General features: G+C 39.2%; 3 protein-coding genes and 3 long non-coding RNA genes across 10 annotated transcripts in view; 3 read left to right on the forward strand and 3 right to left on the reverse strand.

The window, feature by feature from the left end:
* Positions 1-7111: 7111 nt before the first annotated feature.
* CLVS2 (clavesin 2) lies at positions 7112-67539 on the reverse strand. Its single transcript, XM_064649633.1, has 5 exons — positions 66345-67539; positions 55846-56020; positions 23883-23993; positions 20682-20902; positions 7112-15506 (listed from the first exon to the last, which is right to left on the reverse strand). The coding sequence occupies exons 1-5, from the start codon at positions 66731-66733 to the stop codon at positions 15419-15421; spliced, it is 984 nt and encodes a 327-aa protein (XP_064505703.1). The 5' UTR covers positions 66734-67539; the 3' UTR covers positions 7112-15418.
* Positions 21637-24827, forward strand: LOC135411687 (uncharacterized). The gene is made up of 2 exons (XR_010429256.1): positions 21637-21790; positions 24626-24827. It is a non-coding gene; the product is annotated as an uncharacterized LOC135411687 (long non-coding RNA).
* Positions 67540-68214: 675 nt separating the features above from the next.
* LOC135411689 (uncharacterized) lies at positions 68215-75103 on the forward strand. The gene is made up of 3 exons (XR_010429257.1): positions 68215-68335; positions 68586-68667; positions 68818-75103. It is a non-coding gene; the product is annotated as an uncharacterized LOC135411689 (long non-coding RNA).
* A 52335-nt stretch (positions 75104-127438) lies between these two features.
* On the reverse strand, positions 127439-140033 carry SMPDL3A (sphingomyelin phosphodiesterase acid like 3A). Of its 5 annotated transcripts, XM_064649634.1 has the most exons (9): positions 139650-139779; positions 138446-138554; positions 137970-138183; positions 136517-136661; positions 133561-133657; positions 132421-132599; positions 131129-131309; positions 129093-129217; positions 127439-127951 (listed from the first exon to the last, which is right to left on the reverse strand). In XM_064649634.1, the coding sequence occupies exons 3-9, from the start codon at positions 138011-138013 to the stop codon at positions 127646-127648; spliced, it is 1077 nt and encodes a 358-aa protein (XP_064505704.1). In that variant the 5' UTR covers positions 138014-138183; positions 138446-138554; positions 139650-139779; the 3' UTR covers positions 127439-127645. The 5 variants fall into 5 exon arrangements, with proteins under 5 accessions (XP_064505704.1, XP_064505706.1, XP_064505707.1 ...); XM_064649636.1 differs by lacking the exon at positions 138446-138554 and having other exon boundaries at positions 139650-140033; XM_064649637.1 differs by lacking the exon at positions 137970-138183.
* A 2252-nt stretch (positions 140034-142285) lies between these two features.
* Positions 142286-144179, reverse strand: part of FABP7 (fatty acid binding protein 7) — a 3505-nt gene continuing 1611 nt past the window's right edge. Inside the window, exons 3-4 of the mRNA XM_064649640.1 lie at positions 144074-144175; positions 142286-142645 (exon numbers count right to left, since the gene is read on the reverse strand). Of these exons, the coding sequence (XP_064505710.1) occupies positions 142595-142645; positions 144074-144175 (153 nt within the window). The 3' untranslated portion in view covers positions 142286-142594. The remainder of the gene's footprint in view (positions 142646-144073; positions 144176-144179) is intronic.
* LOC135411692 (uncharacterized) overlaps positions 144174-144179 on the forward strand; it is a 3834-nt gene continuing 3828 nt past the window's right edge. Inside the window, exon 1 of the long non-coding RNA XR_010429258.1 lies at positions 144174-144179. This exon is cut by the window's right edge and continues 431 nt beyond it. This is a non-coding gene — a long non-coding RNA (uncharacterized LOC135411692).

Below are 144179 nucleotides of genomic sequence, written 5' to 3' on the forward strand. Positions count from 1 at the left end.
TTTGGGGAGTCATATATATTTTCAGCATCTACAGTGCCCCGTGGTAATGATGAAAATATTTTAATTAGAGGTTGAATGAAGAATCATCTTCTCTTATGCATCCTGAATGTAGAGCCTGATAATTTTGTGTGGTGACTCTTTGCTCTTGCATGAAAAAAAAAAAAAAGGCTATTCAGTTTCTCCAAGCCACTCATGAGGTTGTAGGCTTTCATCATACCTCAAACCCCACTGGCTATTTTCAGGGCTGAACTGTCCTAGCACATTTACTCTCCATGTGCAGATATTGTTACATCATCTTTGTTATCACTCTCTATTAATTTTTAGTTTTATTATATCCTCTCTGTGCAAGCTAGCTCAGAACTCTACTTTTTAGACTGACTGCTCATGGCAGTCAACAACGCTGTGAAAAGAACACAATAGTTTTCATAAATAACACAACATGGGGTGTGGTCTCTGTTAAAGTAAATTGATTTTCAGTTGAGAGCTGATCAGAAAGAAAAGAGAACCATTACATGCTGGAATAACACTTTAAGAATGGCATTATTTATACTAATGCTTTAGTTGCTTGCTATCAGTGTCAGCTCTGGATCTTCATTTTTCCCTCCCTCTTATCTACCCCCCTCCCCATCTCCATGGTGTGGTTATTTTTGCTTCAGTGATACATGTCACGGTATTTAGAAATGGCTTGATTTTCACACGTGAAAATGAAAAATTAGAAAGTGCTTCTAACATCCATGTCAGAATTGTAGGATTTGGAAAGGAAAGATGAAAAGCCACCAACTTGTTTATTTAATATACGCCTCAAAACAAGATCTCTTCTGTCCTCAGGTGACACAGGATAAGGCAGAAGTTTTGGGATGGATGAAGAGGAAGGGGAAAAAAAAGAATAAACCTTTGAATGGATGAATATGATTCTGAAGGGTTGGAGGCACATACTAATTGAATCGTGACCTTTCTGAAAGGTACTTACAGCAAACTAGAGAAGGTGATCCAAACAAAACATAAAAAAGGAAATTTAGTTCATAAGAACAATTTATGGATTTTGAAATTACACTTGCCTCATATTATAATAAAGCGTAAAAATCCCAAAGATTTTAACAAAATAAAACATCCAAATTGAAGCACAAGTATTTTATGTCATTGTTTTAACTAACATATCATCAAAGGAAAAATTTTATCAAGATAAACATCTTTACACTGTTTTAAAAATTTACTTGGGAAATGTAGAGACTGAAAAGTTTCAACTTTGCTATAAGCAAAATCTTCAGTAGGAAAGAGCTTCTTGGACAAATTCTGGCCAGTCTAACTCAGGAGAATAGGGAAAGATGGGAAAAATTCAAAGGCTGAAAACTGTCCCCTCCCACACAGCCTGACTCATCATGCAGGTGCAGGAATCCAAATAGGGTGATGTTAATCATCTGTGCCCTGGAATTGTGGACCTCAGTAGCTGTGGATGTCATGGAAGCAATAAAGCTGAGGAATGAGTTGCATAAATTTATGGAGCAGGTGAAAGCACTGACTAAACTTTTCAGAAGGCTAGTCTTGCATCGTAAGATGGGACTTAATGATGTGATTATTTTTCTAGTTCAGTAAATCAGGAAGTAAGTGACTTATTGTGTCGTCTTAGGGTCTTTCATCTTATTTGAGTGAATTTGTGAAAGGAACCAATACATATTTGCTACCTATGACTTATTTTGACAGAAGTCAAGCAACAGAGCACCTTCGATTTAAGAGGTTCTCTTCCATGAGAAATTGTGGTAGTTTGGCAAATCAGTTTACTCTGACACAGAACCAAACAGGACCTGAGAAAAAAATTTCCTTTAAAGAATGCACTGTTAATCGTTCAGCCTTATGATATCACTTTAACATTAATAATCAGAATAGTGGACTTGATTGAAAAAAAAAAAGAAATTAACCATTTTAGTTATATGTTATCAACAGTCAGAAAATCAATTTTAAAATCAAAGCCACTTCGAGGAGGAAAATCAAAGACAAGTTATTTTAATCAAAATGCTCTTGCAAATAATGACTGCAAACTTGAACATTAAAATCAATACCAGTAATGCTACAAGCGTCTGGCAGTTTTCCTCACAAAATAAAAAGTCCCTTTGGGAAATTCAGCTTAGAAAAGCTGACAGTTTTATTCTCTGCCTTCCCAAAATTAGTTCTCTGACAGCGCTGATACTTTTCTCCCTAGGGTACAGCAGTTTTGTTCAGTGAGGCTATGTGACAAAAATCCCACAGAAACTAAAAGCCATATAAAGCACCACTTATAAAGAAGTTCCGTATCTGAAATACAAACCAAGGAGCTGTGTCATAATTGGCCTCTATGGCCCCTCATTATTTAGTGACTTCAGCCAAACACAAACTTACTACTGGGATCTAAAACCCACCAATGTCTCTCTGTGAACAAGCAGTGGTGAAAGGCAACAGGCAGGTGACTCTTTGTTATGTGGCACCCAATCAACACACAACTTTCCCTGATAGCTTTTGTAATAGATAGATCGTTATCTGAGCTTTAAAAATAAAATAAATAAGTTAATAAGTAAATAAGCAGCAGTCATCTTATTAGTGCTTTTTTATTTTTACATGTGTGAAAATAAAGACAGGGTAAAACTATTTGCAGGGGAATATACTCAAGACAAACCACATTATTTTCATTTTATTGTCTCTGCAGAGATGTAAATTGCTGTCATCTTGAGCTTTATGTTGCACTGATAAGGTGTTTCTAGAGAAGGGAAACTGGGCACAAAATTGGAATCATTATGCATTTCTGAGATGTTTATATTTAATCATTACAAACAACCAATCTTTAAATAATAAACTGAGGGGGAATAGACAGTCAAAAATAAATGTCTGCAGCTAAAGGGTTATCTTTTGATTAATTACCTTGAAACAGAAAAAAGGACTCATCTCCTCACTATCCCCAAAAAACCCCCCAAACCTCCCACAAAAACCACCTCAGTATCAATGAAATTAAGAAGACAGGAAATTGGAAATAAATGAAGACTAAAGAAATTCTTCTGTAGTAGATCCCCCTGTTTCCTTTCATAATGCAAGGACATTAGCAGAGAAATTTAAAGGCAATGAACTTGGGCCACCTTAAAGAGGGAAGAAGCAATAGTAGTAGGTCACATTCCCATCTTTCCTGAAAACCTCTGTAAGATCCTCCACAAAAACATCAAGTGGCAGAGGATGTTACTCATAGGAACTATGTCTTAAAGTCAATCTCAGTTAATGACTGAATTTTAATTTATCCACACTACACTGCAGTTGCCTCTGTATCTTATTAAAGCCTTATAATTAGGCAGTTTTATCATAGTGAGATATGAGTAAGATAAATCTTAGAATGATAGAATGACCTGGGTTGGAATGGACCTTAAAGATTATTAGTTCCAAGCCCACCTTCCACTAGACCAGGTTGCCCAGAGCCCCATCCAACCTGGCCTTGAACACTTCCAGGGATGAGGCATCCATACCTGTTACAAGTGCCTCACCACCCTCACAGTAAAGGATTTCTTCCTTACATCTAACCTAAATCTCTCCTCTTTTAGTTTAAAACTGTTCCCCCTTGTCCTATCCCTATCTGCCTGTGTCAAACCTTGTATTCCTAGCAGATATATTCCTTCTCCCATCTTTAATTCTGGAGCTTGAACACCATCACAAACTAAAGTGACTGCAAACCATACCTCTTGAAGAGACTGTGTACCTGACAGATATCTTTGCAAGCATTTTTGCAAACACTCTCTTTGGTGCTGCATCTCTGTGTCATGATCAATTTCATCTATAATTTTTTTCAAAATACACTCTAGGTCAAATGGTTTTAATGACTCTAAAATAACGTAAGAAGCTGTTATGGTTTAGCCTGTTTCTGCAGGGGTGCATCAACTTGATGCGCCACATCGGCTAAGATCCATGGCTACATATTTTTTAAAGAGGAAAAGAAAGTCACGTGAATGAGAAATTAAATTAAGAAAGATAAGTTGTGGTGTGCCAGTTCCATGTTTCTTTTCTTTTTTTTCTCTGCAAACAAGATGCTTTGTCTTTGTTATATGAGCACTAAAATGATCTAATAATAATAATGTAAAGCCTTCATAGAAAAACAAAAATCCAGTTGATAGTATAATGCAGAGTTGTATCTCATACTTTATTCTGAGCACTTTCAGCTTTCAGGGTATTTTGTTTGTAGTAGGTTGATCTGAACTGTATATGTGTGTATATGAAATATATATGCAGGTATATGAAGTGTATATGTATTAAAGAAAAAGAAATAATTGTAAAGGTCTTGAATATGTTGTTGTCATTTTCTTCTATTGTGGTTATTTAGAAACTAATTGAAAGCTTCATATTTCATATTAAAATTTTACGAATTTTTGTTTTATACATCAAAACCTAAAAAAATAGTATCATTAAATTAGCATTCCAACTGCTGCTTCATCGGTGCTAACCTTTATTTGGTGGTTCCAGGAATAGGATATGGTTAAGATCAGTCTGATTCTCTATTCATTGTTCATGAGGAAAAATTACATGTCTGTTAAAAAAGGATGTATTTCCAGAGATTGAAATGAAAAATAATGCTATCAAATAATATGATAGTTTTCTTTAGCATTACCACTACCGGAAATAAAATTTAAACAATGATATTTCATTACTATTTTTTCATTAATATTTTTTTCTGTGAATTTGATAAGAGACAAGGTGTCAGGGGAGGTTTAGGTTGGATATTAGAAAAAGGTTCTTCACCCAGAGGGTGGTTGGGCACTGGAACAGGCTCCCCAGGGAGCAGCACCAAGCCTGACAGAGTTCAAGAAGCATTTGGATGATACTCTCAGGCACATGATGTGACTCTTGGGCATGGTCCTGTGCAGGGCTAAGAGTTGGACTTGATAATCCTTGTGGGTCCCTTCCAACCCAGCATATTCTATGGTTCTGTGATTCTGCTAAATTTTTCACAAAAGACAAAAGTTGGAAAGTTATATATCTGAATAGAAGTGAATGATTGTGTAACAAAAAAAATCTCCATTTTGCCCACTGTGACATATTTTTTCTACATAGGCACTTTCTTAATTGCTAATGTCCACGGTTTTCAACAGTTAACGGATGGATGATGGCAAGATTTCTTGACAGTCTGGTAATCTATCCAGAGGAGAACAGATGCTGTTGGTCACAGTTCAGGTACTGCAAGGCTTTTGACTAGCCAACCATTTGTACGTCTAGAAGGCCAAGGGCTATTTCCCCCCACTACTCATGAGAATGAAACCAGCACTCCCAAGATGCAGGAAGACAATGAGAAAAAATACTTTTTTGCTACTGGTCCAGAGCTTTCAGCTTTGTGAAAACTTATTATGTTTATATTGTGCTCTATAGACACTTAAGACATTTATGTAAACACTGTCGGTACTATTGAAATTGTTAGCACAGCTCCCAGTTTCACTATTCATTCCTGTATCCTTCACCATTACAGTGCTATTGTAGGCTGCACCAAAGCTGTGGTAGCATGATAGGTAGTTAATTCCAAAGACGAGCCTCCCACACTCCTGCACGTCCTCCTGACCATGCCACTACACCAATGGCAGTTACACTGACATTATTCTTTTGGCTGGAAGTCGTGTATGAACTCCTGCCTGTACAGAAACACTGGTGCCTGGCAGCAAGGGCTCGCTCTGTTCACCATCAGGGAGCAAAAAGCATTCCTCTGCCCACCTACTTTTATGGTACTACATGTATAAACTGTCTGTATAGCCCTTGTGTAGGCCCCTATTGCTTCCCAGTTCCCTCAGGACAAAGGCAGGTCTGGTACTCTTTCCCCCATCCTCCAGCCCAAAGCCTAGTCTCATCTGGTAGGAACTGAAGGTGCAGGAGTCACATGTGAACTGCAGGATGCTCCAGCCAGCTCCATATCAGGGCCAGGCAAGCTGAGCACATCACAAGGTGCTGGCACATGTCAACACAGATGTGAGCTTTGAGGTCTCTGTCTTTTCCATGAAGAAAGTTGACATTAGTGAAAGGGGTCTAAGATGGGAGGTGGGGTGAGACAAGCAGTCATACACACATACACAGGCACGCACACATGTACATACTGGGATCACACTGTTTTCAGGGAAAAGCAGCCTGGCAACATACAAATGGATAGTGGTTATAACTCAAATATTGTAGGGATCTCAAAGGGAGCAGAGAGCTGTATTGACATCTATCTTTTTATAGCTGTAATGATGAAATGTACCCTTGTGCAGCAATGGCTTATATACTGTGTACAACAACACAGTGCCTGGGAGATGAAGGACTAGATAAGATACCATTGATATTTTTTCAACATGTCGATTGGAAAATTTGTACTTCTTTGGAAACTATACCTTGCAGTGTTGGCCTCAGAAATGCATCTGCATATACCACTGAGATTATGTGTGAAACAGGAAGCTACTGCAGCTTAATCTGTGTAAACTAAAGTTATGTAAAATGTACAGAAGATGTAAATAAGTGTCCTTGTGTCTAAAGTAAGGCATACTACAAAAAGGACATTAAAGAAGCACATTAACACGACTATCATTTACTGGGTCTCTCCTTCCCATGAAAAAAACAAAATCTAGAACGAAATATGGTTATTCTGCAGATACCCCTTCAATGTCACATAGTCTGTTCTGTCCTACTCTGGTTATTCTCTCCTGAGACCAGAAATGTTTTCCTGAAGAAAGGGACATCTCTGTGCAGAGCTAATATCACTTCTCCCTTATGTGGCAGCAAAAGAAAAGTCAATAAACATGAGATGATGCTAAGGAACACAGTAAAGAAGAAGTTAAGAGGTAGGAGATTAGGAGATATCTTTGAGGGGAAAATGAGCCTTTCTTGTGTTGCATATCTGCGTGATCTTCATCTGAGAGATCACTTCCAAGAAGTGAAAGTTCACAACAGTACTGTAACTGTGAAATATGTTAGCTCTCTAACTTACTGCTGGGTGAAAAGAGACATTATTCAGGGTTACTAGACTTACATGCTGACATACCACTCAGTTATTTTTCTTTCAATGCCTTGATAAAAATCAAGTGCAGTTCATCGAAGTAAAATGTCTTCCATATATATATGAGCACAAGGAAGCCACACAAACACTCTCATGTACAAACACAAAAATATATATGTATTTTAATTTTCATTTGGTCATATTTTATTTAACAGGATGTCATTCTTCCTCAATAACCAATGATGATTTAAAGTAGTAGTACTTTCCAAAGCAGCCTATTGATCACAGAGAACTGATGATATTTAAATACACAATATAAAGAGTGACATGTTTCACAAAGTTGCTTTATCTTCAGATTTTAGGTTGGAACACAACAGACCAAAAGTAACCATTTCACTAGGTCCAAGAATAAAATTCAAACTGACAACAATTTGTGAAAAGAGAGTAGTTATTGAAACTTTACAGAGAAAGAACATGATTAATAAACTTGTCCTGGCTTTACAAATCTCAGACCCCCTGAGTCCTAACAGTACTAAACTGAGAAACAAACAAACGAATTTTATCCTGAGGATACAAGCACTGTTTGCAAACTACTCCTGTTATTTAGTTTTGAATTTTGATTTGGTGCTATAGTATTTTCCATAAGGCTCCAGAGCAGATTGTTGCATGCAAAACAAACAAACAAACCCAAAAAATTATTCGATCATTACTTTTATGCAAGTACTACAGATCACAAGAGCCTTAAGGCACAGATTGCCAATTTAGCAATTTTAAATGTCGCCATGACTATCTATTAATCATTATTCTCATAACAGAGTTGTATTGATAGATTATGTGAGTGCTTTTGCACTTGCATGAGTGTAGAATCAACAGTTAGCATGATTTGTGCACAGCCTTCATTGGGACAGGCATACTTCTATAATCTGCTATTGCTTAAATTTTGGGGCAGTAGGATCTACCTGAAGAGTGACAACTAACAGTCTGGGGAAAGTAACATCTTACATCACAAGAGCTATCTCAGAGGACTGTCTATCTACACCTGTGCAGATCCCTAGCCAGACTCTTTATATTCCTCTATGATGAAATCGGCCTTTGCTCTCATTTTCCATTTCATGCTGTTACCAGAGATTTGTACAAGGGAAATATTTAAAATACTGGTCCTCAAGATCTAGTCTGCAGATTATAAATGTGTTGGGGTTTTTTTTATAGTTTTCTTCAGTTATTCATAGAATAAAGTACATACAGCAGACAGCATGTTGTTGAGGGTAGGAGAAGGGATGAAGAGCTGGAAATGTTTTTTAGAACACATTTCACACAACAGTCCACAGGGTGAAAGAGCTAGAGAATCAAATGATTTAGAAGAGCCATTATTCTCAAGTTGAACACTAGTTAACTGCAAACAATTTTTTAAATAATGTCAGGTATTCTATATGTGCCCCTCTGAATATATTTGTAGTTTTAGAATCACATTTTCTACTATTTAATTCCTTCTGCTATTGATGCATCAAAGATGCACATAAACATCAGGGAAAATCATATTTAAGGAAGAGTGATTATACACTAAATCCGAACCAAACCCCGAAACCCTTTAAGTTATCATAATCTTAGGCATTATTTGTAACAATCACCAATTTAATATTCTTAGGCATTAAGTGTAATGCTTAAAGTTGTCAGTTTCCTTTAAATCATCTCCACTCTGAGTGACTAATGGCTACAATTAACATCACCAGCAGCACTGTTTAAAGACACAGGACACAGATCACCAGCTATAGCTTGAAGGCTGCATAATTAGCACGAGACACCGAGGTTTGTGGGGGAGATTCCCACACCACTTACAGCTTTCCACACAGAGTAGGCGCTGATACTGATGTCAAGGCAAGACAGGCTTTAATTCAAGCAAGTGCTGAATTCTCCCACAAAATTTTCTCTGCAGTAGGGACTTGCAGAATATATCCCTCCCTTCTGTTCCTATGGACAGGTTGGTGAACACTAGCTTTCCAGCTCCTGCATGCTACATGATACCCATATCCTGGCAGTCACTGTAGAATCAGCAGCAGCAGAGGCAGTTCAGGTCTACCATATGCATCAGGTTTAAAAATATCGAAACTGGGCTTGTGTGGGAGAGAAATATGTTATCTCTCCTTTCTGCTGACAGATGTGTCATGGGGTTTCTAAGTCCTCTCATATTACTGAGCAGGTGAAAGCCTCCCTTACCATTAAAATGGTCAATCAGTTCACTCCCAATTCCACAATCTTATTTTCTCCATAGGCCTGCCACCTTTCCTTACAGCCACAGGGTTCCCTTCCTTCTCTCCCTCCACGATTTCTTCAGCCAAGCAGGATACAGCATTTCATATATTCCTGGGGCCCATCTCCAAGCAAGGCTCTGGTGGTGTGCACTGATTCATTAAACCATGTTCATAAGCACCCGCCATTTCACATAGTAACTCAAACATTTTTTAAAGATTCAAGGAACTCTATCACGGCCACACATGGCCACACACTATGTGAGAAACTGAAACTCTGCTCATAATGTAGAGGCTGGACACACAATAGGCTACTGATTCATTTCTTGGAAGTGTTAATACAAGTTCTATCACACTATCTTTCCCATTCATACACCTTTTCACTGCTGGCTTACTTCTGTTTTTTTATTTTAATTATTGTGTTTTATCATCCTCCATTGTCTCTTCCCTTGCTTTTTTCTCCCCTTAAATCTTTATTAACCAAGGGATCTGATTTGAGATGCCTGCCTTTAGGCACTGCTGTGTGTTGATGATGTGACAGACTCTTTAAGGAATCACAGCAGCATTTTCATATCAAATACAAATTCTAATTAACCCCTGCCATTTGGCTGCTTCAAATTGTCAGATATGTCAATTATCTGGAAGTGAATTCTCTGCTAACACCAAAAGGAAGCTTTGTCACACCTACAATAGAGAAGATTCGCTGTAAATGACTGATGCTAACTGATGAAGAAAGAACAGTTCTGGCTGACCACCGACCCTTGTAGACAAAATACTTTGGCCATGTTTTAACAAAACATGTGTACCATAAGGAATTATCAGCATCTTTCCTTGGAGAGCTCTTCATTTTGCCTATGTACAATGCTCCCCCTCCTTTTGGATTCCACAGTGATACCACCAATTCAGATTTTGAACTTACTGCAGAAACTTCTCTGTTTTCTCTCTTTTTAAATTTACATAATGCAAGAGCTAACACACATCAATCAGAGCAGTTTACACGTGCACAAAACACTGGAGAAGGAGTGACAATGTACTGGGAGCTCGTGACCCATGTGTGAACTTCACCACTGCCCAGCATTGCACAAGTTGTTATTTCTTAACAGCAAAATCACTTTGCAAATTGTGCAATCCAACAGGGGTCAATGCCATTTTGTGCCAACAGACCCACATGAAGGAAACAAATTAAGATCCCAAAAGCTGATAGGAAAAAAATTCCCACACAACTGAAAGCTGAAATGCAGACTGAAAGGAATGTCCAAGTCAATCTACTAAATACAGACCCTTGACACAGGATCATTCAAAGTTACGAGGCAATAGAGGATGTGGGATTCCTATCTACCTGGCTTGTACTTTCATTTGTGGTCACTTGAGCATGCCTCTAAATAAAATGCTGATGTTCCCTGTATAGTTAATTAGAAACAAGTATCCTGTTTCATCCCTGGCCAAGTTCAGAATTCTTTACCGAGGAGCCACGATTTCCTTTGGGTAGTCTTCAGACAAAATTACTTTCCCTCCCAACAATTAAAAAGAGAAGAAAGGCATTTAATGTGGGGGACATGCTCCCTTTTTGCCATTTCCTCAGCAAAATGTTAATTCAGATTTAACTCCACAGGAAAGAAGATCATCCCCAGTTTGCAAAGGTCTCATGGTAAAGGTTCTAAACGATCTAGGCATGAATGAATCAACAACCAGACATTCTTACACAAAATAGGGACACATTATTTTCTCTCCTGCAGTTAAAACCAGACAGAGTTTGAAGTGTCATTGAAGTGTCACCTTTGCCATATAGAAAAACAATGGGAACGTCTTCCATTGAGAAATGTCTCTAACTTGCTGTGTTTCTGTTTTGCTACCTGAGAAAGTGCGATAACTATTATTTTCTCAATTTCTTAGTGTGCTTTGAAGTTTGTGGACAAAAGTACTATTCTCAGCACCATGCTTGTAAGCTACTTCCAAAATACCTTCCTTTAGAAGGACCTGATACAGCCAGTCATTTGATTGTTCTTTCAGTACAGTTCCTTTGAGTCCTTTGCTCTTGTCTTTCACAATGATATTTATCTTCCAAATTTGTCCTGGTACCCAATGCTGTTGATAGCTCAGCAGAACTTTCTCCATAGGCAATTAAAAATTATCAAAACCAATATCAACATCCCCCCAAAATCACATTTTAATATTCTAAACAAAATTCTGAAGCCTGATTGATTTTTTTCCTCTCTTGTATCCTCTTTCAAACATAACTTTATCAAAAAACTTGACAAATACATACATCAATAATAACAGAAACAATATAATAACAGGGATATGATCAAAGCTTATTGCAAAGTGTTTTCCAAGTAATTCTAAATGGTAGTTCTTATGATGTTTGACAAACTTTAATTTCCACAACAGAACAGGAAAATAATAAAAGGCATGAATACTGTCAGGTTACAATTTTGTCAGGTGATGTGCTTAGGCTTTGCTGTGACTGTGATTAAATAATACAAAGAGCATTCCATGAAAGGTACTGAGCTAAAACAATTCTTTAAGAGTGACATTAAAGTGAATCTACTCCTCCACAGATCAGTGACCTCTTGAGGTCTCTTTTATGCCTATTTTCTTTAATTCTGTGTTCAATTTACATATGTCTCTACAAATATCTTTTGTGACTAGGCATAGCATGTTTGTAGAGTGCAAAACATCTTTTTAAATACGCTATACAGTAAATTTACATTTCTGTAAAGACATCTCAAACTATTTTACAATGAATAGCTATTGGGACTCTGTGTAGTTGTTGGAGCTTAGTGGGTCTGATTACTTGTCTCTATAAAGCCAAGAGACTATTGACATCTCTTTACAAGAGGAAAGCTTTGGGCATGGAAGTTTCCATAACTTTTCCATATATTTTTTAACATTTGTTTCTTGGAAAAGACATCATGTAAGGCGATACTTTTAGATCTTATCAAAGGCCCAAAACTATCAATTTTTACACTTTTTTTTCTCCCTTCCTTTTTTTTTTTTTTTTTTTTGGCATAGTTACTTGGACAAGTGTACCCACTTTTTCCACTAAGTTCCTCATATTGCAGGATATTTTTTTTATATGCATATCGGCATGCATAATTACAAAAAGGTTTTATTCTACCTAATACACAACAAAGGTAAGAAATTAAGAGGAATACTCCCAAGCATTTGAATTCTTTTTTTAGCACTTCAATTCTGCTATAAAAATTAGACAGCAATTTCTATGATAACAAAGATTGGAAAAAGTTTTCAGTCCAAATTTAATCTAATAAAAATTGACCTACCTATAAAGATTTTCTACAAGAAAATCTACCCTTTATGTACCCTGATGTGTAAAAGAGAAATGCCTTCAAAGAATACTGACAACGGGTAAAGCATATTTATTTTTCTTACCCATTTTCATATTCTTATCCAAAGTCACAACTGCAATTACCACTGTCAGAATTTGCTTCAGTGAAATAAAAGCTGCGGCCAAGAAGACCTGTAGCCCAACTCTTTAACAGAGAGAACCTCACTGAAAAAGGAATTTTGTTCATGGTGAAAAATGAGGTCCCAGTTACACAAAATTATAATATATCCTACTTGTATTTTCTGGAAAGAATGTAATAATACTCATTAACTTGAAGTTGAAATCAGGTATGAGAAAATATTACATTAATTACATTTAAGTGCATAAAGAAAGGATTCACAAAGAAAACAAATTTATAAGCTTCAAAACAAATTTTAAGCTCCATACAGTGGAGAAGATTTGCAATTTCTGACCAAACAGCTGCTGTACTCTGAAACCAGCATTCTGCTGTCTCACACCAAAGTCTAGCCCATGTTTCTAAAAGGATTCATGAAGATATTGATCACCACTGAGTCACAGTTTGCATACATGTGGAATACTGACTAAATCCTGAAGCCCTTAAAAGGATAAAACTTCTACTGATGTTATAGTTTTATCTGATAAGGATTTAAAAATCAGATCAATGGCAATATGCTATTCTACTAACCAGAAGTGTGGGCATATACAACATACATTCAAATATGGCACTTTTGCAAATCCTGGATACACATCTCACTTATCCAGCATGATGTTACAAGGAATGAGAAAAACAGGACTGAACAAAATAGTATATAAGGATTGATCATTTTTTCAAGTCTCTCAAACCATAGAAGTAGTATTACAACACTTTCTACTACTGACAACCTGTAGGACAGACTGATAAGACGTTCAGGCTTCATATCTTTTCTCTTTGCATTTCATAACACGTATCATGAAAATAGAATTAGGAGAGCAGAAAGCAGAAAGGCAGTAACTTGTTCAGACAAGTTCCTGCAATGTGATGGCATGTTAGGGCATACAATATTTATCAGCGTTGCTAACGAACTGCAAAGTAGGAAAGCTTTATCTGTGTGTTGTCTGGGCTAATCAAGGGTGATGCTGGAAGAATCAGGGCTACCTCAGCCCTGAGAAAAGCAAAGCTGCCACCACAGGAGTTACAGCCAAACTCTAGATGACACCCTGTCAAGATTTCACTCTGTTTTTAACTCATCTCAGCCTACTAAATCTTACAGTTTTAATCATCCTGGGCAAGGAGAGGTGACCTACAACCAGTGACTTTGAAACTTCAGTGATCACTGAAGTAATGGAAGAAATTCTTTAAACTCCGGTGGCTTGGGAGGCAGGGTTGCTGTGAGCTACCACCTCCACTGTCACTGTTTCCTTAGCTAATCCTTGCACTGCCTGAACATGCTCTTATAATACCTCTAACTATTCAGATGTCTTGCTGGGCACCCTGTGTGTCTTCCCACTCTGACTGTAAAGTCCTAATAAGAAACTACATTCTTGCCTCAGCTTACCATGGGCTACATACACATTAACCAGCACACAAAGATGACACAGTCCATGCATTTCAGCTGATTTACCCAATCCCTAGTGAAACCTGTTGACCTTTTGAGGTAAAATGTATTTCTCTATTATGGCACATGTTCAATATATACAGTTACACTACAACAAAAACAAAGGTGTCCTAAACACATAGGCTGAGATGTTTGACTACAACTTATTCATATTAATCCTTGCTTGGAGTGGGATGCTGTTGTTCTATGGTAAGTTTTACTATATTAATAATGACATTGTCTCAATATACAATCTATAATATATCTAAGTACATTGAATAGGTATTTCTTGTATAAACCTTCAATGAAATATACTTATCTAACAATGTCACCTTGTATGCTTGTCAGAGATTGGTAAAAATATATATATGTATCCAGTCTCCCAGTACACAGGATTCAGTGATTACCTTTTAACCTCTGCTGCCAGGCTTTACTTTCAGATACTGGTTATCACACTGTATTTAGAGGACTAATGTCTCATTCCAAGGCAGAACAGAGTTCTGGAAAAATTGTTGACATGCACCCAAAATGCAAGAGAAGTAACTCCAATGTGTCCCATATTACAACACCCAGATTACGGCAACAAACCAGGTTACTTGCGTAAATGAAAAGTTAAGGAAGAAACCTCAGAGATCCATACAGCTAAACAACAAAGCTGTCAAAGCGTTGGTTCCAGTTCATCTGTTATCTTTTTCACAATGTTACATGGTTTTTGCTGTATCACAATCCTAAATCACAACATTATTTGGGAAACCAATTCCTAGAGTTAGGAAACATTCAACAGAATCTCCCAAGTTCTTATATTCCCTCTTTATCTTTGCACAGTTACACGAGCATGGCAGAAAAAGAAAACAGTAGTCAATGTGCTCATTGGCTTCCTATTAGAAGGACAACATTTAATTGGCTTTGATATTTTTCTTTGTCCAGTATATATTTCTGTGTGTGTGTATGTAAGAGAGAACACATGTTTTCTTCTCTTTTTTTATGGTGCACTTCACTGACATATTTAATAGTCACTCATTTCCATAGCACTTGTTTGCCATAACTTACAAAGTCAAATTTGAGGATTATATTGTATTTACAAACAAGTTGGCACTTACAGAATAAATTATTGTTTCCTCTTTTTTTTTTTCCTTTCATTTTATTTTCTTTTTTTCTCCTCTTCTGTTTCACCCAAGGGCATCCAGAATTCAGGCAGAATAGTAAAACCTGCTGCCATTATGCTACATTAACATAAGTAAATAGGATTCCAGCTGTTACACTCCCAATGGTTTGCTTGTTGCTGAGAGGCAGTGCCTTCCACCTCAGTTCACGTCCGTCCGATGCTCAAAAACTGTTAGTCAAGTGAAAGCAAAGGCTGCATGTTTTCTTCCTCATTCTTATCCATGCGTTTCAGCACCCCAGGATCCACAACTGACTGAGACCTGCAGAGGGACAACATGTTTATTTGACATTTCTAGATCACGACAAATGAGGGTAAACCTCAGCTTTCTTTTGTTTATTTAATGTCTGTCAGGGCTTAAAAATAATGGTATAGCATTACCCAAGCACCTAATCACTGCAAATGGTCAGGAAATACGCTCATGGAGGGATAACATGGCCTTAAAGGGCTCCGTGCTGATTTGTGAATATAGGAGAAAAAGGTGGAATAAAGCGGATCTTGTCTTCTTCAGTGAAATTGTGAAGCAGGGTGCATCCTCAGCACAGAAGAGCAAACTAAGCTACTCTTTGTACTGACTTAAGTACTGACCCTCTCTCCAGAAGGTTATATGGCACCGGACTGGTAAAGAAGCCACCCAGCTGGGTAATGGCACACTGCAGCTAGTGGGATGTGTTAGCTGGAAGCACAAGTCGCTCCTTTTCTGAACAGCACTTAAATTCAACAGTGCAAGATACTAAGTCAGCTCTAGGAAATACTGCCATGGCTAGCAGTATTTCTGGAACAGTGGACAAATTTGTCAAACTCACCCACTCAACTAAACAGGGCAGGGAAGGATGATAAGGGCAAATTCAGTGATGATTGTAAAATTTCTCCAGGTTCTCTGATCCAGCATAGAAGCATAACTGGTACCCTGCAACAGCCATATGTGACAGACAAAGAGGAAAACCCAGCCTCTAGCAAAGTCAAAATGCTCCATTAAAAACAAAGTCTGAAGTGTTAAGATGGGGGTCTCACATCAGCTATGTCTCAGTTTGTCAAAAATCAGAATCACTTCCGGGGTACAGTAAAAGCAACTCTTGTCAAATGTTTCCTTCAGTGAGATGAATCTCATGCAGGAAATGCCCATTTCTCTTCCTTTCTGTAAAGAAGATTTGAGATGGCTAAAGAGCGTGTATACATCTCTACAATGCAGGCATCTATTTTTGATCAGTGGAAGCACACGGTGCCTGCAGCATTGCTAAAAATTTGCCCATTTGGAGAGCTACAGTGCAAAGAAAAACCTTTATAAATTCTCAACTCTCCTAAGATAAACATACAGAGTCAATCCTCCACTCTTATAAACTGGCATCATCAATGAAACCAATGAATGAGGCTGATAGCAGGAGACAATCTGACTTTCTCAAAAAACCTGAAGAAAGCTTACAAAAACACAAGAAAAAACATCTAAAACCTAGGTGAAAAGTGTAAAAACAAGGATATTTTCTAATAATATTTATCACAATCTCCTACTAATGCTAAAATCAAGAAAATTAGTTTTAAAATATGACAGTCTCTCTTGTGATAAGCGTACTTTAAAAAATTTTAATTAAAACTGTACAATAACACTCATCCTGAACGCTAGTCACTTCCTCAGGCAGAAAACAAAACCACTGAATTTAAAATACTTTTTTAAAATCTTCACAATGTACCGTGCCAATGCAAAGCTGATTGAAAATTTGCTGGTGGGAAGTTGCACTCATGGAAAATCCAGTTCATCATGATAAAAATTGCTGCGGAAGCATATTAATTTCAAAGGATTGCCAACTGAATATAAGGAATAAAACTGAGCCTTTTCCTCAACTGCCAATGACTGAGCAGCCAGGGTTTCCACTTCTCATCCGGGGAACTGAAGGGGAACTGGAATGGCTGCAAACCTGGTCTCAAATTCCCAGTAAGGGAGCTTTGGCCATAAATTTCCAGGGACTCCAAAGTCCCCAGTGCCAAGGCAGGTGTGAAAATTGAACTACACAAATCCTGATCTATGGTTTGTAAGCTCAGGTGCCTAAATGCCTTGAAGGAGAAATAGGTTTTATTCGGTTTTAAATAGAAACTTACTGAAGTTTCATTCCATTCAGCAGCAATTCACAAATGAACGTATGTAAAAGGAAAAAACATTTGTGTAAGTCTATAGTACCCCTATTCTATCTATAGCTCCCAAATAACTTTAAAAACATTACTGAATAAATTCTAGGAAAACACAGCAGGGCAGAATTATACTACACAGTCCCATTGCAGAGGTGAGGAACCAAACCACAGATACTCTGCAAAGTTTATCAACAGAGACATTTTCCTTGTAGGGTTAGGTGAGAAGAGGATGCAGTTTCCAGCTGGGTGCATCAGCCATGACAGCCACAGGTGAGCACAGCCACATGCTAAACCTGTCTGCTGAAACAGCTGTAATGGTGCCACTTGATATCAACATGTTCTCCCCAGAGGTCTGTGCTACAGATGGGATTCATTCCTCCTTATCTCCACCACCCTCCTGTTACCAAACAAGTTATATTTTTTAAGAAAGGAGTCTATGCAGGAGTGGGGGAAGATGTTGGAAAATCCTTTTAACTTTAGTAAACAATGTTTGATCTCTACATCTGTGACTAATAGTCTTATGCCAGCTACTGCTTCCTTATTTACCCACATCACTGATTAATATATACTACCAGATGTCTTAGTTTTGAGAACAAGGATTGTGTGTTAGAGCAAAGAATGATAAGAGAAGTACATTATGACCTGGCCACGTATTTGAGATACTCTCAAGGAGAAAAGATTCACCAGAAGATCTGAAACCATAGCCAAGTAAGTCCACAGGAATAATTAGCATATATGCATTTATTCAGGAATGTAATGAATATGCAATAAAAATGTGACTAATATATATTAGTTGCATGAATATACCCATGTCTGTTAGGTTGCTGCAGATGCATGCTTTGAGGAGCAATCTCCGTGCACCGAGCACTGTTTATAAAGTAATATCAGCTTTCTAATCTAGAAAATTGGTTGGAGAGCTTTTTTCCTGGTTTTCAGTGACACTCCCCACAATCAACTTTCCTTTCAAGGTGAGGTCATCCAATTCACCACAACTTCAAGCAGATCTGGAGTAATGTTAGTGGGGTAAAAAATATATAATGGGGTAAAAATGAGTAAGAAAGAAATGAATTCTCAGTAGGATTTTGGTTTAAGAAGAACATTGTTTCAGAGCAGTAAACTAATTTTAAAATGGCAAGCCAAATTAAACAAGGTGATTGTTGGAGATCTGCCAGACACTTATGAAATTTGCTCTAAGTTCAGCACTTTTCACTGACTTACTGTCATGGTTTTTATATGTTAAAAATCTTATTCTGCACTAACATACCATAGTGACTGTGGTTTCAAACTGAGAGAGACAACATATCAGGTGCTGAACTCAAGTTAAATTTAATTGTTAATGAAATAGTTTATCTATTTTATCTTAATTTTTCTATTAGTATTTTACACAATCTGTGCATTTAATACACCAAAGTTCTGGGACTTTCTGTCCATCTTACTACTTGGCACTAGTGCAGTAAGTCTACTTAGTATTTTTTATATGTAATGCCAGGGAATGAGGATTCCAGCAGGTGCTGGAGGCATGCTAATTGCGAAAGAATGCAAAGAAGGTGAAGAAATTTCAGCTTAATATTATGTAGATACAGATTTCAACATTCTTATTTTTCTGCAGTAGGTAACCTACTGTGTCAGCTCATCCAGACTGAAAGAATGTCAGTTTGAAGGTTACACTGAAGTGTAATTCTATATGAAAGGTTTTTCAAGCACAAGTTAAATGAGAATAAAAATTATTTCAGAAAGAATGAAGAATCTGGTCAACTCACTGATTTTCTGTTTAGTAATGTGCTTGCCCAGAATAATCTGAAAAACTCTGCTCCAAAGGGTCTTCTCCAAAGGAACTTGTGACAGGCCTTCTCATATTTTTTTTTTGTTGCACCCTTGGATGAAGTTATTTACTCTTGTGACTTCATTTTAAAACAGTAAAACTTCTGCATTTCAGTTCTTTAATTCCACCCTTCTGTCAAAGACAGCTTCTCTATTGTCTCATAATTCTTGTATTACAAGCAAATCATATTTAAGTGTATTGCTCACCTTTCCCCTTCCCCTGGCTCTTTTCCTCTGTCCCATTTTTCCATTAGTTATGTTAATTCTATCTTTGTCATACAGCTTCAGAACCTTTCTTAACTTCTCCTTATCCTAGATCATTCCTACCTCCCACTTTCATTGCACCATGGGTTTTTTCCACACAAAATCCTTAAACTTCATTGGTTGTTTTTTTTCTTTTTTTTATTCCTATAGCAATCTCATGTTATCTTCTCTCTGTTTCCACAAAAATGTCCCCCTTTAAAACCACACTGTTCTTCCCAGTCTATGCAACATTTTCCATCCAAAATCATCTTCCTGGCTGAGGAATTTCAAAATGTTTTATCCTGTTTGATCTGCTTCCAGAATTTCTTTCCCTTTTGCATCACATGCCCTCTCCCAAAACTGGGTTCCCAGCGTAGTATATTCTGACTTCATTTTAATGACTTTCTATATTGTTTTCTGCCCTGCTTGCTCTCTTCTGATCCATTGCTAGGCCTACTCCTTATGAGTTGCACTCTGACTTTTGCTTCCCTGCTCAACCTTTTCTATCACAATTGTATTATCACCTTTTCTCTTCTACTGCTCTGGCAAGGTTGGATCAGGTTCACCCCTCTAAAGTGAATAACCTCACTGCTTCCATAGTTACTGGAGAGGTAACTAACCTCTTCCTATACTTTATCTTGAATGGTAAAACGCAGCAAGCAATTATACTGTACCTTCTCAAAGAGAAGAATACCAGAACGCCAGAATGTTTACCAGACTTGAGTATAACAATTGGCACTGATTTTTGTCCTAGTTCTCCTTAGTACATTTTCTCATGTTGCGTGCAGTCACTGTGATTGACAGTTAAGATGCTGTAAATATCCTGGCACCTGCAGGTTGGTGGATACAAGGCACTGGGCTATGAGATGGAGGAAGATAAGAGCTATTTTCACCGCCCAGATGGATAATTGGCCCCAATTTACCCTCTGCACCAAGGCTCACTCCAGCTGGCACTGTTTCTCTAATAAGTACTGTAGGCTGGGACAGGGGGTTGAGCTTATTCTAAACTCAGTACTGCATATACGACCTATATGGCACCACAAAATAATCAGCTGCACTGAGTTCACAACTCACATGGGTAATAATCAAGGCCATGGTCTTTAATCAACACCGATCTTCTTAAAAAAGGGAAAAAAAAGAACAGACCTTGTATATAATAGCCTGAGGGAACAACATGCAGCTTCATAAAAGAGGAAGGCAAATGTTAACCTTATAGCAAAACTAGAAGACCATAGTACCTTTAACTCACCTTTTCATGGATTTAGGAGAGAGGTCCTTTTCTGTATCCTTTGCAGGAGTGTTGTAGGAGTCTGCATTGCATTCACTGTCATCATCGTATTCATGGTCAAGCAGTGTTCTTGCCCAGGTCCCCATGTCATAGGGGGGCAACATTCCTCCAAACTCTGAAGGCAGGATCTCAGGGTGTATTAGCTGATGCAGGCTGTTGAGGTTATTACCATGTAGGAATATCTGTATGTATACATGCAGGTAAAAACAAAGGGGTATCACAAAAAATCATCCAAGCCCAAATGACATCATCATTATTAGAGGATACTGTACGGTTTCAATATGCTGGTTGTGTTGGGCCAACAGAGATGGGGGAGGAAGGCACATATCATCTCTGCCTTAAGCATGGCCATACTATGTTCATAAATCTTCAAAGTGATTAAAGCATAAATGACTTAAAACATTTGCAGGGCAAGGGACTTAAGGAGGGTAAGAACTGATGTCTGGTAGCTAGATGGACAGATTAGATAGACAGACTGCCTATCTCTAGTAATTTGCTCTCCCTAATTCTGTGAATTAATTCAAGTGAATAATTAAGAACATAAATAATTAATAAAAACAATATTCACCATATACATCAAGGAATATATATTGACTTTGAGCATCCAGCCATGAGTTCTATAAATATGATAAAGCATGCAGTGTAATGATAACACTACTGGAAAGATTTTCTTCCTTAATCTAGTCATACTAGTAACTGTCATTTATACTTGACAATACATGAAGTAATAACAGTAAAATAATTCCTGTGACAACAATGAGGGAATAGTTGATGGACTATTTGATATTTTCCCTCAATGTTTTGGTAGACTGATATTCATATGTACTTTACATTTATATATCTGCATATCAATATGAAATATATGTATATGAATACTTATGTTTATGTTTATTGTTTCTCCTCAGAGATCGGAATGTGTGACCTACGAGCACTAGCAACAGAGTATTTCTGGATTTGAGCAGCCTTCTGCCACAGACACTAGAAACCTGCAGACTTTCCACTGGGAAGAAATGCCTGCTTTTGGGTACGGCTACACAGACAGCTCACAGCAACTATTTCTGGACTAATGCGTAAGTCAGACCAAGATTCACCTTTTGGGACTAAGAGCAAGTGCCATGGCACAGTTCACATCCATATGGCTGAATTCCTTTCATGTCCAGAATAAGCTCACCTCATTTGTTCTGCTCACTGGTCCATGCCATCCCCAAATTTTTCCTGGACAATGCCTAAGAAAGTCCCAGCTGGCACTCATCAGTGCCCTGCCAAAAAGTGATCATACAACTGAACAGCAGGAAAGGCAGTGCTGGACCCTTTTTAAATGACTAACAGAAGCAGCCAAGAAGGGAAAGTAGGATGTTGCTTCCTAGCAGCTGCCCCCTGCCTCTTGGTCCCCACTGGGCAGGCAGGGATGTGCACACAAGACATCAACTGCTACCAATTCACATTTCAGTTCACCTTGCAAGGGCTTCTCTGGACAGCTATATCCTTAGCACAATTTATCAAGAGTTAAATTCAAAAGGCAGAAAGTCAAAGACCAAATATATGTTTTTCTTGTATTGCTTAGTGCAGCCCATCTTCCAGTCAGCTGTGGACACAGGAAAATTAATATGACCATGCAAACCGAGTAATTTTCTCCCATCTCAGAAAGAAATTTAATCTTTCTGTGAAAGAACATATATGAATGGTGAAAGTAATTTATTTTATGGTGTCTTTTCAGCTGAATGCTTCATCTCTTAGCAATTGTTTTTATACATGCCTAGTACAGCATTTATCTGAATATAGCTATCAGTTGAAAATCTACCAGATGTTAAGAAAATACAAAATAATTCAAGATAAAGACAACAGAGAAATAATGAGCCTGATTTAAAAAATCTAAAGACAATTCTCTTGGGTTTGGGTTTTTTTTCACAATCATTTGTTCTGTATCTAATAATATCTTTTTTTAAAGCTGATTTTAAATTTTATGTGCTGGTCATAACTTTCACATTTTGACACTAAATTTTAAACTGTAAATCAATATCTAATCATCTGACTACTTTTTATAGGTATTCAGTATTGACAAAAAACAGTTGTAAAAAATCAGCGTTTCTGAAAATATATGCCATTGATTCAGGTGTCTAAATAAAAATATAGATGCTAACTGATAAGTACCCATGTCCAACTGCCTTGTCACTTAATATTAATGTTGTAACACACCCAAAAAGCTGCACTTTACTCCCTAGTTATGCATACATAGCACTTGAGTTAAAAAGGCCTCAAACATATCTGGCACTACAATGTTCTTTGCTGAAGTTGTAGTCAACAGAGTGCAACTGAATCCTTCAAAATGGGGTTTCATTTGCATATTTATAACACATATTACATAAAAGGCTTTGTGATCTATAGTTCAAAACCTGTGAATACCAGAGGCCTCTCAAGCATAATCTGTTAACAAGAAACAGCTAAACACTAAGGATGATTGTGGCCTTGCAGATTGTGTTTGAGGACAGAAAATACAGAGCTGCTTAGAGAGCTGATTCCATAAAAAAACCCAAAAACCTCATATTCTTTGTAGTGGCTTTGTACATGATGTTGATTGTGTTTTTCTGAATGACAAATTTCCTGTTACAGAAATAATATCATATGCTATCACCACCAACTCTAATTTAATTGCACTGATGCAAATGCTGCAACGTCTCAGAGACTGCTCATGCTTATGCACAGACGCATGCACACAAATTTCCTTTTATTGCTTTCATCCAAATTAGTATTTGCAAGCTACTATATACCAGCTGGGTATTTTAGCTCATGCGAATGTCAAGGAAATCACACAAGGAAAGGATTCTCTAGCCACTATCTCTGTTTTTAAAAGAAAGACACAAATAATTTTAACAGAAATTAAATATAATGGAATTGAATACAATCTTAATAGAATCTCTAACATTGGCAATAATTTTATATAACACCCAGGAGAAAGCATGTGCTTGCATTTTAAAATATGTTTAAGTGCACTGTGTGACTGTGTCCTTAAAGGATAATGCTGTATAAGTTTCTAAAACAGCTGAAGGTACTCTTTACAACACAGAACAGCAAACTGATATCTCCTGTATATCTACATTGTTAGAGTATGATGTGCCTGCTGATGACAACTGCCAGGAAATGGACAATTAAACAGAGGAATACCCTTTTTCGTGTCTTCTCCTTTAGAAAAGGTCGTATAACTGTGTAGAGGGCATGGATATACCACGGCTGATTGACGAAATGTATTCCTCCAAATCGAGCTGGAAAGCTGTCCTGTTAATCACAAAACAAATACATACAAGTCAGCTGACTCTTAACATATGTTGCACATGCATCGATGTCAAGTATTTTTTTGGTTTTTTCCAAATGCTTTCATTTTAATAATAAAACTTTAACAAGAAGAAGGATTATTCAAAATTGTATCCTCTAAACTGAGCTCCAGCCTTCCAGCCAAGAAGCAAAACACCCTGGACAGAGTAGTGAGGAAGTGTGCTGAGGTAGTTATGGTATTCAAATAAAGGCATAGCATTTCTAACCTCCAGAAATGCTTTAAACATTTATGATTTGCCCAAAATCCATCTATGCAATATATTTTTCTCTTTTCCACTTCTATGGGTTTTATTCATTTTTAATAGTAACAATCTCAAATCTTCTATGTCATTGAAAAGCACTAAAAATGTCCCTTGTTTCCACCTTAAAAGAAAGTGTAAATCTAAGCTACTATCCAAAATGTCTCCAATATTATCCATATTTCATAAAACTGAGACTGCATTAAACATTATGCATAAACCGTTATGCAATATCCATGACAGTAATTCTTGTCACATAGTCAGGGGCCTTCTGGGAACTTAAATGTAAGGATAGCATATCTGTATTGAAGCAATGATATTTCTTTTTTCTTGCAGAAAATCACAAGTAGCAGATAACTCCCTGATATGCATTTTCAATTTCTAAGTCAAGAGAATATGCCAGAGAAGGTTTGGCAGTTTAAGGAGGGCAGCCACTCTGTCCTGGAATACTATTGCTAAATTCATCGCGTGTCCTCATTTTGTCTTTGCCTGCTTGATCATATGCACAAACAATGCAATAAACTGCTGCCGTCTCCTATGTTGCCTGGAGCTACACCACTGAAGAAGGAGAAAAGAAGTGTAAACAGGAGAAGCTGATGCATGTCTCCTTTTCATGGGCTATGTCAGAACCTTCTCAGTGAGGAACCTTCTCTTAGGTATACTGACTTACTAAATTAATGGCTTTCATTTGAACCCTAATTCAACAGGTGGCCCACTCATAGGCAGCCATGGTAGTCACTTAGATCAAAAACAGGTTCCTCACAGCAGCAGCAACTCCCATTTGACAATACAAGTACAAAAAAAGGACATGCTTCCCAGCCACACCTCTTCCTGCTCCTCCTCTTGTGTGGATGCAGTAAGGGCAGCTTCACGTCAGTGGGATCAGAGGCTCAAAAGGAGGCAATCAAATGGTCAGACAAGGCCCTTTGTGCCAATAGACCTATTTTGCTTTCTCTGGAGACAAGACAGTAGGCCATACAGAAGTCTCCAGCAGCCAAGATACAAACCGCAAAACACCATTTGAAGCATACCGTTTTAGGATCATAACAGCACACACCAACAATATGGCCAAGAAAAATATTACCGGCTAAAGAGCCAATCAAGAACTGTCAGATAAAGAAGGCAGAACCTGAAGAAAGGAAATCATAGGGGTCAATAACTAATCGATCCCAATTTAGAGGTAGAAACTGGAATACTTATTGAACATGCGTCTCACAATTTAAGGGTCTTGGGGGGAGGACATGTTAATGAGGAGGATGGGTTATGCTAACTAGGGGATGGATTATGCTGACTAGAGGATTACACAATTTTCTGCTACAGTTACAGAAGTGGTTAACATTTTCCCTTAGCTAGGACCACATGGGGGGAAGAGAACAAAGGGGTTTCTACATGGTCTGACAACACCATCACAAAGTCTTTCCATATCTTGCTGAAGAGACAGGACAATAAAACATAGCTAAATATTAACGAGTCTTGTAATGAGGCTCCTAAGACTAAGGAGTTTCTCGCAGCTCCTGCTGTCCACAGCCTGCTACATAATCATTTTCTCCTGATATCCGAGTTTCAGATTCCAACAGGAAATCTTTCATGAAATGTTTCTAGATAAGAATATACTTTGAAAAAGTACACATGTCTGCACACTTGCAGAACCTGTTTAGTTCTGCGAATGTGTTCAGACCTGAGGTAATAATGAAGTCTGAAGAGGTCACTTACTGCTCTCAAAGGTTCCTTTCACATACTGTCAGGGACACCTAACCCAGAGGCTCTTTACATCAGGATGCCACTTGCCTTCAAATTGCAATAACTTGCTGGATTTTCCATCAAGGAGGTAGTGTCTTGACAATAATTTACAGGGAGGATAACAACTATAACACACACCACTCACATCTGGCTGGCCATAGCACAACAGTCAATACAATCAACAGTCTATGTTGTGGTTTTTCTCCAGAAATGTTTGATTAACAACAGCCTTGAAATAAAACAATCTTATTGAAAGACTGCTGTAGAAGCCTCATTTTGCTAAATGCCCAATTCCTGTCAGCACTGACTAAATGTCAAACAGGATGGTTGATAATTGGACACGTAATTCATCCTGTTCAGTATTGTAAATCCCCAAATACCATTTTGAGAACACAACCTATGATGTACAAAAGGTAGTAAATTATGTCCTTATCACAGTGATCCAACAAATCCATTAAGAAGGATAAATCACTAGATGACACCTTAACCTTTAGTTACAGGAGATACAATTCACCTACAGAAGGTTGTGTTTATTTAGATTATCATGGCTGCTGCTCCAGCAAGGAAGTCTGTTGCTCCGTGCTGTGTACCATGCACAAAAGAGGACATGCTAGAGGTACAAAAGTCTCAGCAGAGCTGAGAGTCACAAAGAAACTGAGGATAATTTGTGAATAAGAAGATCTCAGTAGGCAGACATGTACATACACAGATTCAGAGCAGAATGCCAAAGGTATTTGTATTGTAATGTGGGCTCAGAATGCTCTGCATCTTTATAAAGATATAAAATTTCCAGCAGACAAAAGGACTATCTTTAGAAAGGACCACTTACACACTTCTACTTCTTTTTTCCTGCATCTTGGAAACCACTTACATGGGGGATCATGAATATATGTGGAATGATTCTCAAATAGAAGATTTCACTTGATTTTAGAAGCCAGTTTGAGTGTTTTTCAGAAATTCCTAAGGCATTTTCTGGAACTAAAGAAGTTGGGTATTTATCAGCTCCCGTGACTGAACTGAGGTGCCCAGATTCAGGAGCACTTCCTAAGGTGTAATTAGGAACCCCCAAAATTTGTGCCAAAAAAAAAGAAAGGGTGATTTCATCAGAATGATCCTCCATTGTACACTGTGCCGGGACTAGAATGCAAAAGCTGCTGAAAGTAGATCTAAAGGTCAATCTCAAAAGCACCTGGTGAGAAAATAAAAAAGCAGAGTAAGCAACTACATCTGCTGGGGAAACAGGTGTCAGAAGGTTTTCTGTTTCTTCTCAGATGCATCTGACTTCCACATGGGGATTTGCCAGACAGATGGCCATCCTACACCAACAGCAGGTAGGAATTTCTTTCAAATCATTGATTCTTGTGGGGTTTTATGTAGATTAGGTTACAAGCATGGTGGCAGTCACAACTGCCTCTGCAGACATACTGTATTTCAACAGAAGAGCCTGTAACCCATGAATCACATGAATTCTAAATAAAAGGAATCCCTTGACAGAAAACAGTATGAAATGGAGATCGGCCATGAAGTAAGCTGTGCTTCTGACTAGAAAAGTAATAAATCTGATGGATTATTACCAATCCACTAAAAAGAACTAATTATATATACACAGAGGTTACAGAGTGTTCACTGTAACCTCTGTTTAAGCAGCAGAACACAACTTTCCTGTGTCTCTGATGAGCACAGTTTTGGACATGGCCATGCCATAGACACAGGCAAGCAAGTAGCTCCTGTTAGGGACCACAGCTCTTGGGATATGAGGCTTACAAGTGACAATTAACAGCTGCCAAGAAAGAGGCAGACCCCCCCACTACTGTCTGCGTGACTGGGTGACTACCAGTGCATGGCCACCACTGGAGAACAATTCCAAGGAAACTGCCTCACCAGGTTTCCATCTCTTATGATATGATTCTACAGACTCACAGCACAGAAGTTTTATCTCTCTGCCAAACCATTTATACAACCTTCTTCCTCTCCAAGGACCCAGCTGCTGTTGCTTGCTACCAGCCTTGGCACATACTAAGAAGCCAGGTTCCTACTTGCCAGGCACCACATTGCATCCTGTGCTAGGCTTGGCCATCACCTGAGCCAGCTCTCAGGATTTCACAGAGGGTCCCATACTCCACTGTGGCCAGCAGAAACTCTTACAGCACATGTAGTAACAGCAAAACCAGTATATGACATTTTCAACAGTACCTAAGAGATGAAAGTGCCAAATTCCTACCAAAAACCACTGTAGGTCTTCTTAGTGGTCTCAGAACTGTTATCATAGGGATAATAAACACGACCCACCTTTTTCATCTTTACCAAATGCAAAAAATTAAATTACTTCTTAAAGCCCACAGCATTCTCTACTCCTTGGGTATCATGTCTACATTTAAATTTCTGAAGTCTACTTTTAACGAAGTAGCCCTCCTAGCTGAAGTCAGTATTGTAGTCAAATTTGTTTGCACAGCTCTTAGAAGTGTAGTCTCAGAAACTGCTGGGACCGCTGTGTGCTCAAAGGTGCCCTGGGAGCCCATCCACATCAGAGCCTTACAAGAATGCTGCATATCTCCTCCAAACAGACCATCTGGAACAACCTTGCCACTTACTAACACCGCAAGAGTGCCTGGGCATATATGCTCTGGGGTTATTTTTGAGGTTGGTTGACAGCCTAGAGACATCTTTCAAAGGACAGTCTAAACAAATATAATGAACACACACGCTTTACTTAAGGCTACACTTGAGTGCAGTGACAAATTCAGGCCCCAGCACCTGTAGATGACAAGGGGTTACAAAGTCAAAACTGCAGAAACTGTATCCTCGTAACAAAAAATACAAGTACAAATATCTTAAATGTGACTTAAGACTTATTCCTTAAGATACTACATTACTTCTCCTTCATCTATTCCAAAAAGTCAAGCACTTCATGGAGAAAAAAAAAAAGTCATTATGATGAAATAAAATAGTATCTTTATAATAGAAAGATCCATTAGAAAGAAACATTATGTCTGCTGCAAAATGCAGCATGACTAAACTTAGTTTTTAACACGTTAATACAGAAAAGCATGGAAAGAAAAGGCACTGATTAGAAGGAGTATTTCACTTCCTTAGTATTCCAAGAGTACTAAGAGGAATCAAGAGTCACTGCTGTCCACATCAGGAAAGGACACCTGTCTTGCTCCCAAGCTGTAACTTTCACTGAGCATATGAAAGAACAAGTCATTCCTAATACTAAACTTCCTGTCAGCATCCGTCCACGACATGGGTAATTGCAATGTCTTAAAACAAAATAACTTGTGTGTCAAGACTGATCACCTGTGCCCAAGACATCACTGGGACCCTATCCAGTGGTGAGGATAGGATTATTAAGAGACTGGAAAGTGAATCTGTGGAGTTTAAAAGAATTTGGATTGTTTTGTTCATGAAAACAAACTCTGGAAGACAGATGCTATCTATAAACACACTAGGGAGAATAAACAACAGGTGAGGAAAGACACTTTCAAAATAAAGGACAATGTTGACACCCACACAACTGACAGAAAGCTCACCATGAACACAGCTAGACTGGAAAGTGGTAGACAGCTTTGAATCATCAAACATTCAACAAGCCTGGCTGGGGATCAATAAGTAACCTTAACTCATTTTGAGCCAATTAGTAAATTATGAGGTATCGAAGCTTCAGGTTGTCTAACAACAGAAAACTTTTCCTCTGTCCGTCTCTGCTAAGGCTCTTTAAGGTTCAGATCCAAAGAGAAATATAAGGTTTCAATGGTGGTGAAATTCTGCTTGATCCCTGGAACAGCTGCACTAGTGATTTCCATCTATAAGACTGATGTTGTTCTCTCCTAGTCTGAGCTTTTCATTTTTATTAGACAATGTTGAACCATTTCTAACACAAAGTGCCCAAGTAAATTTTTGTTACTGTGTTCAACCAAAAGTGCACTACCTAAAGGCAAATTAACATCATCCACTGGCATTCCTACAAAATAAGATGTAATTATCTAGAACTGGATGTTGTCATTTTACTAAGAAGCTTTCACTGAAGCAATTTGACTTTTGGCAGTCCTCTTCATTTCTGTTAGTCATTTTCTCTTACAGCTCATATAGAAATGTTAAATTAAATGGGATGAGAAGAAGGATGATATCCATCCATTGATGATATTGCTCTTTTTACTAAAGTATCTGTTTTAATTTCAAACAATCTTCCATCTTTCATTTCAATACACTACCCATAAAAATCATATATTGTTTAAATTAATTAGGTGGGATTTAAAAGCCATCTGACCATATGGGTCAGCATATTTATATATAAATATAATAAAATTTAAAATCTATGGAGATTTTGTGCTTCCACTATTCTATTAAAGGGCTGATATCTCTCTCAATTTTTTAATTAGATGGGCTTGGTAAAGAAAATATTTTGCATAAAACCTCTCATTTTAATTTGAAATTATTTTATCACTTTGCAAATTAACTTCAATAGGTTTTGATCTGATTTTTTTTAAAGGTTTAATCAGAAATTGTGAAATTATTTTAGCAATTTTTGCTCATTTTGAAAGGGACTTGGAGTTTTGGGCATTGGTCCTTGGCTCATTTGTTTAGTCTGAACATTGAAAAATGAAGGCTTTAATTTTGAAGAGGAAATGAAAAATGCTGTTTTCCAAGGACAATTCTGTTTTCAACTATCAACACTGTCTCTTTCTAATTCTAAATAACACTTCACTTGGAATGTGAAGTATTAAAAAAGGGGAAAAACCCCAAAACTTTGCACAGCTTCATGCTATTTTCCAAATCAGCAAAGCCATAAAAACAGTAAGAAAGATGGCACAAGTAGATTGTCTATACTGTTTCTATCCTGTGATGAAAATCATTCTTTACAATAGGCAATTATCAGAAGGTGATTTCTTCTACAAAAATGCCCATAGGGAAAAAAAAAAAAAAAAAGGAGTCTGTTTTCCAGGCAGTTTGTGAATGTTTTATTAGATTAAGATTACAGACAAATTGAAAAAAACACTATACTGCTAACTGCTGTGCATAAATACTTTCATAAACTGGTGGAATAAAAATAATGTGGAAAATTACTGTTCATAAAGGATTACATACTCAAATTCCTCAAGGCAGAAGTCTTTGGTCAGGGACTGTATAGCAGGAGCTGAAATGCCACACTAGCATCTCAGCTTATACCACCCTCATCCTGAAGTCAACCCTCTTTTAGTCAGTGAGACTGTCCTGATGCCCAAACAGCCCTTGGTCTCCGTCACAACTGCTGACCACAGGATTACTGTCATAATGCTTTTCATCACACAGAAAGCCCCCCATGGGCCTGAGGTCGTTTCAAAGAGGAACATCAGTAGTTATCAGATACCACCCCTCCTCCTTGTGCCTGACCACTTGCAAATGTGAGTAGGCTAAACAGCATCTTATCTAGAATTGCCTTAGGGGAGCTACAGTTATTTGTTCTGTTTTATTCAACCTAAATGTGATCTCTTGTGTTACCTCACATTTTTCTCCATAGCAGAAGGAAGAAAGGGAAACTCTAGGATAGTGTAAAGACAAGGACTGAAGGAAACAGTGACAAGGTAGAAACCACAGAAATAAGATAAAAGTGAGGAGCAGTAGAGATTAAATTAAAAAGTAATTCAGGGAGAGATATCAAGAAATTACTATGATGCACAAGGGAAAAACATAAACATCTTGTTCCTTCTCTGGTCCCTCTTCAAAATTTGCACAGGAGGGCAAAGAAAGAGAACTATAAAGTATTCCTACATGGAGGGCTCACGTTTTACAGTCACATGTCAAGACAGATTTTGCAGATCTAAACTCAAATAGGGTAAATAAATACCAAATCTTATGCCTTCCATGTAATTTGAGTATATCATCCCAAGTGACAATCTCCCAGAAGAACCAGAACCAGCCTAAGGATCTTCAAGTCAGGATTGGCTTCTGTCAAAATTCGCAAGAAGCTGTATCTGAACCTGTCATGACAATGGGGTGCACAGGTCTGCAGATGGACAGGGTGAACAGAGATACTGCACAGAGGCAAAAATGCACACTTTCAAATAACATTGCATAGCTTTGCATTGCCAACAAGTTACTGACTTAAAAGATACCAATTCTTCTACCACAATATTCACTTTTTTCCCCTGGAAATGGAGAAATTCTAAACTGTTGCCTACAATTTTATTTTCCAAGGCTCCTCCAAAAATGCAGACAGGATGCATCAAAATTGGACTACCCTTTTACAAATTTCAATTTACAATAATACAATAAACTGAAAACTAGTGTTTCAAGAGTTATTTCATGAGCCATATGTTTCCTCATACTAGGAGGAATCAATCTCCATCACTGCAGTAGGCACTAAGAGCAGTAATCATTTTAGCCATCCAATTTTAATCTGTCACTCCATGCAAATGAGAGTCCTGAGAATTGAACTGAACCGTAAAATTGGAGGATAGTGATTTAAGAAAAATCAGCTGAGGATAGCCACTGAGATCCAGAATGCAGCATAATTAAGCTTTAAATTACTGGGAAAATTGAATAACTGACTTGAGATCCATTAATAAGTATTATATTTTATTAAAAGTAGAGGTATCATGAACTATGCAGCATACATAGTTTCAAGAGGTCAGTTCCCCACAGTACAAAACTATTTCCAGTTCCAAAAAGTGTTCAAATGTCTTTATCATAGTACAGAATGAAGATTTATTTCAGCCTTTCAGCTTCAAGAAAGCCTCAGTCTGAACTGCTCAGCTACACTTTATCTTTACAAAGGTGCTTGAAAAGATATGGTTTCCTACATGCTAACTCCACTTCAGCTTCCCTCTTCTGCACTCCTGAACCACTGTTAGTGGTACACAGACGTAAAATGCACCTGGGAGTATTGTTTGAGGGAGAACTGTCATTCAAGTTAGTACTCTAGAGGACCATAAATCACTGTTGTTCAAGTCTAACTTCAGACATTAACCCTTTGTCTTTGTAAAGCCATACAAACGTGGCTGTCTCTGTGTTAGCTGCTACGGAGGAAATTCTGTTAGTAAAAACAGACATTCACAACAACTGGACAAATAAATAGTTACATGGTTTATCATGAATATCTAGGACAAGGCTAATATGATTACTGTGCTATCAGGATACGCCAGTAACAAAGAAATGTGATGGCAGGCTCTCTCCTAAAATCACACTTTTGAAACTCCTGAAAATTCATATCCAAGGAGTTGGAAGCTCAAAATCAGAAATGCAGATCTCTTCTTGCTAAGATAAAAGTGGAAAACCCAAGTGAATCTCTTCTCAGTAAGACAAATTAATAGTAGCCTCAGTTCACATTACATGCATACCCACAGAGGAAAAAACTGAACTCTGAAACTGTCCAGAATGCTGTGCCCAGTGCTGGGCTCCCCAGGACAAAACAGACAGCAACATACTGGAGCGAGTCCAGCCAAAGGCCACAAAGATGACTAAGGAATTGGAGCATCTCTCATATGGGCAGAGACTGGGAGAGCTGGGAATGTCCAGCATGGAGGAGAGAAAACTCAGAGGAATCTCAGCAATGTATATAAACACCTGAAGGGCAGGTGTAAGAAGCCGGAGCCAGGCTCTTTTCAGTGGTGCTCAGTGATGGGACCAAAGGCCAGGGGAACAAACTCAAACATAGAAGGTCCTTCTCGACATAAGGAAACCACGTAAGACCACATAGTTCTGAAAAAGTCAAACACTGATGAAAAATATAAAATCACTGAGGTTAAATGGGGTCTTTTTAGCTGGTATTTTCCAAATAACTTCACTTCCCAAAGTTGTGCTATTTTTGAAGCTCATCACCAGCCAAAGTAACCAGGGTGATGACAGACTTCTCTAGGTAAATAAAAAACTGATTTGCAGATAGATGTTAATATTTACCCTATGTAATGTACTCAAGCTTCTTGGCTTGCCTGAGGTCACTCATCTTCTCATCACAAGTGGCTTACAAAAATGTGCATGGCTTACTCCACCTAAACAAAGGTTTGCCTTTCCTGAAAACCCTGACACTTCATGCATCACACTCTCTGAACCAAGTTACAAAACTTAGCCATTGCCAAGTTGTCTGCACAGCAATGAACAGGCCCAGTTTACAAAGGCTGGGAATGAGCTGCTCCCCCATTTCTGGCTCAACACACACCCGTGAGCCCAGATTTCCAGTGATATCAGAGGACAATACAAGCATCTCACAGATCAGGAAAACTCAGCAACACTCATATTAACTTCACTCATTAACGAAACCTCTAGGAAAGAAGAACGAAGTTCAATTTCCATTTTCAAACTGACAATTTACTGCTATGCTCTTATCCCTACCAACCTTATAAAGGGCAGCTGCATCTGAAAGTACGTCTTTTTCCAAATACATTATTATTAACAAAAGGTACTGCTTTTGCATATGTACCATCTTCATATGTTTGTAACTAGAGTTTGTAAAATGTTTATTGCCCTACTCTTAAAACATTATTCAAATTGTAGCATCTTAAGTCCACTGCAATATACTAAAACAATGTAACCTGTTTTTTACAGACAGCATAAGTATGTGCTCAAAAAGATCCTTCTTCCCTCTCCTTCCATTCTACTTTGCTGATTTGGCCACATTCTGATTTGCAGCCCTCTTCTACAGCATGGGTTAAATTTTCTGCTTTCCTATATTATTGTCACTGCAGTGCTAGTGGTTGGCACTAACCAGAGAATTAAATCTCCAGTGGAGGAATGATGACATATGGTATGCGTGAATGGACTTAATGGAAGGCAGAGACACCCTGTTGGCTGCCTCTCACTTCCCATCCATTAGCACCATGCAATGCATTGTGCCATGCCGTCCGGCACATACATGCTATTAGTCTCACAACTGTGAAACCGTCATCCACCTGTCATTCATGCTACAGCTGTAAACACCTCTGCTCTGACCACCATGGGTACCTCAAAAGGAGCCTGAAAATACGAAACTCCTCACTTCAGTGAGAATATTACACATTATTAACATTAAACATTAACATTAAACCTTAAACCCTTCTACTTCTGCTTAACTGAACAGTCAAGAGTCATTCCTCAGTAACTAAGAAAAGCGACATATGACAAGCTGAAGCAAAATCAGTGCCAATGTTAATGTAAGCAGACATGGCTTTTTACAGCCTGTCCATTCACAAAGGGATGCTGTTGTTGAGGGTATCTGGAGGCAATGTCTCAAAGCTCTTGCACCTGTAGAAATAGTTTAAGCAATCAAAATCTTCTGTTAAGTACTAACAGATGCTGGGTCACAGAAAGAGACAAATACAGACCCAAAATATACATTTGCTAGACATAGGATATTTTCAATTGCCCATGAACAGAACTGCATTGAAATCTAAAGGAACATGTCAAATAGAGTGTATGTGTGCTTGTGTCTAAAAATCATTATGCCTCTAACATCAAATTCATCTCTTAAATAATTTATTAATATGGATAATTTGTTAGTTTCCAGTAGCCTATTTACTTTAAATTAAAACAGATTTAAAAGCTCAGACTATCAGCATAGGGAAAAAAAAAAAGGAAGGCATTTTCTATCTAGGAACCAGAATCAGTTCTTTGTGCCCTACTGGTAGATCAATTATGTATTAGAGCTGCTGCTGCTTGACTTTTAATCCACATTAGTTCACAGACCTTGAGCAAATTTGATGTTACCATATTAAAAAGGGAAAGCACTAGAATTAGCTATACATAAACAAAAAGGAAAACAGATCAAGCAAGGGACCAATTAGCGTGTCAGATGCTGGCAATGGAGAGAGGGGCTGCCTACTGCCAGCACACAGGGAAATAAGAAATACACAGATAATTCATTTAAATTCCCTTAAATGTAATAAATCCCACCTGGAATAACCATGATATCATTTTTAACATGTTTCTTTGTTACCCTAATTTTTGGCAAATCAGGCAAAGAAATCTGCTGATGTGTATATATGTGTCAAATGCAGTACTCTATATCTAGAATACCTGTTCTCATTCTGAATAAACAACACTTCAAGCCCCATTCTAGATATCAGAAACCAGCTGTATGCTTAGCCATTCAAAGATCCTGGCTGTGTATTTACTGAAATAAATAATTTAAAGCAGTACTCCAGTCAGCTTTGCTCATTTTGGAGTCCGGCTGATAAATCTTGACATGTAGCCGAAACATTAAAAAGTCTTCCATTTTCTGAACCCAAATTCCTGCATCATCATATCCACTACAGTCTTTCAGCACTAAAATTAAAAGCAGCATGAATATTTAAGTGTTCTGTGACAAGAATGCAACAGCTAAATCTGCCAGTATACAAAATGCAAAGGCTACACCTTAGAATTTAAGTTCACTGGATGGAGGGGAAGAAGGTATCTACCTTCTGGGGGAGGAGGGGGGAAATTATCTCAAAATGCTTGCTAGCTTTTGCTGCTGACCTAGAAGCTGTAGTTTGAGTGCTCTAAGGTTTCATTTCCTTACAAAGACAATGTTATTTGGCTGAAATATTTTTTCCTACAGTGCACACTAGTCTTTCCTGGAGATAGGAACAGACACAGCCTAGAGGTAAATGGGGATGTAAAGCGTCTGAATGCTCCACTCAATACTGGCAGCTTTGCCAAAATGAAACATTTCAGTTTTGACTCATTTGATACTTTTCTATGGAAATAAAAAAAAATCTAAAAAGCAGACATTTTACATAAATATTTTAATTTAGTCTTTATGGAAAATCTGTGATTCTTCCTAGAAAGGCTGTAGGGTCAAAAGGTTATAATGTTTCTGTTTAAATTTTTAAAAGAACTACAGTGGCCTTGTTTTTGCGCATAGGAATGCAGCATCTTGAACCTATACTCATGGATTCCATTCTGTTATTTGCTGTGATCACACAAAATGCAAGCTTACACCAGGATCAGAAATTGAATTTCATGCAGATCTGATATGAAGAGTTATGTAATGAAATAAATATCAGACAGGCACTATCTTGTGTGTCCAAAGACACCCTCAGCATTCAAACAGATTGCTTTGTTATTTTGAGCTGCCACAGTGCTGCATACTTCATCGCCCAATCCTGTGACTGTGACAGACCTCACCCGCAAAATGAGGCCATGCAGGTTTAACCTTCTGGTGGACACAACAGAGCTGTCCAGTGGTTGGCACTTCAGTAACTGGTTCCTCTCCTCTGGCTCAACTCTGCCCCTCAGTTCCAGCACAACTGAACAGTTGGTGTGCTCACTGAAGCTGCCAGCTTTCAGCAGAAAAAATCAACTAAGAGTCCCGACCACTTCTGTTGTATAAAGTCCCATGGTGCCACTGTAGAAGTAGATGCATTAACCTCAATGTCTTAGTCAAACAACAACTTGAAGAATCTCATTCTGCCTGTCTAAATTCTGTATATACTTTCAACTGACATAAGCATTTTTACAGCAGCAATCAACTGCCTCAAAGCGTCACCAAGAACTGAAAAACACGACCACTTTGCTGCAAGATGTGATTGTGTCAATACTACGAATGTTTAACACTGAGAAGATAAGTAAGAGTTAATAGCAAGTAGGCCTGATGAGCTCAACTAACTCCGTGACATTCCAGTCCTGCAACACCAGCCCGCAAGGGTGAGTGCAAAGATCTCCAAAGCAATGTTCTTCACATACAGCTCACTCATTGGGACTCACTGTGGACTTGCGCTACGTTATCATATCAGTTATACTCCATCATCTCTGACTACAGAGACAGGCCTTTCCCTAGTAAAACATACCATTAAAAACACCAAGATACACAAAATAATATTCTACAAAATCCCAAGCAGCATCTATACTGCACAATTAGAAACCCAGAAATCAGCACCCAGAAACATCTATGGAGGAGAAACTCAATTATCTATACCGTGAAACTGTCAGAGTAAGTCATAGCCACCTATCCCTCTCCCAAACCATTAGGAAAGCAAACACAAATCAAGCATTGTTTCCAAGATGCTCTTTGGACGTAGCAATCTGTTTAGGTTAACAAAAATATTAATAGTCAGGACATAGCCACTACAGCAGGAGGGAGCAGCCCTGGGCATGTCTATTTTTTTAGTAAATAGTTACACTCTCTTAGAGAGTTCTCCACTGGCAGTTTCCCATTATAAAACAGCAAGAAACTCAGGAAAACATGAAGTAATTTTAAATTATTATGCCTCATACAAAAGAAATATATTCACTTTCAAATGTAGGCTTTACACAGAATAAACCTTTTAAATACCATTAATTAAACAGAGTGGCTACTCAAGCACTATGAGGTCTGTTGCGTAAATACATATTAAGGAGTCCTGAGAGCTGTTTTCATCCACTGCAGTGTCTTCTACAGAGTAGCCTTTTTTACAAAAATTAGTGTCACACAAATGCTTCTGTTCATATCCTATCTGTTGAAACTTCTGCTGTCCATATTCCGTACAGTTTGAAATGGTGACTAGAAATGGCTGCAAGATATAAATAATTCTCCAAGTAAAATATGTGTAATTATTACTTTCTTAGCCATCAGGTCTTCAGCATCACAGTTCCTTTTCAATGGCACTGAGCAATGTACCATCATTTGTTTTTAAGGTAACTGTTCTGTAATTGAGTAAGTTCTGCCATATTCCCATACCTATTACTCAGCAGGTAACTCGAGGGTTTAAACCTTAAAAGGCTGGGATCAATAACAACCTTGGTACACGGGAAAAGTGAGGGAGAAGAGCCCAGATCTGAATATCACTCACAAGTGACGGACACCAGTGCTCACTGACCAGCAGACTGGGTGAGAGCACGCAGGGGTTTTGGAGAACCTCAGCTACAGTAACTTAACTCACTGCCTCTGAGGAACTGGACTCTGCATCAGATGATAATCAAGCCCACTCTGAGTACAAAACTAATAAATCCAAAGTAAATAATATGTTGATGATAATAGCTATTTCTGATGGTTTTACAGAGTAACGCATCTGGGCTATGAGATATTCCATTTTCAAACAATGTACCTGTCTGGAAACAGTTCTCTATTACTGTCTACTGAATGCTTTTCTGTAAAAGAGGCTCCATAAGAATATAATAAAAATAACTTATTCCCTATCATCAGCAGCGTAAACAGCACAGCCCCAATGGGAATAGGAGCTAGGCTAACAGAGAAGCTGAATTCATAGTAAATAAATAATGTGATCAAGACCTTTGCATGGTTTTGCATTTCAAAAAAAAAATCAATTTGCAAGTATTTTATACCTTCGGAATAAAGCTCTTCCTCATTGTGTTGGGTTTTTTTGACAATAAAGTAAATAGATGAGTTCACACAAAAATAAATTATCTTTTCTACAACACTATCGTTAAACAAGTTCACAGATTAATATAACCCAGCATCAGTGCAAAAACCTTGCAATATGCATTCCATTAGAGCATGAAGTTTATAAAATAGAAGCACTGTTACATGATTAGCAGGCTGTATATAGTTTATATTATACAGTCCACACAAGAGATGGTTCTTCCCTGATCCATATCTATCATACTACTGCCATGTGTTTTTCAGCACATGCACAAAGCAATAACAAGTACAGATACTATTTAGTATCAGAGCATGTGCACAACTATGTGCATTATCTACCACTGCTGCAGATGAAAAGTATTCCCAGCGAGGACTATACTGCATTGCCCTGGACATGGCTCCCAGCCAGGTAGAGATGATATTTTCTCTTCAAATGAGAGATCTGAAATAATGCCTGAAGCAAGAATCAAACCAGAAGTCAAAATTTTGAAATTCAAGCAAGTAACTCTCTGTCCAACCTGGCAGGCCTAGCTTTGTTTAAATCCACATCAAATTGACACCAACTCTGATGATCTCCATGGGCAGGCGACCGCTGCCAGCTCTCCAAAGCTGCAGGGCTCTGGAAGCGCAGGAGGCTGCACTAGAGCTTGCACGAGCCTGCAGATGGGCATAAGGGAAGAGAAAATATAAAGACACAGAAAGACACCAGCCTCATGGATGGGAAAGTTTGGACCTCCTGCACTGGAGCACCCTGTGTAGCTCAAGAGGAAATGTGGTTTGGATCAGTTTTGATGAAAGTCACCTGCACACTCACTGCAGGCAACCTCTGAACATTTTCTGCAAGGATAGAGGCCGGTGTTCATCACCTTAAATGTCTTAACTAGAAATCTGATTGTTAAACCTAATTAAAGATGTTTAAAAGCTGGGTTTGACTCACTGTTATGTAACATTAAGGGAAATTAGATCTATTTTAGGACTCTGAAAATGAGGGGAAAACAAATGGTACACACAAACATGAACCACTACTGCCAAGTCCAACTCCACAGCCTGGACCTCTCCCACCATCAACACACTCACTTGTTACCTGGGAAACAACATGGAAATTTGACTTCCAGCATGAACTCCTCTAATTCTATTCCTGATGACATTTTCTTGCAGTGACAGATCCTATTTTCACCCTCCCTGCTCCTTTTCTTTAACATATAAATGCATTACAGTACACTTCACTCTAAAATAACTTGCTGTTCATCCCACCTCTATTTTACAGTTAATACTGAAGAAACAGAATGCTCTCAGTTGCTGCATTAACCATCTTCTCTGCCTTCTCTAGTCTCGCTGTTCCATGCAAACTGTCTTCTCCAGGTTCCAATGCTATGGGTCACCTTTCACCATCCCACAGACTTCAGCTCTTACTCCTTGTTCACTTCACACTGAACATCAACCCTCAAGAATTCCCTTTTCATATGTGCATTTCAGTGTCATTCCTGCGGCGAAATGCACATAACTTCAACTTGTGTCATCCACTGCCAAGCTTCATCTGACATTTCTACTTGTCTGAAAGCTCACTAACAGCACTAAAAAATATACTCAGTTTTTATTTTCTCGAGTGTTGCAGTGATCCTCATAAAGCACTCAGCTAATAAACTCACAGCCTTGGGTTTATCTGTAAAGTCCTGTTCTCCTCTAACGCCATGGCTTCCACTGCAAGATCAACACTTACCATGTCTTTCCACATACACTGTTGTGGGGAACCCGACCCCTTTATTTTTAATAGCCTACTGCCATGCTTTGTGTTGCCTAAAAGTTATTTTATCTAAGGGTTCGGGTTTTTTTAATCAATATGGGTTTGATGAGCCCAGGGCTGTGAATTTCAGTCCATATTGAAAGGATGAAACCCAAGAGAGAAAGGACAGGAGCATGTTGTCCACCAAATAAAAGCAGAGAGAAGGAAACCAGGCTGACACTATTTGGGTGACCAGAATTGTGCTCTATGTGAATCCTGACTGAATTCCTTCTAAGTTTTTATTGTGTGTTGAAAAGAAAATCAAAGTTCTGAACAAGGAGGGGTGAGAAGCAAGCAGCACCTGGCCCAAAACAGTGCACTAATAGCAAAAACATTCATTTTGAAACCATCTGCTTTGCAGCAAAACGTGTCTCCTGCAATACAATATGTGAATCAAAGCAGATTATGCCTGGGGTTCACTGCAGAACATGGAACAAACAAGTTATCCTACACCAACCTTCCCATCAGACCATGACTGATGCAAGTTCAGGAATGCCAAATAAAAGTGCTGAACAGCATGCCAGGGCTCCACTCACTCCATCCGGCCTTACCTCAGGAAGAGGGACAGATGGTGCCAGTGACTCAGAAGAACGCCAAAAGGCTTTCATCTCACAGCAATAACCTATGTCCCAGCCTTGTGACAGTCTGTCATCCACACAAATGGTATTTTTCAAGGGCATAAGTGTGAACTTGGTGCTAGTAGGAAAACATGACAGGGTGCTTTCACAGACAACTTCTCTTTTTGCGACCTGAGCAAAGATAATTCTATTCTGCAGTTTCACCAGTGTGCTCCTCTGTGTGAGAAGGCAGGGCCTTGGGACATAATGCTTGGCAACATAAATTACAGCTTAGTGTACTTCTTCTGGCTAACTTAAAATTGTCAAAAACCTTTCCAGGAATAAAAAGCCTCAGGGAAAGCATAAAAGATTTGTGAGCAAGACTTCATAACTTTAAAGGAAGTCAATCCCAACCTTAAAATCTGTAAAAAAAACCCCAACAAATCAGATCCCCCAGATTCTGCTTTTCCGTTTTTTCAATTAATGCCAAACAGAACAAAGCAGTTGTAATTCTGTTCTCTATTGCCTGTTTAATTTTTTTTTCCATTTCCGAAGTGTAAAATTCTGATTTCCCATTTCTACTCTAGGGAAAAAAATATTAAATTGCAGTTGTACTTCTTTTCCCCAAAACAGTCATTGAGTGAACAAACACAAAGAAGCACTGGCTCCCCATTATAGCAGCCAGGGCTGATTTAGGACAAAGAAAGAGGGGAAAGAGCTTTGCATTGGTAGACCAAGACCCGGGCAGAAACAAACTGCTGAGAAGGTGTGTGCCAACAACAGCTATTATGATGATTCTTAGAGATACAGCGATGTCATGCTGTAAGCACGTTAAGCTTCTTGGGGAAGAAGCATTTTCTCTTATTAGACAAAATAGCACAGAATGAGACAGTTACATATAGACCCAAACTGCTATTTTGAGGAGCTGTTCAACAATGAAAGTTTTACATTCTACCTGTATGTCCCTTAATAGTGACACAGATACTTCTACTTCTCCAGTCTCAGCTCAGTACACCAAACACTTGGGAGCTTGTCAGTCAGTTTCTATTTGCCCTCCCAACCCTGAGTTGTTTCTCAGAAGACCCACCCTGCTTCACATGGGCCCCAAAGTAGTCTACCCTCTGTCCCATTCTTTTTGTCCCCATGTGTCAGCCTGAGTGTGAGTTTAACCATCAACTCTGTGCTGGTAGCTCACATGGAGTTTTTTCCAGTGCCCTCCCGTACAACAACTTAAAATTGCAGCCTGTTGCTCTGAAAAATGTTCAGCTAAAGCCCAGTATAGCTAGAAGAAGAGATGCTAAACTTGCTACCCTTACCTCCATCCTCAAACCCCATGGATAACAGAGCTGAGTCATTCATCATATTCAGTCCCTAGTGTCATATTTGATTTCAGCTGCTCTCAAGCCCTACACATCTCATCTCTGTTTACATTCTGCAAATTCTTTTTTCATGGTGTTGCTTAGACAATACAAGTGGCTGAGAATGTGCTCACCAATGCAGCAAATTATCTTTTTTTCTTTCAAAAAACACAGATGCATGTCTTTTCTATTTTTCGGGGAAGACATCAGTGCGGCAGATGCACGTTTTTTTCATCTAAGTCCTCATGTCTGCTTTCCTAGCCTGTGATTTAATGAAAGATTAAAGACTAGCTTATGAAAGTTCACCACGGCAACTGCTGATGTCACTGGGAACTGGATTCCCAGTTGGGGCTTAAAGAAAGATGAAGACCATATTGATAATTGACAATATTTCTGACATTATTCATCTAGCTAATTAAGCCACAACTCCATGCCACTACGTATGCTCAAAACTGAATGAACAAAAAATGTAGCACCATTAATATGCTTAGCTTTTGGTGTTACATAAATTTAGCCCACAGAAACTAACAGTTCATATTTACTCCCTTTCCATTCAGCAGCATCTACTTCATGATGCCATGCCTTTAATTATCCTACTGAAAAAAAAGTACATACATTCTTCCCCAGAAAGTGAACCTAAGTGCTGCATTTCACATGCTGTAAAATAAAGCAGGATTTTTATTGAATTGCAAGCACATTTAAGCACTGAAGGAAAGGAGACACACATTACCACCTTAGACAGCTTTGCCTGTAACCCTTGGCGTGTTTGCCATCCTTTTGAGAAGAGGTAAGTAAAACTTTTGCGTATGTACAAACACAAGAACAAAAAGCATATTCAAAATCACCAAAGTGTACACTTCATGTACATCTGTTCTCCTTTCAGCTTTTTCTGAGGCAAATTACTGCTAAAATGCCTTTATGGTAGTTTGTTGCAACCCAAAAGCAGTGTACTGGTGGGTAGTCAACCCATAGCACAGAGATACCTCCATTAAAGAGAATATCTGCCACAAAACCTTAACACTCAGGGATAGAAAATGGGGAGTTGTTCAGGACTTTAGCAGATTTTATGAGGAAAAAATGCAATTAGAGGAAGAAGCAAAGGTCCATTACACAGCTTTAAGAAACACTTGCAATGAGTACGCATAGTTACGCTTTAAGATTAGAAGTATTTGGATGACAGGAATGAGAATGGAGGTAGACAGACCATCTTCTCCCTGTATTTAAGTGAAAGCCGTGAGACCTGGAACTGTGCCTGAGTCCTGGACACACAGCCAAGGCGCTCTGCAGTTCTGGTACAGAGTGTGGCTGCCATCCTCAGGGAGGGGCATCAGAGATCATTACAGAAAAAAGGTAAGGTCGTCAAAGGGAAGCTCCTAAAAGAAGATGTTTACAGTCACCATATGAAAGGAAAACAATTCATCAAGAAGATCTAATGGGACAGAATAACAACAGGATGAAGAAGAAAAAATATAGTAAGGCTTTCCTTGCATTTTGGAATGCTGCTTAGTTTGATTTCATTCCTACAACTTAAAGTAAGAACACACATGGTCCAAGATGTAATCATGGATCTTCAAATGGCTTCATTCGTAACTGGCTTTCATGCAGCTCTCTTTAAAGGCTTATGTGCTTCTTTCATTTGATACTGCATTGATTTTCTCTGGTTTCCTCCTATTGTGGCTACCCTCATCAATTAGTGTGCTATAAATAGAGCAGTCAGATTCCTTTCACTGGTCTCATTAAATTGCACTCCTGCTGAATTTCTGTGGAGAACAGAACTGGATCATACTGATAGAAATAGTATGAAGATGTCCTCAGGTTTTCCAGGGAAAATCAATTGCTCAATATTCCTAACAAAATGCTTTGAAAAGCATGACTCAATGGATCTCAACTAATGCCCAAAACATATGTAAAACCTCGCTTGCAATTCTGCATCTCTAAAACCCCAAAAGATAAAGGGCGAGAAAATATGTGGTTAAGAGGCTCAGCCAGCTCCTCACTAATACATAAGCCCTCATCAATCATAACTATTCTACTGCATCCCCTGAAAAGGAATCATTGCAGGAGGTATGCAGCTAACCCACATAGTTCTTCTGGAAAGCGAAGTAAGGATTCAAGAACACAGTCCCAAGGCATACCTGGTGCCTGTCAAAGACACCATGTAATGGTAGTGTGCTCACTGACTAAAACTAGAGGGTAATGATAAAATCTGGTGCTATCATATAGGTTAATTATTGCAGACATGTGACAGCTATGATATTAAAAATGTTAATCTTTATTTTCTAATGGTATGCCAGTATAGCTTTTAAAAAATTTGTTTTAGAGATGATATTTTACTCAATTACATTGATAACAGCCATAAAACAGGAAATGTAATTATCTACTTTGAAACGTTTCAAAATCTAATGCAAAGGGCAACTTTTAGGTCCTTCTTCTGCCTTTTCATAACTATGTTGTCTTCTTTTAACATGCTTTGTGTCCTCTTTTCTCCTCTGTTAAGCAGTATCCTTCAAAATCTTTTCTGTCTTCCTCCCAAAATGAAGCTACATTTTCACCATAGGTTCTTCTGCAGGTTGAAAATCCCTGCTGCAAAAGCTGAGTTTATAACTACTGCACTTGAATTACTGAACATATCCAGTGTTACTACATGGATTCACTGGCGTCTGGAGAATAATCTATGGGGGTTTTGTGTGAAGATCTGAAAGATTCATTGCAGACTTCATAGGACTGGCTGTACCTTGAGAAGACCTTCTGAAAAGACTGCTGGAGGACTACCAGTACTTGATGATTTGCCCTGTATTCTTTACTTTGCATGGTGGTTTTCAGCCAGAAGATGCAGTGCTCTAAATTATACTTTCAGTCAAATAGATTAGCTTGAGATGTGGGTTAGCTTGAGATGTGGGTATGTCCCAACAAACTCAGAAGCTTTTACAGGTAATAAGGTACGTTCAGTGCAATATCAGGTAAGAATTAATCAAAACTGCAGTTTAAATATATCTTTATGGATGCCCTCTCCTGAATCACAGCAGAACCACTTTCTCCTTCCAGAAAATGTTTACAATGGTGGAAGTGGCAAAGGGTTGAAAACCAGTTCTTCTCAGAAAGAAAGCCCTACCCCAAAAGATTCTTATAGCTATACGAGATCGTTAAGAACCAACTAAAAAGAGCGAGAAAATAACAAACACATTTGAAAACACAATCTTTAATCACTGGTTAAGGATTGCATTTTCCAATGGCACTGTGTGTTATTGGAGTTAGTCCTATAAAATAAGGGAGCTGAATACATATTTTATAGCTGAAGCCTAATCTGTGAGGGACAACATAAAAGGTAACCCACATAAAAGGTAAAACAAGCAAGCACCTCGGCATAGCCAGAACTGTTCTGGGGGAGATGCTAACATGAGACTTACTCAGTGTCAGGTGCTGGAGTGATATTAATTTCTTCTGATTGAATGCAAACCCAATTTTTCAAAAATAGGACAATATGTTTAGCCACCTCAGATTTCAGTCCATATTCATGTTTGGATGTTCATTATGTGTAAACAAAACATTAGTGCTCAATCCTTTTTATTATAGAAGACACTGGAAAAGATTACAAGCACTATTTTCATATTCCACATAATAAAAAGAGATGTTTTTTAAGAACTCATTCTGATCTTTGCAAAATAGGAAGGTAATGACTGCAGAAATGCTTTCTGAGAGGATTGAACTATGATGTTTTAGAAAGAGTTCATAATTAATTTTTTCTTAAGAAATATAATTTTCTTTATTTGTTATAAATCTGAACTTCCAGTTCCTGAACTACTTTAAATCACCAGCCATGCAGCACTTATTTAAACAGTTAGGCCTACTAAAACACATAAGAAAAAAAAAAGATGACACTGTATTGTTTTGGGAAATGAGCACAGAAGGCTTAGCTGGTATCACAGGCACTATGTGCACGGGCAGTATGTGCTGAAGACACCAATATAAAGCCAACTGTGCACAGCCTAATAAGATCACGGAGGATTTAATAGCATCATGGAAAACAAAGGTTAGACTGGTTTCAGAAAATCATTCGAAAAATGATCCAGCGTATCCTTATGAGGGAAACCTGAAAGATGTATATACAAAATGGATTGACAACATAGGTAATTTGGACACTATTAAAAAAACCTAAATTTAGTCCCTCCAAATAAAGAGGATCCCACCGATTTTCACATCTCACCATTGCCAGTGCCAAACACAAGAAGAACAACATCTCAAGGTCCTGATTCCAAATCACTGCTGTTGTCGAAAGTACTCCATCAAACAATTCCTTTCTATGGGTTACTGTGAGTCACACACCAATTCCTGCTTTGGACCCAACAGCACACGGTGAAATAGCAAAGGGTTTTATAGGAGTTGACATTTTGAAATAGAAAAATTAGGATTAATGCCAAGTAATCTGAAGAGCAAGAAGTTGTAGAAAGGTTTCCGAAAAATGTGCCAGGCCTGCTTTCAAACTTTTAAATTAAACTGTGCGAAGCTGTAGAAAATATAATGCACAGGATAATCTTGCATTAGCAGGAAGGTGAACTACGATCTTAAAACATGTCTTCTGTCTCAAGCATTACAATTTACAACAAATTAGCTTTATTTCTGAGTGACCTTACAAGGAAGACTAGTATTTATTCCCTTCACGACCTTAAAATACTGAAGGAATATTTCGATCTTGGCTAAGAAAAATCACTTCCAAAAATAAATAGATATTTTGAAGCTGAGGAATGGTCATAACCTTATAATTGTTGAACTGTGGCCTACCAGAGACAACAGGAAGTCAATCACAGTGAGTTAATTGAGTTTGTGCTACAAGTCCGTCTTTTCTCATGTTGGTGCCACCTTAGTATCATTTTAGTTCTTCAGCTTAATCAGAGCAATTTAGTCTATCTTTATTTAACAGACAGATTCAGTTTCCTGATAAAAAGAAATAAAACAGAAAAGTGGTTAGCATTTGGTAAAAGCTCAAGAAAGAAGCAGTCTGCACACACAAAAAGAATCTTCTCTGTCTTCTTTCTCTTAAGATGCAATAATTTCATTTGGATGTTTTTCACTGTTGACAGAACTGATGGAAAATGTCAACTATGAGCATTTTCATTGTTTCCTACACTAAGCATGTCTACTTTGTTGAGTAGAAGAAAACTTCAGATATAAAAAAATTCTTATTTTTCCAGATCATGCCATGTAATTCCACTACATGCTTGGAAGCTCCCAATTTCTCCTACCTGGCTCCATGAGCACTGAGTTATGTATGGCAACTAGACCAGCTCCAGTCCGAGGAACTAAAAGGACAGTTTCCTTAACAGTCTCGTGGCTATAAGACTTACTCGGTATGTGAATAGATCAGGCCGCACTCTCCAATGCTGCTTTCCTGAATGATACAAAGAGTAATGGGACCACTGGTTAAAAAGAGATTTGAAGCTGATTAGACACCAGATGTGGAGAGCACTTGGCCAGTGAGACCAAAAAAGGCTAAGATCTCCTAAGGAGCCTAAGATGAACTTAACATGCCATGCAGTCATCTACGGTGACTGAGGTTTCGGAGGATGCCATCAGAACAGTGAGACAAAAAAACCCACATCAGTGAAGACTAGTACAAAGTAAGACAATGTTAGTAGGAGTGGAATGAGGAACCGGAGAAGCAGTAGGGCAGTGGCAAAGGCTGCTCAGAGCAAAAATGGGAGGAGGAACCAGCAGAAGAGCCTGTGCCAGTTAGATCAAAGTGCCTGATCAAAAGCCAAGCTCCCCACAACTAATCACGCCTTGCTTACAGCAAATATCTGCAAAACACTGGCAAAGTGCCCTCTGTCTTTCTTGTGTGGGTTCACACGGAGGATGACAACCTACTGCAGGCAGATACTCCGCTAGCTCCAGTGGCAGTGTTTGGAGGGTGGATATTTAACTCCATTAAGCTTCCTTGCAGTTTGCACTAAGCAGAATTTCTGAGGATAAAAGAAGAGTTCGGTTTACTGCTTTTTATCATTTGTTTGAGAGGCAGCAGCCTACATGGCATTATCTACATTCAAAGAGCATGTAATGAGAAGCTCCTAATTTAGCCATGCTAAAATTCAGACTCCTGGCTTGGGGGCTCAGGATGAAGACTTCTAAAGTCTTGAATCCTCCTGATCAAAAATTAATGGCAGCTGGACTCTAAATGTATAAAAAGTGACTGAAAATCAGACCATGACCTGTCACAGTGGGCACCCCAAGTTAGAAGATATTTTTAATAGTAATCTTTTAGTGGAATAGCTCTCAGCTGAGGGGAAAAAAAAGAAAAAGAAAAAAAAAGGATGGTATCCTCTTGTCTTAAAAATATGTTTGTGAGAATAAATATATTAACACTCCAAAGGCATTCAACTTTTTTTTTTAATGAGCATCATAAAAGAATCTAGCAAGGAAATTGATTCTTCTGTCTTCAGGTAACAGGTTAATAGCTGGGACCACAGTGACTAATGATTATGTCTATACAAACATGCCTGTTTGTATCTGAATTTGAGCTATGGTCATCAAGTTCTTTCTTACCCGGCAGGTTAAGCCAATCCAGACAGCAGGTGAGAAGTTAGAAATATCACCTCCAGTTCACCCTGTTTCTACATTAAATTGATGGTAAACCTTTTTGATGGCCATTTTACAAGTAGAGAAGACCAAATGTAAGCAAACTCTTGCAAACTAACAAGTTCCTAGGAAAAATATCCCATTCTGCTGCTGTTGCTACAGAACACGAGTTGCACTGGTATGAAATTGCGCTGTTTACAAGCACATCCTTCGGTTCTCTAGGAGGTTCTGGGCTCAGCGGACTCTAGCATTTACAAACAACTTAATTCTTTAATGAAAAAAAATGAATGAAAGCAGCTACATGATTTACTAGACCTCCTGAAAGCAGAAGATACTCCCATCAAAGGCTTGAGTCTGCTACTTTTTAATATTCCCCCAAGCACTGTGTGAAATGTCAGGACTCTGTTCTCAAAAACTGGTGGAAAACTCAAGCGCTGAATGAGTGGGCTTTATGGTTTAAAGTTTGGATGCAAAAACATCCAAAGTTCTATTTTGTGACTTGCTGCTCACTGATGCTCATTGCTAGGACTAACTGTTCCTTAAGCTCATTATTGACAATCATGCACAGCACAGAGCACGTGAACATGAAATTATATGAAGTCAAAATACCATTTTCAGAAGTATCTTTAGTTTTAGACATTCCTGTCTTAGGATCTTGACACTGCAACCTGCTGGTTGCATAGATGTAGTCCAGAACTAAGTGGCGAAATTTAAGCACTCTCTGCGCTCATTTAACTAACCCTGATGTTCAGGCAAGATTCCCAGTAAGATACCGATGGAGTTCACGCTTAGAGAAAAAGGGAGTAGGACGTCCTGTCACTTTCATCACCAGACTGCGCATGGTCTGGTGTTTGGTACTTCCACCTTACACTGCTGCAGCAAATCTGGCTGGGGATACTCATACTAACGGCTGTGTAAAAGATGTTTTCGACAGTAATAGTAGCTGCAAGCATGTTGTCTTCATTTACTTTCTGGTTTCCTTTCATGTTTGCAGTAGTGAGTTTGTTTTAGCCTATGAAGCCTTCCTCTGTTACAAAACAAAAAGACACAGTCAAAGACCTGCCTTGTCCCCCACAATACTATCGCTGTTTCTTCCTGCAAACACCCTCACCCCAGAAGAAAAAGTCTTCTGTCTTCTGCAACAATGCTGACTATCCACATATGTTCAGCTGCCAGTTTAAATGTGTATCATCTCTTTTTCACCAGCTTTTTAACTAGAGGAAAAGCATTCACATTCAGCTACCAATAGCTACGCACTTTTGCAAAGCATTTCGAGGTACAGCCTGCCCGAGTGACAACCTGAAAAAAAAAAAATCTGTCATGCCTGCAACTACTATTATGCACTAATAGAAATCAAGTCTTTAAGAAGCAGTTAGTGGTCCAGGTTTTAAAATATTAAATATTAGCGAATCAGTTGAAGTGCCTCATGAATACTCACAATGTCCCATTTTGCAAAACTCACTTATAATTACCCCAAAGCTGTCTGTCAGAGTTAATAATAGCCCCAACTTTCAATATCATTTCAAATTGAATTTTCTGTCTTTGAAACTGTTTTTACCTGCTTTCTGAAAACAACACTTGTCCTGATACTTGGGTGGGCGGGGGTGGCAGGGAGAAGCCCAGATAAGGCTTATATAAAAAAAAAATATTATCAGAAAGAAAATAATCATAGCCACAACCTCCTCCCTCCTTCTGCCCAAGTGTTCTCAGCTTGGTGATTTGGCAGAAGGGGCCATGGGAGTGCCAGGAGCAGTAAAATGAAGGTTTTAAAAAGGGAGAAGGGGTGAAATATACTCTTGATTTAATTATGTCACACTAAAAGTCCTCCTAGCCCTTAACAGAGGCAAAAAATAAGAGCCTAGAGTAGCTACAACTTGGATAGCATATGTGATTATTTCCACTCAGCATTCACCTCATTTCCAGCTATGTGCAGCCCAAGGAATTCTGAACTTTGATGCTGTTTTTACATATTTAGAAATCCTCAGTTAATTTCTCTTTCACAAACTTAAGCTTTTCTCTAAACACGACTAAACCTTAAGTACCCAGCATTTCCCAATGCATAGAGTACCACAAATTACCCAGATATTGTACAAAGAATTACCATGTTTTAGAAAGAGACAGTCCTCTTCCTAGTATGTCCTGATGATGCCAATTTCTTAAAATGGAGATAACAAATAACATCTACAGTCCACCCATGATCTTGTTTGTGTCCTGATCTCACCTCATTAGGGACCCTGCTTTAAGCAGGAAGTAGGATTTGCTGATCTCCTGAGGTCTTCTCCAACCCGAATTATCCTGTGACTCTATGGTTTGCTTTATAGATTCCTGTACTTTCCCTCTACAGTTTTTCTTCTTCCACCTAGATGAATCCCAGCCAACTTATTTGTTCCTCATACAGAAACCAGCCCACACTTTTTGGGGGGTTTTTGTCCTTCTTCATTTCTACAATAGTCTTTCTGAGACATAAAAATAGAAGCCACCCCAACATTCAAGATGGAAGCGATGGCATAGATTTTTGTAGTGACTTCACTGTGTTCCCTGCTCTCTATTCAATTCCTTACAATTCTTTGCATTTGATCTGCTTTTTTGAACAACATCCTGTATTGAGATGATATTTTTATACAGCTATTTATCAGACCATAACATCAAGCTGTCAATTTTGTGTGGTAGGAGCTCAGAGTTCATCACCGTCTATGGAAAGTTAGGACTGGTTTTCTTCTGAGCTCTCAAGTGTTCACTTTCTGTGGGAAATGCAGCTGAAGCACAGAGAGTGCAACCTCTTGCTGGTTAAAGAGGCAAAATTTTGTTAAGTTTTTGAAAGGCACATATTCAGGGCACTTGGGTATTGAAACACACAGTGCTGTAACACTCCCTGCTTTCAGAACCCATTTGCTGAGCAACATGAGCTTCTTCATGAGCCCGACATTATTGCTTGGCTACAGAAACCAATGAATGGGGAGAAGTGGGCACCTAAAGACTGGAATTCACAAACATCCACACACTGAGCATGCTGGGGAGAGCCAACACAAAGTGCTAAAGTCAAGGCCTGGATTTCAGTCTCAGCTTTCAAAAACTTTTCCTTCTGCTCAGGGTTCACAGCTCTAAGCAATTAGATACTCCTAGGCACCTAATGTAGACAGATCCTTCTCAGAATATAGAGAGTATTACACATTGCACTTGTTTCTTATTCTTCACTAGGGAAGGTGTAGGAGCTCTAAGTGCAAATCCTCCTTCTCGCTGATGAGAAGCAACATAAATGCTGTAGCCACAAGCGTCTGCAGGGAAGAGTATTGTTCCTTTTTTCCCAAAGCGCACAGCCAGTGTATGAGCTAGGATTGGAGCATCAAGAGTCCCAGCCAAGCGCCTTAACCTCCACATCAAGTTTTTTCTCCTTGGCTAGCAAAACCATTTCATCTAAAAATCAGCACTGACCTACACTGAACCAATTATTTGGTACAACACTGTTGTGATGGATATGCTGTAAATTCACATCAGATTACAGAAAATCATTGTCCCATAACATAAAAAATTCCATGGCCAAACGTCTCTTTTTCCTGAAGACAACTATGTAAGAAGAGTTTTTCTAATTTATGAATAAGTTTTGGGTATGATTCTTCTCATACTCCCATTTAACATACATATGCAGGTAAAGCATATAGCAGAACTCATCTTCAATAGAAAACTTTATATATTTACTTATCTTAATTTCAAAAGCAATTTCCTAAACAATACGCCGTAGTGAAAAGCCCAAAAATGCCATAGCTTGTAATGTCTTTGGTACATAATATATTGAGTATTCTCCTCACCATGGAAGCTAAACAAATATAATGCAAATTTAGTAGATTTCATTCAGGAGGCAAACGGATTTGATTAACATCAAATTCAGCCGTCACTAATCCCACTTTCACTGTCCCTTTTCACCCAAGCAACACAAATATTTAAATTCTCCAAATGGTAAAGTTCAGCATCTTGAGCCCTGTTAAATCTTATAAGACAAAGTAAATTTTATTTCTCTGATTAAACAGAGAGTATTTATGAAGGTCATAAATAAATAGTGTGTGTGAGTTGTACTTATACTTTTTCATATTGCCTGATTAAGCACTTTTTACTTTGACATCATTCAGAATGATGTTTTCTGCTACACATTTTTCTCCAAAATAAAAGAAAAGGCAGTCCCTGTTGAAGGTAAAGGAATATAACATTTGAGGCAAGGAAACTTGCAAGAATGTGCAAACAGACCCATACCTTGCCCAGGGTCTCTCGTACCACCTTTCCACCATGCTTTCCTCTTAATTCCTTCCTGATCACAGGTTTTTTTGAAGTGCGTTTCTCCCTCCAAGATGCTCAGTACAATTGTCTTTAGGCCTTCCCATTGATTCTAACATATCTTTACACAGAAAAATGTGTAAGAGAAAAGAAAAGAAAAAGGAAAGGGAAAGGAAAGAAGCGGGAGGGGAAGGGGAGAGGGGAGGGGAGGGTCGGAGAGGAGAGGAACCTAAATATAAACAACCCCTCAAGTAGTATAACTACTGGGAAGGGATCACTAGAGAGTCAATCAATTTTGATACCCTAAGAACGGTAGCCCTCATTCCTCCAGTGGTTCTCCACAGAAAATTGATCACTGCATTGTGAGAGCCCAACTAATTGATTTCTTCAAAATACTTGTTGCAAAAGGCCCTGTAAAAGTACTTTTACTTTGTAAAAGTACATGTCCTAATCTATGACAGGTAACAATACTTGTCATAGATTAGGATAGATTCCTCGAGCATTAGAACAGTTTAATTCTCATTTGCCATTTCAATGCCTTCTCCTTCTCTCTTCTGGAGTATTTCATGCCCACTTTTCCATCTCTGGAATCAGCAGAACTGAAGACAGTGGGCACAAACTGTTGCTGTGGGTGCTGGCCACCATCAGACTTGGGATACTTGAACATACAGAGCTGGGGGCATGGGTAAACTGAGTAAGCCAAAGGACTCCTCCCCAGTTCAGTCATGAACCAATCAACAGTAAGAGAATGCAGAGCCTACCTGAAGTTTGGTAGGTCATCCGTCATATTTTCACATGCAGTTATCCACTGCAACCCTCTACAAAATAACCATCTCCGAGTAATGCCCAAGAAGAAACACCACCATTTGAAAACAAAGACTCCTAAAGCATTTATTCATGTTCTAAACCAGAAAACAATGACTAACTTTGAAAAAAAAGCACAAAAAAGAAAACAACTTTGAAAGCAATAAAAGGAAATGCAGCAGTACTAGAACACAGATCACACTGCTGCCTTCTAATGTAGTTAGACATTAGAATCATACTCTTGCATAAGAAAACACAACAAAATGAAAATTGACATCTTTGTCTCATGACTGCCACTACCCTTCTGGTGCAACAGCAGGCTGAATACTGGTTAAGCCATTTCATCAGTTAGATCAAAACTCCATACTACTGCTATGCAAGTTTCTTCAAAAAGAAAAGTTCAAAAATAAGGCTGTTATTTTGCTTTGTGAGTAATAAAAACGTATAAATGATAGAAAAATCATAGAAAAGGAATATTTGTCCTTGTAGAAGTGAGGCACACTGCCACGGGAGTGAATTACAGGTATTTTTAAGACATCAACTCAAGCTTGCGCAGAAAACTACCACCTTGACAATGTTAGTTTTTCATTTTAATAAGCATAAAATATCTTAGGAGACAGACGAAGAGTTATGTAGTATCCTTTCCACCAATGTGCCTGCGCTATATAAAGTGCATTTGCAAAGAGCTGAAAGAAATTTAAATCACTGTATACTCAGTCCCAGAAGCTGCTTCTCAGATTAATTTTGACCCAGAAAAAGAGTCGAGCACATGCTGAACTTTGAGTAAATAAATAGCCCCAGCTAACTGTCTGATCACAGGGCCCCACACTTTCTTGACAAATTATGTAGCGCCTGTCTCCAAAGGAATCAATGAAATAAAAGCAACCTGGCGTGGCAGCAGCAACCCATATTTCATTAGCACTGTGCTAATGAATAACTGATTACTTCTAACTTGCTGCTGCAGAAGGTACCGTCTGAATTTATGGGAAGCCAGTCACTTCGGAATAAAGACCAAAAAGTTTCCTCTTATTTATAGGAAAGAGGGAGCCTACACATCAGGAGTTACTGCAGTTAGCTGACTGAGTTCATTCTTTACCTTGTGCCACAGTAGCTTGCCTGTTCACCCATACCTTAAGGTGTTAATAGCCTTGCTATTCAGTTCTTGGATTTTTGGGTTTTTTAGCCACCTAGATTTGTAATGAACTGCAAAATGAAGGAGAATTATGAAAAGAAAAGAATAATGTTACCTGAAGGCCCTCTATGGCTAATCTAAGCATGCTTGGTGTGAGTTTGGAGGCCTGCTTGAAGGTGAAGTTGCTCCAGTCTATAATCAAAACAAATCCATTCACTTGAAGCTCGGGGTCTTCTATCATGGCTTCTAAAGAAAGAAGTATGGCGCGCAAAATATCCACCAGCGTGTACCTGAGAATGTGAAGGGGAGATTCTGTTAGGAAAGGAGCAACAACCACAGAGGTGGAGAAGTTCTGAGCATTCTCCCCTTGTCGAAAGTTTAAATCAAAGGAGAGCAAATGTATCCTCAGAAGTCATTGGTACATAAAGCTCAGAAAGCCTCAAAAGCTTAATTAGTTGAGCTTATCTTCTGGAGCAGGATTATGTACATCTAGACCATCAGCCAGCCAGAACAAACTACAAGAATACAACACATCAAAAGCAAATTTGAACTTTTCTGTAGTCTCCTAAGCTGCTTTAGTATATTTACATTTTATTACACCTGTACAAGCATTTCTATGCAAATTGTATTTTTGTAAAATCATAATGATACCAAAACCTGATTCTAATACCAGAAGCCTAGACCCAAAGATTCCTTCTATATTTTTCCAACTGAATAACAGCTCCTACAAAATTATCAGCTAAAAAAGGGATTTCCACATGTTCCCCTTATCCCTCTCTCTGTGTAATGTTTTATCTTAAATCCACAACTACAGAAGGCTAATTTTTCAAGGATCTTGAAAGCAGAAAGTAACACACTAGGGCTTTGAGGTGTTTCTGGGTAAGGGCAACAGCAACCTTTTAAGAGTCACTTAACTGCTTCCAGAGTACTAAGTACTTTGTATACCCAAATTTTGTGGTTACAGAAGAAAGTCTGGAACATAGTATTCGTCAGTTCAAGCATTGTCTGTATTAAACTTGGGTTTAAAAGATGCCCCCTACAGTATGTTTTACATATATAAACTTTTACATACATAAACTTTTTTTAGATCAATGACTTTATAAAAGAAGATATAACTATATATTGCTAAGTCCTGCTGAGTGTAATCTTTCTTTTTTGGAAGCTAAGCCACCTAACAGAGTCGCTGAATAGCTTAAATATATGCAAGTAATGTCATCTTTAGACTGCCATATAATAGAGTTATTAATCAACTGGTAGTTTAGTTTATTGGATTTTTTTAAAATAAGGCGAAACAACAGAATTATCTGGGCTTTTTAAAGATATATTAAAGTTGTAGTTTAACTTTTGATTTTTTTTCCTGGGCTAACTATGTTTTATACATAAGTATTTTTTTAATTAACATTTTTTACAAGGGCATGTAGTAATAAAACAAGGGAGAATGGCTTTAAGCGGAAAAAAGTATGTTTAGACCAGATATTTGAAAGAAATTCTTTACTGTGAAAGTGGTGAGACCCTGGGACAGTTGCCCAGAGAAGCTGTGGATGCCCCACTCCTGGCAGTGTTCGAGGCCAGGTTGGATGGGGCTTTGAGCAACCTGGTCTAGTGAAAGGTGCCCCTGCCCATTGCATGGGGGTTGGAACTTTATAATCTTTAAGGTCCTTCCAACCCAAACCATTCTATAATTCTCAGATTTTATAAATAGTTACTGAAACAGACATAAATGTTCCGGTCCCAACACAGTATCAAATGAGGCATAAGAAATTTAAACCAGAAAAATATCAGATAAACAAATATTCCAGAAACAAAAGAGTGAAATCTTCAGCATTTGTGAAGATATTTTTAAACAAGGCTCTTTAAATGTCTCTCATGATGGCATCAAACAGAGTTTTCAAAATTGTGAGTCCCCGGAGAATTCTTCATTATACTGCATATGTAGCAAAGAGCATGTGTGCCTACTTAGAAATTAGATTAAATTGTACTGAATTCTGCTTGCTTTAATACAATTAGTACTCTGTTCTGCTGTGAGCATAGCTGTATTTTTGAAAGTATCTGCAAAAAGGAAATAATACAAATGAAATTAATTTGTTGTAGATGACTCCTCACATCTTTCCATCTTTGTTTTTTTTAGCCAACTAAAACTCAGTGAACTTCCCAACTATGCATTCACAGGAAAGGAACTAAAAAAGGACTCTCCTAATGTCAGAACACAAGAAAGTGTGTTTTCCCCAGAAATCATTAGCAGTAGCACTGTTTTAAAAAATTCTTCTCTTCATTTTGGAGACCCTTATTTTGTTTTGAATTTGGTTTAATTAACTGGGATAAAATTTTTCATAATCTCTCCTTCACACTATTCTGAGATTTAACTTTTTTCTAATGCTTTACTTTTCTGAGATCTAAGGTTTAGAGGAAGTTTGGCATTCTCCCTCTTTTTTGTTCATGTTTTTTTCAACTAAGAGAAGAAACAGCACAAAAAAATTATCTGTAATTTCCCTATAGAAATCATCAAAACGCTAAAATTCTCTATTTCCTTTTGGCAGGGGGAAAAAAAAAGAAGGAAAAAAGAAAAAAAATAAAGACCATTTCTGCAAATGAAATTTTATCCAAGGAGAAAAAAGGATATGCCTTACAACCAGTTCCAAAGGAATCTTTAAAACTTTCAGCCTTTAACAACCCTGTTAGTGCAATTTGATCATCAAGGAACTGCTGGGTCAGTTTTTGCAGCAGGCACAGTGCTGCACACCTAGGGAGCTCTGCCTGCCCTGGGCAAACCTGCACGAGGGCACAGGGGCTGGCGTGGGAGGGCCAACAATTCAGGCATGGCATTGCTGATGCTCCCCTTCTCCCCAGGCAGAGCAGCTCCCCCCAAGCCCAACTGCTGGGGAAAATGCCACCATCACTGCGAAGGCCTCTGAATAAGCCAACAAACACCCCCAGCTACACAGTGCGAAGAGCAACCTGAAATAATCCTTATGGACTCTTTCCCAAACTAGTTTGCACATGTTCAACGGGACATGTAGGGAGTGTTCGGCAACATGAAGAACTACAGATAGTTGTAGTGGCACTAAAAGCCCTTAGCTTGCCTAGTGCATCTGCAGACCAGTCTACCTATCCAGTACAACACTGGTGAACGGACAGTGGAGGGCACCTAATTAACGTGGGTACTAAAAACTCCCTCTGTGACATGCACTTTGTACAACTGCCAGCATCAGGATTAAAACACACAGCCTGAGGGAAGGAGGTTTACAGAGTCATGTTTGGGGTTGGAGCTGGGTTCCGTGTGGCAAACTGCCTTTAAACTCCTGGCTACTTCCACGAGGCGGTGTAAGTCTCAGAAATATATTTTTTTTAATGCTTCACAAAATTAGAAAGAGTTACATCATGTAAGAGGCATACCTAGAGGAAATACTGAACTGAGAAGGAAATTACAGTGAGTGAAACACCGAGAGAGCAGCTAATGCCTCAATCCAAGGAAGACCTCCAATGAGAACTCATACAAGAAACAGACATTAGAAATGTTCAAATCCTAAAATTAGCCTCAACCCTACTTGACATTTATGTTGCCTCATTCAAAAGATCTCGTTCTCCAGGAGAAGAGCTCTGCAAAGCAGAAGGTTGCTACAAGAGCCCTACATTCAGTCCAGGAAGAAGGGTCCCAAGGTCCTGATGTACGTCTCTAATGTTTTCCCTAAGGAGTTCAAGAAGACATCACATACCTTGGATTAATGGCTTCCTAGTGGCACAAGGCTGCTAGAAATCTGGTGCATCAGACATAATGATTCTTTGTTTATGAAACAAATCAGGTCTCTAAGACTGGTCATAAAATGCTTTTCTTATGTGTACATAAGAAATAAATACATAGATGTATACATGTAAACAAAAACACACCTAATTATGTCTTGAATTAATTCAAGACAGTGTAAAAACTGTCAGGCATCAATGGGACCAGGATTTCAGCCACCACAGAGAGTAAATAACAGTCACAGGGCTGGGTCTCCACAAATCTATGGCATATTCACCATCACTGTAACTCCTATTGCAGGTTTGCTTAGTGTAAAAAATACAGTTCACAACGACGACAATATTTGTGTTTACTCACTGAAAACTGACATTAGTTCTGAAGAAAACAGGTCTAGCTAAAAGCAAGGAAGAACGCTTCCTGCCAGAGGGAGGTATCTAAAGTACTCTTTAAGTCTAAAAAGCCACATCAGGAGTATACAGGGGCATGTCACTAACAATCTAGCCTCCCACCTTAAATACCCTTCAGGGCAAGTAGTTGAAGATTGGAGCTATTCTTCATTCTATAATGGATATCTTGTACTGGTTTCAATACCTTACGTAAGTACAGTACAGAACACCAGAAAGACAGACAAAGCCATTAGTGGGTATTTAAAGCAGGTTTTACTGTGGACATATGCTGAGACAAGCCAGAAATGTAAACCTGGTGCGACAGATGAAATCTTAGGTGGTGCAAATGGCAAGCAGAGTATTGAAAATATCAGCTGAACATCCCAAGCAAACAAAACATGATTGAAGAAACTGCATGGAAGCTTTCACACAGCAGAGAGTTATCTGCATATAGACACATCTTTAATCCACTCCATTCCCACATCATCCAGCATTTCACTTCACTGCTACTACTGTTCATGTCAGCACTAGAATGCATAGGCTCTGCCTTAAAATACAGTCCACCTTTGGCTGGACTTTTGGGAAATTAAAATCCTACATAAAGAGATATTGGGAAAATTACTTCGGATCGTGTTGCCGAAACTTTTATTCCACACTGAAATTACTTTCAGATATAGAAATGTGATGAAAACAGGATAAGCTAGTGAGTGTGAAATAAATTTGGTCCAAGACAGCTTTGACTGCCTTTCTACTTCGAAGAAAAAAAAAGAAAAAAAAAATCAACCTATTAGCCTTAAATATGAAGAAACTATAGTGCACAGTCTGAGGGGAATATGGTATTGTTTTATTCTTACCAATCCGTGTTAAATAACAGCAAGGGAACAGTTAGCCACTCATTTTACGCTGGCCTCAGTTTTACAACCACTGCTCCAGTGCTGTCAGGTATGTAGGGCGTGCTGGGCCTGATCGGCTGCAGTATATGCTCTGTACTAGCCTGAAGTTAGTGAAGAAATAAATCCTTATTTATTTATGGCTAAATCTATTTGCATTCACTTGTTTAGACAGACTTTTATGGGACATATTGTAGTTAGCAAGGTATTACTAATTCCTAGGATAATCAGGAACTCATGGTTAATTTAAATATATTTCATTCCGTCTATTTATAAAACTATGCTTAATTTGATGGGGAACTTAGACATATTTTTTAGCCCAGTTATTAATGTGAATAAAAAATGCTGGAAATATGTTATCACATATATAATGCACTCTTAATGTTCCTTTTTTATGTGAGTCCCAGCTCGAGTTCAAGTGAAGTAGGGAGTGGTGTGCAAGACACAGTCTGCTACTTCTTGAAATTTCTCATTCAGGTTGACTTTAAAGCAATGGAACCTGGGAAGGCTGACAAGTTAATAGCGATACTGACAATGATTCTTTCAAATGCTTTGGGATGGCTACCATTTGTACCAAAACAGCGACAGAGCTTCCTAAGGAAATGCCTCACTGGGGTCTTTATTTGTCAAGAACAGAAGAGCTCAAACAATTAACTGAGCATCCCATTTTCTCATCATTTACCAGTGGTGGTAATTTACCCTTTATAGAAAAGAAAAGTTATTTGAGAATTTTCTGTGGGACATGAACAAAGTGCTTCCAAGGATTTCTGGGGGAAACAGTCTGGCAGACACTGCTATCAACTCTTGGTAGTACTCCACTATGATCTTTCACCTTTACCTTTCAGTTATGTGATCTATGCATCCTCTTCCATGCATTCACTGTGGTCTCCACCAGGCCAACATAAAGAGAAGAGACAGGCAGAATGCAGGGTACAGATGTCTCATGTCAAATTCAGCTGTGTCAGCTGTTTTCAATACTTTACATTCTTGATGATGAGTGGCATCAACCATATCATCTGTTTAACCAGATTCTGGTTCCAGACAGTTCACTTTTGCACTGAATAACAGATAATCTGATTTAGCAGAGATGCCTACTGTATCTTTTGCTCTTTGTCATCTTCTCCATGATAGAAAGAAATTTTTAAGTTATTTTGGGAATTAAAACTGAATGACATGAATCTGCTTCTCAGGATGCAAACTTAACTAGTAGAGATAGATAGTAAGTCTTCTTCAGTTAAATTTGAGTCATGTGTCTCTTGAAGGTCCCAAACATATAAGGAATACACAATCTGTATTTTAAGCTCATCACCATTTGGAAAAGAAGTTTCTGTCAAATGAGCTCTTGTGCCGCTGGTCAAGTCTCTGAGCCACTGTGATTTAAAAGAGAAAGCTGGTCAAGTCTCTGAGCCATCATCTCATTTCTAACCTACTGCTCTGGCTTAATATTTTTAGCATTTCATCAAAACAAGAGCCCTCAAAATACACAAAGGAGTATCTAAAAATGATGCCTCACATCTCCTGGGTTTGTCAGTCTGGATCCACGCTGAATGCTGAAAAGAGATGGGGGATTGAAAGTTCTCTTACAGCTATTCTGCTTAAATAGGGGCATTATGCCTTGGGAGCCCTTATTTTAAAAACAAAAAGCACCAGTGTTACAAAAATGCATAGAGAAATAGAATTTTTTTCAAATATTTTACTAAATTAGCTTTTAGATTCAGATTTAATACTATTCACTCTGCCTTATGTCAGCCAAGTGTCTAACAGTCACAGCCACAGATGAAGATTCAGCTGATCTAAATTTTACATTAGCATTGATCAAAAAGATCCCCAGCCAAAACACCTACAGCCTAAATACAAGTGATAATAGGCAGATACAGATACCTGAGGGAAAACTAGGAAACAATAAGACAGCATCAGTCAGCAGGAGCAACTGTAGAAAAAATGACAGTGCTTGCACTAGTCAGTAATTATCATTTTAAAGATATAAGTTCCAAACAAAAACTGACTGTGGTAAACAGCTATTTTGTTACTGTTAATATGTTACTATAGTTAGCATTGCTATTTATTTTGTCACACTGCCTCTGTCAGAGCTTGAAAAATACCTTGCCAATTCATTGTGAGCTGAGGAGCAGACTGGCCTTCTAATAGCTACAGAACTTAAATTTTCATTTAACGGGAGAAAAAGAAAAGTTTCTAGCACTTCTGCACATAAAAACATAGTTTTAAAAGCAAACCAGTGGACTCCGTCTTTGCCCTGCTGTAAATCATCTGATGCAAGAGCAGAGCCCATGGTAGTGGGTGCAGAGGATTTCCATATTCACTGAGGATGGTGTGAGCTGACTGGGTCACTGTGACACTGTCAGGAACTAGGTATCATTGCACTCTTCTAATGCACTTTCTAGGAAAAATACTGAGATAATTCATGCCGGAAAGATTACAAATACATAGCATCGAAGTAGACTGCTTTTCCTGGGGAATGGGTGTACAGGTGCCATGAAACATACAGAAGACCATGCATGACAAGGGATCCCTTGTAGCTGAAGGTTGAAGTTAATTGCACCATTAACTCAAAAAAACTTCACCAGCTGGATGCATTAAGAAAAGGGGAGTCTTCAAATGCATGTAGACACCTACAAGCCAAATGTAGTTATGAATGAACAACCTGGAAGCTAATAGGGAAAGCTGATCCCTCCCAGAGTGCCACCCATCTTCATTTTCCCCATAGTAGACAGGGTGGAGAGTTAGGCTGGGTCCTGCTGCAAAGCTGCTGGGCTACTCAGTTCATTATCTTTCACCTTCCTTTTTTTGTTTTTGTTTTTTTTTGTTTTAAATACATGTCAGATTTGGTTGTTCAGATGGTAGGACATCTGGTACAGTTTTCAGGCCCTGCTTTAATTTAATGATTTAACATCTAGTACACAGGCTTGTTTTACCACAGGAATTTTTTGCCTCCCACGCTTTTCTTTCTAATTGGAACTATATAAACCATAGGCTGCCGGTGCTATATAAATCATCTATCGTACGTCTCCTATTCATTTAAATAACAAATTAGAGCTTTTTATTTCTAATTGTCGCATCCTGACCATAATAAGCTGCACACATGATAAATGTGCTGTGATCTATTAACTTAGTTTACGAAGCATACAAAGCAGGCCTAACAAGACAGGTTTCAATAAGTAATCCTCCCATTGTTCCTGTAAGAAGAACACTGGGTTATGTACTGCAAGATCTCAAGTCAGTTAAGGCATAAGCATGAGACATACTGCATATCAGCCGTAGTATAAGTTCCATACACAGTACTCCCCCAGTTCAGCCACTGAACATCACATAATGGAAGACACTAAATTAATTAGAAAAGAAAATGACCTAGCTCCATTCCCAGATGTGTCACTGACTTGTCACGTGCCTTGAAGCAAGCCACTCCCCGTAGCTGGCCTTCAGCTCTCCCTGCTTTGTCTGAGTGGTCTATCTGAAAACAAATCCCTTGTTCTGGAGGAGAGGCGTGCCATGGGCATGCAGTGCTGAAAAGCAATAGGCAGCCAATTGCAAACATGGCCATTACATACTCTGGTGTGCCCCAGCCACTTCACTGTCATAGCATAAAGAATATTAATTGTACCACTAAGACTTCATGAAAAAATCACAATAAACGTATTGTTCTGTCAGCTGATCTCATGTACCTTAAATATCAGCACATTCAACATCATTCTTTTCAAATGACAATTATTATTTCAAATGCCACTTAATCTCTGCACTTGAATTCTTGGTGTCCTTTTGACTAGGATCAAGTCAAGTGACGATATGACAAGTGCCACATAAAGATTTAGGATTTTTTTTCATTAACAAGAAACAACACTACCTTTAAGAAGGGAACTTCTTCATCACAGACATATAACTTCATAAAAGTCCTAACCATCCGTTTCTTTACTAATTCTTCCTTCAAGGATTTTTAAGAGTTTGTGGAGTTGTTTTTAATATTAAGAGTTGACCTGATCCTTATGTGGGAAACGAAGACTGCTCAGCAAGTCCTTAGCCTCATCACCACTGCTCCTCACTCAGCTTTTTTGCTCCATCTGCTAGAAAACCAAAGCAGAAAAAAAACGCAGGCCTCAGCTCCACATATGTTCATTCACCTTTTCTAGTTGTTAGCCTAGCTGTGGGCAGTTTTGATTTGTGCCAAACAGCTTTCTCCTAGTCCCTAGACTTGATTCATGGATGAGCAAGGGCTAGGAAACTTCCCCCATACGCAGTGTGGATGTGACTGCCACATTTAGAGAGGAGGAAAGCCAAGAAAAGCCAAGGAAAGCCAGGTGAGCCAAGGTCTCTCTGGGCAGAGACCCATCCCTAACAGTAAAACCAACTGGCGCAGGGAGCTGTGGGAATGCTCCCTGCAATGGCTATCCACGCAGCCTGCAAGAGGACAGCTAAAGAAACACCTAAAGGGCAAGCTTAGGCATGCCTATCCCCCAAATTTTGTTCTTTCTATCCACTCTTCTAGCTGCTTGTGTCCTTCCCACGTTTCAAAGTAGCTGAGCTTAGGATACCATCACTGTGTTGACCATACAAAAGATGGTAACTAGCAAGATTTTAATTTTTTTCATGAAGAAACGCTTCAGATTCTAAAGTTGTCCTCAGGTTGGGAGCTGCGGGAAACAATGCAGTGCTCATAGGAGCAGGTTTTAGAGAGCTCACTCTTAATGGATTCCTTCATTTACATGTACTGAAATCAAGCAGGTTTTGTGAATATAATTTTAGACCGCAGGAGAAACTGAGCATGATACCCAATTAGGTATTTAGAATAAACAAATAGTGTCACACAGTATCAAGTTGACAGCTTAAAAGGGCCTTGATGGGAATCAGCTCTTGGGTCAGCCTACTAAGTCATCTTCAGGCTACAGTGGTCCCAAAAAGGATCAGAAAGTGTTCTAGGGACTCCACTAGTCGCTTTGAATTTGCTACCAAAGCTTTGTGGGCTTGGATCTTATTATGCAGGGAATTGACACTTGGAGCAGCATGAGTGGGAAATGAAGCAGTTGCAGCAACTTCCATCCTGGCATTTCCAGGCTTAGGAAGAGCTTCCTTTAGCTGAGGGTAAGGATTTGGAGCCTCAGCTTCCTGCACAGGCAAACTTTTCAGCTCATGATGGATACTCCTGTTTTACACACAGCCAGCATCACCCACTTTCTCCTATGGCTCCTGAGCAATGTGAGTGATGAAACAGAAAGACCAACCCAGAGAGTGCAACTAGCCTTTGTCTGGAGGATAAGCACATTGTCTACCATTCCAGCTCACTTCAGCTAAGGGGAGGCAGAAGGATGTAAACCTCCTATCAGACAGCTGAGAAGAGCATCCAAGCAGTTTCTACTTCCCTCCCAAAATTTACACCCCAAAGGATGAACTGGTTGAAAAGGCCCTAAGCCACAAAACACATTTCTCCTTTCTTCTCTCTCTCTGCCTTCCAGGCTGCTCCCCATCCCAATGTGGGCAGCACCGGGTGTATCCCTGCTGCCCACTCTCTCTCCCTCTGCTCTGGCACGGCTTTCCCATGCATTTCCCGGCGGAAGATGGGGTTAAAGCAGGCAGGTGGCTCTGCTTTTACCTGCTCTGGTCCCAGTTGGCTGCAAAAAGGACGAGGATCTTCCTGCCGTAGTGGTCCAGGTTGGCCAGCCCACCGGGGAAACCATCCTTCAGTGCCTGCTTGATGCCCGGGTCTGTGGCCTTGAAGCTCTTGAACATGTCCAGGTTCTGCTGGCGATATTCAAAGTACTGGGCCAGGAGCCGAAACGCCTCGAAGTGCTGAAACTTCCTGGCCCGCAGGAACCGCAGGATGAAGGCATCGTCGGTGCGCAGAAAGCCGATGTCCGGCCGGGTGATGACCATGTCCCGCACCTCCTGGATGTCCTGGTGCAGGGTGTCGGGGTTTTCGTTCAGCTCCAGCCGGGCTTTCTCCAGAGTCTCCGGGGAGAGACCTGCCTGCAAATGAGTCATGGCGCTGCCCTCCTCCTCCTCCCTGGCTGTGCTGCCTGCGCTCCTCAGCCTCCCGGGCGCTTGCCCCCCGGAGGCGGGGTGCCCCGGCACGGCCGGCCGCCGCTCGCCCGCCCCGCCGGGCCTCGCCCCGTCTCTCCCCGGCCCCGCCGCCGCTGCCAGTCCGGCCGCTGAGCTGCGAGCGGCTCCCAGGCAGCCGGGTCCCGGGGGGACCTGGCACCGACACTGCCCCCGGGCTGCTGGCGGAGGCGCGTTATCTCTCTGACATAGCGCCCTCCCCGCCGCGGGGTCCGACGCGCCGCATCATCCCCGCAGCCGGTCCGCGGAGGCGGCGAAACCCGCCGAGGACGGGGCTGCGGGCTGCCGGCTGCTGCTCACCGCCCGCCCCCGCCGGTGCCGGTGCGGATCGCAGGCGGGGCTGCGGCGACGGCGGCGAGAAGCCCGGCAGCTAGGCAGGGCGAGCGGCGCCCGGGGACGCTCCCCTGGCCCGGGGCTCGCAGGGGGGATGCCCTCCCCGGAGCAGCACCATTTACGTAAGGTCGGCGCTCACCCCGCTTCAGAAGCGTCTCCCTGGATTTGAGGGAGGGCTAAGAAAAAAAAAAAAACACACACACACACACAAAAAAAAAAAAACTACCACCACCACAAAACTGGAAAAAGCCAGCGAGGAGGAGGAAAGCCGATCCGCAGGTACTTCGCCGGTAGCGGTGCCGAAGCGCCTCCCGCTCGCCGGCGCGGAGCTCGGAGAAACAAACAGAGCCTCGGCCTGGAGGATGCTCGTCCCCCCCCTCCTCCCTTCCGCGCCCTCCTCCGCTCCACGCCCCGGCTCCCAGACGGCACCAGCCGGCACAGGGCTGCCTGCTGCGCGGCCCCGCCTTGTGCGCGCACACACACGCGCGCACCCGCTCACGCACAGGCGCGCACCCGCCGCGGCGCGCAGAGACACCTGCCCCGCGGCCGCGCCCCGGCCCTGCGCCGCAGAGGAGCCGGGAAGGGAAAGGGAGGGGGCGGCTGCGCTTCGCTCGGCCCCGCGCAACGCAGCGCAGCGCCCCAGGGGTGGGGAGGCTCCGCGGCCGAGGAGGGGTCCCTGCGCCGCTGGCGCCGAGGGTGCGCGGAGGGAGATGGTGGGTGCCTGGCGCGGGGCGGTGGCCGGGAGACTGTGGGGTCAGTGGGGCCACGCGTGAGCCCCCCAGAGCATCCCGTGGGAGTCAGACCAGGCGTCCGTATAGATCTCGGTGTCGTGACAGTAGCGAGGTGGTGTTCGTCAAGCGGTGGCTTTCAGAGCAATCCCCTTTTTTGACTGAATTTCCTAACATGAAACGATGTGAGCTTAAAAACCTGGGAATAAAAGAAAGAAGCCCTTTTTTATGGCCTTATGTGGGAGGCAGCATGTCTTAAGTTGCATTATATTGCAAAGGGCAAAAATATTTTGCTTCTGTGTATTGAATATACCAGTGAGGAAAGATGTCTTTTTTCATGCAGGAAAGTTTGATGCTGCAGTCTGCTTTCAGGAAAAGTTTCCGCTGAAGAGCATTTGACCATTGTGGAACTGGACCTTCCCAATGCAAATACACCTGTGAAAATCAAGCTTACATGAAAGATATGGTAAACATGGGAATGCCTGTAACATGTACCTTCTCCTCCTTCCTATGAGAAGCAGAGCTCTTTGGTACTGCTCCTTTCCCAAGATGACATAGCCGGAGCACACAGGCTGAATTATTGAAAAGGCACTGAGATAACTGATCCACATAGGGAGTATGTATGGGGAATACACCAGCATGAAGTATAGTATGGGTTCTCAGACAAATAACAGTACTTGTAGAAACAATTAAACCATACCCTCCATTTTCTGCAGGCCATCACCAGAGGAAACAGATGACCTTGACAGCAGGAGGCAGCCTTCTGCAATGAGCAACTTCTGAGCGCAAGTCTGTGCAGTGAGCAGTACTTAGGTGGCAAAATCGTCCTTTTTCTGAGGGCTAAAGAGAGTTTTTGGGGTTTTACTGGGTTTTATAGGGTTTTGCAGCTCCTCATTGGATCTTGTCTTAGTGCCATTTAAGGGTCAAGTTTTACGTATTTCTTCATAGGTGCCTGAGCTCAAAATGTCTGCAGTGTGGGTGGCTGGAATGACGAAGAGAAACCCCAGCCCTTCTGGAGCTGGGAGCAGACTTCCAGTGGCCTAGCTTAAGGCAGAAACTGTAGGAAAGACCAGTCTAATGGTGCCCAGTCATCATGTCCCAGCTCTGTTCCATCTGAATTTCACAATGTGGTTTGAGATGTCTCTCAAGAGAGAAAGATATGCTGTCTACCTAAAGACTGAATCATTCTCCAGAAATGCTTATTTCTCTTTGTCTGATAAAATGCCTTTAAATTAGTGCCCTTATATAGATATGATTCATCTGGCTTGATATCTTTTTTTTAGAGCTCTAGAAATAGTTTGCGCTTTATTATTGTTATTTTCTATTATTCTGAAATCTTCATTTTCTTTTGCTCTTGCTATCTTCCTCTGCATTACTTCTATGTTCCTCAGCAGAGATCCTTTGAGAATAGCTGTTTCCATCACCCCTATGGAACAAACTGCCAGACTTTTCCTGCCATCGTTTTCCACTTCTGATGCAACTGCTCTTCCTTTTCCATTGCAACTAAGCTAATAAAAGAGTAGGTCATGTGACAACTCCCTTAAATTCACCCGGTGCAAAGCGAGCCGCAGGCATTCAGTGTCTTGCAAAATCAAGTCCATAATACATCCTGTCTATGACCTCTAGTAACAAAAGCCTTAATTTGCTTTATTTTTCTTTTGCAAATGGAAACATAACACATATATTAGATTTTCTCATTTATTCCAGCGTAGATGCACTGAACAGAGAAAAGAAGCAAGCTGGCCAAAAAAAATTATTAACAATTTTGACAGAAAAGGCTATTTCTAGAGATTCTTAATATTTTAAAAATTAAGAAAATACATGGAAATTATCTGAAAAATTTCATTATTGTTCCATTTTTTTGGTTTTCCCCATTTTTGACCATATTTAAGCAATTCTTCTTATCCTCTTTCAAATGAAAAAAAAGCACAGAAAAACACAGGGAAAAGTATGGAGGAAGAGGATAAAAAAGTCTGGAAGCTAAATATATTCATTAACTTCATCAAAAACATTCCAGTTCTATAAACTTCCATTTTAAACAAGGTTCAGTCTCCATAAAAATGGATTTAATAATTGAACTATTTCTGACCAGTACTTTGACACATTAAAATGAGATTCACCAAATGTGAACAGCATTTGAAGAAAATAACTTCAGCAATGAATTCTTGAAAGATAGATCAAAACACCCTCATGGAGGGCAGTGTGGAGGTGGATGGAAATGGTTTGCACAGCTCTTTCCTGAACTGAGTAGATTTAGAAGGTGGACACTATGAAAAGAGCACATGGCAAGGCAGCCTGAAGGCAGAGTAGGTGAAAAAACAAGATATTGGTCTTGTTCTACCTGAGTCACAGATAGGTCTTATTATGACAATAATAATATTTCTTTCAATATTTTTATATCTTGCATGTAGACACATGAAGAATTTGGTTTAAATATAAATAACTTAGTAGGAGCAATAAAAAACTCTTTCTGTCATCTATAAGCAGATTTATCAAGCCATCTAAATAGTATAATGAAGAAATATATGCTTTCCGATATGTTACCCCACCTAAGTCATGAGGGGAAAAATGGAGCCACTAATGCAGTTAGATGCAACATATTGATGGCACAGTGTAATTTATTTATTGTGCACATGCACTTTTCCCTCTATAAAACAGTAGGGGTGTCTGACTAAATCCATTATGTAAATCTCAGCATCTTTTCACTTGCACTGAGAAACCATTATTTTTCTTTGATGCTTTTATAGTCATTTTTGCCTGAACTTGATACAATTAAAATCCAAGTGCCCTACAATTCTGTAAGCACTACAATTAGGCAGCTGATTTGAAATAAAAATAAAGCACAAATGAGGCACAAAGGTGTTTCTGTAAGTGTTTGGTATCAGAGATCTTAATTCACATTCAAAATTAAATTGTTTATAATCAGCAATAGACCAGTGTATTCAGGAATAAAAATAGAATACAGAAATATAATAGAAATACAGAATACAAAATAAAATTAAAAAATACTGTTGGTGGATAAGAAAATAACTGTGTTGGTGCCTCACTTTCTCTGAAGAGGTTTAAGACCCTAGACAGCTCTTGCTATTGTCTTTGACTTAGTTACATTGTCCTCAACATCCTGCTCTGGCTATTCCCTCAGGGCAGTTGTGCATAGAGGATCAAATTTCCAAGACAATTTGTCTTATGTAGCTGTGATATAGCTAAAGAGCTGAGAAATAGATTTGAAAGTACATGTAACTAGGAACATATATCCTTTCCTCTTCAGCAGCGTTTTTGCTGGTACATATAGCTAAGTGTGTCCTTGAAGCTTTTGAAAAGTGCTAAATACACCTTCATCAAAAGCACCTTAACAACTAAATCAGAACCAGCTAAATTTAAAGTCTAGGTCCCAATTTCAGAATCAATTTAGAAACTTCATTCAAACATTTTAAGAGCATAAACACAACTATAGGTGGTCAGAACAAGCATCTTTGTCGGTTCTTAGTATGCCTCTAGAGTGGCTTAATGTGGAAGCCTAAGGAACAGTATCAGCTAGTGTTAGGCTCCTTGACTCCTGAAATATTTTCTTCAATGTAAGTTAATCTTTCAAATAATTAATTAACCACAGTGCCATGACTTAACAAGTTCCCATATGATCATTGAAACTTAGCAACTGATCATAGAATCATAGAGTGGCTTGAGTCAGAAGAGATCTTAAGATCATCTGGTTCCAACTTCCCTGCCATGGACAGGAATGCCACCCACTAGATTAGGTTGGTCAGGGCCCCATTACTATTACTTTTGAACACTTCCACAGATGGGGCATCCACAACTTCTCTGGTCAATCTGTTCCAGTGTCTCACCATCCTCACAAGAGAGAATTTCTTCATAATATCTAATCTAAACCTACCCTCTTTCAGTGTAAAGCCATTACCCATTGTTCAATCACTTGTAAAAAGTGATCCTTAATCCTTGTATAAAGTCCCTCTCCAGCTCTTTTGTAGACCCCCTTTAGGTACTGGAAAGCTGCTATAAGGTCTCTGCAGAACTTTAATGATCTCATGCATGGTCTTGTCTCAATGAAGGCAACTAATAAAACTTCTTGGTTTAAATCTCGGTGGAAGCCACATGAGGTTGAGGATTAGCCTCAGATCTCATTCTGTAACTAGGTGAGTTACAAGAATGCAGTCCTATGCCTGAGAATGATGGGGATCTTTACTTAAGCATATTTGTAGAAAATGTCAGGATGCTTGGCCTAGAAAGTCCCATTATGTCTGAAACAAAGGAACTTCTAGAACTGAGCTCTGCTGGAAATCTGCCTGCAACTTCAGATGCCAACTAGCTGAAAAACCAGCTTCTGATAGCAAACTAGGCATCTGTCTTTTATTCATCATCAGAGGTCTCTAACAACATAAGGATAAATAGCTTTACAGCAGACATAGCATTGCTCTAATCAGAGAAATATTTCAGTATGAGAAGCCTACTCACAGAATCATAAAAAAAAATAAAACTGGAAGGTGTTTTAAGAGATTGCCTAGTTTATCTATCCTGCATCCTGATGGATGTTTGTCTGGATGGTATTTAAAACTTCCAGCAGCAGATACTCTGCAGCTTCTCTAGACAGTCTGTCCCAGAGCTTCACTATCTATTGAGTGCATTTTTCCCAAAGTTGGGCCTATCTATCACTTGCTGCAATTTAGCCCCTTTTTTTTTTAATCTTATCTACTGTAGACTGACAGAATAATTTATTTCTTTATTTGGAGAATGGTATAAAATCTAAGGTAAAATCTCCGTTCTCCTTTTTTTAGCTGCACAGCCTCTGTTCTGGCATTTAAAACACTTCGGATGTACAGTCTGAACGGATGGGTGTCAGCAGAGCATTAACGTCATGGGAACAGCATTTTGATGGCTTATTTATATGAGGTCCTTACATGCAATTCTTACTGTTGGAGCAGATAGTCTTCCAGAGGTGAAATTATAAGTAGAAATAATTAATCTATGATTTAGAAAATCCAGCATCTCACAAATAGATGATACATAAAAGTAGAAGTTTCACCTGGCATTATTGCCAACAAAAATATCTTAACAGCTGTATCAATTTGGAAAAAAAAAATAAACCCAAACTTCGGTAACTGCAGGTTGTGTATCAAGCAAGTTCAAACATTAATTTAATGTGGTAAAAAAGGTATCTGGAAATGTAATGAACTTCATTGTTATATTAATATTACATTAACTGAGAGCAAAGCAGTCAGACGTTTCACTGCTATAGAAATTTGCATGTCAGAGATATGTAGAGAATAAAAGATAATTCATAACTGAGCCAATAGTCTCAGTAAGCTTAGTCAAATGATGAGTTAGGACACTAAACATACCATAGTTTCAGTACATAATTAATACAGAATGCTGAAGAATACTAAGTTTGGACTAAATGTTCATTTTATTAAAAATGGATGAATGCAGTCATGGAACAAAATTATTCATTAAATCATTTTTTAATGCAGGTATGAGAATGACATATAAGTCTGAAAAGCTCTCAGTGATGAGCTGTGCCTTGGATTCCTTAAAGTGAATATCCAGACTTGCATACCAAAGTAGAGGGTTATCAGTTTTGTCCTTGAACACATACAAGCACATGCATCAGATGGATGAAAACCCCATTTGGATGCAATGTAGAATGACAAATCTTAGCTCTTTCATGGTACTGGCATTACCTATGCCAGAATAACTGCAAACTTAATGGCGTTGGAAACCAGGGAATGTTTGGTTTGGCTGCACAAAGTAAGGGTACTTGTGATTTCCCTAAGCCTTGTTTAGTTTACAGCTCAGGAATCTGAGTACCTTCCAAGCTAGTATCAGCTATTTCCTTCAGATCCTTATGGAAGAGATACTGCAGGATGGACTCAGTGCTGTGAAGGTATTAGAAAATACCTTTGCCAAATCTGGGGACATGTTTTCATCTTTTTAAGTGTGGTTATGGGAAACCTCAGTATCTCCAGTATCACCAATCTCTTGGTGGATTTGCTTTAAAAATAAGTTGCATCTTTCATCTGACTGGAAAGACTGTATTGCTTTTTTTCATAAAGAAGAGTCTTCTGTTGAAAATCCAGCCTTTGAAAAGTTTTCAATGACTTATTACTCTCCTTAACTTATCTGTGTATCTTTCTAACTATTTGTCATGTTTAGAGCTCATTTTGTACCAAGCAAGTAAGCATTTCCTTTTTGAACTATTATATCCCGTCTTCAAGCTCTCATTTCCTGATATTTCTTGGTAATTTTTTAATACTTTGTCCACATGGTCAGGTAACTCCATATTTCTTCACTGGAAGTCTGTTTTACTTGCTGTGTGACAAGGATACCTGCTGGCACACACATCACACAATTTAGTGGTGATTTGTACCACATCATATTTCTTGATAAGACGTACTGGAATTTTCTCCTCTTTAACATACCATCTCCTGAAGGATACTTTTCCCATGATATGTGATTTCATAAACAGTTTCATAGGTAATTTTTGGTACAGTATTATTCTTAGTGTTCTCTGAGCAAGCTTCATTCAAGTCATACCCACTATGATAATGATAAATATGACTCTGCCCATTGCAAGTTGGATACAATGTCTGATATTAATCCTACAGTATCACCACACCATTTCTGGCAGTGTTTGATCCCCACATCTAGACGCAATAACAAATCTGTCATTGGTGACTTGGTTACCACCACTGATCTTATTACTTGATACAACCTGCAGGTGAACTCTTAGGAACATTCATGTCACCTTTTACACACAGCAGCCTTAAACCACCTGCTTTCTGTAGAAATCGATCATTTTCATCTGCCATAACTATACAATATGGATAGAAACATCCATTCTGATCTTGAAGGTCATAATTTATACCCTTTTGAATGACTGAGTTTGTGAATTTGGCTTGATTCTGTCAGTTACTTTGAAATATCAGAAACCACTTGAAAACAAAGCAATTGAATAAAGCTGAAGTCAGCCTGTTCTTCTGTGGCAGCATTTTCAGCTTGTTCAGCAAAATGTACTTGCACTCCATCACAGCACAAATACTTCAGTGGCAAGATAATGTAACTACCATGGGCTCTGTTTAGTGTTATAATTTCATTGGGATTTTTCAGTTTTTTCCTTTCTTTGAAAACTTGGCACATCATCCATATATTTTGTGATTTTCTATTTTCTTTTTGGAAAATAATATGAAGCCTGAAGAAGCTTGCTGCCTGTTAAATTTGTCTCTGCCTTTTTTTTTTTTTTATTTAAAGAAATCAGGCTGTCTGAGAGTTTCATCTATTTACTAAGTCAAAAACAAATTGCACCCAAAAGCTATTGAGTAGCAAAATTGCCTTATGCTGTAACTTGTTTCAAAATAAATGGAGCCATTGAAAGTTATTAAACCGGAATGGGCAGAAAGGTGGCTTTATTTTTCTAAACTTACACGTATGGAGAGCTTGTTGTCATGGTATTTTACAGACAGTAATGGTATCAGGCAACAGAAATTCAGTTTTCTTTGAAAACAGTGATGGAAACAGCTCAATGCTAACAAATATAGACACATTTAGTTTTGGAAATGAAGTTCATTCTGCCACTGCTGCAGGTGATTTGATTTCAGTACCTTAAAAATGTCACTTAGGATTCAATTCAGTTGCCAAACCACAAACATTTAAAGTCTTTTGAGATGCCTTCCATAATGGCACCAGAACTGCTGCTCTGGAAGGCATGGGTCACCTGTAGCTCTTATGTTCCACTTGCCAGCCCTATGCAGGTGTCACCTGTATCTCAGGGAATCTCACTTGGTTCTGGACACCTGCCTTTTGAAAAGCAAATAAAGCCCTATTAAATAGCAACAGTGTAGGATGACATATTTACTTGCAGTTCAGCTTGAACGTTTAGCTATCTTTTGGCTCTTAGTTTGTGGAGGTACCATGGAATGGTAGGAGATGGAAAGGACACCTGCACCTGATCTGTTAACTAGAGAGGCAAGCAACTACTTTTCATTTTGCCTAAGTCTTAGATCCCTTTATCATTGAGAAACTCAAAGAAGGAAAAGTGCAAAATAAGATAGCTGTTGAACACTTTTCATAAACTCCTGAGATCTTTCCAGGCACTGTTTGATTCACACAAGAGGCTGAACAACCATTGAAGAATCAGTTTGCACAGGTAACCTTTTTTCTCTTCAGCTGCACAGAAGACAGAAGCTGAGGCACACACTGATGCACACAGGCATGTGTGCAGCAACAAAGGGAACCCTTTTTGTTGAACTTAGACAACTCAGTGAGAAACCCCAACATCTTCTACAGTTGTTCTTGGTGACTGAGAGCCCACTGGGCAAAAAGCTGTTCTTCAAACAGCTGAGATTATCAGAGGCCTGAGCATGTTCTGGACTAAAGAGAAGAAATTGTGAGCTCATTTCTCTGTCACCAGGTTGGAATTGTAGGAAGATAAATGGAATCAAGAGGTAACACCATGTTGTGGCCAGGGCTCAGCAGGGTTTGCTCTCACCAAGCCTTTTTACACTAGCAATAGTGGAGGCAAGGTACCTTGCTATCTTCTCTTTCACTTTCACCAAGTGTACCTAAGAACCTAGAAAGAACCTGAACCCTAACCCACTAGGTCCTGTAAATAAACATAAAATATGATCTGCATTTTACCAGTCTCTTGTATAGCCAAAAACTGACCTCAAACCCTTTTCCACCTCTGTAAGTTCTTTTAAACGCAGGAATTCTTTTCTTACCTTTAGCTCTCAGCTTGTTTTAGTGAATTATCTTAGTGAGGTGATAGCAACAAACCTGGAATTTATGTACTTGTTTTCACACATCAGTGCAAGGAAAATGTCATGCAGACATGAAGTTTTGATCCACAAAGTCAGAGGGACTTTTCATACTGCCCTTGAGAAGCTGGGGAATTCACTCAGTTCTCAAACTTGTGTAGGAATACTTGCAACACAAATAGTCACCTAAGACTAACACAGCAGTCCTCCCAATCTTAAAAATATATAGTTCGATAAAGCATAATTTTCATGAAAAAGTTAATGGCCTTACTGTTAACAGTGAAATAAAAAGAATCAATTGCATACCACAGTGCTGACTAAGAAACCTACTGCCAAGGAATTGGTAAAATTCAGAGAAGGGCAGAACCTGAATCATCAGATTATATAATGTGTTCCCAAAGTCTGAAAAAATTGTCAGAAGTTTATCAAAAAGGCAGCTGAATGAAAAGAAAATGCTACTGATGAAGCAGCGTGTGTATGTCCACAGGTTCTTTGCCTTTCAAGGCATTTTATTTATTGGACAAAAGGCATTTGATATTCCAGCACCATAGAAGTGTTAAGTAAATCTTTGAAAATATCAAGTCAAAATGCCATCAGGTTTTAAACTATCAGGAGCACATGTAATAAATCCAGGATATCGCTATGCCTGTTGTAAAAAAACTTTCCAAAGTGAGTTCTGAAAGGACATTTGGCATTAGCAGCTCCTCTGACTTCCATCATACGGTTTCATAGTCTGTGGCATAGAGGTAAATTTCAGTTTAGCAGAAAAGGTATCAGCTTCTTAACTGCCACAAATGTTAATGCGAATCTTTTGGCTAAACCTCTTCCTGCAAATTGGAAAGTTTACATTTAAAGGTCAGAGGCTTTCCGTGGCATTTGAAGACAATGAAATTTATTCCCAGGGCACTATTTATTTTACCACAGAAAATCAAGTTGTTGAGACTCAAAAGGCCTCCCAGTTGCAATTATAATGATTTATAAAGAACAGAAAACTACACTGGCTGTTAAAATAGCAAAAATCCAGCCAGATTCTCCTGCACTCTACTCTGGAAATAACCACAAAGCAAACTGACACTGTATAAAAAGTGAGTGATTCAGAAGTATTTCTAAGCTTCCAAGTTTGGGTGAGGTACACATGTGGATGGACATGCTTCAAGAAGCAAGTCTTGAATGCATAGGAGCAGGCTGTCCCAGAGTACCAAAAGGCGAGCTGGCAGGGAAGACATCCAGCCTGACTGAACAGGGAGATTTTAAAGGAAATTAGGGGGAAAAGGAGAGCTTACCGACTATGGAAAAAAGAACTGCCTACTCATGAAGAGTTTAGGAATATAGTTAGGTCATGTAGAAAAAAAATTAGAGAGACAAAGGCACACTTTGAACTCAATCTAACCACTTCTGTTAGGGATAACAAGAAGTGCTTCTACAAATACATCAATAGCAAAAGGAGAGGCAAGGAAAACCTCCATTCTTTGTTGGACATAATCCCCCAATTGGTTTGGGGGGAACATAATCACCAAAGATGAGGAAAAGGCTGATATTTAACACCTTCTTTGCCTCAGTTTTCAACAGTAAGACAGGTTGTCCTCAGGACAACTGGCTTCTGGAACTGGCGGACAGAGACAGGAAGGCGAATAGCCTCCCTGTAATCCAGGAGGAAACAGTGACCTGCTGAGCCACTTGGATCCTCACAAGTCTTTGGGACCAGATGGGATCCATCCTAGGGTGATGAGGGAGCTGGTGGAAGAGCTCGCCAAGCCACTTTCCATCATTTACCAACAGTCCTGGCTCACTGGGGAGGTCCCAGATGATTGGAAGTTGGCAAATGTCACACCGATCCACAAAAAGGGCTGCAAGGAGGACCCAGGAAACTACAGGCCTGTCAGCCTGACCTCAGTGCCTGGCAAGGTTATGGAGCAGCTCATCCTAAGTGCAATCCCACAGCACCTACAGAATGGACAAGGGATCAGACCCAGCCAGCACAGCTTTAGGAAGGGCAGGTCCTGTCTGACCAACCTGATCTCCTTTTAAGATCAGGTGACCCTCATGGTGGATGAGGGGAAGGCTGTGGATGTGGTCTATCTGGACTTCAGCAAAGCCTTTGACACCGTCTCCCACAGCATACTCCTGAAAAAGCTGGCAGCCCACGGCTTGGACAGGGGCACTCTGTGCTGGGTCAGGAACTGGCTGGAGGGCCGGGCCCAGAGAGTGGTGGTGAACGGTGCTGCATCCAGTTGGCAGCCAGTCACTAGTGGTGTCCCCCAGGGATCAGTGTTGGGCCCAGTTCTGTTTAATATCTTTATTGATGATCTAGATGCGGGGGTTGATTATACTATTAGCAAATGTGCTAATGGTATGATGACACCAAGTTGGGGAGGAGTGTCGATCTGCTGGAAGGCAGGAGGGCTCTGCAGAGGGACCTGGATAGGTTGGAGAGATGGTCTGATTCCAACGGGATGAGGTTCAACAAGGCCAAGTTCCAGGTCCTGCACTTTGGCCACAACAACCCCCTGCAGCACTACAGGCTGGGGACAGAGTGGCTGGAGAGCAGTCAGGCAGATAGGGATGTGGGAATTTGGATTGACAGGAAGCTGAACATGAGCCAGCAGTGTGCCCAGGTGGCCAAAAAGGCCAGTGACATCCTGGCCTGTATCAGAAACAGTGTGGCCAGCAGGACCAGGGAAGTAATTCTTCCCCTGTAGTCAGCGCTGGTGAGGCCACACCTGGAGTACTGTGTCCAGTTCTGGGCCCCTCAGTTCAGGAAGGATATTGAGGTGCTGGAGCGGGTCCAGAGAAGAGCAACAAGGCTGGTGAAGGGACTCGAGCACAAGTCCTATGAGGAGCAGCTGAGGGAGCTGGGGTTGTTTAGCCTGGAGAAGAGGAGGCTCAGGGGAGACCTCATCACTCTCTACAGCTCCCTGAAAGGAGGTTGTAGACAGGTGGGGGTTGGTCTCTTCTCCCAGGCAACCAGCAGTAGGACAAGAGAGCATGGTCTTAAACTGTGCCAGGGGAAGTTTAGGTTGAATATTAGCAAGAAATTTTTTACGGAGAGAGTAATTAGACATTGAAATGGGCTGCCCAAGGAGGTGGTAGATTCACTGTCCCTGGAGAGTTTTAAGATGATACTGGATGTGGCACTTAGTGCCATGGTCTAGTAACCACAGCAGTGTTGGATCAAGGATTGGACTTAATGATCTCGGAGGTCTTTTCCAACCTGGTTGATTCAATGTAGTTTTGAACAAGTTTCTACCTGCCAAGTTTGTTTCTACCATGAAGCAATGGCAAAACCAGCAAAAAAAAGTCTAGAACCTCATGCACACTCTAATGGTGTTACATACCTATAAGCAAAATAATAAAGCTAATGTGGGCACCAAGTGGGTTTGAGATTTTTGGATGCAGTTTTATGAAAAAGACTGTTTTGTCCTCCAAAACAGCGAGGTAGACTGTTGTAGAGAAAAGGGCGACACACAAGTTTCTCTGCTCTCAGGAGCTGAATGTGTCCAATAATTTGAAACTCTATGGCCATCTACCTGGTTCTGAAGGACTTTTGATAATTGGCTTTAGAAGAGTTGTGAAAGACATGTAATAGTTTCCTCTTCAGAGAAACAATTATTTTATGACAGGCAGCTCTCATTTGATGTCAATCAATTCACAACAACCCTCCTAAGATGAGTTGTCTGGTCCAAAAGGATTGGGAAAAGAAATGCAATAGCATCTTTTCTATGACTTTCTCACAACATTATCTCACAGAGTCTGTTCAGGCAGATTTAATGTTGTTTTCTTCAGACAGCTGAAGGATTGATTCTGTCTTTCACAACTGTTATGAAAAAGAGTTACAAAAATATAATTCTTTTAAAGGCACCCTGCCAACATCTGTATTACATGGCCACATGCTGTATTATTTTAAAATGGTAACAGTTCCTGAAGAAGCAAGAAAGAAAAGTAGATAATTGGATTTTCTTCTGCTTATCAGGAACATACCACTCAAGATCAGGCACTGAATGGAAGAGATACCACTGCTTAGTAAGTCATGGTAATTCAACAGCTGACCTAAAAGGCCATTTGACTGTGAACAACAGGTATTTGTTAAGGATTTATCACTACTCCTGATTATAGTACCAAAGCCTTGCTTAGAAAACTTAAGGGGTGCAAACACTTCCTTCTGTTATCTGGATTTACATTCATGTAACAACAATAACCTTACAGGAATTATCCATGATTTATTGTAGCAAGAGATAAGAATCAAGGCAAAGATTTCTTCTTTAAATTAGATATTTGTCCCATCTATCATGGCGCTATTTCAAACTGAATGTAAGAAAACCTGATATGTTCTGTTTGGATATAAATACAGATTAAAGACAAACAAGTACCCATTCTTGTTTGGCACAAGGGAAGATGAACTGCATGAACTGAAGGTCTAAGGTTATAAATGGTGGACAATGCTGAAAATTATTCCTTCGTTAGTGCGACAAATCACGAGTGTAAGAAATCTTGTTCTATCCACTAGCATTCTTAGACAGATCCTTTTGTTAAAATTTGGATACTGAAACAAATTCCCTTGATAAAAAACAGAGTGCGTTCTCAAATAACTTTGTACTAATGATGGAGATGAAGAACTTCAAAAAGAAATTTTTTTTTATTCTTTTAATTTGCATTCTGTTGATTTAAAATCAGGCAAATTTTAAATTTATTTGTAATAGTTTCTCTTGTGCCTTTTATTGAAGAGTGTTGATTTTGAAATGTGCTGCCTTCTTGTTTCATATTTTCTCTTATTCTTTCCTATCATTTTATCCCATACTTCTTTCTTTTCTGTGTCCCTAACTCTCACCCATTCATCCCTTTTCTATTTTGCCCCTTAGACTGGTGGCTTGCACTGGAAAAGAAGGAGTGAAGGTGAAAGAAAATGAAAAGAATGAGAAAAGGAAAATTGAAAAGAAAGCAAAAGATAATACATGCATGCAATGAGTCGATATTATAGTGCAAGTTAAGCTAGGGAAAAAATATCTTCTTAAAAAGAATGGCTATTCTCCTGGAAAGATTAGTCAGCTGTATTTTCAAAAGTCCCTTAACTCCAGTTTCTTTGCTCTGTATATCACTATAATAAGTATCATAACTGTGAACTCCAAAAGGCAGTAAATGCTGAGTTAGGAAAACAGAGCAGACCTGTCATTCACTGCTGCTGGCTAGGCTACAGGCCCCATTCCCTTCTTGGCAGCACACCCCACACTGAACCCACTACACAACGTAAGAGGACTGCCAGCTTACGACAATTGTCATGACTGTGATGGCTCTACTGACATCAGCAGCCGCAAGAAAGTCTCCCAGAGTTCCTGATCATCATCCTGAGTGGTTTGCACCATTTGCATTCAGACTTCACAAAAGCCTAGTGCTCCAAACCTCTCCTTTCTAAAGTAATCAGTTACTTAGTGAGATCCCATACCAAAATTTTTGCATGGAATCTGATTCCCTGCACTCTTTCCTCCCTTGTGCAGTTCCCTGCACAAATGTTATTAGGGACTAAATATTAAACTACTGAATAACATTAGGCTGAATAAATACCATTATTCCCACTAAAAATGTGCCTGCTCTTGGGTACATTTAAGAATGCTGTGGCCACTCAAGCCAGCTGCTTCTGACTTCCATGACATGTTAGCTTTTTTTAACCAGTAAGGACTATGATTTCCCCAATTTTACTCTGAATTTATATCTTCAGTACTGTGAGTTATTTATATGACAAGTTTGTTCAAGTGAATTTGATTTGCCATTGAAGTGTTGAAAATAAATTTCCAGATGCATGGAAAGTTAAACTTGACCTTTCAAACCTGTGGAACATCTTACTTCATACTACAACTCCTTGACATGTAAGCTTCAGCTACTGATGATGTGTAAGCAGAGATCACATCAACTAATTTAACACAACACTCACAGAAACATTGTAGTTTCTTTATTGACATCTACCATTATTTCAGTTGTTTTTTTCTCTATGACATATCTGCATAGGGAGCTGACATATCCACATCAACGTTCGTGATAAATGGCAGTGAAGGTAAGTAGCCATGATAGGAACATCAGATGGAGTGGACACAAATGCAGAATGTCAGTTTTCCTGTTCGGAAGTGAACAGTTCCTGTTTTAAAATAAAAAATATTCAGAATGACAAAAATTCAAAGGGATATGTTAACTAAATGCCTGGATTTGATTTAGTTTTATCACAGTGGTTTATCTTTGCATAGTTACCCTTTTTCACATTGTGCTTATTTATATTTTCTTTGAGCATTACAATTGGACTTAGTTGGAATTAATGATCACGGTTAGTGATGACAGTGAACATTTTGTTCAGAAGAATAACATAAAGCCCTTGGATGAGTAACAATAGAAATTACATCATCAGTAACTACAAAAAAAAGCTTCTTTTATTGTTGTATAAGAGCATATATATGAGCTCTTATACTTCTACTGAGCTTGTGTTTCTAATGCAAAACTTCAGAATGTCCCTTGTTGCCTCTGTTTTTATGTGCTAGTGGAATGAGGGTTTTTATATCGATCCTTTAAAAACATGCCTCAGAGGTTGTTTTATACAGAACTCTCATGATGGAAACCAGTCAACTTTCAGCCCACTAAAGTCAGTATAAAGAGTCTGATTTCAGTGGACACTGCATTGTATCCTAAACACACATATCTCTCCAGCATAGCTATAAAAACACTTGGAAAACTATTAAACCTATCAAGGCTTAAGGAGCTAACAGGCCACTTTCCTGCGATTTCTGTTTTCAGTTTTTATGTAGTAGTGGGAGGTCATGGGATAGACTTGACACTTGGGACTTTCTTCTCCTTCTCTGTATCTTTGCAGAATTATGCCTGACACCCTCAGGCTGTCGCTGAGGTGTCTGCAGAGGGCAAAGCAGAAGAAATGCACACAGGGAAAATGAAAGGTGATTCCGGCAGACAACAGACTCCTGTTAGGCTGTCAAAAGAATTTGTGCTTTAGGTATTTTTGCCACCATTCTTGTCAGCTTCAGGTTGGCATCTTGGGAGTTTACAGAAGTCCTTGTCAGAATAATACAAGCAGAATTATAGAAAGAGAAATGAAGGAGACAACATGAAAAGAGAGACTTGCGTTTAATTGTGAAACTGCAGTTTTCCATTTCAATGTTTTCTCTGCTAGCTGGTCTTAAGCTGACACTTGACTCTTGTAGGTGTCCTTTACCACAGCTAGATTACAGAAGTAGATGGAAAACTGAGGGAGGAGAATTTTTTGGGCACAATGACGAGCTGAGCTCTTCCTCTGTGCAGAAAAATTAACTTTCCTTGGAAAATCCTCTCCAAAAGGATATAGGCTAGTTAGGAGGGGGGCTTTTTAGTACTTCTATACTTCTAGATTATCTATCTGGCTCACGTTCCATAATATGCTTGAAATCTTTCTCTCTTAGAATTGGTACAGGTAATTACTTTACAAGTCCCAGTAGGCAAACTGTGTAAGTTATCTCAAGCTCCAGAACATTCGGCAGGAAGCAACTGTTACATCCTTTATTTGATGTGATTCTTGGGATTTTCTCAGCACGCACTGTGTTAAAGGCAGTACCTCTTGCAAGGGCCAGGGGCTGACACAGTCCATAATCAAGATTCTTAACTCTGTACTTAAGGTAAATGGGAGACAATAAGCTCTCATGTAACCAGAGGAGGATGAATGCAGAGTGTAGAAGTGACTGTAGCAATGCTTCCCCATGTTCTTCCAGAGTTTTTGCCTCAAAGTAGTTAATGAAGCTTTAAATTGGGCTTACTTCAACCTTTTGCAGATTATATTTGGAACACATTCTATGATTTTGATCAATCTAGGACGTATTTATCCATTTGTGCTTGTAATACCTGAGGGTTTGTACCATGATATTTTACATTTTATATGCTCAAAGTGACTCAAGGATACCACACTAGACTGCAATGCAGTTCAAGAACATTGAGAAAATAACTTGTATGCAAGGACATACAGGTGGGGTTTTTTATCAGGACACATTATCATTTCATCTGGAATCAAAACCTTCTGGTGGCAGAGTTTTGAGGTCTGCTCTTGCTTACTTCTTGCCAATATGGGTCAGTTTGCCAACATCAGGATACCCGTGTCTCTGAAATACCACTGTAGGGCAAGAAGAAGGAAATATATTGACATTTTACTAGAAATGAATTAGTAAACAATGTCTCTGTCTACATTCCCATTTCAAATGCCTGTGACTTGGTAGGAAAAGAGGTGTACACAGGCCATTAGCTGTCTCTTCCTCCAGAAAGGGTAGGAAATGTTACATCATGTTACGAGATTACACATATTATGCAGCTAACTTTATATTAAAACACTTGTCATTTCTAGGAAACAAGAACTTCTGTTTGGGAGAGTTTTACTGTATTTACCAGAACAGGGGTCCGGCAGACATAAGAGGGCAGCTACCAAGGTGCCTTATGATCTGTAAAAAGAAATGGAGCACTGTATTTCACCTATGCATTATGGAAATAAATGGTAGTAGAGTCAGGAAAGTTAAGGTGCAATGAGTAAGTGTATAAAACAGATCTGACAAAGATAATATTGAAAGTTTTTTCAAGAGGGGTTGAGGTTTGTTTTTTCAGTCAACAGCATAGTACAGTAGTATAGCCAACAGAAGGATGTGAAGGGCAAAAAGAAGGGCTTCTACAGGTATATCATTAGCAAAAGTAAGAGTAGGGAAAATATGGGCCCACTGTTAAATGATCAAGGAAATAGGGTGTTAAAGGATATGAAAAAGATGGAGATTCCCAAGACATTATTTGCCTTGATCTTTACAAGGAAGACCTTCAGGATCCCAGGTTCATGAGAGCAGTGGGAAAGTCTAGAGCAAGGCAGAATTGCACTTGATGGAAGAGGATTGAGTTAGGGAACATTTAAACAAACTGAACATGCACAAATCCATGGGACTGGTGCTCCCATGAGCACTGAGGGAGCTGGCAGTTGTCACCAAGGAGCCACTCTGAAACTCATAGCAACTGGGAGAGGCTTCCTGAGAACTGGAAGAAAGCAAATGTCACTTCTGTCTTCAAGTAGAGCAAGAAGGAGGATTATGGGAACTAAAAGCTTTTCAGCATCTCCTCAACCCCTGGGAAGGTGCTGGAGCAACTAATCCTTTTTTAAATATATTGAGGACAAGAAGGTGACTGGGCATAGTCAACATGTATTTATGAAGGGGCCCTGAACAATATGGTCTGGCTGGCCCTGTTCTGAGACAAGAGGCTAGGGCAGATGATACCCAGAGGTCCCTTCCAATCTCAGTTATTCTGTGATTCTGTGATCTTTGCCCTAGGATAATATTAATTCCCACGAATTCTCCTTCCTAAAGAGAATCATAACATTTACTCTTCCAGTCTTGTCTTGAAAATTGAAGAGATAATCCTCAGGGGTTATTTTACCTGAGTAAACTTTAGTTAAATTTTTCAAAGAAAGTGTATGCCATAGCTCTGTCAAAAGAGATATAGTCAAATAAATATATTGTCCTAACAACTTCAATACAGAACCTCCACAAAACCAAATATAAACAGGGAAGAAAATCAAACAATAATCAGCAGTTCCACAGAATTCAAGGAAATAAAGATATCCTCTAAGCCAGTCAAAAATCTCACTATGTTAGGAAATCTCAGAAGATCATCAAATGTTATTAAGAGTGACACAGCTTGCTGAAATCTGCAGGTCAAGTTCTCTCAGACACGATTTTTATTCTTCTTCATGTGATTCTAGGAGGGAAGTGTAATTTCTACCTATGATTATTCTCACATTGCCCAGAGACACTATTTTAGTGAGCACAATATTGGAGACATTCTTTACATACTACTGAGATAGCAAACTTTCATTAACTCAATCTTATTTCCCTCTAGGTTGCCCTTGGTCTGCATCCATCTCTCCACACAGTGAGATTTAATATTCCAACTTTTGCAACAATGTCTAGAATTACATGTTGATGACTCCACGCTCTTACAGTTACCTAGTTCATTCCATTCTATCTTGTCCTGCTCCTCTGAACTGATATTTGTCTCTAGAGGAAATGAAACTTCAACATTACTTTCCTGAAGGCAAGTGGGATTTTTATACATTTTTAAACTGATCACAACAGGTTTTTTATTACTTAAACATTCCAAGAATGTAATCACTCTTGCCCTCTGAGAGTCATAGCTACTGTTTCAAAGAGAAATAAAATATTTGCAGAGGCACCGCTGCTGACCCTTTTCTCCCCAGTCTTCCTGCTATTAAGTAAAAGGTACAGTCAGGTACTCCAGGCACTTCAAAGTTAGTGGAACATGGATTCTTGGATAAGTTGGATGCTTATGAAAAGTCACATCTGAGAGAGCTCACAAGACTGGAGAGCAATAGTGTGCAGTGGTTATGGCCCTCAGCCTGGACCTTCAGAAGTCCAGGACGACACAGATTTCTATGGAGCATAGATGCTTCCAGTCCAGGTGTAGCTTCTACCTCACCACTTCCCTTTTCAAATCTGTACCATGGCTATGGCACTACTGAAGTCATCAGAGGTGCTCTTGGAAGTATCAATCACTGGATTAAGCTACGGATCTACAAAATATTTCATCAGCTGTATGATGTGATATGATAGGGTTGAGCATCAACTCTAAACCCTTTACCACACTGCTGTCAAGACATCCAGAGACACAGGTGGCCCAGGACCCCACTCCTTAGTGGATCAATCATAGTGCCTGGCTGTGGGCTCTCAGAACAGACACTTCCCCTGTGGCCTCTGAGAGCTGGGAACCCCAGCCAAATGCCCGTACCATCTTGTTGGAGTCCAGCCATAGCTTATTCACTCCCCAAATATCCACTCTGTGGCAGACTGCCTGCTTACACCTGGACTCTTTAGAAGGCATAAAACCCACAAAAGTTTAATCAGGCCTTGCAGAATCTCCCTTGGTCTTTAATTTTTATTGCTTCTTTATTAATTTGCCTTACCAGTTGCTGGTGATCATTCCCAACCATGACCCCATCCATCTAACAGCTATATAGCACACTTTCTTCTCTCCCACTTCCGAATCCAGCTATGCATCACTTGCCTCTTTACCTGACTGTGTCTGCCAGCACATGAGAGTGGAAAGTAAATTTGATTTCACAAGGTTGCCTCCCACATTGGGCTGCCTGCAACAAAACACTGTGTCTTATTGTAGTTAATGGCAAAAGCCACTCTGAGTACAACACAGTCAGCCTAAGGGAGGATCACACCTATTTAAAAAAGAAACAGATGGGCTTTGTTGAGGGAAAAAAAAATGGGAACACTATTGCTGTAATGCTTTGTATCCTTTGTATTGCTTGCAAAATGCCTGAAGGCTTCCAGAGATCTTGCAATTATTAGAGTAGATGACAGGATATATTTATGTGTTGCTTAGAAAAAGCAATGTTTTCTTTACTTTTATAAATAAATCTTCTGTATCTTTTGACACCTGCAAGTATAATTTGCTTGGTTCCACACATCACAATATTTCTTCCTTCCTGTTAAGCCTTTATCTGCATGAAAACACTACATAATCCAGCTAAGAAGATTTTTAAAAAGTTAACTATCAATATTATTATTTTATTTCCTATCATTTTAATTGAACAAAGTGCAAGAGTGGTTTTTAAATATTGTATAAGCAATAATAGAACCAAAATCATAGAATCATTTAGGTTGGAAAATACCTCTAAGATATTCAAATCCAACCATTAATGGAGCCCTGCCAAGGGCTTTAGGGACTAAACCATGTCCCTAAGCATTACATCTATGCAACTTTTAAATACCTCCAGGGCTGGTGACTCAACCACTTCCCTGGGTAGCTTGTTCCAATGCTTGACAACCCTTTCTGTGAAGAAATTTTTCCTAGTATCCAACTAAACCCTCCCTAGCAGAACTTGAGGCTATTTCCTCTCATCCCATTGTTTGTTACTGGAGTTCTGTGGCTGGCTCTCACCTTGCTACAACCTCCTTTCAGGTAGCTGTAGAGAGTGAATGATACGAGAAGTTGTATATGTACGTGGTACAAGAAGTTGTTATGCGTGCATAACTAGAAAACAGCAAAATATGTACTGCTGTTTAGATGAATAGCATGGGGTTTGATTTACCTAATTTTAGCCAATCAGAAATTAAACATCTTGGCTAGAATAGCAATCTAATCACTGGGAAAAAAAGAGAGGCAGCTCTGGCCAATTTACCTACTGCATCCTGAGACAGATGGCTAAGGTGTGGAGGATAGATCTGGAGACTGTTCTCTCTCACTACCTTTCCTCCTGATAAGAAGGAGACTAGACAATGATCTCAGGTGAGATATTGATCTTTTAGATTAGCTAGCATTAGGTGAAATTAATCTTTCCTACACAAAGTCTCATCCTTCCTGGGGTTTTCACATTATTCCATGTGACAGTCATTGTGCATGTAAATACAATATGAAGGCCAAATGTTAACAGGTTTTTACATGGGATTCCTCCCAGAGATTGACTGGGATTTCCATCAGAGTCAGTGGAAAAGAGGCCACTGACTCTGAAACTACACTCATTGTAGTTCTATTCATTACTCGGATGCCCTAAGAGCAGCAGCCTCAGATTCTGAACCCCACCACTGTGTATCCATCCCAGTTCACTTTGCGTCCTTGGTCTTCCATGACTACCAAAACTTTTCACTCCAAGTTATGAACATTGCACACTTTTTCAACAGCAGTCGTACAAAAATATTCAAAATCCAGATCCTTACTAATCTTTTAGATATTGTGAACACTAATGATTTTTGTTTGTAGCAAGTGCTTCTTTGAAAAGAAGTTTCATAAAAAATTGTTGTGCACTTATATATGGACAAGTAAGTTCCCTTTACTTGAGAAAAACTGCATCTCTGTATCTTGGAAAAAGGGAGATGAATGAGCTGCTTTTATGGCAGAAAAACTAATTATTGTTCCCTGAGCCAAAGTGAATCTGTCCAGCCTTGCTTGGGTTAAAGCTTGACACTGAAAACAGTGCTCAGTCTTTAAGTGCTTGTCTTTAAGCATGAGAAAGAAGGTCCTGGAAAGAACAAACCCCTTTTATTAGACACGTGTGCTTTTTGTCCCAGATAGTGCTTGTTAGTCCTGTAAGTTATTAAATGAGACCCTGCGAGCTTGAGGGTGTTTTGGCTCAGCCAGCCTGCAGGTCAGTATGCCAGCAGGATGTTCTCCTTTGAATTCCCCAGATTTCACTGAAAACTTAACACACCCACCAACTTGGCCTTAAAAGCAACGGCCTGAGGTGCGACCCCTGGGCTCTTTTAGTCTGATCCAATACATTCACCAGCACTAGTTTGTACTGCAATTTTGTGTTTCATTCATAAAGAAAGAGAGTCACTTTGCTCTGATTCTGATTTTTGTTTGCAATCGTCAGTCAGGCTGAAGTTTTGAGCTCCACAGAGATATTCAACATTTCCATGCAAAGGTCAATGTAAAAAGCTGGACCCTCAAACTGGCAGTGGCCTAAATATTTTTGTAGGCTTTGGACAAGAGAGACTGAAAAAGAACAATGAAGGTGCTTTGCACACAGATCTGGAAAAAATAATTTTAAAAATTCTAATATATTCTAAATACCCCAAAATTGTATTATTCCAAGGAAGAGCGCAGCATAAGATACTTATCAGTAAATTTAAAATACAGGTTAATGGAGGCTATAACTGTGGGGTTAGCACAAGTAGGTTTTTATATGATCGGTGCAAATGAGAGATGACAAATAGGTTGCACTTTTAAATGAGCAGCTGTAAAGATGAGTAATGTAAAGTTGATGCACAAGAAAAGTAGTACCGTGCATGATTTTGTTTAGAGCAAAAATTAAATACATAAAATACTGTGATAATACAGTGGAGAATTGATTCCTTCGACCTCATTTATTGGCTGATATTCTGTCACGCAGAAAAGAATTTGCAAGAACACTAAACAAACCCAGAAAAGTTAAAAAGTTAAGCAATTCTTGGATATGGCATACACAAATCTATCCCAATATCACTTGTATTTCAACATTTCTTGTAGTTTCAGTAACATGAAAAACATTAAGTAGAAGGGAGCTTCACTATTCTTCCTTCTGAAGCATTGTATATAAGTACAAGTGATTTTAAAATAGAAGATACAAATTAATATTTATGGTGGGGTTTTTTCTTGGTCATGAAGTCCACAAGTCCTAAAAATGAGAGACGCCTCAAACAACATACTGGAAAAGGAAACCATTTGCATTCAGTATTTGAACTGTCTTTTTTCGCAATGTTGTGTATGAACCAGGAGAGCTCAGAATTGCTCCTACAGAGCAAAACAGAAAAATAGCTCATGCATCTTTTCTTTAATCTAAAAAAGGTTACAAGGTTACATGTTCATCAGTGTCTTAATTCAGCATTCCAAATCAAAATAATAATACTAAAGACATCCAGGTCTGTAGAGATAAACTTCCTTCTAAAATAAAGAATAAATTTGGAAATGGTGTTACCCTTCTCTTTTTCCTAGCCAGGCTAGTTAGTGGAAGAAAGCACAGAAATTAAGAGCATATCAAATTACAGTGGGTCTCTCTGAATCCAATGACATATTATGACAAAAATATGGCTTCCATCTGTAATTTGATTATAGGAAAACAGAGACTTAGAGAAAGCAGTTTGTTATAAGTGGCCAGTGATACACTGCAATTAAACATTTGGTAGGTTGATTTGTTTTAGGTTATAAATGTCTGTTTTACACTGGGGGGGAGTGTCATTAAAAATAGATGAAAAAATGTTTAAATAAAAACCATATTCATAACGTATTTCAAGGTGCACTTCTATTAATTTTTACAAAAAATTACCCGGAGTAACATTTTGAAAATGTTACATGAAAAGTCCACTGTAGTACTATCGATGTAAGTGCATTATTTTGACTGTGTGAGTGTTTATAGTCATCATGATTTTGTTGAAAATCATAATTTATCATTAGGATTTCATTTGAAATGAGCTTTTCATGAACAATTTTACATACTATTACACTAGGCAGTGTTTTGTTTTCACTTAGGGAAATGTTTTTCACCCAGATATGGCTTTTCAGCTCACAATGATAACAATGGGAGATATTATTTTACATACATAAGTATCAAAATACAGGTATTTGAGTTTTTTTTTCTGGAAAGCCTCTGGAAGATTATAAAGTGAAATGAGTACTGTGACATATTCAAGTTGCATTCTCTTTTTGCATTTCCTAAGGAACAGTGAGTGCTTGACATTTTCTTATCTTTATTGTGTCTCAGCCATCAAGCTTCAGTTAAATTATAGTTTGAGATGTTAGCATTAATATGTTAATTGCTTGAACATCAGTTTTTACATATAGTATGACAGCTACTGAATAGCACAAACTGTGTATGTATACTAATGCACTTTTTCTTAGATTCCTGTATTCTTCTAATCTTGTGAATATCTTTGAACAGAAACTATTTTTAGTAAGAACATGTTCTTTTACAGGTTCTGCTTGTTTAAGAAGGTACTGATGTAAATGGAACTTGGAGTCCTTTCAGCTTCAAAAAGGTTTTATCAGAGAGATTTTAGAAATCATATAATACTTATTAGGTTAAAGTTATATTTATTACAAAATAAAGGTTTGTGCACTTACTGACAAAGCTCTTTTCAAACTCAGGCAACTTGTACATGGGTGTAATTGAACTTTGCTTTTATATCTGTGCTGAATAGCTTCTAACCCTATCTATGCCCTGTGTATCCTACACAATCTAAAATAACCCATGGGTATTTTGCCAAAAGCATTGCTGCAGTGAACTGACTTGCCTTTTCTCTGTTGTCATCTTTCTCTGTGTAAATTTACTCCTTTTCTACCTCTTTTCCACCCATACAAATCCTCCATTCTTCATCTTTCTCACATTACAACTGCTCCTGAATCCAGCAAGCTGTTGCAGTGAGAGAAAGAACATTGAAAATAAGAATTCTTGCCTGTCCAGTAATCCCATGGCTCTGGCTCTTGGATCAATGCAAGAATTACCCTTTTGAAACCCACCATCTCCATGTAAGCTTAACTTTGGAGGAGGAAAGAAAAAATCTTTTTTGTTGTATTTGGTGACAGAGAAGTAAAAGAGTTATCTCTCCCTGCTGCACATCTACAAATATTAGACTGGGAGAGAAAATAACATCCAGTGCTTCAAAGTAAGACACCTGGGACAAAACAACATGCTGACACAAATACAATATGATTTATTACCACCATGTAGGAAAGAGATGCTGGGTCACAATATAGCACTGTGGATGTCGTCCCTGCTCAGCAGCAGTCAAAAAAAATTGACAAACAAAAGGACCACAATTTATGACAGCCTCATATCTTGAGTACTGGGTGCACCCCAGATTTATTATATAATATCATGAAAATACGTAGTTGATTTGAAAAGGGGTATCCTAAAAAAAGGCAGCAAAGGTAATGGGAAATGTGGAATAGCTATTTAGGGGAAGAATTTAAGAGAAGAGACCACATAGACCATGATCACACAGCCTAGAAAAGAGGCAGGTGAAATAAAGCCAAAACTGAGAAAATCACTCCTGATGTCAAAATTAATAATGGACTTAAAAGTAGATAAATAACAGAGGGAGGGTTAACTTGTAGTTGTTAAATGTAACAGTCTTAATAAAACCTCAAGAAAACCCTATGCCACAAACTGCTGGGAACCAGGCAAAGACGAAGGGAAGGAACACTGCACATTTGCTCAGCTCCAGAGCATCTGTTTCATGGAATTGCAGGAGGCAGGATTTGCAGCTGAATGGAGCTTTGATGTAAAGGAGCAGGGCAAATATTGCACTCTTGTGAAAACCCATAACTGACTAAGTGCTTCTGCTGAGACTTGTTTAAATTCAAAACAGTATGTAAAGCAGCCACCTGCTTCCCTTTTCACCATAATGGTTCTGGTGACAATTGGAAGACTCAAAATGAGCCAGATTATATTTTATGCCTTTCCCAGAGGCCCTTCCTTCTCAGTGCAATAGTACTCTTCAGCCTATTATGATGTTCCCATCTGTCTTAGGCGTCGTGCAGCCAAGCTATTTGTATTTAGCTCCTTAACCTTTCCTCGTGAATCAATTTCTCTAACTTGGTAATCAACACTGTCTGACAGAGAATGAAAGTAAATCTTGGATTTAGAAATAGGGCTTCAGACAGCAACTCCTGCAACAAGAGATGAAGAAATTCTCTACATCCCTTGTACTACTTTTGTTTGGATAAACTTGAATGCTTACGGGGGGAAACAATGAAGCAAAAAGGATTGACCATGTTTGAAAAAAAATTGGGCATTGGATAGGAAAGACCATTGAAAAGTCTAAGAGCAAAAGGCAGGATTATGATGTGTTTTATTCTTTCATGGTGGACTATGAAAAAGCATCCATCCATCTATCCATCCATCCATCTTTCTGTTCTGGTTCCTAGCATCCTGTTACCAACTTTGATTTGGACTTTGATCTAACCAAAAATATAGTTGGGATATGCAGTTTAATGTTCATTTAATGGACATGTACAGTCTAGTCAGTCATAAGGGTTATCCCGTACAGTCTCTTGTTTATCACTATGCTCTGCCAAAAATGAGTGGCCCAAGACATGCAAATGAACTAGCAAGTATCTGTCACTGCCCAGTAGTGTGACTAGTCATTTTTGAAGAATTAATGAAGCTCAGTTGGTTCTGACTTTCCCAAGCTTTACTCTTCCATATTCTTGTTCTTAGTAATTCTGTGCTTGAGGGCTGCTTTTATAAAACTTAAGCAAAAAAACCTCACCCTATTAAGTTGCAAACTGAGTTAAGGAAATGGCATAAAATTGCTCAGAAGAAATTCCTTGTGTTTGAAGCAAGACCTCCTCATGTTTGCCTTTCCATGGACTCTTTGCCTAGGTTATGTTCATAGTTCTCTCAACAGTTAATGTAAGAAGACTCAGGGTTAGACCTTATGAAAGGAGAAGTGATAGTCTGTCACAGATGGCACTTGCTCATCTTCTCAAGCTGAAACACTCACAAGAAGCAAGAGGCATGTATCCAAGCTGTCTGTTCAGGATTTCTTGTGTGCAGACCAGGGAGGAAGAAACAAGAGCTACTGTGAGTCCTCACAGTGTCCTGTGAGGACTGCATGGCAGTAACTGGTTGGTGTTCGCACATGCCTTTCAAGGCTCCCTCCACAAGCCAAACAATTATTACTGTGGGGTCTTTCATCACATTACTTTTTCTCCATAAATCTTAGACAAGGTTGCCAGGCACTGCCTTTGGTTGCTTCTTCTGTGGACCTCTTTGGCTACCACCTGCCTTTTGGTTTGGAAGAGGGAAGCATGTGCAATGTGACTTACAGCCTGTTCACTGAACAAGTTCAGCTGAAAATTGTTACACAAACATCTTGTCAGAATGAGGACTAAAGAGCACAAACTTTATGAGTGGGGTCTTCTCAGCTTCTATAAATTGATCATCACATTACTAGGACTGTGAGACTCTAGAGAACAACTGACAAGGTATCAAGCTATGTTCATTACCCCCAAATGGAACAGGAATGTAAAAAACTTCATGCTGTGTTTTACTGTCTCTCAGATGCCCTCACTGAGAAACTGATGACATTTAATATATATATGAGAAATAAAAAAATTTGGCCCAATAGGAATACATCCTTAATTATGGACTCTCTCACCTCCCTCAGAATAGAAATAAGGATTTGATCCCACCTCATACAGATTTCTTATCCTTTTGGAATAAGCAAAATTTCTAGCATTCTGAAATGAAAGAAAATTTTATTCTTAAATCTTTTATTCTCCAAGGAAATCAAAAGGGTGTCTTGAATGACCAAGATATAAAAAGCATTTCAGTGATAGAATTGACTGGGTTTGGGGATGTGAAAACTAGCTTTTCTTCACAACATGCTATGCTGAAGAGAAAGCTGGTATCTGCACATAAATCAATGCGGCTAACACTACTGGTCTGTACTGCCTCCCTCTCTTTTAACAGCATGATCACTGCCATAATCTTGGCAATTTTACCTGGATATTACTGGCATAATTAGCTCTTCTCTAATGCACAGAATGAATTTGAAAATTAGTATCTATTAGTAGGAACCATACTGTGGACTGGGGTGATTTAGTTTATTGCAGCATTCCTGAGATGTGTTTTCTGGTCATTTCATGTGACATAAACTGCTCAATAGCTGAAAATCTGTTTATTTCAATATTAGGAAATTTCCCCATCATTAATGACTACGTCTGATAAGAAGAAAAGTTGATTATATGAAGGCCAGAAAGGAAACAATAATTTCTTGATGATAAAAACAAAATTTAAATAGTAATAAACTTTGATGAAATTTTGTGCATAACAAAGGAGGAGAAAATGTGTTTTATAGAATGATACACCAGGAGGTTGGAGGGAATTTTAATAAATATGACTTTATAAAGTAAAAGTTTAGTAATTCAACTTGTGACAAATTACAGCTTTTAAAATCTCTCAATATTCTACCTCACTTGCATTATTTGAACTTTCATTTGCCACTGAGAAAACAATAATGTACTAATGGAGACATAAATCTTCTTTTCAGAATTATTTCAAGACACATGGATTAGAAAAATCATTAAATATTTGATGATAGTTGCAATATCTGCCTGATTTAGAAGCAGATCTATTCCCTGGAAAATACAGAGAGAATGATAAAAACAAGATCAATAAAACTGTTTATAGTTATCGCGTGAAGGAAATAAAATTATGGTAAACTAGATTCAATGGATTCATAGATGAAACTGCAGATGTAATATAATTTGTTTGTTTCCCTCACTTTTTTTTCCATTGAAAGAACAAAATCAAACCAAATTAATTAAAAATATTCTAAAGTAAAAATTTTACTCCACTAAAGTCTAGGGACCTTTTATCACTACCTTCAGCTGGGATGGATCATCATCATAGTTCTTGCTATAATTGGATCTTTATCTTTGTGGGTGCAAAAAAATTGTTGACATAATACAATTTACCTACAGATCTCTCAACAGTTTTCAGTCATTTAGCCCACATTCAGAATAGAAAGTACTGTATCATACTTCACCTGTTTTGCAGTGGCATAGCTGCAGACAATGAAAGTTGCACCATGGGTAGGATGACATATCTGTTCTTTCATCTCATTCTGCTGACATAGCTATATGAGATTAAAATTATTTTAGTCAGAGAAGCATGTGTTTCAAATCTGTTAACATTAGGCCTTACACTTTATTTATTCCAGTTGTACTTAGGGTAAAACCTGAGGAAGGAAAGTGGTGTGCCACAGAGCAAATCAGAGCTGGGAAGGAATCAGAATTTGGTTTCCTCCTCTATGGTAAACCCAGACTTCACAGCTCTTTCAAACATCACTGCCCCAAGATACCATTTTCAGAGTGCTGCTGGTTCATTGTTTTGGGTTGGGTTTTTGAAACATGCTTGTAGTACATGGCTTGAAATGTTTTCTTCCTCTCTGTTTCCATTTCTCTTTATTTAACTGACCCTTCTTCAACATGATATCTGAGCACCTTCTTATGAATAACCCAAGCCACAAAATAAATTTGTTTCCTACCTCTTAAAAATAGCAAGATTCTCTTCTTTCTTGAGCATACAGGCACTTTAATTTCTTTTTCAAGTTTAGGGCAATTTCATTTGGCTGCTTTGGTTCTCAGATAATTCATAATTGATTTGGAAAAAAGTCAAACTCATCTTGGATCTAATCCATATCAGAAGAAGCAAAATCACAGCTGACACTCTTGTTAGCACAGCCAGCAGAGAAACGCAGAGCCTGCTCCTATAAACGTTATTCAAGCAGAACTCCTGTTCTGAGGAATTTATTGTTAAGAATTTTGGTAGCATGAGGACACTAAAAACTGAGACATTGCTCCTTTGAATGAGACAAAGTGCTTTTTTAAGCAACTTTTGTTCAGTGCTTATGTAGGAGTTGAGGGTTTTTTTTGGTTGAAGTATGATTTCTTTAATTAGAAATAAACATAAATTAAATATTTGAAATAATCTGCTTTCCATCTGACTAACAATGTTCACAGTGGTTCTTGTACTGACTTTAGTTTAGTTGTAAATAAAAGCAACCCACTTAGGTAAGCTAAGACAGGACCACTTCCTCAGTAGAAAGGTTAATTTTGCCAGGAAAAGGATGCTTGGCCTTGTATCTAATCAAGGCACTGGTAAGCTCTCATTATTTTTGCTTAACCTGTAGGAGAAACTGGAAAGCCAGAGTCCGTGGTGTACCCAGCTGATAAAGTGATTGCTTTCCTTTCCCTGTCCATTGCCTGTGTCTACTGCGCAGTTACACAAGCTCAGCTACATCAGATGTCACAGGAGCGTATGTGCAGCACCAGTTGGTGCAATGCAACAGGCATAAGCTCCTTATCTCCCTTCAATCCCTAACCTTAAATCCATGCTGGATTTTTTATCGTTCATGTTTATTCCTTTGGAAAACTAGGATAAAAAGCATTTCTTTTCACTAATATTTCTTCTTTCCTTCCCTCTTCTGGTTTTAGTACCGTGTCCTTTAATTGTTGTCTTTCATTGAAGGTTTCCAGGCTTTCTCATGTCAGTAAATAAATTATTTTCATCATTTATAACTCCAAATAGTCTGTTCATAGCTGTCAGTAACTAACATATTCATTTGACTCCTGAAAGGGCCCAAGACCAAAACCTAAGCAATATTTACTAAGCAGCAGAAAATTGTATGAAAGAAGCATTTCTCTCTAGCCTGTATAATCTATACTTGTTCATTCTGCCTTTCCTGTTTCTCTGTCCTTTACCCATATTTGAATGGATTTGTCATAACTCCCTTTCCTTTAGGCATGGCACAAACAGACCCCTATTCCCCTGCAGATGCCACTGAGTAGGCATTCTCCTGAGAGCAGTGAGTATACTAGTGGCATGGGAAAGCCTCCTACAGGTCTCAAAGTTCATTGTGAGCAGACATGTAGAGCCATGGCCCAAGCTACCACCCTGTACTGCTCCTCCTGATACCACGGTCTTATGCTTAGGGGGTACATTTAGTACACTAAACTTAGTAGTTAAAATTATGATCTCATATAGTAGAAGAGGAAACCATTCTCTGGTGGTTCAGACCATTTAAAACTGTGTTAATTCCATTCTGGGGGGCATCCCTCTCACTCTGCTGAAAAAGGTTTTTTTAATTCCCTGGCAGTGGACAGTAAATAACCTAACATCTTATCCTAAACATAACAGGGATACAGGTTAAGTATACTGCATCCCATGGTGTAAATGCATCCATCACAAATCAATATGTCCCCTACCACTCAGCTGAGACCTTCCCCACCTGCACAGTTTCTCTGCTTGGGCCCTGGCAGCCAGAAACTTGGCCTGTCCATGCTCCCACCTCCCTAAATCTAATCCTAACAAGACAAATTCTCTTAGCATTCAATATGGGAACAATGCTGCTGAGTCTTCAGTAATTTGGCACTAATTTGATACCAGCTCTCTTTGTTGGAGTGGCCTGGACTTTCTGTTGTGAGAAAAGCTTTCCCAGACTGAACTTTGTTCTCCTGCCAGGTTTTTTGTTTGTATTTCATTTTTGAGAGTTGCTTACCCAGAAGAATTGATATGTACATACACCCACTTTGCTCTTTCACAGGCAGAATTTGTCCACATGAGTGTGAGAATATTCAGTGATCTCTATTCAGTTTCCAACATCTTGGCTGAACTTTGAGCCAAGAGACTACAGGAGAACTTTCTCACTGTCCAGGGAGACCTTAGTGCAGCCTTTCAGTACCTAAGGGGTCTACAAGAGAGCTGGAGAGAGACTTTTTACAAGGGCATGTAGTGACAGGACAAAGGGGAATGGCCTTGAAAGACGGTGGGTCTAGATTAGATATTAGGAAGAAATTCTTTACTGTGAGGGTGGTGAGGCACTGAAACAAGTTGCCCAGAGAAGTGGTGGGTGCCCCATCCCTGGAAGTGTTCGAGGCCAGGTTGTATAGGGTTTTGAACAACCTGGTCTAATACAAGGTGTCCCTGACCATGGCAGGGGAGTTGGAATCAGATGATCTCTAAAGTCCCTTCCAAGCCAAATCATTCTGTGATTCTATGAAATTAAGCTTTTTCTGTGAGTTTCAAAGCTGAAATTGGTCTGCACAAGAGAGAGCAAATGTTTTTCCTGAAGCAAGTTAATGCCTTTTTCCATTGAAATAAGTTAATTATGATATATTTTTAATTCTGGTAAAAGATCCTATACTAATAGGATCAAAAGAATTTATTGATTATTTTGTCATTTAAACAGATCATCATCTTGTCTTGCTTAAGTGGGAAGGGCACAATCCATATGACAGCAAACAGCAGATGAAAAGTTCTTTCTTGCTTTTGAGTGAGATTGATTATTGAGTTGTCATAAATCTGTGAAGTTCAGCTCTACTTTCTTTATGAACCTTGGACGTACTGTTTCATGTGGCACAATTATTATTTAGCTTTTTATTTACATATAAAAAGAAAAATGTAATAAAACTTCTTGCAGCTGAATTTTGTCATTCAAAGGTCTAATCTCAGAGTGATTCTCCTTGTAAATGTTTAGAAATTAACTACTTAGCTATTTTTAAGATGCAAGAGTAAAGAAAGAAGCTAGTATTTCTTTAACTTAAAATATTTTGTCAGAGTTTTTCTTTCTAAAATAACATAAAACCAAATGTTACAGACAGGTTTTTTTTATTATTGATTTTACTACTGTAATGTAGTGAAAGGGTTCTTTCAAACAGATAACTTATTAAAAAATGTATTTCCCATGCTGCATCTAAATATAGACACCTCAGGCCTGAATCATCAGTCAAGATGCAACAGTGCTGGTAATCAGGTGTACCTCATCTCTGTGGGACTGTTGTAACAGGTGTTATTCAGTTTTCTGTTGTAAATTGCTGGTTTAATTTGTAAGCTTGAACACCCTTCCCTTAATAGCACCTACATATAAAAAGAGCAGAAATGCACTCTCTCATAGAAACACGGCGACACCCCAATACCCTAGAAACAAAAGTTGAGTATGAAGCATTGTGAAGTCAACAGCAAAATTATTATAAAATTAATTATTTTAAAGTGGATGTTTACAGTTTCAGTTTACATATTTTCTTGAAGACTTAAATTTTAATAGCACTTAAGTAGAGAAAATGGTATCAAAGGATACTAGGGAGGAGGAGAAGGTACTGAGGCAGAAGGGAATAAGACACTTGGGAAAACTCTGGTCAAACTGATAAAAGCTGGGATTCATTTTACCTACTTGTAAGGTACTAACCAAACTGGTTGTCTAGAATCCCCGTATATGGGAAGAATTACCAGAGGGCAATTCATCTCAATTAACTATAGGGTAACTGAAACATCTGGTTCAAACTAAATGTAGAGCTCCTAGACAGCAAAGTTAGGTGAGATGTATGGCTTTTAAAGTAAAAATTGGAGCAACATCAACGGCTGAGAAATAAAAGGAAAGTAAACTGAAAAGGGCTTTTGGGGTAACAGGAAAGAATATGGAAGATGGGAAATAACATTATTAGGCAATCAAGTGGGGTCACACAAAAGGATTTGAGGAGCAGGACAAAATGATTTTGCAGCAACCAGGTACATCTGACTGGGTTGTCATACAGTATAGAAGAAAATATACAAAGTGGCTAGGCGAAAAGTTTATCTGCAGTATCTTCAAAATATAAGGATGGCATTGAAGGTGAAAACAGGTTGTATTTTTACTGTACTGGAGATGAAAGGTATGATATACAAAATGTAGTGAGAAAAGAATTTTTTTCTTTGAACCGGATCTAGACTTAACAATGAGAAACAGTTTATTGCATGTTAGTATAGATTTTTTTCTGTTTGCCTATTGTGGCAGAATTGCTGATTGAGATACTAGATATATTGTAACATTTACGTGGGAAATCTTTGTTTGTATACTATCAAAGGGAATCTATTTTATTGAAAGAATAAAATCTACATTATTAAATAAAGAAATCTGCTCTCTGGTTATCCATTATACCACCTAGTCTTAGCAGTCTGATTATACATTAAATATTCTCAGTCTGTAATATAACAATAAATATTACATAGTCCAGACTAAGAAAGAGTAGATATTTGATTCAACCATAAATCAGAATTATGAACTGATAAATATAGTATGAGTGCAAAATGGCTTCCAAGTCTGTCTTGTTTGGATGTTTTTGGAAATTGTGCTAAGGTACTATAAAAGCCTGGTGAGACTTGTATTATCTGAAATCAATCACAGGGTAATTGAAGGTACTGTTATAGCAAATCACTGCTTTGTGACTCTTATTTAACTAAAATATTTTTGTATTTTTCTTGTCCATTTTCCCAGCTCAAAATCTGAGCTGTACTTCTTTATGTTTTTCTAGGAATTCATCTAGGATTCCTATTTTTCTCTGTGATATTTTTTGACTATATTTTAAGCATAAATATTATGAATCCTTTCCTGTCAACTTTTGATTTACCAAACATTTGGCCAAGTCGATGAACACATTAAGATCACTGCATAATACCAGATGGCTTTACGGGCTCGTGTCCTCTCCTGGGCAAGTCCTGCTGTCATCTCTGAGCATCTGCACAAAGCCACAAGGGATGTGTGCACTTTTCATTCATTCAGCTGGGTCACTCGTCATTAATATTCGGAGGAGGAAAGGAGGTGTCAGACAATAGAATTGGTTCTGGCTTCTGTTACACATTGACATGTCAATCATTCACCCTAGAGGCTGCCAGGCCCAATTTAGAACAAAAGTAACTGCTGGGCTGAGCATATCACAAAAGGAGATGAGATTTCTTTGTGTTAACCAGTCCCTTCACAGGGTAGAAATGTAATTAGCGTCTTCCTCACGACCAATAATACATGAAACCCAGTCATCAGCGGGACATACTTTGAGGTAAAATCTCTGACCTCAATCACGTTATGAATGATTCTACTGCAATCGTGGGGTGCTCTCAAAATGAAATTGTATTTAAAGTGCCTCTTTTAGGAAAGCAGTCTGACCCAGCACAGTGATAACTTGAATATGTTAAGTTTCCTGCAATTTCTTACATGGCAGCTTTGATCACTCATAAAAGGTACTGTTGTTTTCCAGATTAATATAGTCACCTTTAAAAGGAAAAACAGCAGAAACAAATTAATCCTCAAGCTGTTTGATCGCAGTGCAATTCCCCAGCAGCTGCACGTGCAATAGCCTCCTAGTGCTCCCTACTGGAGTCCCTCCAGAATGCCTCCTGCTTCCACGGGCAGCTTTAAGGGAAAAAGGTGAATATGGTGGCAAAACCCACATGGGCTGAGCTGCTCAGACTAGGAAACAAGAATTCTTGTTCCATAAACCCTTCAGCTTTGTCTTGCAATATTTTGATCTTTTTTTGAAACGTTGAGATAATCAAAACAAATATAAGCATCATCAATAAGAGCATTTGCTATCACAGTTCATTCCTGTTTACCATCAAGGTACAAAAAGTTTCATTTTGCTCTGGTAGGCAGCTTCTCTTTCAGCAGATGGGCTGACATAGGACAGCTTTCAAGTTACTGCCTTTATAATAGCATATTCAAACCCCTCAGACACTAGGATCTGAATGTTAAAGCTAGCTTCTTCTCTGGCACAAGTTGAACCAACGTGCAGGCTGCAAACATTCTGAGAAAGGTTAAATATTTATTGTATTGATCAGCTCCATCTCTGTGTGTAAAATCTCCTACCACTCAGTGATAATCAAAGAAACATATATTCTGGACAAGCCACATGTAAAAGAGTAAATCTCTATCAGAATCAATAAACAGACACCCTTCCACACCAGCTGAAGAACTGGTTTATTTAGTTTTAATATAAAGTTGTAAAATACATGTTTTCTTCTGCTATGCTTGCAGCCATCTGCTGTTTACTACACGTTACACAAGCAATCCACCCTGAACTTCTGTCTGGGTCAGAACGTGGGAAACTTTCCATCTTGAGCATTTCTCATAACAGATAGCCATTGTTTCATATACTTAAATTGTTTCCTCAGGAAAAGAAAGAAAAAAATTATTTTAATGTCTTTAATTCATTAATCTCCTTTAGCCCCACTGTCTGTATCTGACTGCATCATGAAAAGTGTATTCTAACTGTGGCCTGGTTTTGCAGTGAAACTTTACAGCCAGCCAAATTTAACCCAAATGATGAACCCCACATCTCTATTTCAGATCCTATAGAACAAACATATCTTCAGCCAAAGGTTGTAGCTAAACTGCAGAAGTAGCAAACAACGACAGTGGGAAACAATAAATCACTTCTCTTTAGCTCTCATAGATATTTATTATTATGCTGTTTAGTGATAAATGTATTGAAAATGGCTGCAACTCACAGGCAGGTGAGAAGAAAGCCTGATCTCCCTGGTCACATAGCCAACCTAGGTACAAGGAATGAAATATCACAAAATATTTGGCTTTGGCTCTGATATACACTGCTACTTTATCCATACAGTTATTTTGCTATTCAAGTACCTACAGATTGATTTTATGGCTGAATACACCAATTCTGCATCTCAAAAATCTATCACCATGCCCACAGAAAGGAAGACTACAGAGACAGTGGTTTGATGAACTTTTAAGGGTGCGTTTTGATTATTAGCATAAGACCACTTCCCTGCTATAGTCTAAGAGACTAAATAGGGGATACAGTGGCACTTTAATAAGTGCTACTATTATGTAAATTCCATTATTCCTACTAATAATATCACCTTCAAATAAAATGACTATTTTATGTACTGTTGTAGTTAACAGATGTAGTTTACTGAAACGATACAGCACACAAAGTCTGGCCAAAATATCTGGCAACATAAGTGAAGCATATGTCATGGCTAAAGAAAGAGATGCAGAGCAGCTTTTGTGCTTTCTCACAAATGGCCAAAAGCCACTGTGTGTCAGTCCAGCGTCCCTTCTGAAGCTATGTCCTCTAAGTGATGTGAGGGGCCAAAAGGCTAATGCTCACCGTTTTGTTAAAGGTATTTCTTCAGCAAAATGCTGTTCTTTCAACATTTCAGACAAAAATGTTGTGCAAAGAAAATATGTACATCTTAAGTCATCCTTAAGCCCAATTCACAAACATGAAGAAACAGAGGCTGAGTAGAATTCTGAATAAGCACCATCACTGATAATGTAATAGTTTTCTGTATGGTAAGTAACTCCAAGTGCAGTTATGTCAATAGATGTCAAAAACATGTTACAAATACACACATTTAGACAGTATAACAGAGAGGAGGAGCATATCAGTGGTAACCTGTCAGAAAAGACATCTTCAATTGTTTGCTCAACAGAGATTTGCCATGTTCTCATTTGTCCTCTTCTGTTCCTCATCTCTGAAACTGTGTCGACTGTATTTTTTTTACACATTACATAGATGTGTGAGGTCCTTAGAAACAATATTAATAGCATTGGTATTAATATCTCTGATAGATTGATTTTTGGGGGTATTTTAATTGAAATTGTTTTTCCACAAGCAATGCTGTTGTTTCAGGATAAAGATGCTCTGATTTTCAACATGCTGACATTTTGATTAGCAGCATTGTATTTTCTTGCCCTTGTTTCCATCAGCATGAGTTTTACATAAGACACAACTGGTCCCTCTGTAATTCATCTCCATACATAGCATTTCAACACATAATTTTATGAATTCAGAGATAAATAGTTTGAGAAGGCTGTCTGCTTTCATTTGCATTATTCTCTGTGTACCCTCTGTTCTAAGGTTAAGTTTAGCAGCTGCCTAAATACTACAGTCCCAAGACTGAATTATTTCTGTTACTTGTAAGGAGGACAAGAACTCTTTCTATTATGAAACATTCTATCTGTCCCAGGAGAGTGACAGATATACACAAAACTGGGAGATGAGCTCGTATTATTGTTCACACATGGTTTTAGGGAGTTATTTTCACATTTAAAGAAACTGCATGTGCAAAGGAACTGTATCAGAGTACTGAAATAATCAAGATTTCTGAGTCAAATTTTAAAGAATGGAGTATTACCTAAGAAAACTCAGACCAAAGCTTCCAAGAAAGTATACAGTATTTATTTAATGTTGAAGACAAGTTTAAGAACATGTCCAATGGAGACTCCTCAGCCACCAAACAAAGCTTATGTTGAGAAAGCAAGGAAATAAAGGTAAAAATTGAGGAAAATTTATACAATACATTGATTTTCAGAGGACTAAAAACTGACTAAAACTCCTATATGACAACAATATTTAAAATAAAGTGTTTCCCGTTGCTAAAATCAGTTAAAAGTCATCTATGGGACTAACAAAAACACATTTCAGTGGCGGGTTAAGGGAAAACTGTCTCTGAGAAGGCTATACCTCTCGATTTTTGATTAAAGACATAGTCACAGCAATCTTCGTAATATCCAGGGTGGATTAATAGTCCTCATTGTACTGCTTAATGCACATGCTGAGATTAAAAAGAGCTTCAGATTATGTAAATCCCAGCAATCTCTTTTAATGGTACTAGTCATGAACACAACCCACTAGCACTTTGCTCCATAGCATGACTCCAAAGCAAACAAAGAAGCCAACTAGCCTTCTGTGGTGAGCTTTCTTAGCAGATGATCCAAGAGCTCCTTGTTGGAAGCATTGTTCACCACGCTGGCAGAATTACAGGCTATATTCACAAGGGATTTCAGATTGGAAATTCCCCTTCAGGTCTTTAAGTTATTGGTCTTAAGCATCACTTGCATTCACAGCTCTGGCTACCACTGGGTCTGAGCCCACAAAAGCCCAAAGAACATTCTCATCTAACACTATAGATGGACTCCTTGGATTGTTTGCTGTAAAACAAAACTCACCTCAACCGACATTTCTGAAACATTTGTGCTGTATTAAGGTCGTCCTTAGTCCCAACTATGCTTAGTATAGGATGGCCCTTACTACCCTAAATAACTTATTTTCTTCAACCCCACTCTTTTCTTTTTAAAAACGGAAGGCAGAAGACGGGGTGTAGCACTAGTACAACACTGCAGATCTTACAGCAGCGGTCCTGTGAAATGTCAACAGTGAAATGCCAACCTGTGGCAAAAGCCATTCAGGGGACTCAATCCAGCCATCCCACCTCCCACCATGAGGTGCATCCCATGGGGCTGGGGGCCAGCTCAGGCAGTATCTGCCTCCTCAAAAGATGGGGCAGAGGGCAGAGTGGAGTGTTCCCTTGTGCCCACCACTGCAAGGGCCGCAGCACTCCTCCGCCATGGGGATCTTCCCACTTGACTGACTATGCCCCTGGTTCTGGGTGAGGCTCTTGTGGTCCTTCCCATGCAGGTGCAGCTGCAAGCCTCTAGGGTTTGGGGTACAGGGAGAAGACAGGATAAGAAACTCAAATCCTGAGTGGAGAAGAAAGGTGGCAGCTGGTGGCAGACAGGCCAGAGCAGTAGCCTAAAAGGAAGGGCACAAGGAGTCTGGACAAGGAGTGACTTTCTGTAGGCCAGGCTGAAAGAAATGGCCTTACGAGAGATGAGATGGCAAAGACTGGCACAGGAGAAAGAAACCAAGCACAGGGCAAAACTTGAAAGATCAAAGCTCCAAGGTGAGTACAGGAAACGTTTTCATGAAAAACATCTGAGAAAGAAGCAGATCATGGAGAAGGATACTACAAACTTGAACCGTAAGCTGCTCAAGATTTCACTTTTTGAGAAAAGGTCTTTGAAAGAAACTAAAGGGAAGAAGAAGAGACACAAGTTGATCCAGCACAAAAAGACAAGACACAGGCACCTGAAGTGAGTTAATCACCAGGCCAAAGCTAATGAGCTTTAGCAAAAGACTTGCTGTGGAACAAAATCTTCAAAGATCTCAAGACATCCTGAATCAGTTGATGGAGGAAAGGATTAGGGAATCAAAAGAAAAAGCTCTAAAGGAAGAAAAATGAAATTTTATGGCCAAACTTAGAGCAAAAGAGAACGAGGATAAGAAGATGTATAAGTATTTTGCTAAATATAACTGATGGGAAAATTCAGCAAGCCCCAGAAATTCTAGCCAAAACTATCCAACAGAAACTAGCACACATCCAGGAAATTCAAAGAAACCACTGCTCTCAGAGACAAAACCTGATGGTGGTTAAAAATGTCAGCTACATGAAATAGAAGAAATAATCAGAAGAAGAGATCAGAGAAGTGATTTAGTGTTAAGAGATTTGGAATCTGTCAGAGAAAAAGTTAGAAAAAATACTGAGAGCATCATATGGCCTGAGTCAAAAAGAGAAAAAAAACTAGTGAATAGCTAAGCCAATGACTAGATGGCTTCAAATACATCTTACAGTGCAGATATTCTTAAGACTTAAAGAAAGATTACAGCTATTTTTGTGTTCAAAAGATAGAGCTTGCAATTTATTTTGTTTTGAGATTTGGCAAGAGATCTGGGTCGTATTGAACTACAATGGCTTCATTTTAACCTTGTTGCATTCAATGAACATGCCAATCACCATCACTCCTGGCAGCCCAGCCTACCTTCTTGCTATTCTAATGTCCCTCAATGGCACAACACTTGAAATATATGCTACATATATCTAATTAAAATAAATTTCAAAGACAGTTAATTAAATTTTACTAGATAACCTGATTTATGTATATAATAAATAGAGATCTCTTCACAAGAAATTGTTACCCTTCATTAACTTTTGAAGCTTTGAGGAGAAAGAATTGCTTATATCTGTTTTGCAGGTGTTTTTGCCTCAGCAATGCAACATACAATACAGAAATATGCTCAGGTTAATTCTCAAACTAGAAGAATTAGTGGTCCTAAAACAAGAACACAATTATATTTAATCTAATGTAAATGGCTTATGCACAATCTGAAATTCAATTTATTATAAACTGTCCAGTCAGTGAATTAGATGACTCACTGTAGAAGCATTTTCTTATTATATGATTGATATTGAGTGTCAGTAAATTATTTTTGCAGTATGTGTAATTTTCATTTTGAAAAGTTGAATTACTGCATTGTTCACGGTATGCTAGGTATAAAACCAGCCCTTAATTTTGGAGAAAAAAGCAATCCCATGGTATGGGACTTTAAATAATTAATGATAAATACAATGGATAGAGTGAATTCTGTTAATTTCACCAAGTAATATATACTCCGTTTCAAAGGTTCCAATGTAGACCTGTTTGCTTGAACTCTTTTTTTAATTTGTGTTTTATGTTGTTGAATATACCATTAGCCAATAACCTAGGACAAGAAACAGTGCCTTCTGAAAAATTGAAGACCTTTCTTTCCTAGAAAAGGATGGCTGAAACAAAGTTAACGGCATTAGGCTCTATGCCTTTGTGAGGAAGAGGAGCCTAGCATCCCAAAGAGCTGGCAGTTTCAGCTGATGGCAACTATGCAAATAATAAGTGATGAATGGGAAATAGACCAAATTTGAGGGCAAGTCTTGATCTGGATGTCATCAAAGACCTTTAGGGTCTTCTGTCTTGTGAAACCAAGATTGGGGTTTCCCAAATACATGGTTCAAAAATAATGTCTCTGTTCTAGAAAAGCAAAATTCTGAGTAAAGCAGAGAAATTTACAACTGATAGAGCCTAACTATCTCACAGCCACTGCTGGAACATTATTATATTAGTTTTGTTTAAGCTCCTGTGTGAAATTTCCTAGCTTCAGGCTGCAGCCCAACAAGTCAAAAGCACTTCTTGACAGGAAAGAAAGTAAAGTTGCATTTTTCCAGTATAAATCAACTACAATTTGGAAACTTGTTCCTGCAAAAAATTCAAAGAGATTGTAGAAGCATGATAACTTGTCTAAGAATCCTACAGTTGGAAATATGCTTGGTTCTGGTAGAACTGAGGATTCCAATTTTTAAATCATAACAGCAAGATACTTGCACACTTAGAAATCTACAATATTACCTACACTGCTTTGAAATGCACTGTAGTCATCACCTGAGAGATTTTGGTTAGTCTTTCCCCCTTTCAGCTGGAATTGGAAAGGATAATAGCCTTGATTCTGATTTGTGTGCTGAGTCTCTAGTGAGGCACAGGCAATGAAGTAGTTTGCTGCTTGCCACCCACTTATCCTGAAGTATAGAAACTCATTCCAGCTTGGTAAGGAACACTCTAATACTACAGATTTCGTATTATTTTATGACAAATGTAGCATTGTAAGCAAAGAAAAGATGATGTTACCTCTTTCTGGCCTGAGCAGAGAGCCAAGAGTCTGGGGTCTTGCGAATTATTTAAAATGGAGGAGAAACTGGCAGAGTCCAGCTTACCATAGATACAAATTAGTTTATTACAAAAAGCGTTCAAAGTCACCTTTCCTGAATGCAAGAGAAAATAAAAAACAAGGGCAGGTTTCTCAGCACACAGGGCAACGTCCCTTTTGAACAACACTTAGACTAAAAATTCTCTCTCTGTTTTAACCCATGCCTGTTTATAATTGTCTTTTGCAGGCTTTTCTCTCAGCTATTTCTGTCATTCTGCATTCCACAGATTTGAAAAACGCCATTTTGCAAAACCCATTCGTGCTGTGTCTTTATTTTAGATGGAAACTGTTTTTGTTTCAGCTCTCTGGATACCTACAGAAGCATAATCATTTTTTACCTTTATCCCTCACAAAGACCTACTGTTAAACCTAAAAGCATTTAGTGACATTTAGCCTGCTATGACAACATCCTGGTTTTGAACACTCAGCAACAGCTACAAAATTTCTCATTGCTGTGAACCGCATCCATATACAGCCTTGTGTCCCAGCATCTATCTTCAGCAAAAGACAGATAAAGATAAATTATCCTGGTCTTTGGAGATAAGGAAACGGCAGAATAATAGTTCTCATATGTTTTAGTGCTTCAGTTTCATAGTGGTGCAGTCACAGGAAAGGAGTCAACTCAGAGTGGCTGCAGATGGACAGCACAACGGGACAAGCTGGGTGCTAGAGGAGGGAGAACTCACAGTAGTGCTGCCTTTGGAAATCCTGTCAGTGGGTGAATGCTGTGAAATGTACAACAAACAATAGTATGGCTTCATGTGTAGCAAAATCTTGAACTGTGATCTTACTTGTCTTTCATACCGCATTTCTGGAATAATACTTTTCTTTCTTCTGTAATTAAAAAAAAAACACAACCTTTTCCTAGTTAGCCTTATTTGAGAAGAGAACCCACTTTTCCTTCTAGTTTTGAACCACTATGGGCAGACACCCATCTAGATGTCTATAAGTACGTCTGCAGTGCATGTGAAGGTCTTGAAGCCTTGATCCTAAAGTGAACTTTACACTGCCAACAAACAAGCTTTTTCTTGGGTTTCTTTTTTAACTGAGACACACAATATTTACAAAAACATCTACCAAAATATTTTGAAATATAAAATAAAATCCATGAGTGATTTCAAAGCAATATTTATAATTGATTTTGATAAGCTCAGCTTTTAGGATTACTTTCTACTACTTTTTAAAATAACTGGATTAGCTAAAGGATGAAGAAATCTTTGACCTATATATTCTAGTTACTGTCCCTTTCTTTCATTTACTTAGCTTTAAAGCATATTAAGACAAGCTAACCCATATAAATGTCTTGCGGGACATAGGATCCAATTTTAGTCATGCCAAAAGTACCTGTGTACCGAAAGAAGACAGATGGACAGGCTCTTATTTTAGCACACATTGCATGGCAGAAGGAAACCAGTGGAAAGCAGGATTTAAATTTCTCTCTACCCCAGAAAATTATAATCACAGAATTATAATGAAATAAGATACAAATAAAACCCAAAAAAAACCCCAAACAAACAAAACCCCCACAAAACAAACACCCTCATGCTGCCTGTATTGATACTTTTCAGTGTTGGTTACAATGCTCATCAAAGCTACAGTTAACACATCATTAAGGAGAAAGGACAGACTAGAGCGCTGCAGCTTAATTTATCAGTGAATTCCAGTTCCTGCAGTGAGGATGTGACAGGAAAAGCAGAGGGTAACACATGGGGAAATTTTTCTTTACGAGGAAGGAAATGAGATAGGCATTGTGTAAGAAAATATTATTGAAGCACTGATCCAAGGATGTGAAGCAACAATCTTTTTGCAAGCAAGGACTACTTCAGATAACATCTCCCAAAAGTCTAAGGAAATCTGAGTTTCTTGACTGTGCATAAAAACTTCTTGCTCTTGCATGGGACTGGCATGTAGTGGTGTACAGTGAGGCTGCAGGGACGGGGTCTCAGGGCAGACAGGCAGTGGAGATGCTGTCCTGGCTGTCCACAGTGCCAGTAAAACCATCTTAAAGTATGGATGAGGTGAGTCTCCTGCATCTGCAAACACAATAAGACATTTTACTTCATTCTTCTATATATTCACAGAATCACAGAAAATGCCAGGTTGGAAGGGACTCACATGGATCATCGAGTCTAACCCTTAGCCCTGCACAGGACGATCCCCAAGAGTCACACTATGTACCAAGAGTGTTGTCCAAACGCTTCTTGAAATCCTTCAGGCTTGGTGCTGTGACCACTTCCCTAGGGAGCCTGTTCCAGTGCCCAACCACCCTTTGGGTGAAGAATCTTTTCCTAATATCTAACCTAAACATCGCTGATAGAACTTCAGGACATTCCCTCAGATCCTGTCACTGGTCACCACAGAGAAGAGATCAGTGCCTGACCCTCCTCTTCCCCTCACAAGGAAGTTGTAGACTGCAATGAGGCCTCCCCTCAGTCTCCTCCAGGCTGAACAGACCAAGTGCCCTCAGCCGCCCCTCATATGGCTTTCCCTCAAGGCCCTTCCCCATCTTTGTTGTTCTCCTTTGGCTTAATTTCTTTCTTATATTGTGGTGCCTGAAACTGTACACAATATTCAAGGTGAGGCAGCACCAGTGCAGAGCAGAGATGGACAATCACCTCCCTGGACCGGCTGGTGACGCTTTGCCTGATGCCCTCCAGGACAGGGTTGGCCCTCCTGGCTGCCAGGGCACTGCTGAGTCATGTCCAATTGGCCATTGACCAGGACTCCCAGGTCCCTTTCCACAGCACTGCTTTCCAGCATCTCCTTCCCCAGTCTATACATGCATCCAAGGTTGCCCCATCCGAGGTGCAGAATCCAGCACTTCCCCTTGTTCAATTTCCTATGGTTAGTGATTGTCCAGTCCTCTAATTTGTGGAGGGCCTCCTGCCTTCAAGAGAGTCAACAGCTCCTCTGAGTTTTGTGTCATTTGCAAACTTGCTTATTATCATTTCCAGCCTCCACCACCCTTACATTCCTTCTTTCTTTGATTACTGTGTTGATTTAGATAGCACACATAGTACACGTCCTCTCTCTCATGCAAGAGAAATGCAACTACGTTCAATGCTAAATGACCCAGATGAAATAATATCTGACTGACCTAGGGAGTGGTGAGATTTAACTGTTCATTTATTTTTTTACACTTGCCTCTCTGACATACTTCACTGAGAAGTCACTATCATTATGACCCCTAGAAAACAATGTAAAACAGAAAGATGGTACACACACACTCCTTTGTGTGTACTTTGATTTCTTTTTCTCTAAATAAATTAAATGCCCCCTTCCCCACTTTTAAGATAAACAGATTGATTCTGAAGAGAAAACAGGTAACAGTAATATTTAATTTTAGTATTAAAGTTACAATATTATTGTTTTAACCATATTTAAAGTTTCCCTATCAGACTCGGGCATTTCCAAATTGGGACAGGGGAGGGCACTAAAGAGTTACACATGGATCTGAAAGCTGAAGCAATGCTTTGTCCAACATGTAAATTGGCTCCACAATGATTTCAGGCTCAGCATGAACAGTTCTTGAATGAAAATGAAGCTTTGATACAGCCTATTTTAGTTGCTTGGACCACGTCCTTAATCTTTTGGAAAAGCTGCTGAAGCCAAGCCCTGCTTTTGTGTTTAATCATCTCTCAGCCAAGCAAGGAAAAATACATCCTTATCAATACTTTTCTAAAAACACGCTGGTCTCAGAGAGAAATATAGACATGGTGTGAACCAGACTAGTGTGTTTAGGCATTAGTTTTATTTTGTCTCTAGTCAGTCAAATTAAATTTTAGGACTAAAAAATATGGTCATAAGGTCCTTGTTCTAACTGGGCTAATACCACTAAAAACTGACAGGTTTGGACAATGGACTGCAACCATCATCACTTCCAAGAAATCTGCTGCAAGGTTATTTGAAAATTTACTACACTTTTCCAGAATTTGGCTTCTATGGGAAGCAATGATTCATTTTCATGTGCAAAAGGAGCGTGTTTTGTTGACAGAAATGAACAACGCACATTTATTTACATAATTAATTACCATCAAGCTCACAGCAGCGTATTAAGCTGAGACAATTCTTCCCATTTTCTGCCTGTCAGAGTGCACTATACCAACTGAGATCATGAACTGAGATCCTTCTTTGTAAAAGCACATCTGAATGAAGACTCTTTTAATTATAGAAACTTTTTTTTTAATTAGTGGATAATGCTGTAACCAGTGGTAACATTTGTAATGGTGCAAGGCTATAATCAGATCTCATGCATTAGTGGACAAATTTATCACTGCAGAGCTCAGGAAGGCTTTATGAACAGCCTTCAATAGTTCAACAAAGGTACAAGTTCTGTGTTTTTCTAGATCCCTTTTATGCTATCTTTCATACCACACAACATATAATAAAGCAGTAGTAAACCTGGGTGTGTTGGTCAGTCTCAGGATAGTTATGAGGACATGGTATGCAGCACACATGAGGAAAAGAAACTCTAACAGAGACGGAGAGGTATGAATGCCACTTTACAGGTCACTGATACAGTTCTGGTCCACTGTTCTGATCAACCCTGGTCAGAAACATGAGATAAACATGGAGCAGATCACAGGATGACTGTCAAGGAGCACTGAAAGACTTGAGCTACTGGATCTCTTGTATGTGATGAACACATATATAACACATTCTAAGACTTGATCTTGATATACATCCAACTCTACATCATAGTTTTCTCTAAAAGGAAACCCACATGCGTAGGTTAGACAAAAACCACATTACACGGCAGTTTATTTTGGATGTCTTCAAGAGAAGCCAGGGAAGGAATTATTGCCTCCTATATATAAAATAAAAAGCTAAACACTGGAAAAAGGTCAGACTACTTTAACTTAGGTTAACTAAGTAACTTAGGTTACTTAACTTAGCAAAAACATATGGTAAAAGACTGATGATAACAAAAACATGGTTGCGAATCCGAAGGCATCTTCTAATAATTCTCAGAGATGTGCAGCACGAGATCTCAGTTCCCAAATATATGTTTACCATGTCACTGTCACTTGTACAACTGCTTAACAGTAACAACAGATGTTCCAGGGTACATGGGGTTCCTCCTAGCCACTCAGATGACATCCTCCTTCTTGACATTTTAGAAGGAATATCATATGCAGCAGAAATGGAACCAGGGAACAAAGTGAGGCATGGAGGACAATGCTTGCCTGGGGAGTTCTAGAAGACCCTGACCCATGCAGAGGTGTGGTGGAAGAGTCCAACGCCAGATGAGTACAAGCTTGCTGCATGTCCCTTTCTACAGAAAGACAAGTCCCCTAATGGCTTACAAAACTTGTTTTTCTCTCCATGATTGCAGTTTCCCATGACAACCATGTTTCTCCATAGGGACACTACGCCTGGCTGCCAAGAGATGGATTTTTGTGAGAAACAAAAATTTCACAGGAGCTGGACCTGCCCCCAGCAGATGGAAATGGTTTGGGTGCTCACGGTGTTCAAAGCATATACAAAGTCAATCCATTTTTCTACCTTTGAAAGAAGCAGCAACCAAAACATATTGCAAACAGAAAAAAGAAGCTTCTTTTGCATTTCAAAACAGAGCAAAGGAATCACTTTCTCTTAAGATAATATCAGGAGCTTGCAAAAACAAGGACGAGCTGTGCATATGTACCCATCTTGACTTTGTGGGTGTAACAGAAAACTGGAATCACAAATGCACACCATGTGTTACAATATTTTTTTAAAAAAAGATCTGGCTGCTGTGCTACCATACTGACACAGACTCTCCAAATCAATTGTAAGGACGTTGCCATGAAAAACAGGATCAAGGGAAGTGCTTGGCCTTCCCAGGAGCTGCAGCGGGCTCTGCGCTGGGGGTTACTGTGGGTTATTTCCTCCCCACACTGTTCTGCCCTCACCCAATCCTTCCGATTACACACCCCGCTTTTGTGTGTCCCGGCTTAGCAGGGGGAGAGAGCTGTGTGTGTTTGCGGTTTTGTTTCCCTCATTATCATGCAGACAATATTCGGCTGTTCTCAAGGAAGGTCTGGGTTCCCTGCTCTTTTCCCAGGCTTTCTTCTTGTCCATGAAAAGAGGAAAAACAACGAGGACCCTGTTTGGCTCCGTCTCGCCAAGCCATGGGCTGATGATGATGTAACAGCGGGCCCGGCACTGAGTGGCTGCGGCCAAACTGGTCATGCTCTGTCCAGGCATGGCGCGGCCCTCCGCTGGCAGCCGCCTCACACCTCGGCCCCGCCGCTGCACAAAGGCTCCGAGCAGGGAGCATTCAACCGCAAACAAAGTGCCAGCCGAGCATGAAGTTGAAGGGGATCTCCCCCTCCGCACTGAGATGGCTCCCAGCCCTAACCCGAATGCCTGCCCAGAGCTCGCACGCTTCCTGGCTCACACCCCGGGCTGCGGATATTATGATGATGATGGTGATTATTATTAGCTGGTGGAACGGGATTTTCTGAAATTGGGGCTGACTGGGGAAGTAAGCAACGAAGGAGGAAAACTAAATTTGTTTTTCTTGCACTGATCTCAACTGATGTAAATTAGCATAACCTCATTGCCTCCAGCAGAGATACATTCAAAGACATATCAGCACAGAAGTTGGTCCATGATGTCAGATAACCGAGGGCAGTTTATCTCTACAACTGTTGCACAGTTCCTTGTTGGACAATTAGTAAGATAAATGTCTACTAACATGCATTTAAACAGAAACATTAAGACAGTGGGTTTAAACCAGTTTGTGATTTTTATCATCTTGCGAAATTTCATTTTGCCTAAAAAAGCATTCATTATTCTCAAGGGGAAAAAAAATCCTTTGCCGGTCCTTTGGTGATTGCTGACTCCTGGGGTGACACATTCAAACATTTTGTGGCTCACTATACTCTTGACAGATCCAGGGGAATGAAAAGCAATGGAAGTTTGCAGATTGTTTTCAAAGGCAAGACACTGAAAGTACATGACCAGATTTTTCTGAAAAAATATTCGACTTAAGTGAAAGGGGAGGAGGATGAGGGGGAGAGATTAAGCACTACCTGTTGTCTGAAACATCTCCCACCTTAAAATTGAATCAACTTCGAAAGTACCAACCAATTTACTTTTCAGATGCAAATTTCCAAGACGTGCTATCTTATAAACTTGCATGAGGTGTCTGAGAGCATGCAGTTTCATCCTTTTGAAAGCCTTCCAAACCCTTGAGTTTGAAACTTGCTTTGTTTAAATTTAGTTTAATTAAAGGTTGTAAAGTAATTCATTGATTGTTAATTATAATGAAAATAAGTATCCAGATACTTGAGCTGCATGGCTTTATACTTGTTAAAACACAGAGTCAAAGCACAAACAGTAAGGCCATGCTTATCATCCAGCAACACAAATTTTCATTAAAAAAAGTGCTCCCCTCAAGTTTGTCATCAGCCTTTTTAAGAGCTTCACAATACATTTGCTGTCTTCTTTCCACTACAGTCCATTTGTGGAGTATGCAGGTGCTGCCTATTTCTGCAGCTCAATGACATATAATGCATGCACATAAAGGGTAATGAATATTTTCATTCAGGAGATCAGAAGTTGTCTCACAGGCAGTTCAGTCTGCAGTCTCTCATTTCCAGGTATTGGCATTTGGAGACTGACACATAAAAATGATGGAGCCTAAACTGAGATATTACAGCAAGCCCATGCACCCACCAGGACATTCAGGGTCTGTCTCTCTCTACCTTGCTGTATCTCATACATGCACACATACACATTTTCAGGACAGCAGGAAATGTATGCGGTAGAGGGGCACTAGTAAAATCAGAAATTAGAAGTGCTTGGAAACTGGAAAGGATTTATGTATGAAAAAGTGAAATTAAAAATAGCTGGTGAATTCCTTGAGCCTGCCAATTTATGTTTTCACACAAAACAGAGTTGGGGAGAAGAATGTTTGGGGCTGATTTGTTGCTGAAAGAAAAATAAACAAAACAACTCACAACCTAGAAAATTTGAAAGTGTTCCTCCAAGCAGTTTTCTCTGCTAATTAATTTATCTTCATCATTAGGCTTTTTCTCTTCCTGTAATAACAAGCTGTGTTATATGACCTCTCCTTTTTTCTTCATGGTACTTCTAATCTCAGTGCTCTACTCTTCACTGCTGCTGGCTAGCAAAGATTACAATTAACACAAGGTGTTACTTGCAGTCCTGTTCTTAGAATTATCATTATAACTTTGCAATTCGTAGTTCAACATGATTGTGTAGAAGTTTTGGATGCCCTATCCTTAGAAGTGTTCAAGGCCAGATTGGATGGGGCTTTGAGCAACCTGGTCTAGTGGAATGTGTCCCAGCCTGTGGCAAGAGAGTGGAATTAGATGGCCTATGATCTCTTGTATTTCTTCAACCGCTCCCAGTTTTTCTCTGGGTCCTCTGTGCAAAGTCAAGAATTGCTTGAGCTATAATTTTTAACATCTAAACACTTTGAGCAACATACAGAAAATGTATCTAGAGAGAGGAAGATGTGAGCTGGCAGGTGGCTTTGTTTTTATCTACTTTGTTATCGTGGTTACGATTGTCTTCTGTATTGTAGCAATATTTCCCAAGCAAAAACTACCCAGTTTTGATACTGATGGTGACTGAAAAACAGCAGAACAGACAAGGTCATGAAAACATTCAAACAAACCGCAAAAGATAAATAGGTCACTATGCCACTTGTGAATCCCGTATTGCTTTGGTAAAATTTGTAAACTATGTTTTGAAAAAAAAAAAAAAAAGAAAGAAAACATAAGTAAAACTTGCATAGGCCTCCAGAAAAAAAAGGAAGGTATCTATCTGTACTTATATGAGTGTGTATGGTTGTTTTTGACAACAGTGAACTCTATTGTGGGAAATAAACATTCTCAGTTCCAGAAGGGAAACCTTCACACTTTAGAAAGGCAGAAAGAAGAGGCTTTTCATTCTGCTGTGAGATGTTGGATTTTGTACTTGTTTTGTGTATGGGGACCCAAGGTTTCATGCTAATGGGGAAGTAAAATAGTTCTTTATGGAGTATTTTATAAAGGACTATCAATCATTCCAGTATGAGTCTGAAGCAGAAGGGAAGCAAAGGAGAGGTCATGCACAAAAATGGTTGTGTTTCAAGCCATGGAACGAAAGGAGATTTGACTGTGGGAAAACAGATTCACATTCATGCAAGCCCTGAACTTGGCCTTACAGAGCAGATAAGTGCTGCTTGTACCCTCAGTATCCTCTCGCTGAGGTCTACCACCTATAAAATAAATCCTGTAATGAAAGCAGATTACCTCATAATGCAGTCCTGGAAGGGGCTGATTCATCTAATATCTCTTGCTTACAAATGTACTGTGGGGTTACCATAGTTCAGGCAGCCTCATTAAAAGCAGTGCAAAACACGCAGAGCCTGAATGGAGATGAAATAAAAGCCCTATAGATGGCTGTTACACATAATCCATTTGTTACTATGCTTTGGGCAAACAAAGAAGCACATTGTTTATAGAGCTGCTTTCTGCCAGCAGCAGGACAAATTCTTATATGATTCTAGTGAATATTTTACAACATTCAGCAAAACAAAGAGTGTGCCTCCTTCATCATGCTAGTAATTCATAACTGGGAGAGATGAAGGCAGAATAGAGAGCGTGAGAGTAAAATACTGATATCAGGTAATTTGAAACAGCTGTACAGGGAAAACAAAATTATTACTGATTCTGTGCACCCGGAGACCTGGGGGGAGGGGAGATTGGAAAAGAGAAGGAATTTTTCATGATTTTACGTGCATTGCATACAGTATACATAAAGGTTAGAATCCATTCCCTAACGACTAAAGTCAGTGGTTTATAGTTTTGCATACCAATAGGTGAAAAGGTCTCACTAAATTTGGAAAGCCAAAAATAAAAGATATTCTTGAAATAAAAGTTGGCCAGACACTAAAAAACACAATTGAAGGTAGTGAATGAAGCAATGAATTTAACAAGTCAAGGACCTATCTAGTTACACAACAGAAAAGTTTAAAATAGAATTGCTATTTCTAGTTCTGCATTTGGCATGTATGTTGAAGGCTTTTTTTCACCAAACAAATGGAAAACATAGTTTGCAGTCTACATATTATTTGCTTTCTCATATTCTGGGTTAAATGATGTAAATTATGTAGATGTAGACTTCATCCTGACCTCAGTGGATTTGCACTAGATTCTAAGCATGCCAACCTAGGTGTCAGCCCAACCAATTAGCACTGGTTAATTCACATCTTTCACCACACCTTGCCTTTTTTAACAGGAACTATGTCTTTAAGAGTACACTCTCATTGTTCATATATGTGAGCAAACCAAAATTCCCAAAGTTGGATTTCTAAAAAGAGACTAAACGCTCCTTACGCTGGCATAAGCTGAGAGATGGGGCTTGTACTCAGATAAAGGAAATGTGTGGAGATTATTCTTCAAGCTGAACATGCAATGCACTATACAGAACTAAACCCTTTGCAATTTAACAATAGGACACTGGTCTGTTACCCCACCTACAAAGTGTTGAGAAATATTTATCACCTGAAAACAAACCTAAGGAAAGGGGTTTCAGAGACAGAGCCAAAAAAACCCAACTGTGAGGTTTTGTTTAACAGAAGTATAATAACAGTTGTTCAACTGCAGCCTGGTCATGATATGACTTACCCCGACTCAGAGGCAAAGGGGCAGGTCTCTCTCAAATGGCCTTAGCTCTCCTTGAGGAGGGAAAGCAAAGCAAAGAGACCCTGAATGCAGCTAGGGGCCTCAAAAGGGAATCAACATATCTGCGAGGAAATGGCACACCATGAGGCCCCAACTGTTAATACTATCTTTGTTCAATGAAGAGAAGTGGTGGCAAAACATGGCCTGGTGAAAAGAGAGCACTAAGGCAGATATGCAAATTTCTGTGGGAAAACATCCCCTCCGAGGCATTGAGAAGCACTGACATGTTTTCACATAAATCATTAGGCAAGACAGGATCCTATTTTCCATCCAAAATCACTCCAGAAGATGTGGGGAGCTGAGGGCTATTCCTCTTCCATGTACAAACCACTTTTGCCTCTATCCACACAGCTCTTTTGCTCACACAGCAATTGCATTTCTGTATAATTGTATGAAAGTAGGAAATATGAATAAGGTTGTAAGGAATGTATTGTTTGTGTATGTGGGGTAAATACTGATGACTGGGATTCAGGAAGAGCCATGTTCAGATTTCCCAATTGCTGATTTTCTGGATTCAAAGTTCCCAAAGTCATTTGAGGCACTGTGACATTGTTTGTGTCAATGCAGCTAATCTATTCAAGAATTCAAACTCCAGTGGGATGGATTTCTGCTGCAGCTGGAAGGTCTTATGGACTAACTAAGCAAGTAAATGAAGTGAGTGAATGGGAATTTTTTTGACTGTTTTAATGCATCAAACCTTAATTGCAGGCATATTCTGAAGGATGGACTCCACTGAAAACTTAAACTGGTATTATGCAAAATACTAACAATTAATAGCTGACATTTAGCAATTAAATAAAAGGGGAAGAATGATTGGGTGACAGACACAATTGCCCAGAGAAGCTGTGGATGCCCTATTCCTGGCAGTGTTCAAGGCCAGGTTGGATGGGGTTTTGAGCAACCTGGTCTAGTGAAAGCTGTCCCTGCCCATGGCAGAGGCATTGGAAATAGGTGACCTTTAAGGTCCCTTCCAGCTAAACCATTATATGATTCCATGACATGGAAAAACATGGGGCCTTAGAGGGGTGACTTGAAAATCCTGAGCAGAGAGACAGGCTGAGGAGAGGGGTGGTGGCTGCCCAGCTGGCTGCTGAGAGAAGGGAGCTCGTGTTACTGCCATGAGCAAATGGCATCTGCTGAACAGCCAACAGGCCTCCAGTTCCAGCACTTGCACCCAATGGAGAACTGCAGAACATAGGACCTGAGGAGCCCACTGAATGTTTTTGCTGTACCCTGATGCCCCACTGGCCTGCCTCTGACCCACTCCAGCAAACTCCCTGCTCCTGCTCCTCCTTCCCCTGAACAGACTGAAAACTCCTGTCTCCTGCTAGCAGGAATCCCCCCATCCATCCCTAAAGCCTCACACACTACCAGTAACACACTCTGCTTCCCCCGTGGGTCACACTCTGAGGGGAGTGCTTCATCCATACAAATATTTCAGCTGAAAATTCCCAGCATAGCACTGGATGAGACTGTGGACTGGGGGTGATGTAAGTGATTAATGGGTTCTCTGCAGAACAAAACCTCCTCAGCTCTGTCACAAGATAGTTGCTATGGTTTTTTGACACCGCTTAACAGAAATTTACTTTGGCCAGGGGATTGGAGAAGGGGAGAAATAAAGAATAATACTATAGAAAAGTCCTCCATTGTACACTGGCAATTATTCTGAGCAAAATCCTGTGCCTGTCTAGAATTTCAAGCTCTATATAAATACTTACAATTAGACTTAAAAAAAAAAAAACCACTAAAAAAAACCCCAAAAAACAACCAAAAAACCACAAACCAAAACCACAACAAATGAGGAGACTTTGCTAAGAACAGACAGCTTGAAACATGTCTTGTTGTCTATCAACAGGGTCTGTTAGAAATGCTGGAAGGTTTCAGCTAGGTTGATGTAAAAACAACATCAAATATCCCCTCCTGTGAGAGACTAAGTTTGCAATGACTTAATTAAGGAAGGCTAGGTAACAATGCACGCTTCATTGCAATCAGCTGGAACAACCTCAGAATCTTTTAGCATGATATTTTACCAAAGTCTCAAGTTTCAGCTGGCTTAAAAAATGCTCTGTGACAGATGGCAGTTTTCATAGGTGTAAAATGTTCTAATATATCAGACAAGTTCTGCCTGAAACATCCAACAAAATAGGAATGAAAATTGGCCAGGAAATGTTTTTCAAAGTCTCTAAAAATGAATGCTTCCCAGTTTATGAAACATTGAAAGGCCAGAGCAGCATTAAAGAGTTTTAAGGCACTTTGCCCATCCGGAAAAAGATTCTTTCTGCATGTATTTTGAGTGACACAACCACAGGCTTTTATCACCACTCCCCACTTGAAGGAAGATCCTGATAGACTGAATACTGGAGATTTGGGCTTCAATGCCTGTACAAGATTGTAAAGAAACTGCTATCCTTTAGCAGCCTCAGGCATGCCTAAATTGTCTTGTAAACTCCAAAATCCTCAAGATGCAGAGTCTCCCACCTCCCTAGAAACACTGTATAAGGGGTTTCCATCTCTAGTCAACAAACATCAAACCAGAACACCTGGGAGCACAATTCATGTGGGTTTGTATGCTTAAGTCTGTTGGCATGTCTTTACATGTCATAAATCAACATTACACAGGCAAACATTGAGGGTAACTTGGAAAGGAAAGAAGGATAGCTGTGTTATCACATCATTCTGGGCTACAGGAGCAATTATTCCAGGAAAAGAAGTATACTGATACAGATACTCTGCTACTGCTGCCTGAGACCACTTGTTGATTTCCAGGCAGGATTGCATTATGTCACACAGAAATGCTTTTTAGGTATATTGGAAAACCCATTCCCGAATATCAAGTAGGATTCGTAATTACTTTATTAATTCATTGTTTCACTAATTTCAGTGCTCTGAAGTCAGTTTTTACTAGCAGATCATCTGGCCCACGCGAACTATCAAAAAGCTTAGACTATACAGGACTAAAAAAGCTGCTGCAGTGTATCCATCAGGATGTACTGTGTTGGACAGGCAAGATGTCAAACTTTATAGCACGCGGGAGAAGTTTTGAGAATTGCTTAACAGTTTCAGTGGAAAATGCTGTGTCACTATCAGATTTTTTTATATAAACGTAGCAGTACCAGTGAAAATTTTAGTTTAGAAAGTGGTTCAGTTGCAGAAGGAGACCAGAAAACCACATTCCTCCAGCAGAACAAGAAAGCTAGGACTGACAGTTGAAAGTTGTAGTAGTAAGCAGCTAGAAGCTAGTTTTCAGCTTTTGGAAAATAAGGAAGGAAAGCAATTAATCTTGTTTAGACAGTTACAGTTACTTTCTTCATTGATATTTTCATAGTTCCTCTTGACTGGGCATAAGAGGGACTTCCAAGAGGTTTATTTTATTCTTAGACCGATGTGACAGCTCACCTTCTTGAGATTGTTGTTTCCATAGAAGGAACTTAGATACATTGTTAAACTAGATATTTATCCTTGGAGATGCTATGTGCTCATCATTTGTCGATTTCATCACAATAGAATACATGTACTTAGTTTCCTCTTTCAGGTTTTGGACAACTTAAGCTCATCAGTTTTACTAACAATATGTTACTCATTGCCAGTCTCCTACAGTCATTTCAATTTCTTCAGGCTGGCAAGTGAAAAACAATAGAAATTATGAGATCACATCCAGACACTAATGAGTGCCCCAGTCTAAAACAATTAACATGTGCCTCTGGGTGAACCTTCACTTCAGTTTGGATCTGAAGCACATCTTCGAACAGTTTACTGATCATCCTCACTGTGCTTTTATTCATGTTGCAAAGTGCTCTTGGAGAGAGTTCTTTCAGATATGACTGCAGTTGGCAGCTGCATTTCAAAAGTACATCTAAAGTCCTTCAACTGCTACTGAAATGTGCAGCAGTGACCAGCTCCTCAGCACCAACCCTCCTGTTAAAGAAGGCACTCCTGTTATGCTGCAGTACCTGTAAAGGTAGACATAAGCTCAGACAGTTAACTCCAGCAGAGAATTAAAGCACAGAAACTAATCAGAAAAAGACATCAGCCTGCTTGGGGACTATTTTTGGTTTCTGTTGCACCCTTTTCTGCTCGCTAGCTGATCTGGACTCCGAGGATGTCTTCCATAAGATTCAGTTCTCCCCTGGATGTGGGCTGAGACCTGTACCTACCACAGGGTTCGGGATCCATCAAGCGACATGGCCTCTAGAAGCCAGCAACCATTTAATACTCAGAGAAAGTGTGCAACAGGACAGTACTGCTGAAGTACAAAGAAGTAGCAGTACTTCCTTCAAAACCTACTTACCTTCAAAAGGTAGAAGTTAAATCCTACAATATTTGAAAAATTACTCTCTTTGTTTATATGCCTCTAGTTTTAAACTGTAGATAAATGAAAAGCTTTTTACTCCACTAGGTGGTGTAATTTGTCTTTCTGTAAAATGTGGCTTTACAAATATTCCCCCTAACCTTCATTCAAGACAGGACCATAAAATACCATCTGAAAAGTGAAATGGGAATTTGGTCTACAGGAGTCAGCTACTTTATCAGGTCATGCCTCTTCACCATTTTCTATGATTCCTTATAAAAGCTCCTATAAGGACAGGAAAACTTTTCTGTAGAACAGTCCTAGATCCACAAAGGAATAAAGTAGGAACCCAAAACAAAAACATCATGGTCTCCCTCTATTTCCCCTTATACTCAGGCATGACGCCTGGGTATCTAAGCTGTTCATGTGATTTATCTCATGTATTTTAAAGTGTCACATTTCTAGAAGCTCTCTCCGTGGTTTATGCCCGAGTTACAAAATAATGCAGTCAAACATATTCCTGGATCTTTCTTGGCCAGTTATGCTAGAACTTGCATGGCTATAGTTACATATAGGGGAAGCAGAGAATGCTAGCCTGCATAACAGGATGTATCTTGGAGGATATACTCTGGCAAAATGTAACCCTGGTGGATATAACCCTCTGGCTAAAACAAAAAAACATCTTGGCTGGTGCCATCCAACTCTTGGCTTCAACTGAAGTCCAAATTAATAAAAAAGTATGCCTGGATCATAGCTTGCTGTTTAGACATTTGCAGGCATTTATTTGTTCATGATCAGTGAACAACATCTACTGACACACATACACCAAAAAAAAAAAAAAGGCCATCTAGTAAGCAAGATGCCCAACACCCCATCAGCAGCATACCTCTCTTCCTAGAATTCTGTAGCTACTAAATCACCACATGGTCCAGCTCTGCCTAAAGTTTAGCATCAAAGAAGTCCATAATGGAAAAATACAACTTGATAATTTTTATAGTGCTTCCAGGATGTCTTGTAGGTATTAAACAGAAGCCATAAAACTCACAGAAACCAACCAGTAGGAGAAAAGAGACGGTTCAAAGCTCAAGACTGAACTGAACAAAACCCATCTGGCAAACTGGAGGAAGCTCAGCTATCCTATCAGCTCCAAGTTCTCTTCTGCTATCCACCCACAACTCTGCCTCCTTGCCCTTGGAAAACTGGTACTGGTAAGAAGAGGCATTTTTTTAATGAACACACCCATGAGAAACGCAACCAAGGAACACATCCAACACAGATGGAATCATCAGCTTTCAGTGCTGAAACTTTTTGGCACTTCCTCATAGTCGTAGTCTGTACAGTACCCGTGTTAATTCAGGTTATTTACATATACAGACACATTTAAGAGCAGTCAGAAGAGATTAAAGAGTTTACATGCTCACCATACCTTCTCCAAGCACTGAATTTAAAATATAGGACTGCCTACTGTGCATTATTAATGGCATTTCTATACATTAGCACCACTGGAGGATTTGTTTTTGAATGCAAATTTAACAAACCAATGATTTCCTCTATGAATGATTAATGTGTGGCAAATCTGATGTATCTGCATCTACAGTTGTGCATGCTAGAGACTCAGAAAATTTACCTGAAAATTTTCTGTTAAATACTTCAAGGTTGTGTAGAAACAAACCCAGAAAGTTCCTCAATGGCTACAGTAAAGGCTTTAATCTCATTTAAAAAACCCCATAATTGGATTTGTCTCATAACCACTTCTACAACTCCAGTTACTCAGGGATAATATTATCTAGAGTAAGGTCTGTGTTGCATTATACTGACCAAAGCTTCCAAAGGTGTAGCTCTTGAGGTGACAGAAAAATGGGTAAAGGTCCTTCTTGGTTAAACACACACCAGATAAAGGACCATCTTAATAGCATCATCTTGTGCACATATTTAACCACAAGAAGAGGAAGAAGCAATTCTGCAATTGTAAATTCATATGTGATAATCTTCATATTAATTACTAGACTGTTCTGTGAAAAAAGAAACATAAGAAACAACATGACAAGTACATGACCTATGCCACACAGAGAATGTATCTGTTATGTTCAGTTACTGATGTTGATCAATTTAAACCTGATTTACGGTCTGCTGCAAAATCTTATACCAGGAGACTCTTTGATAGCAGTATCAATGCACATAGCTCTATCATGAGAAAAAAAGCACTTCATGCTGGACAAACACACAGATTCTGAAAAAATTAGATTAAGCATTTACAGGATGGAGGTTTGTCTTCCATTAAGTCACTTTTATGCCATCATTAGAAAATGCCCCTAAGCAGAGGTAGGTTTGAGGGATTAAGAAGGAAAACTTGGCACAAAGAGATACCTAATAGTGGCATCGCATCAACAACATAACTGCACTCAAGTCTCAGCAAATGTGGGTTTTGCTGAATTCAGTTTGCAAATTGTGACAGCAGATGGTTGAAACCCGCCCCCATAAAAATTCCATGCCTGAAATGGTATTGCCTATGTTTACACACCCTGAGAAATAAGACTTGGATTTACAAAGAACCAAGTGAGTAACTTCTATTCCCACATGCTGTGATGCCTGTTATGCAGGGTACAGGACACTTGAAAACACAGTAAAGTATATGGCCACTATTACATAGTCAATAAGCTTTTATTTAGATGATAAAGGACAACATGTTTGCAAGAAGAAAGATCTAGGGAGATTTACTGCTCCCCTGAAATTCAGAGAAGTTCCCCAGGTTCCCTGTCAGTACGTCAGTGCTTGAGCGAAAGAACAAGCAGGTTCTTTGAATCACAGGCAAAGTCACTATCTGCATTAACTGCACAGAGATTTCATCTTCACGTTGCCTCCCGCTGGATACACTCTGTGTATGAGGAGTGATCTAAATATTGGATTGCACATATTTGGCAGGTCTTGCACCCCTCTTCACAGACAATGGTTTTGTCATAACTCACAATGAAGTTACTGTAATACTGCTTAAAGAGTGTGCTGTGTGGCATAGACAACTGTTTGGCCATTTCATATAGGCTTTCTGGCTTCAAGTCTTCAATGCCATAAGTTTTAGTCAGGATGTATTCTAATTTCCAGTTGGATTCATTTTTCTCATTGGCATCTCTGAGGTCCAAGTAAAACTGCCAAAGATCCTACAGTTAAAAAAAAAAAGAAAAAAAAAGAGAAAGAAAGAAAAAATAGTCATGGCTGTATTGCTTTCTTCCCTGCTTCATTAAGTCTCTGGAGTGATATATTGATTAGGAAGCTGTCACTCCTCATTATTCACAAGCGAACAGAAGGTCATGTCCCACCCCAAGAGCTGGGCTTACACCCAAAGCTGGTACTTGCAGTGCGGTAATGGTGGGGGGATGGGGAGGAGAAGAAAAAGGAGACACAAAAGGCAGCAGTGCCAGTGTTAGAGGTCTTTCCTGTCCAAACTCCTCTATGCTCATGTCTGCCTTAGGAGAGGGGCAAAAGGATAAAAAACAGAAGTCTTCTTTCTGCAGGCACTCCTTGAGGGGCAGAATGGACAGAAAAAGAATGGCCCAGGGAGAATTTAAGGGAAAGGAAGAGATCTCGATGCAGGAGTGAAATCTGCACAAGAAAGGAGCAGCCTGTATTAGCATAGGTCTCCAGAGAGAAACCCCACTCCCAGTCAAGCTGCAGAGTGCATTGTCACTGAACTCAGTGGAGTGAAGATTTTATCCTGAATTACAGAGAGAAAGTCCAAGTCATTCAGAGCCAATATCATTATACAGGATTCACTTCATCTCCAAAAATCACAAGACTACAGAGTAAAAGTATTTTACTTTTTTTCCTTCTAAATTTATCTACCATTTCCCATAAAAAGTATAAACTCCATATAGGAAGATGCAGGATTACAAGACATCATGGGGTTAAAAGTGCTCTTCTTCCTCTGCCCTTCTACACCCTTTAGAAGCCTTTCATGGACTGCATCCCAAAGCTCAGGCTATCTTCAGCAAACAACAAGCCTAGGATTTGGGGTGAACCTCTTTCACAGTTGCAGAGCTCCCTGCAAATAGTTTTAGGATTTTGCCTAGAAAAATTCTGATTGTCTTTGATTCTGTGTCATAAGAATATTCCATTGAGAATAGAAGGTAGTCCAGCAGGCACAGAAAGACAGATTTCCTTTCCTTTTCCCAGGAAGAAAAATTAAGAGTAAGCACCAAAGTTCCACCAATAGCCATGATACTACAAAGGCTGATATCTCACTGTAATTTTCAATTACTCTATATTTAAAGTCTTAAACAATGCTTTAAAATATTTACTTACCAGCAAAGTATAATCAAGAATATCATACTGATACAATCTGACACCAGGGTTATTGGACTCCATTTGCCATACATTCTTCACTGGGGTTACAGCAGGTGCCACAAACAAGGAATTGACTGGCTTTTCTGCAGGAAAAAAAAAGGTGAGGAGACAGTTTCCTTTCAATCATTTTTTCAAACAAATATTTTTTTTAGAGAACCAACACAACAAGGACAAGAGTGACTCACTTAAGGATATTAGCTTTTTTCCCCCCTGGATAAGCTATATCACTGTGAACTCCTTCTATACTTCCAATACACAAACCAAAACTTGTGTCAAATACAACAGTACTCACTCCAGTGTGTACCACTTAAGTTTGTCTGTACTAGAGGCTTCCCAACCAATTCAACTACCTGTGCAAAGTGTCTTGCCTATATGTGAAGTCTCTGCATTTTGCATATTTCTATTGAAGACATATTCAAAACCTTTAGCTGCTGTTTCCATATGGTATTTTACATGTCACTTTATGTGTTTATAATGTTATTAGAAACACCAGAGTCTCATAACTTGACCCTGACTTCACTCAGCTACACTAACTCAGCACCCAGTACATGAACACAGATCTTTACAGCAACTGAACTGCGAGGATGCAGATGGTTTTAATGAGACAGAATATGCAGGTAAGCACATTGAGAGGTTCTCTGTGGAAGAAAGAAACCCTAACTATTCCCTTCTCTGACACTGTCACAGCAATGAAATCACAAGGTCAGTCTCCACATATGAGCAGAAGCTTTGAAAGCTTGGAAATCAGTAGATTCTTCTGGAGAAGACAAAACTGAGCTCTATCTCATTACACTGATGTTGGCTGCAATACTGCATTTATCTTGAATTCTCTGGAATTCTGTCAAGAGGAAAATGTCATGAATAGAAGACAGTCTAAAACTGTACAGATAAACACAATCTGTATGTAGCTACATGCAACTTCACTGTTTAAATCTTGTCAAAAGATGCAAAATTACTAAAATAATTTGGAAGCAGTTGCACATGGTGAACTGTAATGACAAGCACCAAGATCAGTCTGTCCCCAGTGAAACTTGTAGTAGAGGTGATGATTTTAAGCATAAATGGGACAAGGTACAAAAAATGTAAGTATGAGACTGCCTTAAACACCATTAAAAAAAATACAAAAAGCCAGTTCTTTCATTAGTCTGGATTCTTTTTACTGGAGATTTAACTCCATAATAACACCATGTAAAAAGGTAAAAGATTTGGAATAGTGTTACCCTGGTCATCATTTCGGGCATAGTTTTATAAGTTTATATAAAACATAGATGAAGAGCCAATTAACATTTGGGTATTTTACATAAAGCAAAGCAACGGACCTCTCATTGTTCTATGCTACAGACACAACTTGTTAGATATCTTCTGTTAGAGATGTTAGAGTGCTCCATATAACCATGCCCATGCTTCAAACTAAGGGATTTCAAAGCAATAAACAAAAATTTCAATGTGGGTGATTTTCTTGAAGGGAAATTAGCTGATCTAAGAGATGCAACAGGCAGAGACTTTCTTTCCTCTGCCTCCTGCTTACCCTTATCTTAATTAACTTTGAAGCAGCAGGGAACTCAGCAGAGAGGCACAGTAATGATGCAGGAAACACAAGAACATAGAGCATGTCTAGCTGGCCTGAGAACATTCCCTTTGACACAATACACAATAGCAACTGGCTAGTATAATTTGCCCGTGTCACTGAGTGGAGAGGAAAGACTAGAAATGCCTGTCTAGGCATAAGTGTTCATTAAAAAAAAAATAGATTAGGAAGCTAGAGGAGTCTCTTCTGACTTCAATAAAAAAAGACAGTCTGCCTTGCAAGATTCTCTTTGGAAAAAGAATGGCAGTGTGTGAGACTTGAACTCTTGCAGATATATGGCAGTATTTCCCAATTTCTTTTTTCCCAATTATTTATAACAGAAGCTGACTAGGAAAAACATGCAAGAAAGTATTAATTTGCTTTTAATCAGGAAGAAAAAGATTCAGGAGTCAGCAAGCATCATTACCTTCTTCATCCAGGAGGACCATGATACTATCTCTATGTGTATGTCCAAAAAACTGGCCCGCAATAACACTACTGTATTTGCGAAAAATCTTTACCAGTCTCTCATTGTAATACTCCCTTATAGCTGTAGTATTCCTTGCATATGGCAAGTATCCTACTGGTACATGACCTATTATATATACCTAAGGAATTAAATACAGAAAGCATGATTAGCACCTTCATTTGAAACTTACACTTTTAGCCGTAACCTAATAATGGTTACCACAGTTTCATAATAATGCTGTCTCAGAAATGTCATTCTGAAAGATGTAAATCATGACAGTTTTTTTATATAAAATACAAACAGTATGAATGTTCAAATTCATAATATCAATTAAGTATGTTATTAGAGGAAAATAGTTCCAATAAATCTACGCGTGATTTTAGGCCTAAGGAAAATGTTATCAATTACTTCAAATGAAAAAAATTAGTTACTAGGGCAAGACTTATAATTTGGCATCTCAAGAAGATAGAAGGAAAAACTTATGTTCAAGTATTACAGTGCCTGCATAGTCAGAGAGTCACCAGAACCATGGAAAAACTAGTTAAAACCCCTCTGTCTGAGGCAGAGGCTTAGTGCCAACTGCACACACCAGCTAATATGCTGCAGAGTTTCATGAAGAAGGGAAATTTCTCCTTTCTCCTGACTGGACTATAATATTTTTTAAATTAAAACACTGCAGCAAAATGCAAACATGTTTCAAATTAAACACATCTTCTGCTCAGATGATGATCCAATCCCTGCACCAATCAATCAATCAATCTATCAGGAGCCAACAATTTATAACTTCACAACCTGAGTAATATATGACAATTTGCTATAACACTCAAATCATAGCAATTCTGCAGCTTGGTTAAGTTTTGTGGTTGACAAACTCCTTTCTAATTTCTATTTTTGATACTTTTAATTATATTAAAATGTAAATCAAACATGCTAGCTTTTGTCTTAGGCCAAGAGTGTAGATTTTAAAATTAAAGACTATGGGTAAAAAAGCTAAGAAACTGGCTTCTGCAGTATTTTACACAGTAGGAAAGAAAAAGTATTTTACTGTATAATTTGAGAAACTTCATTAGAGAAATTTCCTTCAACTATTTTATTAATTGTTGCAGTATAATGTGCCTATCCAAAGAGGAATTATTAAAAAATAAATTTTAATTTTTTAGTGTCTTTGGCAGCATTAATATTCTTCTAGAAGCATGTTTATATTTTCATTGTCTCTACTTCTTCTGATGGGTTCTGTTCATGGCCCCTACCTTTTCCTTGTTTTGTGAAGAGGTTTCAAGTATTGCCTCCAGCCAGGCAAACTGGTTGGCTGGGTCAGTGATATTCACAGTTAGGCTGTTGGGGCTGTAATATAAATTTGTGTTCAGACTGATTATCCTGAGCGGTTGAGAGCTATCACCGGATTCAAACAGCTGTGTGTAGAAGCCACCTGTGAAAACAGGACCAATATCCTATGAAAAATGAAAGGCTTCAAGGCACAACTTTACAATCAAAGTACGCCACTGATAAAATACCCAGCCTTACTTTCTAATAGACTACTGATGCTTAGTCAAGCTACATATCACCATATCACAACAGAACATCTTAACAACGTTTTCAGCCACATTTTAGTATAAATTGACACTGAATTATTTATGAATTCTTGCCTGTAATTGTCTTTGTGTTTATTTGACAGTATTCAGATGCAATTATCACATGCAAGAAGTGCCCTCTAATGTTTCTTCCACACTGAGATACAATAGTTGTTAAAAGTTCCACATTTCTTGAAATAATGCAAACGTACAGGCTCCTCCAGGAAGAACTGTTTGAGTTTAGTAGCCTTGTACTCTGAAAGTCATTTAACTTCAGACTGGTAATATGATGAAAAGTAAAGATCACATTTTTCAATCTTAATTAGGATATTAATATTCTCCCAAGTAGTAAGTTGGACACAAATGTTAACAGTATAATCACCATGACTATGTGCTATCATAACCTGAACCAAAATGTACCTATTCAATATGCTCTGAAATACATATAGCATTAAAACAGAAACATCATTTTAACAGTTTTTTACAACCAAAGCTAAGTTTTCTTGTGCATCCATACACCTTCATCTAAAAAGTATTAAGAGGTATTAAAGTCAGAAAGGTATTTCACATGCATTGGTACAATGTCAATAACACTGTACATCTCTACAAGAAGCAATAATTATTGCATCAGAAAGGAATACATGTATTTTGAATATAGGCATTGCCATTGAAAAAGATAAGTAACTTCTTGCAGGAGAAGCATTACAGATAATCCATTGTTCTGATTCATCCTATGAGACCTAGCTAAACAAACAGCTAATCCACAGAAACATTAATTTCCTAAACCTGAGCTTCACAATGCATTACTGCCATATTTACCTTTTCTGAACGTATTGATTGCTTCATCATTTAGCCAAGGTTTCCAGAAATCGGCAACAGCATTGTAAACTTCACTGGTAGTTACAGGAAGCTGATCCTGTGAGAGAGGAGAATCTCGCTAAATCTTAGCATTAGGACACACAGACAAAAAAAACCCACTAAATTATCCTACCTGGTCTCTTGCATAACATGTAAGTGTATCCAGTCATCACCAGGAGGAATTCAAGAAAGGAAAAAACCAACTTCTGAACATCCAGTATTGCTGATCAGCTTCAAATGCCTAAACTTAGTCAGAACTGACTGCATGGTCTTATTAATGCACTGATAAACTAACGCCAGAAATACGTGAAACTTTAGGAATACAGCAGAATGGAAAACCATATATTCTGCAGAATTAATAAACATATCAACTGACAAGTCAAAGTCGAGAAATAAAGTCTCTTGGATGAAAAGCTTGAAGGTAAGCTTCTCTTAAAGAAGGTGATTTTTTCAAGAACTTGGGGTTCATAGCAGCTCCTTAAAACTCCACTACGGCCCTTAGACACATTCAGACGAAATTGGCAAATGTTGCTGTGGTGTCCTGTAGTTCTAGTAACAAAGCATTTAAAATAAAAAAGAAAAAAGTTTTGTCAATGTTTTCTCCCACTGGCTTTAATTAGGACTGTAGCACTCTTCAGCCTGAGCCACAGCCTGTTAAGAGCCATGCTCTGATCTAACCCTGACAGGAAGATACCAGCCTGTCCTAACAGGGGTTGAAAAACAGGAACAGCATTGCAGTGCATGTTTTCTTAAACATAAATTTGACCTTTCCAAGATCTTTGAAACTAAACCTACGTTGTTAGAGGCTTAGGCAGTAAGCCTCTGTCTAGGAGCAGTGCAATCAGACGTCTGTTGAGAAATTTGCTGCTTGCAGTGCACAGACATCAGTTATTAGGACAGCTTTGAGCCAGACCTAACAGTCACTAAGACACACAGCAAAACCTGATCTCAGATAAGAGATCATGTTATGGACTGAAGGTGGTTTGGACTCAGGTAAGCCAGTGTTCTGTGAACTGCTAGACAGCAGTTTGGGAATTTGTTTTAAGCAGGGGCAAGGGTGTGAAGCAAATAAGACAATGCAGAAAGACTTAGGTCACAATATACGATCTGAAAGGTATCCCAATGCTTGATTATACTGAGTAGTGTTTATAACATGTTCTGCAAGAAAAATCACCCAAGACTCTTCAGTTGTTAAGACAGTTCAGAACACAACTGAGAGCAATAAAATTCTTCAGTGCATGGTGAGCACGCAGCTCTCACACTTGCTTTGGAGCAGCCCACAGTGTGTGTCTTGTTCCACATCACTTCCAGCCTACAGGACATTTGCCATGCATGTCCATATGAAAAAGAGAAATGTCATAAGCTGCAAAAAACAAATGTTAAACTAATCAAAACAGATAAAATGACCCCATAGTGGGGATATTCTGATCCCATGGCATTTTTCAAGCAGTAACTGAAAAGCATGCCAGTTCTGCACATTGGTGAAGCATGTGATTTCAAAGCAAAGTATCACACAAACTGTGGCTTTGCACAACAATCACCAGTTATTCCATCACCTGCCTGCTTCAAAGTCCTATTTGCTGCCCATCTGCCCCTCCTGAGCATCTTTTTTTCTATTTTCAGATTTAATTTCGCAAGCAAAATTCATATTTGTTGAAAAAGTCCCTACATTCTTTGTCTACAAAGTTATTGTATCTAGTTTTTTTCTTCTATATCAAAGGAGACTGCTGAATGACAACTATTATCTGTTTAGACATTTTTAAAAGCAAAACAAAATGAAAACAAAACAGAGCCCTCAGTTAAGGGGTTATTTATCAAACCAGAGGTTTCCAGTGAACCAACCTGTCCTCATCAGTGCACCTGACAAGCCAACACAAAACTACCACAGTAAGAACACAAGAGACTGAAGTCCCAGTTTGTTTTGTACGCTCACATTTCCAAGATATGTCTAGCTCTTATTTTTGTTTCACATGTTTCCTTTTCCCACTCTCTCAGCACCTCTGTTACTCTTCAGTCTGGAAATCACTAACTCCAGCAATGACACAGGAAATTATATCATTACCTACTACATCAACATATACCCTGACAGGCCTAATGAATAACACAGAAAGCTGGAATAAATCCTTTGGGGTGTGAAAGGGTGTTACTGAATTCCCATGAGGCATTTCAAACAAAATATTTTAGTTGACCTGCTCCACATCCCTTCTGATCCCCTCAGATCCAATGACAGCATTTGCTTCTGAGTCCTGTGTGCTGCCAGATCAACCCACAACATGCTTGAAAGGACACATGAAGCAACTGTTTACTTTTGAGCTATGCCAAGAACAATATTCACAGTACACTCAAAGCGAAAAAGTCCTCAGCTGCACATAGAAATATTCACATTGATGACTCAGTGGCTAAATGTCCAATAAGGAAAGAAAAAATAGACATATTTTAATAATATTGGCAAAACTAGAGGGACATTACAAAAATTCTGCCATTAGTTTGGTAAAAAAAATAAATCCAGTGATGCCAGCAGACAGATTTCCAGCAGGACTTTCAGTACACCTTGAAACTTATCACAGGCTCATAGATCCATTAAGGATGTAATTTCTGATAGATTACACATGCATGACTCATACAGCAATAAAAAAATAAGCATGTATTAACTATTTCGACATATGGTGGTTCTAAGCCATGAGGAACAATTAGCAGTGAATTCACATGATCTCAGACCACGCACAGATTTTACCTGGCATCAACCTTTCCTCAGGTAAGAGCACAAAGAGGGAGATTTAGTTTCTGTTCTACAGCGGAACTATTGATAATTTTAAATGCTAACTGAAGAATTGTAGAATTCTGTTTCCAGAATAATTTCTGAGGCGTTAGGAACACACTCAGTACGACGTATAAAAAAATAGGTAACTTGTTTTACCTGTGGCCAGTAGTCATGATTGCCCAAGGCCGGGAAAACCTGAAGATCTGGAAAGAAATTACGAATTGTAGAACTCATATTGCCAATGATGCTAATGACCAACTTCGTGGAGAGCTCTTTTACAGGAACATGAGGAGGGCTATCTCTGAAAAAGAAAAAGGCTTTATTAACAAAGGTTTGTTAGCAACTGATAAGGAAAGGAAAAAAATTCTGCAAACACATCTACATTCTAGCACGTAAGGCTACTATACTTTTTAATTAAAACCACAGAATTGCTTGAAAGGCTCACTGCAAAGGCTTTAAAAAAGTGCAAACGAGCAGACTAATGTTGTTTCATATCATAGTGAAGACTTCTTAGAAATTAAATTAATTTAATGCCATCATTTTGAGCTACTGCACAGTTTGGGTTATATGTCTTTCATCACCTGCACAACTTTGCAAGTTTCTTTTTTTCCTTTTAACAACATCCTGTTGAAAATTAAGTACGATAAGGCAAGTGAAACAAATTCATCACTTATCTTCATATATTAGTATTTTTAACACCCTTCCCCAGCAAAATTGACACAACATAAATAAACTAGTTCTCACAAACAATTGAAACTATTAATCTCTTTGATAAATTATCTGTTGAGCTATTCCATAAAAAACTATGTGATGGTAGAATTCAGAGTTTTCCTGTGGCAGAAGAGTACATCAATGCTATCTTTCATGAATACCTATAAAGTAACAGGGCATAGTACTATCAAGCTACTCATATGCCTCCCTTTCACACTTCTTTCTCCAGTCCCATTGCTAAGGCACAAAAAGCTTCACAGGTAACACCTCTGTGAGAGTATTATTATGCTCACTAATATGGAAGATTGGAACAGGAAAGGTAAATGCTTTTACTCAACAGAGTAAAATGATACTGTTACCCTCCCCCTGAGAGCCGCTGATCTAGAATCCATACAGGCACCAAACCAGAATGGTAACTTTATACATTTAAAAAAAAAATTGCATGAGCTATAGTATTGCTTGATTCTAGTTACCTCTTAAAGAACTAAATACAATGTAGTTACAGGGTATCTTCTAAGAAAGGATGCACTTCAGATGCAGACCTGAAGATGTACAAAATTCACTGCCTCCCATAATAATTAATTCCAGTCAGTTATTGCCCTGACCTTTCTTTTTGTTTTTTCCATTTTCCACCCCCCCTGCACCATTTCTATTAACTTACACTAACACAGCCATGTGGTAAATACCACAATGAACAGTCCAACAATTAATACAGAGATCAAAGTCTGCTCCTGAGGCCTTATATTCTCAGTCTTCCACCTAGTAGCCATTTGGACAACTAAAGGGACAACTAGTGTTTGTGAGATACTGAACTCAGATCTGTTGGTGCAAATATAAACTTGTGAATTACCGCACTATGTGGCTATCCCGCTTTAACTACAATGACGTGGACACTTACCCTGTCCAAATCATGAATGAAACCTGCTCTTTTGAATCCTTCATGAATGTAAATGCTGACAAAATAAGTTGATAAGGAGAATCACACAAAAAATCTCCAAATGGGCCTGGGTTGGAGGCATTGGCTCCTTTGGAAGAAGAACAAACTTTGGTGCGATCAGGGGTAATGTGATAAGTCGGATCTAAATGTAGATCGGATACATGCCAGAACTGCCCTGTTTTCAGAAAACAAAGATTAAAGAAAATGCATTATTTGCATCTGAACTGGATATACAAGGGTAATGCCAAGTTTGCTCCAGGTTTCTACTGCTATTCCTCTTTAAACTCTTGAAAAGGAGAATAAATTTAACAAATTGTTGATCAACCTGTTTGATAAGTGTGGGCAAGTTCTGCATTCCTGACAAGAGTCGAGTCCTTCATGTAGTCTACTTAGAAAAACTGAAAACAGAGGCAGAGGCATGGGTTTACACTATTTACCAGAAATAAAAAGGAGATTGGAAGGAACTGAAAAATCAGCTCTTTTTCATTAATAGCAATCTGGAAACTGCAGAGTAGAGGAGGCAATAGAAGGACTTCTCCACTTCACCTGAAAAGAGAGGGAGTTGCATTTTAATTATTTTTCCAGAGCTTCCCTGGCTGGAAGCTACTATAAAAGATCAGAGCCTAGAAAGAATGGCAAGAAACAGCATGTGTGCGAAAATTTCAAAGCTCTTCTCCTCAGCAGCCACAGTAGCAGAGACTGGGCTTCTCACCATAGAGCAGTGTGTCAGCCTTACCACTGTTTTCCAGGCTGACATGTACTCAGCCATGGCTACACAGCACTGCACGGACAAAGGAGCTGAGAAGTATAGGAGTATGCTGAACAAGGTGAATGAAGTCTGTGTTAGCCTATAAGTCTTCAAGTTTCATGTAAAATAAGAGTAATTTCTTTCTGTTCCTTTCAAAGCACTTGGCTTTGATACACATGTATCTGGGGCAGTGGTTGTGAAACAGGGACGGCTATAAATTGATTTTTCCCAAGGTCACATGCCCACTCTGTGGCTGAGCAGGCACCACACAGCTCTACCCCGTGGAGCTTTATTTCAGGAAGCAAAAACCAGCAGCGTTCTTCAAAACCAGTAAAACTGTGACTCCTACGATTAGGACTCTCAGAAACGCCAGGATACTGCTGCGTGTTCGGTCCGAGGCAAGTGTGAGCGACATGGAATGAAAATTCCGTGGGAAACCATTTGGGAGCACTCACCTGCGTACACGGCCGTACCAGGGGCCACGGCGGGCAGAGCGCGTGTGTTTGCTGACAGCACGGAGCCCCGACGCGGTGTTTGCAGTGCATGCCCCGGGACACCGCGCCACAGGCAGGGCCGCGCTCACCTCACCTCACCCCACCCGCCGGATAACTGGATATAAACCCCACTTAACCCCCCGTACCTGAAAAGCGCCGTGTTTACTGATCTAACAGTCACGTGCAGCTGGAGCCACTTGGGACAGGGAATACCGCGGCAGGGGGCTAAGCGCGGGCAGCAGTGCCACCAGGGGAGGGGAAAGGAGGCACAAGCGGGGAGCGCGCACCCCAGCCCCCCCGCCGCCGGGCCGGCAGTGCCCCCGGCCGGGTCTGCCTCCGCCGGGCCGCCCTTCGCCCGCCTCCCCCGGCCTCCGGAGGCGCTGCCCCCCGCCGACTCACCCACGGCGGAGCGGGTCTGCGGGCCGGCCGGTGCCGCCTCCAGCGCGGCGCAGAGCAGCGCCAGCCCGAGGGCCACCCGCAGCTCCATGTTGGCCGTGCGGGAGCGCCTGGCCCGCCGACGGCTCTGCTCATGTGACTGCCCGGGAAAGGGGCGAGCCCCGAACGGCTTGTGCAAGCCCCGGCCCTCCGCGGCCTCGCCGGGGCCGCCGGAAACCACGGCGCCGCGCCCGCCCGCTCGGGGCCAGCAGCCGCCCCGGGCCGCGGCCCCCGCCCGCTGCCAGGCGGCTCCCGAAGGGGCGAGCTGCTGTCGCCTCGGCCGGCCGTGCCCGCGGTGACCTTGAGGGGAGCTCGCAGGAGCCAAACCTGGCCGCGGGCAGGGCTCAAGTCAGAGCACCGGCTGATGTGAGGCGGCCTTGAAGGAAGGCTGCGTTCAAGACACCCCACACCTCAAACATCTCTTGGAAGGATGGATCCCGGTTACTTATGATGCTTTAAAATAAGAAACAAAACAAAACAAAAAAACTGATGAAATATGCTATGAAGTACACGTTTAATACAGCTTAAGGGAAGTGATGAGATGTACTGTAAATATGAGTCTCCACTGCCAAGGCTTTATGGTAGCAAAGTTGCTGTTTATTGCTGAAGTCAGAGTAGTTTTGTCTAGAGGAAGAGTACTTGCTGTCAATTTTAGGAGCAGATCACAGTAGCGGTGTCATGGATCCTGTGGCTGCCCTCAAATGTCACAATGCTCTGTATGCTATTCTGTTCAGATCTGCTTTCCAGGGCTCTGCAAAGCTGTTTTATTAGCAGCAGCTGGAAGTCCCGTGTGTCATTTTTCACTCCTCTGAGCAGTGTCACAGGCACTACTTCTCCACGTTTCTCTCCTTAATTTGACATTAATATTATTTAGCTTTAGAATAGCAAAAGACTTTACCAATAAGCTTCACGATGGTTTCATATTACATATAGAACTGATGTCTGTAGGGAAAAGTAGCCCTTGTTTAAAAGCAACTGTAACGTAAAATATTTACTGTTCAAGGTTTATTCTGAAATGCAACATCTCTGCATTCATTTCTCATATTTAATGAAAACCTTTTTTTTTTGAATTAATGACCCCACAAATTATTTGTTGTGAAGATGAATGCCAATATTGAGGATGCAAGTCTGTTTTTCCCAGTGAGGAAGGAAATGCAGCTGCTGCCACCTTTCTCAGAAGGGGTGGCTAGGAAGGACAGTCATGTGGCAAGAGCACCCACAGGCAACAGAGGGAAGGCAGATAAAAGCTGCATCAGATACTGAAGCTGAGGATTAAATGAGCTAATAAAACTGAAGGGCAGAAGATGCTGCTTAAACATAACTTGCACTGTAGCAGCTAAGCAGCCCAGAAGAGCTCCCCATACCACTGGAGCAAGTTCTACTTTCCATTTCTCTGATGAAAAGTGTTTGCTCCAGATTTTAAAAACTATCAATAGCCACCAAATAAAACATATCTTTAATGGTTCATAATTAAGGACTCTCTTCTACCTCTGTAGTGTTCCCCACAAACAGACTTGGATCTTCCTTTCAGACAGCTTCTTTGTGAAAAAATAAGCTAATAACATTGAATTTTATAGTTGTGTGGGTTAGGTGCCTGTTATGTCTGAACTTTTATCAGATGAGTGAGATGGGCTACCCACATTATCCTACCTATCCAGGGAAGTCAACAGCATCTTTCCATGATATCACACAGGAGACCTGAAGGATGATACAGTGCAGGATTAGGCCTGGGAGTTGGGCTCAGCTGTGCCTTTGTTTGCAAGGCTATAGGTAGCTACATCTCCATGTGGTTCACTGACTCAGTGTGTAGAAAACATGGACTCTAAACAATCTCCTCCCTGCTGCCAACAACCCATTCCAATTTTCTTAATAATCTGAGGCATAAGGTGAGTTTTCTGACTCTGGTCTTTTAAGGAAATATTGGTCAGGCGTAGGGTTTTAATTTATCGTTTTTAAGCAGCATTTTTATTTTAAATTGCTCACAGTGCAAACTGTTATCTCTCTTGTACATATTAGCTATAAAAAAAACAGGTCAGGGAAGGGAATTTTAGTAGGTTTGTCTTGTACTGTTTTCCTGCCATCCTTTTGGAGACTGATGAAAGAGTTATTTATCATGTTGACCCTTTCCTCTGACCCTGTGAAAGACTTCAATATTTGCATATTAGCAAAAAAAAAAGCCCCCAAAAAAACAAACAAAAAAAACCAATGCAACAAAAAACCACAACCAAAAAACAAACCCATCAAAACAAATTAACTCTCTTAACTACTAAACCCAAAACCCTATGGTCGCCCCAACAAAGTCTGTCTGTCTACTGACCTTAGCCTGCATTGGGAAACAAATTCCCAGTGAAGAGGGGAGCTGAAACTGGCTTGAGCATCTTACTTCTTTGTCTACATAAAGGCAGGGACTTTATCTTTCTCCAGCAAAAAGAAGCCACTGAAGTAAGTCTGGTTTTCATTTCCCAAAATACTCTACACCACATAGAAAGGCTGCTGCATCATTGTGCTGCATACTTTTCCATCCTTAAACTCAGAAAAGGAACTTTGAACACCTCCCTCCAGAACACTGGAATATTAGCTGATTAAATGCCAAAGGAGCACATGTTTAAAAAATGTTTTAATTTCTTTTTGATTTGCATTCCAAAACAATTCACATATTTTCCATTTACCGTAATAAAAAAAAAAAAGAGGCAAGTGTTTCAGAAATTTAATGCCAAGTTTAACCTGTTTCACTATAGAGCACAAGCATGCCAATTTGGTGGCATAAAGTTGTTTTTATATAAAAAACACTCCCCAAAACTCTTTATTAACCTTTCATGCCAGAAATGTGCATTTTAGCTATGCTCGATTATGGACGGGACATTAATCCATCCAGCAGAAGTAACATCTGGACAGAGGTCACGTAAACTCTACGCTTTCTCATAGTGGCGAACAGCAACCACATCACCAAAGGTGAGAGTCTGCAAGTCCAAGGAAAAGACAGACATGTTAGATGCTGGACTATTTTCTGTAATAACACATATTATGAAGGCCATGCTACAACAAGTTCAGTTTACATTATGTAATTTATAGAAAAATAAATTGGTCTAGCTTGACATTTTAAATGAAGAAGCAAAGCCTTAGTTTAGTTTCCATAAGAAATGAAACTTTCTCCTTGCTACTTTCACACCCAGGAAGCATATAATGCACATTTATACAAGGCAGCACAAGTGAGGTTAGAATTTAATTTTTTAATATAGCATTGTTTTAGTACACTTGTTTTCCCAAAGCTGATCACACCAAGATGTAAAATTTAAAATTCGAAGTCCTCTATACCCCTATTCTGTACTGTTATGCATAGGTATATACTTAAGGAGAATCTTGGACTAAAAAATGCATTCTATGCCCTATGAAGCTAGAACTAGCAGATACTATAGTTGCTGCAATTGTGTGGAACACTAACTACAGTATGCATTCTGGAAGTATTTCCTGAAGTAGAACAGGGCACCTCAGAATGTTCAAATTCCAAAGGAAAAGGTTTTCGGTATATGTGTAGCTATTTCAAAAAGCAAAGCATGTGTTTTCCCTTGAATCTCTTGCCACATTGTGCTGCATTGACTGTGTGCTTTAAAGTTTGTATTATTTGCAACAGTCTCCATCCATGCAGATACTCTCTGAAGTATGCAGAAAACAAACTAACTGGTTTTCTCCAGAGACCAAGTCTGATACGTTAGTATAGCTGAAGACGGTTTTTTGAAAGCTACATTTCTGTGCCAAAAATAAGCATGAGAAGTGCTACCGTGGACATTAGCTATAGTAACTTATAACATTTATTCACCCTATACTCCAGTTTCTGAAAAGCTAGGAAAATAACGTGAATTTAAACTGAGATTTTTCTCTATACAACAGCTGTTTATTGTAGTTTATAAAAAGAAAGGAGGACTAAACCCTTTATTATTAAATATGAAAATGCCATTACCTCCTGCAACATTGTAATTTTATTTTCACAGGGAAATACTTATTTTGTGTAATTAACTATTTATGCATGCATGCATAAAGTTTTCAAAGAAATCTGAAATATCACTGGCAACAGATAATTTCCTATATAATCAAGAACTTTGTATCATTACCAGAACTTTTTTTCTTGGGTATTTACATAAAAGTCTAGAAAGAACATATACACTCTGGAAATCCATAGCCTGACTTGCCTAAAACCACTAGCAGTTTTTTAGTTGTCACTAAGACAAGACACAAAACAAAACAATATTTGAAAAATCCCTGCTAGCTTTCCCTGCTAATTAGTTTAAGGATTTGTGTCTAAGTAACACTATCTGTTCACAAAGCTTGAGATAAGGGTAAGTGAGAAGTGTTAGTGGTACATTCGAACGCTCAGGGAGCTTTATACTTACCATTACCATTTTGCCATCCTTTATTTCTCTCACAAAGTTTGTCTCTTTGCCGTCCCATTTCTGTACGTGCACTAGCTTGCCTCCATCCAGGGTCACGACTGACTGT

This window comes from Pseudopipra pipra, chromosome 3 (assembly GCF_036250125.1).
Source record: "Pseudopipra pipra isolate bDixPip1 chromosome 3, bDixPip1.hap1, whole genome shotgun sequence".
Lineage (NCBI taxonomy): Eukaryota > Metazoa > Chordata > Aves > Passeriformes > Pipridae > Pseudopipra > Pseudopipra pipra.

Excerpts from the sequence above, each read along its gene's own strand:
- CLVS2 (XM_064649633.1), bottom strand. The coding sequence starts at position 66,733 with ATGACTCATTTGCAGGCAGGTCTCTCCCCGGAGACTCTGGAGAAAGCC. Across the intron at positions 23,994-55,845 it reads TAGCCATAGAGGGCCTTCAG|GACAGCTTTCCAGCTCGATT; the intron begins GTAACATTATTC and ends TGTGATTAACAG. Across the intron at positions 15,507-20,681 it reads TCTCCTAAATCCATGAAAAG|GTCTCAGTCAGTTGTGGATC; the intron begins GTGAGTTAAAGG and ends GTCCCTCTGCAG.
- SMPDL3A (XM_064649636.1), bottom strand. The coding sequence starts at position 139,737 with ATGGAGCTGCGGGTGGCCCTCGGGCTGGCGCTGCTCTGCGCCGCGCTG. Across the intron at positions 133,658-136,516 it reads ATCATGACTACTGGCCACAG|GATCAGCTTCCTGTAACTAC; the intron begins GTAAAACAAGTT and ends CCTCTCTCACAG. Across the intron at positions 132,600-133,560 it reads AATCAATACGTTCAGAAAAG|GTGGCTTCTACACACAGCTG; the intron begins GTAAATATGGCA and ends CTGTTTTCACAG.